The 144,179-nt window shown below is 38.3% G+C and overlaps 2 protein-coding genes, 1 long non-coding RNA gene and 1 pseudogene across 8 annotated transcripts in view; 2 read left to right on the top strand and 2 right to left on the bottom strand.

Annotated features, from left to right (window-relative positions):
* The window catches only part of IL31RA (interleukin 31 receptor A), a 55,753-nt gene extending 14,340 nt beyond the window's left edge, over positions 1 to 41,413 (top strand). The window contains exons 2-14 of the mRNA XM_060635768.3: positions 607 to 724; positions 3,834 to 4,015; positions 6,758 to 6,909; positions 12,110 to 12,275; positions 20,790 to 20,869; positions 23,375 to 23,591; positions 30,240 to 30,422; positions 31,232 to 31,333; positions 32,161 to 32,307; positions 34,572 to 34,712; positions 36,847 to 36,940; positions 38,070 to 38,151; positions 39,317 to 41,413. Of these exons, the coding sequence (XP_060491751.3) occupies positions 607 to 724; positions 3,834 to 4,015; positions 6,758 to 6,909; positions 12,110 to 12,275; positions 20,790 to 20,869; positions 23,375 to 23,591; positions 30,240 to 30,422; positions 31,232 to 31,333; positions 32,161 to 32,307; positions 34,572 to 34,712; positions 36,847 to 36,940; positions 38,070 to 38,151; positions 39,317 to 39,766 (2,114 nt within the window). The 3' untranslated portion in view covers positions 39,767 to 41,413. The remainder of the gene's footprint in view (positions 1 to 606; positions 725 to 3,833; positions 4,016 to 6,757; positions 6,910 to 12,109; positions 12,276 to 20,789; positions 20,870 to 23,374; positions 23,592 to 30,239; positions 30,423 to 31,231; positions 31,334 to 32,160; positions 32,308 to 34,571; positions 34,713 to 36,846; positions 36,941 to 38,069; positions 38,152 to 39,316) is intronic.
* Positions 41,414 to 57,141: 15,728 nt separating this feature from the next.
* LOC132680182 (uncharacterized) lies at positions 57,142 to 59,090 on the top strand. The gene is made up of 3 exons (XR_009610567.3): positions 57,142 to 57,732; positions 57,942 to 58,045; positions 58,928 to 59,090. It is a non-coding gene; the product is annotated as an uncharacterized LOC132680182 (long non-coding RNA).
* A 4,230-nt stretch (positions 59,091 to 63,320) lies between these two features.
* On the bottom strand, positions 63,321 to 118,665 carry IL6ST (interleukin 6 cytokine family signal transducer). 6 transcript variants are annotated; one of them, XM_060635758.3, is made up of 18 exons: positions 118,425 to 118,665; positions 104,216 to 104,300; positions 99,859 to 99,953; positions 98,486 to 98,565; positions 93,452 to 93,757; positions 92,472 to 92,592; positions 85,589 to 85,755; positions 84,903 to 85,057; positions 83,011 to 83,170; positions 80,176 to 80,258; positions 79,313 to 79,523; positions 78,595 to 78,777; positions 76,177 to 76,278; positions 75,850 to 75,996; positions 75,386 to 75,526; positions 72,431 to 72,527; positions 68,889 to 68,970; positions 63,321 to 68,238 (listed from the first exon to the last, which is right to left on the bottom strand). In XM_060635758.3, exons 4-18 carry the CDS (start codon positions 98,547 to 98,549, stop codon positions 67,501 to 67,503), a joined length of 2,757 nt encoding a protein of 918 aa, XP_060491741.1. In that variant the 5' UTR covers positions 98,550 to 98,565; positions 99,859 to 99,953; positions 104,216 to 104,300; positions 118,425 to 118,665; the 3' UTR covers positions 63,321 to 67,500. The 6 variants fall into 6 exon arrangements, with proteins under 6 accessions (XP_060491741.1, XP_060491744.1, XP_060491742.1 ...); XM_060635761.3 differs by lacking the exon at positions 99,859 to 99,953; XM_060635759.3 differs by lacking the exons at positions 104,216 to 104,300; positions 118,425 to 118,665 and adding an exon at positions 101,110 to 101,346.
* An 894-nt stretch (positions 118,666 to 119,559) lies between these two features.
* On the bottom strand, positions 119,560 to 121,061 carry LOC132681379 (tubulin alpha-1A chain-like; annotated as a pseudogene).
* Between the last annotated feature and the right edge of the window lie 23,118 nt (positions 121,062 to 144,179).

Raw genomic sequence — 144,179 nt, 5'->3', positions numbered from 1 at the left:
TTCCCATTTAAGTTCATGTACCCATGGATTCTGTCTCTGGACCTTTTCAGGGTCTAGATCTGTATTCTAGACGGTATCTTCTTTCTCTATGGAAGGATAGGTGTTATTGGGTGAGAAACTACAGGGAGCAAAATTTATAAACTATGGAAATACATGTAAAATATTTCAGAAATTTTCTCTATTAATGTAATCTTCTGATGAAAAACTATTGATACATAAAGTTGAAGTGTGGCATAGTTGAACATTTTGTGTTTTTCTCTTCTCCACATATCTTCCATTTCCCAGTTACCCAGACTGGTTCCATCATTTGATGCTTTACTTAGCATTTCACTAACACTTTATATTTGCCTGGTTTCTTAATACAATTTTTGCTTCTCAAATGTTGCTTTTGAGTAATAATGTAAAAAGTGCTTTTTAAAAAATATAAATCTAGTTCTTTAAGATAAAGGAGTAATTGAAGAGATGGAGTTAGATTCTTTCCTTTGCCTTGATTAGGAGAATCTATATTATGTATCAACTAACCAAAACAGTCTAGTTTTTGATCCACCTAGTTTCATGAAATGATTGCGTGTATGTATGTATGCATATATGTGTTTGTTTGTTTAGTTTTGCCAGCTAAACCTGAGAACATATCCTGTGTCTTCTACTATGAGGAGAATTTTACTTGCACCTGGAGTCCAGAGAAAGAAGCCAGTTATACATGGTACAAAGTAAAGAGAACTTAGTAAGTACCGGAGCTTGTGTGCTATCAGTGGGAGTAAGGGTAGGAGGCAGAGGCTACTGGTTCACTCATGATTCAAGTCACTTCTGAAGTGAAATGTTCTACTCATTATAACTTCTGGGTGACTCCCGTAGCCTCCAATGGCTGGGATGACACCTTGGCTGCTTGCAGCCATACTGACAGGAGCTGCAACTATGGAGGGAGGGGAGCTATAGCCACATGATGACCTCTTCTCAGAGGCACTGGATTGGCTCAGAGCAGTCACCAGTTATAAGCAGAGTGGAAAAATCTGCTTATTTACTATATTCAGCTATGTTCTTCCTCTTTCCAGAATGTGTCCTAAAACTGTTCCTTTTTCATGGATGCAATGTTAGTAAGTAGGGTCATAAACCCAGAACTCAGAGGGAGATTTACACTAATTTGCTATGTGACCCCTGTTAAACAGTATTCCACCAGGACAGTGCTTCCCCAATTTCTTACTACCTCAAGCATCCCTTTTTATCCTAATCCTATTAGAATAAAAATTACAAAATTTTTATTATTATTCTAGCCAAAAGCTAGATGTTTTAGCAAGTTTATGCAGGGGTTCTTTTTTGAAATTTTGAAAATAGTTCATGAAACCCTTTATGGACTTCATGTTCCCCTAAGAATAAGGATGCCCACACTGGGAAATATTGAAAGATTATCTTTTCCATTCCAAAAAGAGTCTATACTTCCAAGTTTTTGTTTTATTTTGTTTTGTTTTGTTTTTAAATACAAGATCTCATACTCTTTTTTCCCCACTCCTTGGAAATTGGTAACTAGTGTTGTAGGGGAAATCCACTTTATGCTTTACAGTAGAAGAAGTTGAAAAAAGCAAGCACTATTCCTTGCAGTACTCATATATCAATGAGTATATCAGAGAGATGATTTAACACAGAGGTCAGCAAACTTTTTCTATAAAGGGACAGATAGTAGATATTTTAGGCTTAGAGGGAGGTGGATCTCTGTCAAACTATGTAACACTATTTCTGTAGCAGGTAAGTTGCCATAGACAATATGTAAACCAATGGACCTCACTGTTGTCCAATTAAACCTTATTTACGGATCCTGAAATTTGAATTTCATATACTTTTCACATGCCACAAAGTATTTTTGTTTTTATATATTTTCCCCAACCATTTAACAATGTCAAACCTGTGCTTAGCCTTTGGGCCAATCAAGAATAGGTGGCGGGCTGTATTGGGCCTGTAGGCCTAGTTTGCTGAGCCCTGCTTCTGAAAATAAGAATGATAAAGACCCAATAATCCATGGTACAAATGACTTATATTCTCCTAGACTGTAGTTCTAGGTCCAGTGTTGAATAGAAAGTATCAGTATAATGAAAATCTGGAAACCTCAATAAGTGTACTCCTATTTTTTTGTTATAAGGAGTCACTCCTCCCACCCCCTTCTATCACTCCCTATGGATTGTCATTATGTTCATGAGCTGGTCATGTAGAAAGAGGAAATGCCTGGGTGTCCTTAGGCCTGTGTACAGTCTCTGTCCATGGTCTCAGGTCTGCTGGGCTCTCCGGGACTCCCATACTAGCTTGTACCTTTGTAAGTTTATCACCAAAAATCTTTTTTCCGGGTAGAATGGGAAGGTTTCTTGTGGGTGATCAACTCTGAGAGCAGACGATGGTGGGTCAATGGTATGAAGAAAAAAACCTTACTGATGCTCAGGAATGATAGGAATAGATTTTTCCCTGGAGAAGAATAAGGAGTTGGATGCCTTTATGGAGGTAGTGACTTTTGAACTGAGATGTGAAGGAGCTCTAAAGATGCAGGAAAGGGAAGAAAAGGATATGTCTCCAAGGTTACAGCATGAATAAATGCAAAATATTCAACTACAGTGATAGTACTAGTAACAATGATAGTAACATCTCATCTTTAGAATAAGTGGCTGAACTTTTAAAAGCACTTAATGCATATTAGCTCATTTCATCCTCATAACAGTGCTATACTATAGGTATATTACTATTCTCATTTTAGATGGGAAAACTCAGGCAAGGAGAGGCTAGGAAACTTGCCCAAGGCACAGAATTCAAACCTGATCTTTTTCCAGAGTTTGTGATGTAACCATGACTCAACATTATTCTGGAGGCCATTTTTTTTGCACTGTACAACTATAGAAAAACTTTAAAGTCCTTTCTATTTTCAAAATTCCACGATTCTATACATCTAAGCTCCTTTGCTCCCAGCCCCAGCCAACACTGGGACCGTGTATGGTGGGGGTTTTTCTGTTTTCTGCCAACTTCAACTCCTACATAATCCCTAGAGCTGTGGGACTATATCTATACCTACCCATCTGATTCCTATCAGTCTTTGTACTTGTCTTCATTAAGTTATAGTTTGATAGGATTTAAGTTATCTATCTGGGATATATAGATATCTCTCTATCAGGAAAATAATTTTCATGGGTTTTCTGAAAATAGTGTATGCCAATGGTAGAAAATTCAATTTGAAAAATGTAAAGAACGTAAAAAAAAAAAAATCGCTTGAAATTTCATCACCAAAGGTAACAGCTTTACATTTTGCTGAGCACCTTTCCAGACATCTGTAAGAACAGTTATATAAATATGTAAGTTTATATAAATTTGATTATTCTGCATATAATATGCATATTTTTTTTACCACCAATAGAGTATGGCCATCTTTCCATATCAATAACTATAGATATATTAAAAACTATTTAAAATTCTACTTATGTATCCACCATACTTTATTTAATAAATCCTCTTTGATTTTAATTTTCTTTTTAGAATAACTTCCCAAGACTAGAATTTGGGGTTTTCAAGGGCCTATTCAGTATTTCTTACCAATAGGAAATACAAGTATAGTTTTTGATGGATGTAAAGAGTTTCAAGCAAGTCTCCATGTCTCATAACATCTCAGACAAGAAGCGGGTAACTTGGAACTCTCCTTGGAAGTGATGAGGAAGGCATTTGGAGAGGGGCACTCTATTCTAAACGATATAGTCTTCAAGAGAAACCCCAAGTAAAACTAACAAATACATGCTTAATATATTAAGTATGGCTTTGTTTCCAAACTGCTGTACTAAACTCATGTTGAATTGCTTTTTCCTTCAAAGCTCTTATGGATATAAAAGTGATATTTGTCCAAGTGATAATTCTACAAGAGGAAATCATACTTCTTGTTCCTTTCTTCCTCCAACAATAACAAACCCAGATAATTACACCATTCAAGTGGAAGCTCAAAATGCAGATGGTATAATTAAATCTGATATAACACATTGGAGCTTAGATGCTATAAGTAAGTATTATTTTTTATTCTTATATACTCTTTTATTAAAAGATACCCCCTTTTTTTTCTTGAAAGAGATACAGACACAAAAGTAGACTCAAAGCTTAAGGATATAGTTCATATGTGTCATGAATATACCAAGGGTTATGAGTATGCATAAGAGTTCCTTATTCTCCACATCTTTACCCGTGCTTTTTTTGTTGTCTTTTTGTTACTAGCCATTGTGATTGGTATGAGGTAATATCTCATTGTGGTTTTCTCTGATTATTAGTGATGTTGAGCATCTCTACATGTACCTCTTAGCTATCTATTTGTCTTTGGAAAATGTCTATTCAGGTCCTCTGTCCATTTTAAAATTCAGACTGTGATTTTCTTGGTGTTGAATTGTATGAGTTCTTTATATATTTTGGATTTTAACCCCTTATTGAATATATCACTTGCAAATACCTTCTCCCATTCAGTAAATTTCCTTTTCATTTTGCTGATGATTTCCTTCACTGTGCAAAAGCTTTTTATTTTGATGAGGTCCCAATAGTGTATTTTTGCTTTTGTTTTACTTGCCTGAGGAGACCTATCCAAAAAAATGTTTCTAAGGCTGATGTCAAAGAGATTGCTGACTATATTTTCTTTAGGATTTTTATGGTTTCAGGCCTCACATTTAAGTTTTTAATACATTTTGAGCTTATTTTTGTACATGGTTTGAGAAAGTGGTTCATTTTCATTCTTTTACATAAAACTGTCAAGTTTTCTCAACACCATTTATTGAAGAGACTCTTTTATCCCCATTGTATATTCTTGCCTCCTTTGCCTTATATTAATTGATGATATAAGTTTATGCTTATTTCTGGACTCTCAGTCCTGTTCCACTGATCTTTGTGTCTGTTTTTATGTCAGCACACCTTGAAATCTTGGATTGTGATACCTTCAGCTTTATTTTTGTTTCTCAAGATTACTTTCATTATTTGGGGTCTTTTGTGGTTCCATACATTTTAGTATTATTATCTTTTTAATTCTGGAATCTGTAAATTGCTTTGGGTGGTGTAGACATTTAAAAATTTTTAGTTCTTGGGGCGCCTGGGTGGTTCGGTTTAGCATCTGACTTCAGCTCAGGTCATAATCTCATGGTCTGTGAGTTCAAGCCCCATGTCAGGCTCTGTGCTGACAGCTCAGAGCCTGGAGCCTGTTTCAGATTCTGTGTCTCCCTCTGCCTCTGCCCCTCTCCCACTCATGCTCTGTCTCTCTCTCTCCCTGTCAAAAATAAATAAACATAAAAATTTTTTTTTAATTTTTATTTCTTCCAATCCATGAGCATGGTATATATATTTTCATTTGTTTGTGTTGTCTCAATTTCTTTTACTAATGTCTTATAGTTTTCAGAGTACAGGTCTTTCATGTCCTTGTTTAAATTTATTCCTAGGTTGGGGCGCCTGGGTGGCGCAGTCGGTTAAGCGTCCGACTTCAGCCAGGTCACGATCTCGCGGTCCGTGAGTTCGAGCCCCGCGTCAGGCTCTGGGCTGATGGCTCGGAGCCTGGAGCCTGTTTCCGATTCTGTGTCTCCCTCTCTCTCTGACCCTCCCCCGTTCATGCTCTGTCTCTCTCTGTCCCAAAAATAAATAAAAAAACGTTGAAAAAAAAAAATTAAAAAAAAAAAAATAATAAAAAAATTTATTCCTAGGCATTTTATTCTTATTGATGCAAGTGTATCTCCTCCTTCATTACTCGTGTATAGAAATGCAACAGATTTCTGTATATTAATTTTATATCCTGCAACCTTATTGAAGTCATTGTTTAGAAGAATTTTTAATGCAAGTGGGTATACGCTGATTGCACAGTGTGATTTAAAAAGATGAAAGTTTTATTTAGCATAATAGAAAATTTGCTTAAAAATACACAAATGCTTACATAGAAAAAAGCCTGGAAATACACCAGAAAGTTATAATGGCTATCTCTGAGGTTGATGGCATTATGGATGATTTAAACTTTTTCTTTGTATTTTTCTATATTAAAAAGATTTTTTTAGAATGAGCATATACTACTTTTAAAACCAGAAAAAAAATTGCATATCTTCAGAGAGAGAGACTTAGGATGAGAATGTTTGTAGTATTCAAGGAAAATGAAAGATGCTTTCTACTGGACACTTCTGGGTTGAGAGGAGTGTAGAGTAGATAAGGTAAACGGCCCATTTTCTGGTTGTTTTACCTCCTTTCTTCTTGGTGTAAGATCTGACCCATTTAGTAAAATGTATATTTGCATAAAAATCATAGGAATCTATCCTCTCCTCAGAGGCCATCCCTTTTTTTGGTGGGGGTGAGGAGGTGGGAGAAGTGGGGATGGCAGCATTCCTTTTGCACTGCCTTCCTAATGCCATCTGCATATAGCAGATTACAAAATAAGCCCTACCATTTCGTTTCTACTTTTCTTTTTTTTTCTTTTTTTATTTTTTATTATTTATTTTTGAGAGAGAGAAAGAGTGCGAGTTAGGGAAGAGCACAGAGAGAGAGGGCGGGGGGGGTGGGGGGGGGGGGGACACAAAATCTGAAGCAGGCTCCAGGCTCTGAGCTGTCAGCACAGTCTGATGCAGGTTCTCAAACCTGCGAACCACAAGATAATGACCTGAGCCAAAGTCGGACGTTTAACCGACTGAACCACCCAGGTACCCCTCTACTTTGCTTTTTTCCAGTTTTAGGTGGATGCTATTAACATCTTCTGATCTTTTTGCAAATATGAGAAATTTAGGATTTTTATTTTCAGCGAAAATTGAACCACCTGAGATTTTCAGTGTGAAACCAGTTTTGGGCGTCAAACGAATGGTTCAAATAAAATGGATACGGCCTGTGTTGGCTCCTGTTTCATCTACTTTAAAATACACACTTCGATTCAAAACAGTAAATAGTGCCTATTGGGTAAGTATCCTATTACAATGTTTCTATTAGAGGGCCCAAAGAAAAGAATTATTGATAACTTTTTTTTTTTTTTTTTTTTTTTTTTTTTACTGGGAATCATTTTTTTTTTCAATTTTCTACCTTAAAAATAGAAGACAGATAATAATGAGTACTTTTCTTCCTAGTTTCCCATTAGGGCCTTTTGGATTGGACAAGTATTTCACTATAGGCATCTTGCATTCAAAGCACAGGGACATATTAAAGAGTGAGAAGTTTACTTTTGAATTCCACTCTGGTTTGTGTATAGCTATGTCAATGGCTGAGATTCTGTGGCTTGTCCATTTCCTTTTTTATTTTTCCAACTCTTTATGAAATTGTGATATATAACTTGTATTTGGAAAAATGAACAAATCATAGCTGTTGTATTTAATAAATTATTATTAAGTTAGCACTCATGTTAAAACCAGTGAGGTCAAAAAAAGCATGCCAAAGTCCCCTGCTTATCCTTTCCGATGACAACCCCGACACTGCCTTAGAGCTGTTATCTTGATTTTCATGGTAAATGCTTCTTTGGGTTTTATTATGGGTTTACCGTTTAAACCTGCATCTCTGAACAACACAGTTTGACACATTATGTAATAGAAATCCGTACATTTTGTATTTTTTAAAAAATATTTGACTTCCTTCAGTATTGTACTCTTAAGATTCATCTATGTTATGTAATGCTGGAGTTTATACATTTTAATTGTTTTATAGTATTCCATTATGTACTAATTAATTTGCATTTACCTGACTTTTAATTGCATTAATTGCATTAATTGCATTAATTAATTTAATTTGCATTTACCTGACTTTTAATGAGGTTGTATACCTTTTTATGTGTTTTTTGGCTATTTGGAGTTCTTTGTGAAATGTTGATTTAAGCCTTTTGCTCATTTTTTCTAATGGGTGGTCTGAGTTTTAAATTGACTTGTAGGAGTTTCTTATACATTTTATTTATGAGTTTTTTTTTAATCTATGTGTGTTACAGACATTTATCACTATGTGGTTTGCCATTTCACTGTCTTAATGGTGACTTTGGAGGAGCATAACTTCTTAATTTTTAACATTTTTAACAATTTTCAACAATCCTTTCTTACTTCAAAGTTCAGAGTATATTCTTCTATTTCCATCAATGCAACCTGAAATTATATCAACCTTTTTTTGGTAACTACTATATATATATTTTTAATGTTTATTTATTTTTGAGAGAGAGAGAGAGAGATATCAACCTTTTTTTGGTAACTACTATATATATATTTTTAATGTTTATTTATTTTTGAGAGAGAGAGAAAGAGAGAGAGGGTGAGGGAGGGACAGAGAGAGAGGGAGACACAGAATCCAAAGCAGGCTCTAAGCCCTGACCTGACAGCACAGAGCCTGATGTGGGACCTGAATGCATGAACCGTGAGATCATGACCTGAGCCAAAGTCGGAAGCTTAACCGACTGAGCCACCCAGGTGCCCCTGTAAACACTACATATTGTTGACTCTTAATCAGATCCTAGCCAATTAAATCAGTTAAACCTTTAACATTTTTTCCCCATACACAAGATTTTCTAGTAAAACACATGTCCACTGTCTTAAAGTTTATTGGTTTTTAAGATAAGTGGAGGCATTATCAGCATTTCAGCCAATTTAGAATCTTTATTTTACCACCAAAACTTACAGTTAACTTTTAACTTTCTGACTTTTCAATATCCTCAGATTTTATAACTCTTAACTTGTATACCTTTATCAAATCATTAATAAAAATAGTGACTATGTCAGAGCCCTGTGGTAAACCATTAGAGACTATTCAGAGATATCAACCTTTTTTTCTCTGAGTGTGGTCATTTACTTATGTTTCTGTGAATATGCATAATTACTGTCATAATCATTCAGCCTACTCTTACTGTCTTGACCATGACACTATTACTAGACTTTGCTGAAATTCATAGATACTTTATTGCATTCTCTCCTAGTCTAGAGCTCTTTCAGAAAAGAAAATTGGTAAAGTTTCACTTATTACATGTTTAAGATAAGAGAAATAATGATGTCCACTCTTCCTCTCAGCTTCTTTTCTAAGCCAGCTCTGGAACCATTCTCCTAGTACCTGCCTGCATGTACCACAAGACTAATTAATTTGTAGTTTCTGGAACCCAGAACAGAATACCTAAGCAAGGAAGTTCCTGGTACAACATAAGTCCATCTTCTTTCACATCACCAGTTATGGTCTAAGTAAACCTGAGGAATTGCTAGGAATTGGTACTGTCTAGCGATCCTTGATTTACCCTGTTTGTCTGAGCCCAGAGTCTTCCGGCCACTGAGATAGGATTCAATAAGAAAAACCAGGATTTCTGTTCCTCTGGAAAATGAGCAAGCCATGTAGAACACTAAGTGAGGGAAGCACGTGTAAATTACCCCAGATTTCAGCATCCTGTACCCACCTCTTTGAGAAACTCACTTGCATCTGCCCTCATCTTTGCTTTATTCCTTCCAGTCCTTGAGCTAAGAGGTCATTTCTCCTGCTCTGCTGAAGGAAGTGAGAAGGAAAGTGGAATGTGCTGTCAGTATCTCCCTCCTTTGAGCATTCAAACACAATAATTTTTAAACTCAATTATACCAACCCAATTTTTCTATGGAAAAAGGTCCAAATCCTTAATCCTCCAACACTTGAACCCTATCAACCCCTCCAACCTCATTTTTCATCCTTCCCTTGGTTCTCTACTAACTAGTTCTGGATTGCTACTTTCCCTTGTGTCATGTTGTTTCACTACTCTGTGTCTTTGCTTTTGTACCTCTACTCCCTCGCCAAACTTCGTTAAACCTGTTCATGTCTTAGAACTCAGTTCTGACATATTTCCTTCTGAGCACCTGAACTAGGTGCTCCTCCTCCATCACCACACTTAACACTCAACACAGTCATTTAAAGTCATATCTCCCTGCATTAGACTGTAAAAAAATCCCAATATGTCCATATAGCAGGACTTAGGTTTGTATAATGCTGTGTGTGTTGCAAAGTGCTTTCTTACACTCCAGACTATTTAATCTTTGCATATATCTATAAATGAGGCATCACTATTATTATTTTTACATATTAGGAAATCGTGGTGTACAGAGCTTAAATCACCTGTCTAAGATCCCAGGGTTTGTAAGTTGCAAACCTGAGCCCAAGTTTTCTGACTCTAAGTTGCCATTCATTTGACCATATTTTAGCAACCTCCAGACCATCTTCCTGTTGCCTAGTCTAAGGAGTTTCTGCCTTTAAAAATAGAGCTATGTGAGAACTCTGCCAAAGAATATCAAGAAGGTTTTAAACGTTTGATTTAGGCTTTGCACCAACACTTCTGACTCATCTCTTAAAACATAAACACTTTGGGCGAGCTAGGATTTGGCACAAAGTATAGGTTGTTAGAAATAAACCCGATGAAGTTAATTAGTGTTTTGTTAGGAGTCCTTTGTGTTGAGCTGGGGAAATCTTAGTTGAGTCTATATATGGAGGATCAGTTGGTCCTGGACTGTATGAGGGCCACAGGTACTTGCCTGGACAAAAAGCCAAACTGAAAGAAGCCTTTCAGGCAGATACGTAGTTTGAAAGGCTGAGCAGCTTTTTTCCCACCTATGGGAAAGGGCTGTAAAGAACATGCTTGGCTAGCTACATTAGGCAAAGCTTACTGAACATGAATGTGAAGAGCCCCAGCTTGTAGACCAAGTATGTGCTTGAGGGTACTCGCAAAGCAGGAAGAAAATTTTGAAAGATTGTTATAAAAGAATATTACATATTTAAAAGAGCTTAAAAGGACAACAAAACTTTATTAGACTTCTTTGTGGATTAATATAGTTTTATTTTGATTTGTGTATGGAAGATACCATGCGGTTGTCTGTCTTATAAAGGTCTTAATATCACCCCAAATGAGCCCCATAACTAAGCTAAGTTGGGGAAGGCTACTTTCTCTGAGATGTGGGATTGTCCCAGTGACCCTATTCTGCCATTACAACATCTCCAGGGGCTGTTAGAGGTGGGCGCTCAGGGAACTTTGGATTCAACAGTGAAACTGCCCTTGCCTCTGGTTCCTACATCCTTTTCCCAACACCATCTTCCTAGATTCAGAGTTTAGAAGTTTCCATCTGCGGCTGAGATGCTCAGGTTTTTGCCACATACATATATTCTCATTTTGTTCAATTTCCTTTAGGCCCAAGACCTATAGTTATTTAGTTATTTTCACAGCTGTTATATATACTTTCTTCTCTCACAGGGTTTTATGGGACTAGTGTGCATATTCACAAAATAGACATGCCTATTAGTGCAGTTTATTAATCAACTCAATGTAAGTTCATATAAACCAACAGCTAAAAGTTCATCTTGCAACAACAGTGACCATGCTCAAAAATAAATAGCTGAATTTTTAGTGTCTCTTGGAGAGTTGGGTCCAAAAGGGACTTTAGAGATTATATAAAGCAGTGTGCTCATTTTACTAATGAGGAAACTGAAGTCTAGAAAGGAGAAGTGATTTATTTACCTCTCCCCCTCCACTTCCCCCACAGAATGTCAAAATGAATTTATGCATCCAGGCTGCTGAGATCCTTAGCAGCCCTACTGGTTACCTAAAGACCAATAGTTTGCAATGGAAGATTTGGGTAAAGGGGAAGTATGTAGGAGTTAGGAATGCTGTATTCTGATTCCAGTTATGCCTATAACAAACACTGAAGTAGTCCACAGTCACTTAACTTTTGGGCTCTTGTCCATTACATGAGATTGAACTTAATGCCACTGAAGTCTCTGTTAGTTACTGTTCTATGAGGCCTTATATCTAGGTATTGGAGTCACCTGCAGTATTTACACTGAGGCCCAGGTTGCCCTCAGTCCCATGACTCCACCTTGTATTTTCCAGAACAAGACTCTGCACACTCACATCAGCCAGGATGGGGTGGGGGGTGGGTGTGTGGGCATGAATCTCTGCCTTACACGCTTAGAGACAGGAAATGGGGAGGGTGGTGGTTCATGGGGTGACTCACATCTGTTTAGGTGCAAGTGATCCCCAGGCATGTGTGAGGTTTATCTATGAAAATGATATTTTTTGAAACCTGAGATACAATGCTTCAAGTTCCAAAAATGTAAGAGAGAGTTGGGGCGTGAAGAAGAAAAATGGAAAGATAACAGGTGATCTCTCATCCAGCTCAGAGTCATCTTTGTCTTTTAGATGGAAGTCAACTTCACCAAAGAAGATATTGATAGAGATGAAACCTATAACCTCACAGGACTGCAGGCCTTTACAGAGTATGTTATAGCTCTGCGATGTGCCACTAAGGAGTCCATGTTCTGGAGTGGTTGGAGCCAAGAAAAAATGGGAACAACTGAGGAAGAAGGCAAGCTGGTCCCTTGCAATTCCTTCTCTGCCTGCTCTGGTATAAGGTGGCCTGGGCCTAGCCTTAGTGGGTTTTGTCCAGTGTTGTACTTGGAAATCATGGAATCTCACAGTCCTAGAGCATGGACAATCTGTATGTTCCCTCTCTATAAGGCACTTACCTGAGCCCACAGGATAAACCAGCCCTCCTCAGATGGTCTGAGTTAGCATCTTCTTGCCCCAAAGGCAAAAGATCACATCTTTACTACTCTTATTAAGTTCTTATACTATACATGAAACAGCATAATACTATTTAAAGGTATCTTATGATACATTAAAGATATATATTGTAAACCCTGCAGCCACCACTAAAAAATTAAAAAAGGTATAATTACTGAGGGAAAAAAAGGTCAGATTCTTAATGACAGTGAGAGAGAAAGAGAAAGGGACTATACAGTGAATGAGTGCTTACCATGAGTCAGGATGGTCATTCAGAATAGTACTTTAAATCTATAGGCTTGGCTTAGATTCCAGCATGGCTGTGGAGTGATTTTGGGCTAGATAACTAATGTCTAAGCCTCAGTTTTCTCAATATTTTTTTTTGTATACACATGTTCATAGCAGCTTTATTTAAAATAATAAAAAAAAATAACGGAAAGGTCCATCAACTAGTCAAAGAATAAACAAACTATGGTATAACCATACAAGGCAATACAATTAAACAATAAAAAAGGAACAAACTAATGATACATGCAACAACATGAATATCTCAGAAGCATTATGTTAAGTAAAAGCAACTGGACACAAAAGACTAAATATGATTTTCAATTTATTGGAAATTCTAGAAAAGGCAAAAAATACTGACAAATAGCAGATGAATGGTTGTCAATGGGTAGGAATAGAGGCAGGGGACTGACTGCAAAGGAGAACAGTTTCCTCAATATTTATTCCCCTTTTCCATAATGGAATATCATTTGTAAAATTGAGTTAAAAGCAGTACCTACATTTTAGTGTTATTTTAAAAATGAAATAATGTATTTAGCTCATAGTAAACATTCAATAAATGCCAAGTTATCTACTATTTTTATTAACTCTTCCAAGAGCCCTATAAGATATGTGGAATCACCCCCATTTGGAAGTGAAGGAGCCAAGTTTCAGAAATATTAGTAAATCACTTAAGGTTACTCAGCATGTGTTACCATTCTTTATAAATCAAGAATCTTTCCCAGTGCCTGTTCTGTAGCAGATAGTCAATAAATGTCTGATGAATGTATCAGTTTCCTTTGGCCACTGTGACAAATTATCACAAATTTAGTGACTTACAACACAGCTTTTTCTTTTTTTTTTTAATTTTCTTTTTTCTTTTTTCTTTTTTTTTATTATATGAAATTTATTGTCAAATTAGTTTCCATACAACACCCAGTGCTCATCCCAAAAGATGCCCTCTTCAATGAGTATCACCTCCCCTCCCCTCCCTCCACCCGCCGTCAACCCTCAGTTTGTTCTCAGTTTTTAAGAGTCTCTTATGCTTTGGCTCTCTCTCCCACTCTAACCTCTTTTTTCTTTTTTTTCCTTCCCCTCCCCCATGTGTTTCTGTTAAGTTTCTCAGGATCCACATAAGATTGAAAACATATGGTATCTGTCTTTCTCTGTATGGCTTATTTCACTTAGCATCACACTCTCCATTTGCATCCACATTGCTACAAAGGGCCATATTTCATTCTTTCTCATTGCCACGTAGTACTCCATTGTGTATATAAACCACAATTTCTTTATCCATTCATCAGTTGATGGACATTTAGGCTTTTTCCACAATTTGGCTGTTGTTGAGAGTGCTGCTATAAACATTGGGGTACAAGTGCCCCTATGCATCAGTACTCCTGTATCCCTTGGATAAATTCCTAGCAGTGCTACTGCTTGGTCATAGGGTAGGTCTATTTTTAATTTTTTGAGGAACCTCCACCCTGTTTTCCAGAGCAGCTGCACCAATTTGCATTCCCACCAACAGTGCAAGAGGGTTCCCGTTTCTCCACATCCTCACCAGCATCTAAAGTCTCCTGATTTGTTCATTTTGGCCACTCTGACTGGCGTGAGGTGATATCTGAGTGTGGTTTCGATTTGTATTTCCCTGATGAGGAGCGATGTTGAGCATCTTTTCATGTGCATGTTGGCCATCTGGATGTCTTCTTGAGAGAAGTGTCTATTCATGTTTTCTGCCCATTTCTTCACTGGATTATTTGTTTTTTGGGTGTGGAGTTTGATGAGCTCTTTATAGACTTTGGATATTAGCCCTTTGTCTGATACGTCATTTGCAAATATCTTTTCCCATTCCGTTGGTTGCCTTTTAGTTTTGTTGATTGTTTCCTTTGCTGTGCAGGAGCTCTTTATCTTCATGAGGTCCCAATAGTTCATTTTTGCTTTTAATTCCCTTGCCTTTGGGGATGTGTCAAGTAAGAAATTGCTACGGCTGAGGTCAGAGAGGTCTTTTCCTGCTTTCTCCTCTAGGGTTTTGGTGGTTTCCTGTCTCACATTCAGGTCCTTTATCCATTTTGAGTTTATTTTTGTGAATGGTATAAGAAAGTGGTCCAGGTTCATTCTTCTGCATGTTGCTGTCCAGTTCTCCCAGCACCATTTGTTAAAGAGACTGTCTTTTTTTCCATTGGATATTCTTTCCTGCTTTGTCAAAGATGAGTTGGCCATACTTTTGTGGGTCCAATTCTGGGGTCTCTACTGTATTCCATTGGTCTATATGTCTTTTTTTGTGCCAATACCATGCTGTCTTGATGATGACAGCTTTGTAGTAGAGGCTAAAGTCTGGGATTGTGATGCCTCCTGCTTTGGTCTTCTTCTTCAAAATTACTTTGGCTATTTGGGGCCTTTTGTGGTTCCATATGAATTTTAGGATTGCTTGTTCTAGCTTCGGGAAGAATGCTGGTGCAATTTTGATTGGGATTGCATTGAATGTGTAGATTGCTTTGGGTAGTATTGACATTTTAACAGTATTTATTCTTCCAACCCATGAGCACGGAATGTTTTTCCATTTCTTTATATCTTCTTCAGTTTCCTTCATAAGCTTTCTATAGTTTTCAGCATACAGATCTTGTACATCTTTGGTAAGATTTATTCCTAGGTATTTTATGCTTCTTGGTGCAATTGTGAATGGGATCAGTTTCTTTATTTGTCTTTCTGTTGCTTCATTGTTAGTGTGTAAGAATGCAACTGATTTCTGTACATTGATTTTGTATCCTGCAACTTTGCTGAATTCATGTATCAGTTCTAGCAGACTTTTGGTGGAGTCTGTCAGATTTTCCATGTATAATGTCATCTGCAAAAAGTGAAGCTTGACTTCATCTTTGCCAATTTTGATGCCTTTGATTTCCTTTTGTTGTCTGATTGCTGATGCTAGCACTTCCAACACTATGTTAAACAACAGCAGTGAGAGTGGACATCCCTTTTGTGTTTCTGATATCAGAGCGAAAGCTCTCAGTTTTTCCCCATTGAGGATGATATTAGCTGTGGGCTTTTCATAAATGGATTTTATGATGTTTAAATATGTTCCTTCTACCCTGACTTTCTCGAGGGCTTTTTTAAGAAAGGATGCTGAATTTTGTCAAATGCTTTTTCTGCATCGATTGACAGGAGCATATGGTTCTTATCTTTTCTTTTATTAATGTGATGTATCACATTGATTGATTTGCAAATGTTGAACCAGGCCTGCAGTCCAGGAATGAATCCCACTTGATCATGGTGAATAATTCTTTTTATATGCTGTTGAATTCGATTTGCTAGTATCTTACTGAGAATTTTTGCATCCATATTAATCAGGGATATTGGCCTGTAGTTCTCTTTTTTTACTGGGTGTCTGTCTGGTTTAACACAGTTTTTTCTTTTATAGTTCTGGAAGTCAGAGGTCCAGGAGTCAAGGTGTGGGCAGGGTTGTTTCCTTTTGGAGACTCTGAGGGTATTATGTTTTCTTACCATTTCCAACTTCTCATGGTTACCTGTATTCCTTGGCTGATGACCCCTTCCCCCATATATTGAACATCAATCTAATGTCTGCTTCCATCATCACATTACTTTTTTCTCATTTTTTGTGCTAAGTCTCTGCCTCTTTCTTCTAATGACCTTCATGAAAACATTTAGGGCCAACTTGTATAATTCAGAATCATCTTCCCAACTCAAGATGCCAACTTAATCACATCTGAAAGGCCCTTTGGCCATATAAGGTAACATTTACAAACTGCAGGGTTTAGGACTTAGGTCTTTGGGGCCCATTTTTCAGTCTAACACAATGAATGATGAATGAATGGATGAATGAATGAATGAATGACTAGATGAATATTTGAAATAACACATCTTTTGAAATAAGGAGATTAAATGCAAAATTCTGATCCTTCTAAAACTTTCTGAGGCTTTACTCTCATTTGTTTGTAAGACACATGGGGTTCTAGCCCATACATTTCCCAAAACCACACATCCGGCCATGGTTTCAGGCCCTTCTTCTTCTCCTTTATAGCCAAGTACCACACTGGTATCAGGTAACATCAACAGTCAATTTCTATGTTCCCTGGTTCATATGACAACAGCTTATTCCTGTGGATCTTGGTTGAGTTTCCTACGAGACCAAGTTGGTATTAATAGATGTTTAGCACATTCACAGATATGGTCAGATGTCTGGAAATAATCCCATGTTCTGAATTTTGTAACCCCGCCTGGAGATGTTCATGCTTGGTCTGAACTACCCCTTGGTGGATGTGGTTACAATACAGGGGTTCATGCAGTACATAGTAAATTGTACTAGATGACTTCTGAAAGCTCTTGTCACCCTAAGATTCCATTCTTCTATGCTATTCAGGCATCTAGTCTTTTATGCCAGGCTCTAGCAGTAAAGAAAAAGTCATAGAAAATCCCAAGTCATATGTCTTTAAGTACTTAGAATAGCGCCTTACAAATGGTAAGGGCTCAATAAATCCTACATAAATAAGAATGCAGACATGACTGAAACAAGTCAGGTTGTGGATCTAGTGTAACTTTTGGTTAAAATTACATACAATATTTGGGAACACATTTACACTCTACAGACATCACCTCAGAGTGTCAAATGAATACAAATAGAACAGTTTACAAATATCAAACAGCATGTAAATTGCACAGCAAAAAATGGCCCATTGCTTATAATCACTTGGACTACTCAGTTGTTGTCTTAACTGGGCCCTCCCTTTTAAAAAATTCAAATGCAATGCATGCACTATCTTTGAGCAAAGCATCCTCTGCCTTTGCTACACCTTTTGGCAGGTGGTCTGGGGGATTAAGTTCCACTTCAGGTGTAATCATGTTTTGCACTGCCCTTCTCCTCTTTGTAGCTGGTAGTCTTCTCTCCAGTGATCTCCTGGTACCATTATGGCTCGTGTCTTAATTTAACTCATGAGAGCCCAGCCAACTCTCTAATGTCCATTTTATCCACTTGTTTTGCTGCCAGAAACAAGATTTACCATTTCAGCTGATGTATTATTTCGGCTAGTTTGGCTGTTATTAATTAGCAGAACACTAGATGTTGGTGTTCTCTGCCTTTGGCTAATTGAATCAAACCAACACTTATAAATCATAGTCATCACTATAGAACTTTTACTTTTGTTTTTCTTCATTTTTAAAGGATCCCAGAGAAAATTGATGAAATGCACAACCCAGCCCCCAGCAAATCCTAATTTCTACTACATGACACAGATGTAGTTATATTTTGATCCTGGCTTTATTTCCTAAAAGTTTGTAACACTGCCCAGTTAGAAGCTTCGCTTCTCTGTATTTCAGAAATGGAGATAATAATACTGCTGTACCTAATTATAGGGCTTTAGAGATTAAATGAGATAATTGAGGTAAAATGCTTAGTATAGTGACACTTGCTAAAAGTTGACTCTTCTGTTTCTTTAAAAGTTTACTTATTTTGATTGGAGAGGGGGAAGGGCAGGGAGAGAGAGAATCCCAAATAGGGGATTCTACACTGTCAACACAAAGCCCAACTTGGGCTCGATCTTTTGAGATCATCATCTGAGCCAAAATCAAGAGTCAGGAGTTTAACTGACTGAATCACCCAGGTGCCCCAAAAGTTAAACATTCTTATTGTTGGTCTTCAGCAAGGCACCAGTAAGTATGTGAAGTGTCTAACTGGTGGTGGTTGTAGGTATTATCAGATTGTAATGGAAACAAGATAGCATCAAATTGTTGCTAATGGGTCCAAAGAATTGATGTCTTTGAATATGTAGATATTTTTATGGATTTGGAAAAATTTAATTTTGCTCTTTTATGAATACAGAATTACTACTTTTTTAAAAATTTATTTATTTATTTTGAGAGAGAAGAACCACAAGCAGGGGAGGGGCAGAGAGAGAGGGAGACAGACAGAATCCCAAGCAGGCCCTGTGCTCTCAGCATGGGCCATATTGTGGAGCTCAAACTCACGAGCCTTGAGATCATGACCTGAGCTGAAACCAAGAGTTGGACACTTAATCAACTGAGCCACCCAGGTACCCCCAGAATTATCACTTTTCTAACTTTGATTATACTGCAAGTCCATTACTAGCTCATGGTGAACGGAAACTTGGCTGTTAATTGCAGAAGATATACATGCTACTTAGGTAGTGGTTTTACTAAAAGCTGCATCTATGGGAAATCTATATTAGTAAAACTGTTCCTCTTCGAACTTTATCTGCAGGAAATAGTGGCCTCAGTGAAAGGAGAAAATGCCTAATTAAATCCATTTGCTATCACTTCGTACTACAACTAAATCTAAACTAAATGGGATAAATCTAAGGAGAATTTCACTCATATTTCTAACCAAGTGTCTGGAATGATTGGTTATTTAATAATCAGTTTATGGGGCTGTTAGTTGGCTCATTTGGTTAACTGACTCTGAACTTGAACTCTGCCTTTGCTCACATCTCATTGGCTTGTAGACAGGAGTAGTTGTAGAAATGTGATTCTCCATTGATGACAAGATTTAATTGCCCTTTGGATCTTTTTTCTACATTACGGAGTTGTCTTCAGTTGGAGTTCAGTAATTTCACTTTAAGACACCCAGTCACTTGAAGTGTGATTTCAGATACCTGAAAACAGTCTGTCAGCGCTAAAATAGTTTAGATCTTAGCCTGAGTGGTTGACCCCATTCTCTGCAGACCTGCTTACAGTATCTTCAGCTATGTTATTCCTCAAGAGAAAGTTCAGAGTTCATCAACTGCATGTTCAAGTAGAGACATTCCTTCTCCAGATTAGAGGCTTTGGTACAGTTCCTTACAATTCTCTGCTCTCTTCTCATGGCTAAAGTGTGTAGATCATTCTTAAATCAGACATTCTGCATTTTGAAATTATCCCTGTATGGTTAGATTATCCAAAGTTAATACACTTAAACTGTGTTGTCTTGGATTATGTTATTCACCACAGAAATGTATAAATCAGGTTTAACATTGTGCCCTTGCATTTTATAGAAGATAAATATAAGGTACACATGCCATATTTCTGTACTTTTGCTCAACTCTGATTGCAGACGTTGGCCTTTAGGTTACCCTATATCTTTTTAAGAGGATCCATATGATAAATTCCATTTATTAATTCAGTACCCATAATCAGAAATAGTTACCCCTTCATATGTTTGTTTTTTAATAGGCTATGAGAAATATACAATTCAATATGATCTTTTTTTCCTTCTTTTGCCATGAAGATCATTCAGTTTAAAGCTCAAGTGAACTAGTGAAGATGATTTCTCTGTCCCTTTATTCTTTAATTCTTTCTTAGATTTTATAACATTTTAAGTATACAGTTTCATCCTTTTTGGGAGAAGATCTTTTGTGCTCTGTCTCTCTCATCCCCACTCCCATATAGTATATATAATAGTGTATATAATATAATAATATATCTTTATGTATCTCCTTTAAAAAATTGTTTTTAAAGTGTATTGATTTTTGGAGAGACAGAGACAGTGGGGGAAGGGAAGAGAGAGAGGGCGAGAGGGAGAGAGAGAATCCCAAGCCGACTCCACATTGCCAGTGCAGAGCCTGATGCGGGACTCTCAAGAAACCATGAGATCGTGACCTGAGCCAAAACTGAGAGTCACAACCGACTGAGTCATCCAGGTACCCCTATGTATCTATCTCCTTGTCAGTTATCTGTGTCATTCCCAGCTGTAAGGTATGTAGATGTTATATATGATAGGACATGAGATGTTACATTTCAATCCGGATTTCAATGACAAATAATATTATAATAGGGTCTATTGTACTTTTCTTTTACCTTACATTAAGTCATCAGATCCAAGAGCTGTTTAAATTTTTACTTTTAGTTGATGCCAATCCTTTGGCCACAAAATGAAGACATCATTGGTTGTTGCAATGCTGCCATCCCTCCATCGACCACCTTCCCCCTACTGGCTCCCTCCAGCAAATGCTTCCTAACTGCATTTTTAACAGACAGCCCAGCTAATCTCACCATTTTCAGTTGTAGCTTCCTTCCCTCTTGTGTTGAGCACCTCATTCTTGTTTCCTTACAGCTCCACATGGCTTGGATCTGTGGAGAGTCCTGAGACCCGCCACAGTAGATGGAAGAAGGCTAGTGCAGTTGATGTGGAAGGTGATTTCCTTATGTTGTTTTTTCTGTCTCAAACCCTTGGTCTCTTATACCTCCAAGAAGAGTAATTCTTCAACTTTTACCTCCTGAATTTCCTTTCCTAGAGGCTTTATAATGCCCCGCATCTCACAGTGGTTTCCCAGCTCACAAAGCCTTCTAGGTTATCTTACAGATGGCCTAAACGTGAATTGCAGACCCTGCATCCTCTCTTCCTTGGACTGAAACATTAACATATAAGACAGGTACAAAGTGCAAGTGCAGGGGGCACCTTGACCTTCTGGGGACCCCACCTACCCCTGGCTAGCTGCATTAGAAGGCAGTGTAAAATTGCATAGCACCCACCCCCACATTGGAGAAGAACACTGATTTGGGATCAGCTCACTAATGTGTCCTGAGGTGATTGAAAACATATATTGCACATAGGGCAAGTAGGGTACACTGGGGTGCAAGGACAGAGCAGGGGCCAAATGGTCCTTCCTAGGATGGAGGCCTGGGATTGAGGACAAAAGGAGAAGGTGGGGGCAGCATGCAGAGAAGAGGAGAAATAAAGAAGAGAGCAGGTAGGAAAAAGGAAAGAAAAGGAGGGGAAAAGGGAATAAACAGGAAAGGGAAAGGGCAAATAGAAAAGAAAAATGCAGCCAGGAACCAGGAGAGAAAAGACTGGGGAGTTAGTGGGGAGAAAAAAGAGAATAGAGCAGTAAAATATCAGAACTCTTTATTAGTGTCCAGAGTTCTCAGGGCATAAGTCATCATATTATTTCATGCTTGCTCAAGTCCAGGCAAGTTTAAAATACTTCTGAAAATGGAGAAACCACCTGCTTTACCAAATGATATTCTGCTCCTAGTTATGTCAGGACTGGAGCATCCTTTACCTTTCCTTGCTCCCTTCACACCCCAGGGCCATGGGCACCCTCGGGTTGTAGAGGCAACAGGCCAGGGAGGGCACAACCAGTGTCACTGGGAAATCTTTAAGAATCAATCCTAAATGTCGTGGTATCTTTCTCAGTGATTAAGTGTGGAAACAAATCACTCTGTCAACATTATTTTGGGGGAGGGAAAGCAAACAGTGGCCCATTTCCACATGTGGGCAGCCACATGTGTTGGGCCAAGTAGGCCAACATGTGAAATAGATGAAATGGACTTGAATGCCTTTCTCCTTCTCCTCCTCACCTGGAGACTGGTCTTTCTTTTGCCTCAGCAGGAGAGTTTTCTAAGAATTAAAGTTGGTTAGCAAAGATTGGTTAAAACTGAATGGTGGTGAAGATTGCACAACTCTGCAAGTATACTAAAAAAAAAAACCCAAAAATCCTTAATTGCATACCTTAAAATAGTGAATTTTATGTTATGTGAATTATATCTCAATAAAGCTGTTACTTAAAAAAGAGAATGAATTATCCCAAGAGGTAAAGGACTCCGAGTCATCAGGGAGTTTCTGACCTTTTATGTCATGGAAGCCTCTATGTCAGTTCCTGAACTGAAATGTCAGTGGGACAAAGTGACTTCTGAAGTCCTGTCTGACCTTACATTCAGTCATTCTACTCTATCCAGGTGTGTTATCAGTAACATAAACTGAACAAGTGAAAAGCCCTATAATTCCTGGGGAATACTCAGTGTGCTGATTCCTAGGCAAAACATATGGTTAGTAGGTTCAAGTTCAAGGCTGCAAATAAGAGTTTGGCTTAGAGCCCCTGGGGTCACCTTAGGCTTCTCACTACAGATTTAGGACCTGAATGTTTCAGGCCTCTTCGCTAGGATACCTGATGTGCCTGGTCTAGGGAAACTAGCTCCCTCCTCAAAGGAGGAGGCATGCTGCTTTTTATGCAGCAATATACATACTTTCCAACCCTTGGAAGCTTCCAGACAAGAGATTACCCAGGGCCAGAACAGAATTGGGGTTCTTGGAGGGAATGCCTCAGATTTTTTTTTTTTTTTTTTAAATTTTTTTTTTAACGTTTATTTATTTTTGAGACAGAGAGAGACAGAGCATGAACGGGGGAGGGTCACAGAGAGAGGGAGACACAGAATCTGAAACAGGCTCCAGGCTCTGAGCTGTCAGCACAGAGCCCGACGCGGGGCTCGAACCCACCGACCGCGATATCGTGACCTGAGCCGAAGTCGGACGCTTAACCGACCAAGCCACCCAGGTGCCCCTCAGATTTTTAATTTATACTGTCCTGTGCCTGTGAGATAGAAAGATAAGCATCCAAAGAATATGGGGGCGACTTCCTTACATTGGCTTGGCATTCTCCTAGTTCAGCCTCGTGGAATTAGACTTATGTTAAGGGTTGATACCAAGGGGCCACTTAGCAAATCTCTTTTGGCCCTTGAAGGGTTAATATCACAGCACAGGGTGTGTTATTAATCCCAGAAGGGTAATTGCCTAAATTGTAGTTTAGCACTTAATAATTAACATTACCCTTCACCCCTCATCCTCACCATTTATCAGTCTCACTGCCTGTCCTGTCTTTTCTTGTTTTTGGCAATAAATTTTGTTTCCTTTGGGTTCAGAAGGCAAGTGGAGCCCCAGTCCTGGAGAAGGCACTTGGCTACAACATATGGTACTTTCCAGAAAACAGTACTAACCTCACAAAGACATTGAACACCACTAACGAGAAGCTTGAACTGTATCTGGGAGGCAAGACCTATTGGGTTTGTGTGGTTTCTTATAATTCTCTTGGGGAATCTCCGGTGGCCACCCTGAGGATTCCAGCTATCAATGAAAAGTGTAAGTACAGTGTAAACTTCTACTTAGATGTCTGGCCCCATCTAGTTGGCCAGGAAGTAATCCCTCTGCTCTCAAGGGTTGTGTTTCTCTCAAGTCAAAATGAAAATGAAGTGGGAACTTTTTAGGTTATGGTGAGGATAGCAAACTCTTGTGGTAATTAATGAGCCTGGAACAAAGCCTGTGCTGAAAATCAGAGACTTCATAAAGTCATATGAGACAAAGTCACACACCTAGAAGTTCTGTATTTGGGATTTTCTCCTCACAGTGTTGACTATGTCTCAGCCTTCATTTGCTCATTCTTCTGTGTTCTTCCTTTTCCTCTTTTTTTTATGTTTATTTATTTTTCACAGAGGGCAAGAGAGAGAGTGTGCGTGCACTGGGGGGGTGGGGAGGGGGGAAGGGGCAGAGAGAGAGAGGGAGAGAGAGAATCCCAAGCAAGTTCCATGCTGTCAGCACGGAGCCCAATGTTAAGAACTTGTGAGATCATGACCTGAACTGAAATCAAGGGTTGAACAGTTAACTGACTGAGCCATCCAGGAGCCACTCATTACACTTTTGATTAAGTAGTTTTGCTCCTAGGCAAACTCATATTTTATAGTCCATTTTGGAATAAAATACCTTCTTTGATTCTTATGCAAGGAATTGCAGGCAAGGGGTTTCCTCTCCCCTACTTTATTTTTCTCTATAAATGTGTTTGTCAGTCTATAGATTTTCTCATTTATTTTGTTGCCTATCTTTCCCTCAATTGGATACAAGTTCCATGAGTGCAGAGAATTTTGTTTTTCTTTTCCTTCTTTTCCTCTTCCTCACACCGCTTCCCTCATCTGCAACAGTTAGAACAGGCATAGAGTATTTTGCATACAAAAGGTGCTCAGTAACTATTTGTTGAAACACATCATAGTCAGATAATGCACTTCTCCACTTTTCCACTTCTCTTTACTTAGACCTGGACTGGCTCCGGCATTGCACTACTGGCTCTAGAATTGTTTGCCTATATTCCTTTCTTTCTCTTCTCCTTAAACTTAACCCATTTCTTGCCTTGCTTCATGTTAGAACTCCTATATACAGTTGACCCTTGAACAACATGAGTTTGAGCTGGGTGGGTCCACTTACGTGCAAATTTTTTACAGTACACTGCTATAAATGTATTTTCCCTTATCACTCTCTAAATAACATTTTCTTTTCTCTAGCATGCTTTATTGTAAAAATACAATATGTAATACATGTAACATACAGAATATGTGTTAATCAACTATGTTATCAGTAAGGCTTCCAGTCAACAGTAGACTATTAGTAGTTAAGTTTTGAGAGAGTCAAAAGTTATACATAGATTTTCAACTTCTCAGGGGGTTGGTGCCCCTGATACCCCATGTTGTTTAAGGGTCAGTTGTATACATGCCATTTGAGCTACACTTGACATTATTTTAGTATTTAATATCATTCTCCACTATTCTTAGTTCCTGGAATCCTAGTTTCCAAGATACTATCTATCTACTACCTATCTAATACCCCTAGTGATGAGGTTTCTGACAAATGCATGTGTCATTGAATAAACATTCTTTGTTAATAGAGGCACTGCTGCATAGTAATCCCAATTTCTTGGTGTTGCCCTGGAGTGGAAGGCAGTAAAGAATAGGGGATACAAACCTAGGCTTGGGAGTCCAACAGCCCTGTAGTTATATCTTTACTTTTTCACTACAATATCTAGGCACTGCAAACCTTGGGCAAGTTATCTAAACTCTAAACCTTAGTTGCTTGTAAAATGGAGTTATTTTATTGTAACACCTATTTCATAGAGCTGTTGTGATGATGAAATGAGATTGTATATTTAAAATGCTTTGCCTAGGGGTGCCTGGGTGGCTCAGTCAGTTAAGTGTCTGACTTTGGCTCAGGTCATGATCTCACAGTTCGTGAGTTTGAGCCCCACGTTGGGCTCTGTGCTGACAGCTCAGAGCCTGGAGCCTGCTTCGGATTCTGTGTCTCCTTCTCTCTCTGCCCTTCCCCCCCCCTTCACTCTGTCTATGTGTCTCTCTGTGTCTCAAAGATAAATAAACATTATACCTTCCAGTTCCATCCACGCTGCTGCAAATTCAGTCAGAGAAGGACAGATATATGTTTTCACTCATGTGGATCTTGAGAAACTGAACAGAAGACCATGGGGGAAAGGAAGGGGGAAAAAAATAGGTACAAACAGAGAAGGAGGAAGGGAAATCACAAGACACTATTAAATACAGAGAACAAACTAAGAGTGGATGGGGGTGTGGAGAAGAGGGAAAATGGGTGATGGGCATTGAGGAGGGCACTTGTTGGGATGAGCACTGGGTGTTGTATGTAAGCCAATTTGACAATAAATTATATTCATAAAAAAGATAAATATTTAAAATAAAATAAAATGCTTTGCCTGGGGGCACCTGGGTGACTCAGTCAGTTAAGCATGCAACTCTTGGTTTTGGCTCAGGTCATGATCTCACGGTTCAAGCTGACAGTGAGGAACCTTCTTGGGATTCTCTCTCTCTATCTCTCTCTCTCTCTCTCTCTCTCTTTGCCTGTCCTCTGCTCTCTCTCCCTAAAAAATAAATAAACATTTTATTTATTTTTATTTTTTAAATATTTTTTAATGTTTATTCACTTTTTGAGAGACAGAGTGTGAGCAGGGCAAGAGCAGAGAGAGAGGGAGACCCAGAACCCAAAGCAGGCTCCAGGCTCCAAGCTGTCAGCACAGAGCCCAACACGACGTGGGGCTCGAACTCACGAGCCGTGAGATTGTGACCCGAGCCGAAGTCGGATGCATAACCGACTGAGCCACCCAGGCGCCCCAAAATAAACATTTTAAAATAAATAAATAAAATGCTTTATTTAATGCTAATTATTACTATTGTCATTGTTAATACAATTTCTCATTAAATTTTTATTAGACATGGATTATCAACTTCACAAATACTATGAAATATATTTTAGCTAAATTCCCATAGGGTTTGTCGTTTATTTTTCCCAATTCTGAAGGTACTTGATTTGTGTCAGAAACATTGGTGTGATCATTAGTTATAATGATCCCAGACCAGATGTAGGCAAGCTACAGCTTGTGGACCAAACTTGGCCTGGCACCTGTTTTTGTAAATAAAGTTTTATGGGAGCACAGCCACACCTATTTGTTTACATTTAGTTGTATCACCTTTTGTGAAACAGTGATAACGGGGCGCCTGGGTAGCTCAGTCGGTTAAGCGTCTGATTTCAGCTCAGGTCATGATCTCGCGGTTGGTGAGTTCAAGCCCCTCATCGGGCTCTGTGCTGACAGCTCAGAGCCTGGAGCCTGTTTCGGATTCTGTGTTTCCCTCTCTCTCTGACCCTCTTCCATTCATGCTCTGTCTATCTCAAAAATAAATAAATGTTAAAAAAAATTAAAAAAAAAAAAGAAACAGTGATAGAGTGGAATAGTTGTGACAAAGACCATGTGTACTATAAAACCTAAAATATTTACTATTGGGCTTCTTACAGAGAAAGTATAAAGACCCCTGTTTTAGACATATAAGAAAGTAATGCTTTACAGAATTTTATTTAATAAAATGGAGTCAAGTAGAGAATAGTTATAATTGTAATAACTATAACAATATTTAAGTATAATTATCATATACTGTTAGTATATCTTAGGCACTGTGATAAGATGACATAGGTCAGTTTAATGTTAGCCTTGAAATGACCCATGAGGTAGATGCTGTGGAATCATTTCATAGACGATGAAGCTGAGATTCGGGAGAGCTTAGGAATCTGCCCATGGTTTCTCAGGTGGAATTCAAACACAGGTCTCCACGATCCAAATTTATATAATATGCTTTATTCAGAACCTTGGATTTGATGCTGTTTGACACTGAACTGGTTATTTACCTCTGTGGGACTCCATTTTACCATGTTTAAAATAAGGGTTTGGAATAGATACACCTTCAGGTTCCATCTGGTCTGATCATCCTCTGGGTTTTAAAAGACCTTAGCCAGCAGGTGACTCTGGAGTGATCTGAGGCAGGGCCCAGAAGAGCACAGCCATTTTGTGGTGGGGAGTCAGAAGGAGGTTGAACTCCGGGGAAGAGCTGAGGATAGGCTAGGACAGCTGGCGAAGGTGAGGCACCATAGCACCTGAGGACTATATGTGATGGCCCACAGTGACTGCTTTCATGCAAACGACAAGAACTTAAAGGTATTAGTGGTCAAAGCCCCTTCCCCCTCTCCCCAGAAGAATATGGATTTTCTCCTGCTCCTGGGGGTATGGTGTATTTGGAGAAAGTGCTCAAAAGTTCTTGGTGAATAATGGAAAGATTCAGCAATTAGTATACATACAGCAGAGTGATGATTAGGAAACTTCTCTTTCAGCACCCTTTGACACTACCCAGGCCCTTTGAAGGTTGACTTATGGCTTAATTGAACCTTTTCCACACTCTTGTGGCCCAGAGCCTGGGCTGTTCACTTCTTCCCTGCAGCATATTTGGCTCTTTCGACCTGACTCCTGTTCGTCTGATAGCCAGTGTTGGTAAAGAAAGGTGTGGGCTTAGGAATCAACACTCACTCCTATCTTCAGGTTAAGATTTGTGTGCAAGTAATAACTGAGAAACTGCCTCCAGGGAGACCAGAAAAGGCAGTGAAGGAAGCAACGTCAGGGAAGGGAAGGCCAGGCCAAAGGTGCAGTGTGTTCTTCCCAGGGCTGCTATAGAAATGTACCAGACTGAGTGGCTTCAAACAACAGAAATTTATTATCCCATTGTTCTGGGGGCTAGAAATCTGAAACCAAGGTGTTGATGGGGCTATGCTTTTTCAGAACCATCTAGGGGAGTTCCTTCCTTCCTCCTTCCTGCTTTTGGTAAGCTCTAGGCATTCCTTGGCTTGTGACAGCATAACTTCACTCTCTGCCTGGTCTCCACAGGGCCAGCTTCCTCTGTCTCTTTGTCTGTGTGTCCAAATTCCACTTTTCTTATGAGGACACCAGTCATACTGGGTTAAGGACCTACCATCTTAACTATTAACATCTGCAACAACCTGATTTCTTGATAAGGTTGCCTTCTGCGGTACTTGCATTCTGCGGTTGCATTCTGAGGATATCTTTTTGGGGGGACACAGTTCAAGCCATAACAGGTAAAATCTGTAATAAACATCCTGGGGAAGGCGGTTCCAGCATGACCTTGCAAGGGGACTCTGGAGTATGAGTTATATTACAAAGTTCTTCCAACCAAGAAAAATACACAAAAACAGTAAGAAGGAATTGAGAAGATCAGAGAGCATGAACATTATCTGCTACAAGAGGCTGGGGAGGGTTCCAGATGCTCTAGGAATGCCTTTTGGCCTGACTTCGATGGTAATTGAGGATGCGTACAGACTATGAGCAGGGGTGAGGGGGTAGGAGGTGGGAGTGACAGGAGCTCTAGGGGTTACGAGGGCTTAATGCTCAGGCCCCTGTCCTCACTCCAGCTTCACATTTTCTTCATGCCTCATCTGCCCTTCCTGACCCTTTCAGGGTGACAAATTACCTGGCCTTGCTTATGGGACTAGCAGCTGGAGTGTCTCATAAAGGCCCAGTTTGGGAAAAGGATTCATGAACTTTGGCCTTCAAGAACAGAGGTTCCTAAATATGAACACAGCCTCATGGGGCTTGTTGCCTAGAAATAGCAGGATTCAATACCCCAGATTCCACATCAAATTCCTACATTTGGCCTTGGCTTCTAGCTTCAGAAGGCTCTTTTATTTATTTATTTTTTTGAGGGACACTGCCTCCTTTTCTGCCTTTATCCAAGATTGTCTTTGGTGTTCATTTAAGCATATTTTCTGTTCCAGTTTTGAAGCTTCAGGTGTGTTGTGGGTGATAAGAAGTGGAGGAGAGGGGAGAGCCACATCCTGTGATCTTCTGAGCGCCACCCCTTCTCTGCCATACTGTACCTCTAGTTGTTCTCCTCTCTTTGCTTATTTAGAAAATTTTCAATAAGATAGCCCTCTGATTCTAATGAAATCCTAGCTATTGTACTTGAAGTCACATGTTCAACTTTTCTATTAAAGGAATCCTTGTTGCCCTTATCCAGACATGAGTTTTTTGTTGGGCTTGCAGAAAATGTTGTCATTGGCATATCGGTCCATACCTAGGTGCTTTGAATGAGTGTGTCTGCATCTTTCTGGTACAGATACAATTCTTACTGCCCTATGGAGAGGAATCCATAGGCAGGTTGTGTGGGGCTAGCCTAGACAGTTGAAATTTGAAGCCACCTCCCTGGTATGATATTAGGGTCCCCAGCTCCCAGCCATAGAATTCCTGGTGCCTGAAATTCTGTCTTTAGAGATTCATTCTTTGTCTCAGGCTTGCTTTCCTTTTATTTGCAGAGGCACCTATGGAAGGTGAGTCTTTTGAGTCAGCAACTCTCTAGTGAGATCCTTTCTTGGAAACAGGTAAATTTTGTCAGAGATAAGGAAAAATTAAGAAGGTACTTACATCAAAGTTGGGGTTAAAGAAAAGAGATACAATAAAAAGGGTGGAAACAGCACCATTAAGGGAGGCTGCAGTGGAGATCCTGAACTTTGATCTTCTTTACAATTTGGGCAGTGAATGCATGCCAGTGTGGTTGGTGCATTTGGAGAATGAGTTGGGTAGCTTTCTTTCTTCTTTTTCTCCTCTCTTAGCATTTCAGTGCATTGAGGCCATGCAGGCCTGCCTCACTCAGGACCAGCTGGTGGTGGAGTGGCGAAGCTCTGCTCCAGCGGTAGACACATGGATGGTTGAGTGGTTTCCAGATTTGGACTCAGAGCCCTCCACTTTTTCCTGGGAATCTGTGTCTCAGGCTACAAACTGGACAATTAAGCAAGGTAGCAATTATGAACCGTATAAGTTCCCTCTTTGTGGGATTCAGTTTCATTTCCATCAGTTTTAAAATCTTTAACTTTGACGTCAAAGCTGTAGGTGTGGTTAATAGCATTTGACAAAGCTAGTGCAAGCTTAGTGAAGTGACATTCTTGCCATTTCCCAGTGAGGCTGTGTTGGGAAGTCATGGGTATCACACCAGGTATCTGGCCTGTTTCCAGGTGGAAAACACCATGTTAACACCACCATCAGAGAGCCCTTCCTGATGTCTTGATCATGGGGATAACATTAGAGTTTATATCCCATCCCAACAAACACTGATCACAGATAAGTGAGGCTTTACCCTCCTAATTCTGTCAGTCCAGCCATTTATTAATACTTAATAGCACTCATATAAGGATTTATACTCATGCAGGGATGCAGGAAGACAGAGGAGCTAGAATTCATGGTATCTGAGTTCACCAGGTGATGTGCTGTTAATAGAAGGATTCAGTTTTTTTCTGCATTGCTACCAAATCAGGTATCAAAATCCATGATGGAGGAGGGACGGATTTCTTTTCCCTTCCTGGATGTCTCTGTCATTTTATCACACTGGTGCAGACTTGGTTCTTAGAATTAATTTTAAAAGTTCTATTTTAGAACTAGCATAGACATTAGAGACCATCCAACCTAACCTCCTTATTTTCCAGATGTGGAAACTGTAGAGAAATAGAGCATCTTTAGTAAGTTGTAGTGGTAAGTTGGTTTAGTGGTTCTTCTCCTTTGCCATGCCCTGAAGTAAGTCTTGTTTTCCGTCTCTCTTTCTTATTTACAGATGAATTAAAACCTTTCTGGTGCTATAACATCTCTGTGTATCCAGTGTTGCAAGATCGAGTGGGCAAGCCATTTTCCATCCAGGCTTATGTCAGAGAAGGCAGTATGTATGAAAAGGCCCTGTGGGGCAAGGAAACACTGAGTGGGGGGGTGCTATCCAACATCCAGACAAGGCTGTGGATGTCTGTAGCTCATTCACAGTTGCCTTAGTGTTTAGCTGTGCTGCACCTTCTTTCAGCTTCTGGTAAGCTATATATGCTTGACACAATGTGGTCAAGTTGTAGATCCACTGAATTTCAAAGCTGGACTAGAAGTTAGAGATCATCAAGTCCAGGCCCCTCATTTAATAAATGGAAAATCAAGGCCCAGAGAGTTGAAATAGTTTGTGCAAATTCACAAAGAAACTTTGTGCAAATAGCCCTGTAGGCAGAATAACATTTAGCTAAGACCGGGTTAGGGACTTTGCAGAGTTAATCATAAGTTGGAGATGCTAAAAAATTACTTTTAATTGTGTAATTGTAATCAAGGGTTTTACTGGTGAACTTCTCAGACTTTATCTTTTGGAAGTTAACCTCCTCCACGTTAGAAAACACATCCTGTCACTCAGAGGTAGCCCATGGGGGCATATCCTTCACCTATATTTGATGATAGCTATTACAGATATGAGTAGAAACTGAATGCAAAATGAGAGTGAGAGCCATAAGAAAGTACTTTTTTTTTCAGGCCTCTGACCCTGCTTTTCTTCTGTTCGAGATGGATAATTCCAGAAAACAGTGTTCCCAAACAAGATGATTCATCATTTACCTACTTTGCTCCTACCTCCCACCTCCAGCACTGATTTCGCTTTCAGTACTAGCCAGAGCCTTTGTGGGGAAAGGATCTACTCCACTGTGATTCAGTGTTCATTGTTTTTATCCCTGTCCTGTAAAGTTCCATCAGCAGGTCCTGTGACCCAGGCGGACAACATTGGTGTGAAGACAGTCACAATCACATGGAAAGAGATTCCCAAGAGTCAAAGAAATGGTTTCATCACCAACTACACCATATTTTACCAAGCTGAAGATGGAAAAGAATTCTGTAAGTGTGCTTATAGCCAAGTTGGAAACTCCCTAAAACCCAAACGTGCTATGGATAGACCTGCCTTAGGGGTTGGTGCCCTATAATCTTGCATGAGTCACTTAGCTTCTTTGAGAATCTCTGATAATGAGGCCAAGAGTACCTATCTCTTGAGTTTTGTGGAGTCAAATGAGAGTGAAGTGACAGTCTTGTAGGAACCACAGGAGTTGATATAATATGTCCTCGTGAGGCTGTGAACAAGTGGGCCTCCTGGGAGCTTCACCATCATTAGTCTGGAATGGACTTGTGTGCTTGGATTAAAAAGTAGAGTAGTGACACTTAGCTCGGTGCAGGACCCTTTATCCTGACTCCTACTGCCCACTGCCAAGTCATACTTTTTTCCTTGAATCCAGACTATCTCCTGATATCCTAGGGATGGGCATGGATTCCTAAAATTAGGCAAATTTTTTTATTATGGCAAAATACATATAACATAAAACTCACCACTTAAAACATTTGAAAATGCACAGTTTAGTGGCATTGAGTTTGCTGATAATGATGTGTGACCATCATCTCTACCTGTTTCCATGCTGAAAAGAAACCTGGTAGCCATTAATCAGTGTCTTGGCATTGTCTTCTTTCCATAGTCTCTGGAAACCACAAAATTGTTTTCTGTCTTTTTGATTTACCTATTCTGGCTATTTCATGCAAATGGGATCATAGACTATGAGGCTTCTTATACCTGGCTTCTTTTACTTAGCATATTGTTTTCAAAGTTTATCCATCCTGTAGCTTGTATTAGTATCTCATTCCTTTTTATAGCTAAAGAATATTCTATTATGTGGATATCCCACATTTTATTTATCCATTCATTAGTTGATGGGCATTTGGGTTGTTTCCACCTTTTTGCCACTATAATTAATGCTACTATGAATATCTGTGTGAAAATACCTGTTTGAGTTCTCTGCTTTTAATTCTTTGGGGCATATACCTAGGAGTGGAATTTCTGGGTTATATGGTAATTTGGACTTAACATTTTGAGAAACCACTGAACTGTTTTCCATAGAGGCTGCCCCATTTTATGTGCCCACCAGCAAAGTCTGATAATTCCAATTTTTCCACATTCTTACCAACACTTATTTTATGTTAAAAAAGATTATTATGGCTATCCTTGTGGGCATGAAATGGTTTCTCAGTGTGATTTTGATTTGCATTTCCCTAATACCTAATGATGCTGAGCATCTTTGCATGTGCTAATTGGTCATTTAAGGATCTTCTTTGAGAAAGTCTTTTCAATTTTTTTTTTTTTACCATTTTTATTATTTATTTATTTATTTATTTGTTTGTTTGTTTATTTATTTATTTTTTAACCTTTATTTTTGAGACAGGGAGAGACAAAGCATGAACAGGGGAGGGTCAGAGAGAGGGAGACACAGAATCTGAAACAGGCTTCAGGCTCTGAGCTGTCAGCACAGAGCCCGACATGAGGCTCGAACCCGCAGACCGCGAGATCACAACCTGAGCTGAAGTCGGACACTTAACCGACTGAGCCACCCAGGCGCTCCAGACCATTTTTAAATTTTTTTTTTTAACGTTTATTTATTTTTGAGACAGAGAGAGACAGAGCATGAGCGGGGGAGGGTCAGAGAGAGGGAGACACAGAATCCGAAACAGGCTCCAGGCTGTCAGCACAGAGCCCGACACGGGGCTCGAACTCACGGACCGCGAGATCGTGACCTGAGCCGAAGTCGGACGCTTAGCTGACTGAGCCACCCAGGCACCCCCCCCAGACCATTTTTAAATTGGGTTATTTGCCTTTCAGTTGTTGAGTCCTAAGAGTTTTTAAATATATATTCTCAATAGAAGTTCCTTATAAAATCTGTGATTTGCATATATTCCCATTCTGTGGGTTGCCTTTTCACTCTCTTGATAATGTCTTTTGATGCACAAAAGCTTTTATTTTGGTGAAGTCCAGATTAATCTATTTTCTTTTGTTGTTTATGTGTTTGGTATCATACCTAAGAAACCAAGGGCAAATTCAAGGCCACCATTTACCCTGTGTTTGTCTTCTAAGAGTTTTATAATATTAGCTCTTATGTTTAGGTCCTTGATCTGTCTTTATAGGCAAATTTTAAGCACAACATGGATAGAGGGATTGGGGTATGAGATGGGCTGGTTTAGAGGTACAGGTTCCAGTGCTCTTATTTCACTCCTTGGCCTTGGATCTGGCATTTTTTTTTACTTGGCCTTGGCTCTGGCATTTGACTTCCATCTTTTTCCTTTAGCCAAGACAGTTAACTCCAACATCCTGCAGTACGATCTGGAGTCCCTAACACGAAAGACCTCTTATAGTCTTCAAGTCATGGCCAGCACTAGTGCTGGGGGGATCAACGGCACCACGATAAACTTCAAGACATTGTCAATTAGTGAGTATTTCCTTCAAGCCTTGGATAAGTCCTCTTGGCATTTCTCTTAGGCCAGTTAGTGATGATGTTTTCCAAAGGCAGGGGGAAGCCAAATGAAAGGGTGGTACATAGAAGAACCATCTACCCTGTGGCTCACTGGCCTTCCTGGAAGGTGTATGTGTGAGGAGAGAATAGGGAGAGCAGGCACATTGAGAGCTGAATTGAAAAAGAGTGGTCATTTTGCTCCTTCCTAATGGATAGCCCCCTATTATCTTGAGGTGAAGAGATCAAGTTAATGCCAACTTTACTCTCAGTCCAAACAAGCTCCTGCTTCAAGGCTGTCCCCAAGTTCATAGTCACCAGTTTCTCTGTGTCACAGGTTACTGCACAATGGGGCCTTAGAGGGAAAACCTTGGTTGAACAAGCACCACTGGCCCACAGGAAGTAACTTAACCTCTATCCTTTGTGAAGATTTTTGAGTAAAAACATACATGACATGTTCTGCTTATTAGTTTTTAGATTAGAAAAATAGCAAGAAAAATGTAATAAATAACAAAATATAAAATGCTGTATAGTGTTGTATGATGGTTATGGGAAATATTCAAGAGGAAAAGAAGATGAAATGAGAAGAGAGATCAAGAAGAAAGAAGGGGAATGGGCGAAACAGAAATATGTTAATTTTCTCAAGTCTTTGAGGGAAAGAGATTTGATTTGATATATTCGAATTGTTTTAAGAATTATTTACATTAAAAGTGAAAGGACATTGCCAATTTTTACAGTAAAAGTGAAAAATAGTGGGGCGCCTGGGTGGCGCAGTCGGTTAAGCGTCCGACTTCAGCCAGGTCACGATCTCGCGGTCCGTGAGTTCGAGCCCCGCGTCAGGCTCTGGGCTGATGGCTCGGAGCCTGGAGCCTGTTTCCGATTCTGTGTCTCCCTCTCTCTCTGCCCCTCCCCCGTTCATGCTCTGTGTCTCTCTGTCCCAAAAATAAATTAAAAAAAAAAAAAAAAAAAAAAAAACGTTGAAAAAAAAAGTGAAAAATAGTCTGATTTAAGTACTCTTGAAAACCTCTTGCTCATTACGTTGTTAAAAGAATAAAAATATATTTATGCCTCTGGAAAATAAGAATATGGGATTGTGTTTTTTACACAACACGTTCTATTTTTATGGACTAACACTGCCTTTTTGGAGGTTTTTGATATTGTTCTTTAGCGTCTTTTAAAAATCCTGTTTTATTTTCACAACACTGGGCACAAATTGCTTTATCTGCTAGAATTTTCTCCATGGGTCAAATTTAAGGCAAGAGCCTGCCTTGGAGCGTCGATGTTTCTTACACTTGTCTACACATTACAAATCTCCTTCCTTCTGTCTCTGTTCCTCTACAGTCTACTCTCCACACACCAGCCAGAGTTTAAAACCCTAGACTCCTGCTTGAAACCCACCAGTGGCTTCTGTTGTATTTTAAGTAAAATTCAAACTCCTACCCATAGCTTTCAGGATCCTTCACAATCTGTTGTTTACTGACCTCATCTCCTACAACTTTCTGCTTCTGTCTGTGTTAACTTCTTTCTGCTTTGCGGCTTTTGCATCTACTGTTCCTTTTGCCAGAAATGCTTTTTCCATATTGTTGCATGGCCACTTTCTTCTCATTATTAACATTAGCTCAAATTTCACCTCTCAGAGAAGTCTTCCTTTGCCACCCTATGTAAAGTTACTAACTTTTCTTCAACCTTACCTTGGATACAGTCTAATATCCTATTATATCTGAAATAATCTTTTTTTATTGTCTGAATCCTCCTACCAGAATGTAGGCTCCATGAGAGTAGAGATCTTGTATTTCTTGCTTATTGCTGTTTATTTTATTACCCAGAACAGTGTTTGGCAAATGGTAAGTGCTCATAAATATGTACTGAATTAAAAAGGTTGGAGACTGAACCTTGTGAACATAATATCTGTCACTATTATTCAGGCAGAAGAGAACTGGATGAGGAGCCATAAATACCAGGGTTATTTTTAATGAATAAATTCAAATTCAATTGAATTGAAAGAAAACTCATAAGTAATGTGTTGCTTAAGCTACTAGAATAAAAAGTTAATCTTTGGTATTTGTTAAGAAAGTGAGGACTTTAACTGACATTTGTTCTCCTATTCCCAAAGGTATCCTTGAGATTTTCCTTATAACTTCTCTGGTTGGAGGTGGCCTTCTTATTCTCATCATCTTGTCAGTGGCATATGGTCTCAAAAAGCCCAAGTGAGTTTATAGGCGACAGCATGGGCGTTATAGGCAACAGAAAGGGGTGGAAGACATCATGGGTGGAAGAGGGTTCTCTGTCATTAAGGGGGTGTTGTTTCATTTATTAATTTGGCATATATTTATGGAGTTTATTGTATGTTACACCCTATAGCTCATCAGAATTCTGACCAAACAAGAGGACTCTCACCCCCACAGCCCCATACACCAGGCTTAGGCCAAGGGATTGCCAGCTGCCCCACAGGCTTTATCTTCTGTATTTGGCATCTGAGACTAAAATTAGGGAGAAGGTCCTTTCAGCATTTGGCAGCAGCAAGAGGGCTGAAGGCCACTAGCTTCTCTCCCAGGCAGACCAGGGAGCGTACCCATAGAATTAGATTACTAGCCAGTAGTGTGCCCAGCACAGATTTGTTCCTTGCTCTTGGTGCAGTGTTGGAGGGCTGGCTACAGGGGCATTTGTCCTGCCTGTCCTGGCCACTATGGGAAAGGAAACTCATCCTCAAGGTCATAGGCTTTCTCTCCACAGACAGCCTCATACTGTCATGCTGGTCAAGAGCTCCCTCCCTCATAGACCTCTCTCTCCAGAATTGTGCAATTTGGGGCCTTCTCTGCCAAGCAGCTATGCTTAGTTATGGTTAAGTGAATGTCAACCTCATTTTCCAACCATAGGTAGAAACCAGGTCAGCAGCCAAATTCTTGTACGTGTTGCATGTGTAACAAGCTCCCAGGTAATGCTGCTGCTGCTACTGCTGCTGGATGGTACCCCACTTTGAGAATCACTGCACTAAAGTATGGGTATCTTATAAGGCTTTGAGTGTTACCTTTCCTGGAGAATATATCTCAAAGACATGGTTCTGTGATGGTGTGATTTTCAGCATCAAGACCCGGGGTGGAGATGAGGGGGAGGGGAGGGTAAGAAAGGTGTTTTTCCATCACATCCCATTGATGACTTGAAGTTTCACTCCCCAGGTTACTTTGTTTCCCAGTTTCTGTCAGGAGGTCAGAAGCTTGACCTTATTTATTAGGGAGCCACACAACTCCCTATAGCAAAGCTCCATCCTTTTGGCATAGCCATGCAGTGTGAGTAATATACTTCTTTAACTCACTTCCTGTTTTAAAATATTATTAGCAGATTGAAGCACCTCTGTTGGCCCGATGTCCCCAACCCTGCTGAAAGCAGCATAGCCACATGGCGTGGAGATGATTTCAAGGTAAACAGTCCTGTCTTTGTCAAGGAATCATTGAGGAGGCTGGTTGTAAAAGACAACGAAGAGTGATGGAGGTTAGGAGTCCTGGGCTGAGATTATACAGGGTTTACATGAACTATGAGATCATGACCTGAGCTGAGGTGGGATACTTAAGTGACTGAGCCACCCAGGTGCCCCAAATTTCATAAGTTTTTAAATCGAAAACTCTTTTTTCTTAGTTAAGTAAAAACAAGCCCTGTCAAATATCACCTTTAAATTTGTATTAAAGACTGTTTCTAGTATTGCTTGATGCTGGAATTTTTAGTATTAGCATTTGTTTCAACTCAGAAATCTTTTTTAAACATGGACATTTTTATTTACTTATTTAAATTTTTGTTATTTGTGTTATTTCTGTTCTCTCCTGTATCAGCTGTGTATTACCTTATTTGCTACTTATTAAAAGTTATGAAGAGAGTAAACAGATTTATAGGCAGTATTGTCAGATGTCTAAAGTGTTCATTTATTTAAAAAAGTTATTTATTTTGAGAGAGAGAGATAGAGGAAGGGGCAGAGGGAGGGAGAGGAGGAATCCCAAGCAGGCTCCAGTAAGGGGCTCGATCCCACAATGCTGGGATCATTGCCTGAGTTGAGATCAAGAGTTGGACACTTAACCAACTAAGCCATCCGGGTGCCTCGAAAATGCTTTTTGAGTAACATAGGGCTGGCCTCCATGGCAGGCATATATTACTCACTGAATGCCAGGCATTGAGCTAGACTCTTTGTATACAAAGATGTTAAAGACACTGCCTCTGCCTAGGAGGCCACCTTTGATTTTTCTGATGATGTTGGGCAAGTCATTTGTCTTCATGATTGTAGTTTTTGCATCTGTAAGAGTTCTAATTTTGGTTCCCATCTGAACTGTAGTTTTGTGAACTTAAGATTGTGTGGCAAATAGTCTCGAGCTCTCTATAAGAAAAAAATGGAATACCTTGTGCCATTCTCAGGAAATGGGCCAGTGTTGCCATGCTCTTATGGAAGGGCATATGGAGGTGATTGGCCATCACTTCTGGTCTCTGGAAGGAATGTGGGGGGCTGGTCAAGAGGTGAGACATTGGTTGTCCCAAGCCTATTGACTACCTCATGTGTAGCTCCAAAATGATCATTGGGGGTATCCTTTTCTCTTTTTCAGGATAAGATAAATTTGAAGGAATCTGATGACCCTGTGAATATGGAAGAAGACAGAGTTCTAAAACCATATTCTTTCCCCAGAGACCTTATTGACAAGTTGGTGGTGAACTTTGAGAATTTTCTGGAAGACGTTTCCACAGAGGAACTTGGAAAGGGTCAGGAAAACATTTTGAGAGAGGAAAAAAATGAATATGTGACTTCTCCATATCGGCCTTACTGTCCTCTCATTTCAACTGAGATTCCACAGAGAAAATCCCAACAACTGTGTTCTAGAATACCAGAGGGGATCTGCTTAGAAACCACAGAGCAGCTTCTTTCTTCTGTTCCGAATTTAGGGCCAGACCGTATCTGTGAAGAAGGAGAACCTAATCCATACTTGAAAAATTCAGTGACAACCAGAGAATTTCTCACGTCTGAAAAACTTACAGAGCAAACCAAAAAGGAAGTCTAATTGTTACTGTGACTTGAATCTCTCTGGGTCGTAGTGTGGGTAACTCTTATAGATAGAATGTATTAGGCTTAGCCAGAAGAGCTTCCTTGGCTGTCTCCCCATCCTTGCTTTGTGTTAGAGAAATTGTCACACATCCCTGAGTGGCTTGTTGAACTTGGTTGGCACAGATGTGTAACTTGCCTGAGAAGAAGGGATAGTGGTATGTCTGAGCATTTTGCAGAGGAAAAGTGTTTATTTTGTTCAGGTAACAAGCTCTCACTGAGATCTCTGACATAATGATTTTAAGGGACAGTGGAGCCCCTAAGGTGGATATATCTTGCCTTCCCTAGGAATTAGGTCATTGCCACAACTTTTGCTCGAGCTGCTCCTCAGAGATCCCTCAGACTTTCCCCATTGCCAGAGGACAGTGGTCTGGTAGGAGGTGGGAATCTCTCCCTTTACCTTGATTTCCCTTGGGTTCTGGGTTCTACCTCCAAGGAAGCCCTGAGATCTCACTTTTGAGATTTTGTTTCTCCCTCAATATAGGGGCAGGGGAGGTGGAGTGGCCTTCCTGATGGTGTGCTCCTCATTAACCTCATAAAATCTCAAGTGTCTGCAGCAACACCTCCACCCAGGACTCTTACCCCTAGTTCACAGCACATTGGCCTCTAGTAAGTCGATCTCAGCAGGGCACTAGGGAGTGGACTCCAGGCTGGGCCAGCAGGTCTGCCCCAATCTTCAGGTCATTGCCCAGCTCTGAAAAGCTCCCAGAGGCCTTTGCTGGCCCTTTATCTTGCACTCAAACCTGGGAGTAGAAAGGCACCAAATACTGCACTGCTTTTGTACAGGATCTCTGGCCCCTCATGCTAGCTCACAGCCTAGAAATGCTTACAAAGCTTCCTTCAAAGGCCTCTTTCCTGAAGGACCTGAGCAGGGTGTGGAAACATGCTACTGTAACTTTGCTGCCCAGACCCAGGACTCCTCTTCCTTCACCTTGGCCATGCACAGAGCTTATGACACGTCAGGGGAGCCTTTAGCCCAAATGCTAATGGCAGGATTCAGTTGCTGAGAATTGGGGACTGATGGCTGGCCCTGGGCTGGCACCTTAACCGCAGTGATGGCAGATGATTTCCTAATATGTGGCTTTGACTCATCTGGCTATTAGGGGAGGTCTCTGAGAACCTGGTGAGATCTGGGAAGGCCAGGCAATGAGTGAGCAGCCAAGGTGCCTTGAACGTAGCATTTGCCAGCCAGAAAGGCTGGTGTCTGTTTTTATAGGAGAATTTGAGAAGTCAGTACTTGAGTAGCAGGCATGAACTTCACAAGCCAACAATTCAGATGTGCAAAAATATACTTTACTTTCCTATAACTAAACTTAATTTCTGACACAAGCCTATGACATTTTAAGCCCAATTTGGTGATTTGTGAGTGGCTTTGGGTTTATAGCTCAGTCACAGTCAGGATTTTGACTGGCCTTCCCTCCCTTCCCCACCACCCCCATCCAGTCTGGGACTGATTCTGAATGCCACAGGATATTCAGTGGAGCAGCAGGTTCTGTCTCCCATTTGGTGTCTGCCTAATGCTGGTCCAGGGATGTGCCTATGACCCCACCTGTTGGGTCATCTACCACTTTTCTCGGCCAATTGCTGTGTCCTTACCTTGGGCACAAGCAGGTGGTGCAGCTCTTCCGGAACTTTGTCCTCATGAAATTTCCAGTGTTTGCAGCACCTTTACACCCCCCCCCCAAATTCTTCACGCCTCGTGTACAGAATAGTGTCTGCTGACAAGGCGAGGAATGCAGGAGGTCTGGGGCAGCAGGCTGGGGAATCTGCACCTTTGTACTGGGAGTAGATAGGGACCAAATGCAAGGGATACACTGGATCCATCTGTAGTAGTCTCTCTCTGCCCTATCTCCCCCACCCCATCTCGTTGTGACTCAGGCATTTCTATGAGCCCCTTGTCCCCCAGGGTTCCAGATGGGGTCCTTTCTACCTGTTTCTTTGCATTTGTGAACCTTAGGGACATGCTAGCCTCATACCCCACAACTGTTCTCTTTTCTGTGGCCATCTGCCCACCTCCCACTGAGGGATCTTCTCAAATTCTGTATGAGGGGAAGGGGGAAGGGAATGAGTCCCCTGCCTCCTGCCCCCATCTTGTTTGTTTCACACCTGGATGAGGCTTTTGAACATAAAACCCAAGAATTACATGTCTGGGGAGAGAGGAGGAGTCCCAGCTGGCTCCTGTGAGTGGGTTTCAGAGATGAAGACCTTCCCCTCTGCTTCTCCTCCCTTAATCATTCATTAAAGCCTGAAATGTCTTCTGGTGGACAGTTGGAAAATGCCACACTCCTGGCCCCTCCTCTGCTTCATCCCTTCCTCCCTCCCATCTTCTGCTTTCCTGCCTTTCCCAGAAGCTTCTCTTTTTAACGCTTCATTTTTCTTCCTTCTTTTCTTTTCTTTTCTTTTCTTTTCTTTTCTTTTCTTTTCTTTTCTTTTCTTTTCTTTTCTTCTTTTCCCACTAACCTCCTTTTATAATTTTCCACACTTATTTTTGTTGCCTTGAGGGCTAGGGAAGTAGGGGCCCTGTGTTGTGTTCTAGGTGACCGAGGTAGGTCCTAGGAGTCAGTGTTGCCTGCCAATAAGGGGTGTGGGAACCTCAGAATCTCCTTCAGCAGACTGCACACTGCTCTCCAGAGCAGATTCCCAGGACATAGGTCTAAAAGCTAAGAAGCCACGGTGGCCTTTCTTGCCTGGGGTCCAGTCAAAAACTGTCCCCACTCCCAGTACCCTGGGCTGCCTCTGTGGCCCAAAAAAAGCAATCTCCATTTTTTCTCTGTTAGATCAAAGAGAACACAAACAGGGAAACTTGTATTTTAGCAAGATCATGAAAAACTGATAACATTCTCAATTGGGTTTTCTGGGGTTCAGAACCATGTAAACAGCTATGTTAGTGCCTTATTAATGGCCTTCTACACTGATACCAGAAGAATTTAAAATAATGGCAGAAAAGCCAACTGTGGGCTTAAGAAAAGAAGGTCATACTTTCACTGTGGCTTCTCAGGAGGCAACAGTAAACCACATACAATGCAAACTCTATAGGGGTGAGGTGAGTTTTGAAAGGAGACAGGAGATGGGGAAAGGGAGTTGGGAAAGGAAAGATGTCCTGCGTGGGTCCCAGGATGCCCACCGAGGCTGCTCCTTTGTGTGAAGGAAGCCTGTGCCTGGATGCCCAGCCACACTGAGGGGTTCTGGTGCCTTCTCCATCATGTCCCTAGTTACTGCCTACTGGTTGCAAACTGGCCTTCAGGCTAAATCTGGGACTTGTGTTTCCAGAGCCCATGACTCAGGAATGATGTTGACATTTTAAAAATCTGCTGGATAACAAAATCAAAGGAAAAAATCATGTTTAATGACATGAAGACTATATGGAATGCACATTGTGTCCATAAATAAAGCTTAAATTGGTAAAGAGCCACACCCATCATTTACATATCATCTGTTTTCTTTCCTCCCACAAAGGCAGAACTGAGTAGTTGTGACAGAGAATTTCTCCCACAAAGCCTAAAGTGTTTACCACCTTGCCGTGTGCAGAAAAAGTTGGCTCACCTACGGGTAGCCCACCAACATGAGGCTCAGACTGCATAGTGTTGGCCCACAGAGTGTTTTAACTTTGAATTAGCTGCTAATTAAACAAAATTTCAGGTTATGGTCATTCTGGATTTCTAACTGAGTAGGTAGGGACTGCCTCTTTTAGAAGGGCACATACTCTCTGGCTCCCCACCCCAGCCCTCTCAGCTGCCCATAGCTAAGGTGGAGCATTAGTTGGTTGGTCATCACCTATTCCAGTGGTTCTTCATACAGCTTATTCTGTGCCCCTACTTCAGACATATGGCCTAGAGGTATCTTGGGAGGGTGATGCGGGCATCTAGTGGATAGAAGTGAGCTACCTCTTCCCACTCAACATTCATAGGTGTTCCCACCTTTTTTTTTTTTTTTTTTTGTAAATTTAAATTTGTTTTGGACTCTACTATGCCAACATCAACAACAACAAAAATCTCTTAATACCAATTATTTGTGTCATTCTTAATTCCTTCCTGATATGATCTGCATATACTTATATACGTGTTCATCTAATTGAATGTCATACATTGATTCTGTTGTATTTTCCTTTAGTTTCATGTACTATTTCATGTTTAAAATTTCATGCATGAACATGGTTCATTGTGGTAGTATTTTGAATGGACACTCAGAACTCCATGGTGTGCCTGAATATTATGGTTTGCCAAGGCCCCTTTCTTGTTAGGATTGTTTTAAATGTCTTCTTTGTATAGAGACCAACTTCACTAAATTCTGTTCTTTGTACGTTTTCTTTTCCCACCTTTGTCCTAACTCCTTGGGGACTCTTTCTAAAGGTGGAATTTCTGGGTCACAGTTTTATGTTTATTGTCATATATTGCACATCTGTGACCCCCTTAAAGTCTGCACTGATATTTTCAATATATCCAGGGGTATCTGGGGCATCCTTTGTCCTTGCTATTGATAATCAACTGTTTATTGCTGTAAGCTTGGTTTTGTCAATTTATTGGATATGGTTACTGACACTTCATAGTTGTTTGTGTTGCTTAAGTCATTGTGAAGGTAAGCTTGTTCCATGTATATTTATAGTCTGCATGTCTACCTGTTGACATTATATAGTGTTCTACATCCAAGCCACTGGGGCATTGAGAGACCAGCTGAGCTGCTAGACATGAGAGGCACTTAGCAGGACTTTACAAAATTGATTGACTTCGTCATTTGGCTGACTATTGAAAATATGTGGGTTTTGTAGGACATTTTAAAAGAAACACCACATTGATGTCTTTCCTGAATTAGTGACAGGGCCTATTTGTAATCACAGTATGTGGCATTATTGGTGTCTTGCACTCTTGGAGGGAGGGTGCCTGGACTGATTATGACAATGTTATTAGCAGTTCTTGTCCCTCTGCAGCTTTTACTGGACACTGGAGTCAGCAGAGAGAGCATTGGCTCAAAAGCAGAAACGTCCCCAGTCCATGTTGGCGAAAGCCTGGAGATGCCTGCATCTGGCTGCTGAGAAAGGTGTGGGAGAAACGCCAAGGGAGGAAGTCCTCAAAAGCACGAAGCCAGCAGTCAGCAAGCCTCAGATGGTTAGTCAAGGCAGTCTAGGTGCACCTACTGCTGATTTCGTTTTTAGGAGCGGGATTCTTTTTCTGTCCAACTTCACTACATATGTGGGGTAAAATAACCCGAGGCCTGGACATTGAAATGTACGTCAAAATGTGCAAAGCAGAACAGATGTGCAGAAAACTCTGAATGATTATAATAATGCAGAAGACTGGACTTGTGTACCAAGAGAACCATCTCTCTGTATACTGTGCATGCTGTCTCTTCCACATATTGTTCATAAAGCCATACAGTATATAATGCGTGTGCATGGCAGTTCTGGCCTCCTAAGCAGAGTATGAAAGCAGGGTTACTATAGTGAGAATAGCCTTTAAAACGCTTTACCATAAATGCATTGGTATTTCTGTCTTTCAGGTAATAAAGCTGTAATACCATTTTCGTGTAAAGCTATACTTCGCTTCTAAAGTTGTACCCACTCAGGTATTTAAAATGAGACTTCAAAATGCAAATATCCAACTTTGTTAGAGATCGAGGGAGTCTCTTGCTTATGGGACACACAGAACAGCTACAGGTGACCAGGAATCAGACTTAGGGAGTTATTTTTGCCAACATAGCTCCCGCTAGGGATGCAGCTGGGCCTCACACCTGAGTTCTCTTCGATCTCTCATGGCAGAATTTTTTGTTTTGAAGTTTGTTTATTTTTGAAAGAGACAGAGACAGCATGAGTAAGGGAGGGACAGAGAGAGAGATAGAGACAGGGAGGAGTGTAGGGAGGGAGAATCCTAAGCAGGTTCCGTGCTGTCAGTGCAGAGCCAGATGTGGGGTTTGACCTCATGAACCGTGAGATATGACCTGAGCCGAAACCAAGAGTCATTCGCTTAACTGACTGAGCCACCCAGGTGCCTCTCATGGCAGCAGTTTCAAACTCCCAGCTCCTCAAACTCCTTCAGAGTACTCTCAGCACATGAGGTGGTCCCCCTTCATGGAGGATGCACCACCCGCCCATCTCTCTTCTCCTCTTCAGGTCAGACTTGGGGAAGGTCTCTGAGGCAGAGGTGGCCCTGCTCTTATATTATACATATAATATATGTATAATATACATACACTGGCTCCCCACTGGCTCTCTTGTTCTTTCAACTTCTCCCTCCTGAGAGATTCCTTCCCATCATCTTCTAAACATGCTCAGGTCACTTCCATGTTAAAAGAGAACAAAGTATTCTCCTTGATCATCCTCTCCCTCTGGCTGCCTGCTGGCTGTCCCCATGGATCTGCCTGTGGTTTCAGGGTAGAATGGGCCATATCCCTTGTAGCAGTAGGGAGGAATGACCGATGCTGAAACCTCTAGGACATTCGAAGACTGGAAGACTCGTTTCCCCAGGTCACTTCTTGTGGGATTAGGACAAAGGCCCAGTGACAAAGCAGGCATTCTCTGGTTTATTCTCACCATCGAGACTCCAGAACCCAGGCAGCAAAGCTCTCTTTTCTAGGGTTATGTGGCTACCTGGTTCTCCCTCCTGCCATCTGCTGTGTTCCCAGCTCCTGAGGGGCTGTGTGGAGCCACAGTTGTGGTTAGAGTACCCAACTGTGTGGGACTGAGGCATTTTCCAGAACATGGGCCCTGCTGTCATAAAACCCCAGAGTCTCAGGTAAACCAGAATAGTGTGATCCTATACTGCAGCTCTGGGCCTGTTCCTTCTTTTAAAGTTATGTACTTGTGCTGGTGTTTATCTTCATTTTGATGGGTCCACTTGCCCCCAGACTCTCATCCAGTTTGTGCTCTTTGACAATACCCTCAGGGAGCCCATCCTCTAACTGGAACACAAGCTGGTGGTATATGAGTGGCCATTCCTCCCCATTCCTTGGCAGGCTTGCTCCTGACGTTCATCACCCTCCAGTAAGGCTCCAGTGTCTCCGACTCCCCGGCCCATTTCCATAATGCTCCTTGTGACCCCAGCTGCCCCCTTCAGTATACCTGGTCATGTCATAGAAAATTGCCCCTTGACACATTGATTCCCTTTTTAAAATTATTAGAACAGCAGCGAAATGAGCTGTCTTCTGGCTTCACCCCTGTAGCCAGTGTCCATTTTAACCTATTTTTGCCATTAAGCCACCTGGGTTTGGGACCACAGACCTCAGTGTTTGCTCTGTTCCATCTCCTAGGATGACCTGGGTCCCACATCCTCTCTGAAGGGCACTCGTATCACAGAAGCATTTGCTCCTCCCAAAGGACCAGAGCCCTGCCAAGCCTTTGGCAAAGCCTTCTGTGTACAACCTTGTTCTCACTTGGAGGCTCTGACCAGCCCCCTCAAATGAAATTGGTGAAATGTCCCCTCCTCTGTAATACAGTGAAGAATAGGGTGATTTCTGGCTGGTCAACTGCCAGAACTGTGGTTCAGGAGTTGGAGAATGTTGATTGGGATGATATATGTGCTAAAAGCTGGACCCCCTGAGAGCTTTCATAGACCCTAGAGAGCCTACATACTGTCAAATATATTGAAATTTCCACATTTCACATTAATTATAGTATCTTTACATAAAAATTTTGTAAGGGTTTTTATGTTTTGTTTTTGAAATTATTTGACTATTGTAACTTTATGATTTAACTTCTCAGCAGTCAGCCTGTATCTTTAGGGATTCTTGTGACTTGTGAAAATTAATCTATTCTAATCTAATTTGCAGATGTTTTACCAACATATATTTTTTGGAATTGATTTTTTTAAAGTTTTTATCTTTTTTCCAGTTAGTTAACATACAGTATTATATTAGTTTCAGGTGTACAATGTAGTGATTCAACAATTCCATATATCACTGGTGCTTGTCACAACAAGTGCACTCCTTAATCCCCATCACCTATTTTACCCAACCCTCCACCCACTTCCTCTCTGCTAACCATCAGTTTGTTCTCTGTACTGAAGAGTCTGTTTGTTTCTTGGTTTGCTTTACTCCTTTTTTCCTTTTGCTCATTTGTTTTCTTTCTTAAATTCCACTTATGAATGAAATCATACAGTATTTGTCTTTCTCTGATTGACATATTTTGTTTAGCATTATACTTCAGCTCCAGACATGTTGTTACTAATGGCAAGATTTCATTGTTTTTATGACTGAATAATATTTCATTGTATGTATGTGTGTATATAAATATATGAATATATAAATATATTTGCATGTATATTTATGAATATGAATATGAATATATACACACATACCACATCTTCTTTTAAAAAAAATTTTTTTTAATATTTATTTATTTTTTTGAGAGACAGAGACAGAGCATGAGCTGGGAAGGGGACAGAGAGAGAGGGGGAGTCACAGATTCTGAAGCAGGCTCCAGGTTCCGAGCTGTCAGCGCAGAGCCTGATGTGGGGCTTGAACCCACGAACCATGAGATCATGACTTGAGCCAAAGTTGGCCGCCCAACTGACTGAGCCACCCAGGAGCCCCTATACCACATCTTCTTTATTCCTCAGTGGATGGATATTTGGGTTGCTTCCATTTCTTGGCTATCGTAAGTAATATTGCTATAAACATGCAGGAACATGTACACCTTTGAATTCGTGTTTTTGTATTCTTTGGATAAATACCAAGTAGTATGATGGCTGGATCATTGGGTAGTTCTACTTTTAACTTGTTGAGAAACCACCCTGTTTTCCACAGTAGCTGCATCAATTTGTATTCCCATCAGCTTTGCAAGAGGGTTTCTTTTTCTACATATATTCACCAATATTTGCTGTTTCTTGTGGGTTTTTTTGTAGACACTGACAGGTGTGAGGTGATATATCATTGTAGTTTTGATTTGCATTTCTCTGATGATAAGTCATGACGGTATCTTTCCATGTGTCTATTGGCCATCTGGATGTCTTCTTTGGAGCAATGTCTCTTCATGTCTTCTGCCCATTTTTAAATTGGATTATTTATTTTTTGGGTGTTAAGTTGTATCAGTTCTTGATATATTTTGGATACTAACCCTTTATGGGGTATGTCATTTGCAAATATCTTCTCCTGTTGCATAGGTTGCCTTTTAGTTTTGTTGATTGTTTGCTTCACTGTGCAGAAGCTTTTTGTTTTGATGGAGTTCCAATAGTTTATTTTTGCTTTCGTTTCCCTTGCCTTAGGGGACCTATCTAGTAAAAAGCTGATATGGCTTGTGTCAGAGAGATTATTCCCTGTGCTCTTTTCTAGGGTTTTTACACTGTCTCACATTTAGGCATTTAATCCATTTTGAATTTACTTTTGTGTATGGTGTAAGAAAGTGGTCCAGATTCATTCTTTTGCATGTTGCTGTCCAGTTTTCCCAACACCATTTGTTGAAGAGGCTGTATTTTGCCCATTGGATATTCATTCCTTCTTTGTTGAACAATAAGTGGCCATATAATTTTGAGTATATTTCTGGATTTTCTCTCCTGTTCTATTGATCTGTGTGTCTGTCTGTTTTTATGCCATTAACATACTGTTTTGATTATAACAGCTTTGCAATATAACTTGAAGTCTGGAATTGTGATGCCTCCAGCTTTGCTTTTCTTTTTCAAGGTTGCTTTGGCTATTTGGGGTCTTTTGTGGCTCCATACAAATTGTAGGATTGTTTGTTTTAGTTCTAGAAAAATGTTGGTCTTTTGATATGGATTGCATTAAGTTTGTAGATTACTTTGGGTAGTACAGACATTAAATAGTATTTGTGCTTCCAGTCCATGAGCATGGAATGTCTTTCCATTTCTTTGTGTCCTCTTCAGTTTCTTTCATTAGTGTTTTATAGTTTTCAAAGTACAGGTATTTCACCTCTTTGTTTAGGTTTATTCCTAGGTATCTTACTATCTTTGGTGCAGTTGTAAATGAGGTTACTTTCTTAATTTCTTTCTGCTGCTCCATTATTGGTGTATAGAAATGCAACAGATGTCTGTACATTGATTTTATATCTTATGACTTTACTGAATTCATTGATCAGTTTTTGCAGTTTTTTGGTGGAGTCTTTCGGGTTTTCTATATGTAGTATCATGTCATCTGAAAATAGTAAAAGTTTTACTTCTTCCATACTGATTTTGATGTCTTTATTCCTTCATCTTTTCTGGTCGCCATTGGTAGGACTTCTAATAGTATGTTAAATAATAGTGGTGAGAATGGACATTGCTGCCTTATTCCTAACCTTAGGGGAAATACTCTCAGTTTTTCTCCATTGAGTATGATGTTAACTGCATTTTTCATACATGGACTTCATTGTATTGTGTATATTCCCTCTAAACCCACTTTGTTGAGGGTTTTTATCATGAATGGGTTACACTTTGTTAAATGCTTTTTCTGCATCTATTGAAATGATCATATGGTTTTTATCCTTTGTCTTACTGATGTGAATGTGTCGCGTTCATTTGTGAGTACCAAACCACACTTGTAACCCAGGAATAAAAGGCACTTGATTGTGGTGAATGATTTTTTTTAATGTATAGTTGGATTCAGTTTGCTAATATTTTGTTGAGGATTTTTACATCTATATTCATCAGAGATACTGGCCTATGGTTTTTTTTTTTTTTTGTGGTATCTCTGTTTGGTTTTGTTATCAAGGTAAGGCTAGCTTCATAGAATGAATTTGGAAGGTTTTCTTCCTTTTCTATTTTTTATAATAGTTTAAGAAGAATAGATATTAACTCTTATTTAAATGTTTGATAGAATTCTCTCATGAAGCCATTTGGTCCTGGGCTTTTGTTTGTTGGGAGGTTTTTTTTTGTTTGTTTTTTTTTTTTTTTTTTTTTTTTTTACTGGCTTAATTTCTTTGCTTGTTATCATTCTGTTAAAATTTTTTTATTTATGCTTGTTTCAGTTTTGGTAGGTTATAGGTTTCTAGGAATTTGTCTATTTCTTCTAGGCTGTCCAATTTGTTGGCATATAGTTTTTAATAATATTCTCTGACAAGTTTTGTATTTCTGTGGTGTTGGTTGTGGTCTCTCCTCTTTCATTTGTGGTTCTATTTATTTTACAAAGAACCAGCTCCTGGTTTCATTGGTCTGTTATTTTTTTTTTTTTTTTAATTTTCTATAGTATTTATTTCCGCTTGAATCTTTATTATTTCCTTCCTTCTGATGGCTTTAGGTTTTGTTTAGTTCATTTTTCTAGCTCCTTTGTGTGAAGTTAGGTTGTTTATTTGAGTTTTTTCTTCTTGTGCTAGGCCAGTGTTACTATAACCTTGCCTCTTGATTTGCTTTTGCTGTATTTTGTTCAAAGGTTTTGAGCCATTGTATTTTCATTTGTTTCCATGTACTTTTTTATTTCTTCTTTTATTTCCTGGTTGACCCATTCATTGTTTAGTAGCATGTTCTTTAACTTCCATGTATTTGTGGTCTTGCTAGATTTTTTTCTTGTTCTTGACTTGTAGTTTCATAGTGTTGTGGTCAGAAAAGATGCCTACTATGACTTCAATCTTTTTTAATGTGTTGAGGCCTGCTTTGTGGCCTAATATGAGATCTGTTCTGGATAATGTTCCTTGTGCACTTGCAAAGAGTATGTATTCCACTGTTTCAGGATGGAATGTTCTGAATATATCTTTAAATCCATCTGGTGTAATGTATCATTCAAAGCCATTGTTTCTTGTTGATTTTCTGTTTAGATGATCTATCCATTGATATAAGTGGGGTGTTAAAAGTCACTTACTATTATTTTATTATTATGGATTATTTCCTTTATGTTTGTTACCTACTTTAATGTATTTGGCTGCTTCCATGTTGGGTACTTAATATTTACAGTTGTTATATCTTCTTGTTGGATTGTCACTTTATAATTATATAGTGTCCTGCTTTGTCTCTTATTGCAATCTTTATTTTGAAATCTCTGGGAAACGTGGTGTGAACAGGGGTTTTTGCTGGTCTTCTGGCGGCGGGGCTGCTGTATTGTGACTGAGGCAAGCATGACTGAGAAGGGCAGTCCCAGCAGAGCACAGGGTCTGGTGCATGCAGGTGACTCTGTGTTTGTATTGAGGGGCAGAGGAAAGAAATGGTGCTGGCCAACTCCTTTGCTCCTGGAGAGGTGCCTCTGTGAACTCTGGTCCTCAGAGACATGCTCAGAGAAGAGCTAATAATCTCCCCATTCTTTACCAAGGTATTCTTCAGATCTCTGATTCCAGGCTGTCTGCCCCAGGATTGTTTGCCTGCCTTCTCTCCAGGAGCAGCGCAATGCCCTCCTAGGTTTATTCTAGCCAAGCCAGCTGACCTTTAAAACTCTAGGCTTTAAGCCCTGATGGTTATAACTCAAGAAATTCAGCCCCTCTCTTTTTCCAAGCCAATGGCTTTGGGGACATGTTCTCCTTGTGTGTTCCTATGTGTGCTCCTCTAGCTCTTGCCCTTCTCTGTGACCCTGGTTCCCTCCTTTGGGAAGGAAGATAGTTCCCTATCTATTTGTCTCCAGATATTTTTTTATTTCCTTTTTAATTTTTTCACTGACCATTGGTTATTTAGTAGCATATTATTTAGCTTCCATATACTTGTGTTTTTTTCTTTGTTTTTCTTGTAATTATTTCTAGTTGATTCATACCATTGTGGTTGGAAAAAAAAATGCTTGATATCATTTCAGTCTGCTTAAATTTATTGAGACTTGTTATATGGCCTAACATATGATTTATCCTGGAAAATGTTCCATATGCTTTTGATCAGAATGTGTACTATGCTGTTTTTGGATGCATTGTTCTATATATGTGTTAGATCCATCTAGTATAACTTGTCATTCAAAGCCACTGTTTTCTTATTGATTTTTCTGTCTGAATGTTAGTGAGTAAAAATCCACTTCTGTACTACTTTCACTTTCTCCCTTTATGTCTACTTCTCCTTTTCTGTATTTAAGTGCTCCTCTGTTGGGTTTATAGACACTTAAAAATATTACATCCTCTTGTTGGATTGATCCCCTTATCATTATGCAATGCCCTTTATTGTCTATTTTTACAGTCTTTGTTTTAAAGCCCATTTGTCTGATATAAGTCTTGATACCCCAGCTTTTTTTTTTTTTTTTTTTTTTCAATTTGAATAAAATATCTTTTTCCTTTCCTTCACTTTTAGTCTTTATTTGTCTTTAGGTCTAAAGTGAGTTTCTTGTAGGCAGCATATCGGTGGGCTTTTTTTTTTTTTTAAATCCATTCTATCAATCTATGTCTTTTGACTGTGACTGGAGTATTTACACCATTTACGTTTAAAGTAATCATTAATTGTTATGCACTTACTGCCATTTCGTTAATTGTTTTCTGGTTGTTTTTGTAGTTCTGTTCTATGTCCCTCTTTTCTCTCTTAATTTGTGATTGATAACTATCTGCAGTGTTATTCTTGGCTTTCTTTTTATTTTGTGTATCTGTTTACAGGTTTGTTTTGTAGTTAACCATGTTCATATATTACGTCCTAAGTGTATAAGATGTCTATATTAAGTTGATGGTCACTTAAATTTGAACACATTATGAAAGCAATACATTTTTACTCCTCTCTCTCCGCACTATTTGTGTAGAATATCACATTACATACTTTTGTTGAATCTCCTGATTTTTTTTGATAAATTGATTTTACTATTTTTATATTTTAACCTTCATACTAGCTTTATTAGTAATCAGTCTTCTACCTTTATCATATATTTGTATTTCCCAGTGAAGTTTTTTCCTTTCATAATTTTCTTAATTCTAATTAGGGTTGTTTCTTTTTGGTTAAAGAAGTCCATTTATAGTTCTTAGAAGGCTTGTCTAGTGGTGAATAAACTCCTTTAACTTTTGTTTGTCTGGGAAACTGTCCTTCAATTTTGAATGACCCTCTTGCCAGTTAGACTACTCTTGGTTGTTGGTTTTTGCCTTTTGCATTTTGAATATATCATGCTACTCTGTTCTGGACTGAAAAATTTCTGCTGAAAAATCAGCAGATAGCCTTCTGGGGCTTCCCTTGTACATGACCAGTTGATTTTCTCTTGATTTTAAGATTTTCTTTCTTTAATTTGTACCATTTTAATGATAATGTGTCTTGGTGTCACTCTTCTTGGGTTCATCTTGTTTGGGGCTCACTGTCCTTCTTGTATCTGAATATCTGTTTCCTTCCCTAGATTAGGGAAGTTTTGAGCTATTATTTTTTCAAATAAGTTATCTGCCCCTTTGTCTTTTTCTTCTCCCTCTGGGACCCCTATAATGTGAATGTTTACTTGCTTGATACTGTCCCAGAGTTCCTTTACTCTGTCATCATTTTTTAAAAATCTTTTTTTTTTTTTTTTTTTTTTTTTTTTTTTTTACTATTTAGCTTAGGTGCTTTCTACTATTCCCTATTTTCCAGGTTACTCATCTGTTCTGCATTTTATAATTTGCTGTTGATTCCTTTTAGTGTATTCTTCATTTCAGTTATTATATTCTTTAACACTGGCTGGTTCTTTTTTATATTTTCTATCCCTTTTTTGAAGTTCTCACTGAGATCATCCACTCTTCTCTCAAGTTGAGCAAGTATCTTTATGACCATACTTTCAACTCTTTATCAGGTAGATTGTTTATCTCCATTTCATTGAGTTTTTTCTGAAGTTTTTTGTTCTTTTGTTTGTAGCTTATTTCTCTATTCATTTTGTTTGACTTTGTTCCTATGAAATAGGTGAAACATCTGCCTCTTTGTCTTGAAGGATTGGGCTTGTGTAAGAGTTCCCTTGTGTAGACTGCATATGGCTGGCAGCTTTGGTTGATTGGCTGGATCTAGGCAAATGTGGGCCAGGGTCCTGTGTCTCTCCATGCTGGGACCACCCTGCTAGGATGACAAGAGCTATAACCAAGCATGGGCTGAGGCATTCCTCATAGGGGCTGTTATGTTGGGATGGCTGGAGCTGAAATGGGTGTGGCCTGGCAGATCCTAGGGTGCTCCATGCCAGGCCCACCCAAGAAGGATGGCTGGGGACACGGCAGGCACTGGCCAAGGCCCTTTTTGCGAGATACACCTGGAAGGATGGATGGAGTTCTAGTGGGGGTAGGCTGAAGGTTTCCACTGTATACCTGCACCAGGGCAGCCTTAGTGGGATGGCTATAGCTTGGTGGCATGGATGAGGGTGTTGCCTTGAGGAGATGGCTGGGGCTGGTACGGGCTAAGCTACTGGAGCTCCCTGAGGCAGAAAGCTAGCTAGAGTGCTTGGACCTTACTTCCATCTGCATTGTCAAGGTGGAGGGGAAATGTAAACAGTATGCTCACCAGCACCTCCAACTCTGAAGAAAGTTGCAGCAGCTCTCACACTATTTAGGGGATGATCCAGGGTTGTAAACTGGTTTCCTTCACTTATAGTGTACTTGCCCTTTAAACACATGTTTGTTTGTTTGTTTGTTTGTTGTGCCCCAGGTCAGATGAATCTGTGTGTGAGCCCCTCAGTGATATCTCTCCCTACTGCACTTTGTGGCATTGGGGCTGGGGGTACTGTCATTATTGTGTCCCCATGTCTCCTATTGCTCTCTGTGTAGTCTCTCTGTCCTTTGTTATACAGAAGCTGTTCATTCAGCCCTGAGTTCTTAGGGAGAAGTTGCTCTACATATGTGTATATTTGGCGAGTCTGTTGGAGGAGGTCAAGGTCTTGTTACACTGGCATCTTGGACCCTTCTTAATATGGACATTTTAACAATATTCTTCCAATCCATGAGCATAGAATATCTTTCCATTTATTTGTGTCTTCTGTATCTTTCATCAGTGTCTTACAGTTTTCATAGCACAGGTCTTACAGCTCTCTGGTTAAATTTATTTATAGCAATTGTAAATGGAATTATTTTCTTAATTTCTTCTAGTTTGTTATTAGTGTGTAGGCATGCAACAGATTTTTTAGATTGATTTTTGTATACTGTAGCTTTGCTCAATTTGTTTAAGAGTTTTTTGATAGTCTTTAGGGTTTTCTTTATATAGATTTATGTCATCTCAAATAGTGATGGTTTTACTTCTTACTTTTTTATTTGAATGCCTTTGATTTCTTTTTCTTGCCTAATTGCTCTGGCTAGGACTTCCAGTACCTTTTGAATAAAAATGTCAAGAGTGGACATCCTTGTCTTAGTCCTGAAGAAAAAAAAAACTTTCACATTTTCACTGTTAAGTATGATATTAGCTGGGGACTTGTCATATATGGCCTTAATTATTTTGAGGTATGTTCCCTCTATTCCCATTTGCTGAGAGTTTCTTTTAAGTAGATGTTGACTTTTGTCAAAATATTGATCTTTCTGGCATCTCTGGATGCCCACTCAATCCCACTCAATCATGGTGTATGATTTTTTAATGTATTATTAAATTCAATTTGGTAATATTTTATTGAAGATATTTTTAAAAATTTTATTTAAATTCAACTTAATATGCTAATTCACCATCTCTCCTATTCAAGGACTACCCAGGCCGGACCCTGTTTAGCTTCTGAGATCAGACAAGATTGGGCTCATTCAAGGTGGCATGGCTACAGACTTGTGGGGGATTTTTGTATCTATGTTCATCAGGGATATTGGCCTGTAATTTTCTTGTAATGTTGTCATGTGGTTTTGGTTTCAGGGTAATACTGGCCTAGTGAAATAAGTTTGGAAGTGCTCCCTCCTCTTCTGAGAAGGATTGGTATTCTTTGAATGATTTATAAGATTTATTAGGGAAGCCATCTTGTCCTGGACTTAAGTGTTTTGGGAGGTTTTTGATTACGGACTCAATCTTCTTACTACGAATCAGTCTGTTAAGATTTTCTCTTCGTGATTTGGTCTTGGTAGGTTTTATGTTTCTAGGAATTTATCCATGTCTTATATGTTGTCCAATTGGTTGGTGTATGCTTATTGTTATTATAGATAAGGTAAATGAGGGTTGTAGAAGTGGTACAAAGTTAGTGTGCCTCTGAAGCCCATGCTGATTCTAATGGATCTTGCATCATTTGTTCATTTCTGTGTGGGTTTATCTGTGTAACTGGGGACGGCTAAATTTGGGTGTGGTGTGAACCTGGCTGTTACTGAAAGCCTGGGGAGCAGCTAGGCAGGCGTCCCACATTTTCCTATCTCCTATCACTACCATCTTCCTTGATGCTTTCCACAAACAACTTCAGATGAGGCCTGCAGTCTCAGAGCAGTGTTCTTGAAGGTTATGCAGTTAACACTGGAACATAGGAAGGAGGGATAAAGGCAGATAGTGATTGGGCAGGGGTATTGAATACAATTGTCTTAAAAAAGGAAATGAGCTCTTTATTAGCTCTTTGCCATTAGTGGTTGCCTGTAGACACCTTTGGGTGAAAGTGAGGTTTCATCTCACCTTTGTGAGGTTCCCTATCTAGTCACACCCAGGAAACCCTTCCTGCCTGTTGGCTTCATCCTCCCCAACTAGTGGGCACAGCCAGAGCTATGGCATAGACATAAGCCCCTGAAATAAAAAAAAATTGACTCCCCAAGACAGAAACCTGCCGGTACTAAAGAGGGGAGACAGGGCTTGGTGTCATAAACCAGGGACCTAGAGCCTTAGGCTTCCCTCATTATCTTCAGTATGTTTCTCTTTAGACACATCATCCATAGCGTTAAAAGGACTGTAACCTGTCCTTCACCTCCTTGGCTCATTTACCCAGATGTACTTCCTTTCCCTCTTTTCTGCTAGGCAATGTGGCTTCTGGGATGTTTCATGAGCTGTCTTTGCCTTTTTGTTGTTCTCCAGGACTAAGCCCCTGTCAGTCTTCATCAACATCAATGAAATTTTCCATAACAGTTTCCCATCCCAAGCTTTACCCTCTCTTGTCCATTCCTCGGTCAAATGCTAGAATAATCTTCTCACAGTAATTCCACTTTACCAGCTGGGGAGCCTGAAATGCTCCCAGTCTCATGTGATGACAGAAAACCCAGAGCTATCAAGCAGGGCAGTGACAAGGGAGGCACCTGTTCAAGCCCAGGATCACGTACGTGCACTGAATGCCTCTTTTACTTACATGTCACGATGGCCTCATTTTAGCCCCAGGCCTGTCACCAACTCCTGTCTTTCCTACTCAGTTTATTTCTAACTCTTTGTGCTGTGGGAGGCCCTAGGGAGGCTGCCTGATATCTTGAAATCCTGACACTTGGATTATGGCATCAGGAGAGACTCTCACCTGCAGAATTATTTGCACAGAGCCTTGTTGCTTGGAAATAGGACTGGTTTGCTTTCCATGATTCTGTTGGAGAAGAGAGAATCCTGTTCAAATTTTGCTTCAAATTCAGTAAAAAATTTTGCAGGTAGGTACCAGTCTTGAACCTTCCTCCATTGAGGTTAGAGATCTGTGATTACAAGGCATTCCTGTTTCTGTCCTGGGAGTAGAAAAAGTGCAGGATAATCTCTCCCTCACATGTGACTCTGGACTGAAGATCAGTTTGACTGTGGCCAGCTTGGGAGTAATGGAGATAAGACAATAAGGGTCTTTGATTGCTTGAGAAAATCACACTTTGGCTGTCAGCAGGAAGTAGGGCCCACAGTAATACCTGCATGCTAGAGAGGTCAACAAAATTTCTTTTGTCCAGCTTTGAAATTTAAATCTTATATGACAAAAAGATTTATAGTTGAATCTGACCCATAGCAGTGAGGCAGCATTACCTTGAGAACAGTGTGCATATACGTGTCCCTCTCTAACTCGTCCATGCCCATAACTTCTTCAGAGTTTTATAGGAAGTTTTTTTCTTCCAGGAAGGCATGCCTGATGAACAGATTTTTGCCTGAATATAAAATGAGTGTTTTCCTGAAAATAATTGCCCAGAAAAGTGTCTCTTATTACAGATTATCTCTCAATTACTTTGAAAATAAGAGTGTTTGGGAAAGACCCATTCACCAAAATGACCTCAATCATGCTTAGTTCGGGAGTTTTGGTGGAGATCACTGGAATAATTGCCATAAAAGGAGCCAGAAGCAAACCCCAAAGATTGAGTAATTACTCCTTTGGTATGATATCACTATTAAATATATTTGATTTAAATTTAAACAAGTTTATTAAAGACCCTTTTAAAAAGCAAATGGTAAGCAGTTACCTTACGGAGATGATAAATATGCACATCTGAGATAATTGGGTAACTGTTAATATTACACAAGTGGAAACTTAAGACTTAGCAAACTGTTTCCAATGACAGCTTCATCACGCCGTGTCTCAGACAACTACGTGGAAGTGACAAGGATGAGCCCTGGAAAACCATGCTGATGATTCAAAAAGAGTTACTGGTGATGACAAGGAAAACTATTATCCATGAGCATGCAAAGATGTGGATAGAGTTATTTTATGAGTGAAAAAGTCAATATTTTATATTCCTGTTTTGGATATTGTCTAATTTAAAACAGCAACTATAGGTAGACATCCAGCTCTTTAATCAACATTTATAAAATTTATACATTCATGTTCAAAAATTTTCTTTAGATCTCACTGAAAAATAGGGCGATCACTCCGTATTTGGGGCTGCACTATATTCAAGCCCTGAGGTAACTAAGAACCTGGTTTGCTCAACCCCCACTTACTCTTTTTTAAGGCTAAGGCTAATCCTAAGTGTTTATTTCATTTCAAGCAAGAGTTTTTCCCTCTTGTGGTGTGGGAACATTCACTTGTCTGTTTTCTCATGGTCCTCGTCTGTGGAATGAGGAGAACAAGATGTTCTATACGGATCCATCTTGAGTTTTTGTTTTTCAACTCGCTGAGTGTATATGTTACTTTAAAAAAGTTTTAAGCCCTTGGTGGATAAGAATGGGAATTAGGGGATGCTTTTATGTTGGAGGTGGAGAAGAGGGCAAATCTCAACCCGAGACAGGTGGTAAAAAAAAAAAAAATATCATTAACAAATTTGGAAATCTCTTCTACTCATGCCCTCATTTCTTCCTCTAAGCAAGATTTACCAAGCATCTATATCTCCCTAGCATACTAGGTGCCAGAGACTCAGAGATGAAAACAAAAAAACAGGGAACCTTCCTCCAGGGGATGTGGCTCCTAGGTCAGAGACAGGCAAAAACTGGCCATCAGTGTGGTCTCAGGAAACAGAAGGCCCTTAAGTCTGGGGAGAAGGAGGAGATGAACAAATGGTCTCAGTCAGGAGGATCCGTTTGAGTCTCTTCTTCATTAAGAAGAATTTTCTCACTAAGCAAAGGACTGGAACTAGAACATTTGAGAAGAAATCACAGGGTGGGAGCTAAGAGAAAACAGTGTGTTCCAGCAACTGGAGAGTGTATATCTAGAGAGGAGCCTACATGAAGCTGGAAATGGAGACACGGCAGACCAGGTAAGACGATGGAGCCAGAAAACCAAATGTTGGCCATCGGGTCAGAATAGTTGGACAGCAGCAAGCCTTTCATGTTGCCAGTGCTGCCCCCTAGTGGATCGGCAGGAGATGGATGGGAGCAGCTGGAAGCCACCCTGGAGAGGCCCCAGAGGTAGACAAATGCGGATGGTTATGTGCACAAGGTAGCTGATGTGGGCAGTATATAGCAAAATGGCCTGGGATAGGAGGAGTGTGAGCTGAGCACCCAGGAAAGGTGTCCTGCCTCCTTTTGTCACTAGCTGCAGGGGGCCAGATTCCACCATTGGATGACTTTTTCTTTGGCCAAATGAAACTGTAGTTTTGTTAAAATGCATTCTGCTGAGGAAAGAGGGACACATGTCCCTCCCATTTGTTTCGTTTCATTTCCTTTCATAAGTTTTTATTTAAATTCCAGTACATAGATCTCCCTTTTAGGTATTGCTTTATGGGCTTAGAGCAAATGCATGAGCAGGGAGTGGGGGAAGGCTGGCTTCAGAGCTAACTCAGATGAGGACTTAAAGGGATCCTGATTGAGAAACATTGCTCTGGGCTAAGGGCTGGGGAGGGGGAAGCTTGAGGGCAATAGTTGGTGATGAGAAGGCAGGGATGAGGAAAAGGGAGAGAAACTCAGAAGAGTTAGTAAGGTTTAAGAAGCAAGTGAGTCACTGTGCAAGCCAGCCACGGGCATGCTGATCATCAAGGTTTTCACTAAAAGCATTTGGGGACAGTTGGTATACACAGCAAAGAATCTGGGCTTGGGGTCAGTTAGAGTTGGGACCCCATTCTGCTTTTTGTCTAGCATACAACCCTGAGCAGGTTGTTAAACCTGAGACTATGTCTGTCAATAATGTTGATACTTACCTTTTTTTTTTAATGTTTACTTTTGAGAGAGCACACATGCCTGAAAGGGGGGGAAGAGCAGAGAGAAGGAGACACAGAATCTGAAGCAGGCTCCAGGCTCTGAACTGTCAGCCATGAGCCCGATGTGGGGCCCGAACCCATAAACCGTGAGATCATGACCTGAGCTGCAGTCAGTGCTTAACCGACTTAGCCACCCAGGTGCTCCTTACCTTGTGAGAGTTTTTAAGGATTTAATGACCCCAAATGAGTATTTTATAGATGGTATGTATTTGATCGAGTTTATATGCCCGCAGCAGCCTGTGGCACAGTAGGTAATGAGAAATGTCTTGGGTGTGCAGGGGATGTGCACCCCAGCAACATGAGGAGCCAACGATTTCTAGTCAAAATTGTAAATTTGGAAGTTTGATTTTTTCATGGGTCGTTTCCTAGGCTCCGATTTCAGCTGGGTAGCCTAGGTGTTTTTAAGTCTAGATTGAAGAAGGGGCCAAATCCACAGTGACTAAAGAGTGACTGCCCTTTTCATTCTTTGAATGCTCATGCTGAATTAGGTTTTCTGTTGTGAGAATCTCAGTGCCTTTGAGAGCCTTTTTACTTAAATATTGCTTTAGGCCATTAATTTAAAGACATGATCCCCTTCGTGGAAGCTTACAGAACCAAATTCCAGAGAAATTTGTATTCATTCATTTAAAAGCTATCACTGAACAATAGACTTCTCCTGAATTTAGCCAAAACTGCATGGAAAAGTGTTTCCTATACGGACAGGATTCAAATGTACTTACTGGTTGTAGCACGGACAATTCATTAAGATTGTCCTAGCAAAGGGTGTCCAGTCTGAGTCCAAAGGTAGGTCTCTTGGGGAAAAATTGATGGCTGGGTTACTCTGCCTACTCTGTCTCTAAAAGATTGTATACAGCCCTGGATAAGGCGGTGGGAGAGACACTTCATCTGAGGTAGGTTTTTTTTCCCCGTTACTTTTGTGTGTGAGGATTCCCACTATATATTCCATCATGTTATCCCAGTAAGATTCCAGTTTCATACAAATGCATAAGTGGATACAGAAATACCATTAAGTGGGAGAGAATTCTCACTAAAACACGTTCAGGAATAATACCCTTCTAGTTAGACCTTTCTGGCATGTTGACATAACCATAGTGACAAAGGATAAATGTAAAAGAATCAGATTTTGAATGTCCACAGATTTCTGAAACCAAGCTATGCCACATCATTTGTTTAAAATCTGTAACAGTTGGGAGAGAATAATTATAAAAATAAATGTTGAACTTTGAATTTAAAGACCTATTTTTCTCCTCAGTGGACATAGAACCATTTTAAGCTATTGAGACTCCAAGCAGCAACAGGAACAAGGGCCTGGATTTGGTGGCTTGCACTTCCCTCTGCTTCCCTGCACTCTCTTCTTTTTCTACCACTGTTCAGCTTTCATCCTGCTCTTCTGCTTACTTGGACTAACTAGCCAAAGCATAGGACTTCAATGTGTACGTAAAAGTGCATTCATAGTTTGTTGTACTAAGTTTTAGATTTGTATTTTGAAACTGGAAGGCGTGTTTTATATTAACTTTAAAGAGAAAAAAGCTTAAACCAAAAGTTAAAGTTGTTTTCTGCCCCTGGGCTAGGGAAACAATGCTTTGAGGTAACTCTTTCTGGAAGCAGGATGTATTGGATGTATAATATAAATTAGGATAAGACAAAAGGTACCACAAAGAAGTCAGGCTGAGCCTGGTAGAGCCAAATGAAGGGTTTTAAACAAAGGAACACTTAGCTCAAAGCCAAGATATTATTTCTGTAACCTATAGTACACACATGAAAGGATGAAGTTAAGGGGTGAAGATGTACAAATCTAATTGTCCAGATTTTCTTCCAAGTGGAACTGTTCACTTAGTTTCACATACTACTACTCAGCAATCTTGGGATGGCAGTGTGATGTATGTCTGCTGGCTTCAGGCCTCATTGTTAATAAGGATGAGATTCCAGAAGTGTGGCTACAGACTGGCCACTAGATGGCACATTACCTCTGTACTTGGTTGGTCCCTGGCACCCTAATAGAAAACAAAACAAAACAAAACAAAACAAAAAAACAACCACTGGGAGGTGGCAGGATATTGGGATTACAGAACTCATCTTGGAAAATTCATTTACCAGTTTTCCAAATTTACAATCTGTCAGTCCATACTTTGTTACTAAGACCAAGACAGTGTATCAATTTTCTTCTAAAACCTATTCCATTATGCTAAATGAACGTTTAAAAAGCCACAGAACCCTCTGAAGGCATCTAGTTTACACTAAGACTCTAGAGCAGTAGTGACAAATACTGTTATCTCAAACATTATGTGTAACGACATCCAATTGTAGTGATCATACACAGAAAAAAAATTTAAACAAGAATTTCTTAAATTTACTTAAAGGATTAGAGCGGATACATAGGCAACGTTTACAATAACATTTAGAGTTATGTCAACATAAGACCGATAGCTATGGTAACAATTAGCACATGCAATTCACTGTAGAGGTAAAAATACTTACTCTCTCTAGACAAGCCTTCTACACGAAGGTAGACTACGTAGGGGTAAAAGAGCAAGTGAACTTGAGAGGATTGCACTTACAAGTAAAAGGGACATAGCTAAGATATAAAGAGGATACATACCTAATGCTAATCACTGTATTGTAGTACTAGCAAATTGCACACTTATTTAGAGTATATTCAATAAACATATGTTAAGACTAAAGAATTTTCAAATAACTGCCTTTAAAGTAACCATCTGACATCACATTTTGGTATTCATGTTACACCGCTTGAAACATGTAGTTTACCATTCAGACAAAACTGGTCTTTAAGGGATAAAAGATGTAGAACATCTCTCTCCATGGTCTTCAATGCATTTTCATCATTAACTTTAAAGCACTTGGTAATGAAATTAAACTAGCCCACCTGAAGGAGCTGCTGATGGCAAAAAGCTCTTAAAAATTTAGGAACAAATGGACAACACAAGAGCTCATCCCAGGTTGTCTTCTTTTTCTTTTTAACGAAATGTATAGTAGAATATCACACTACTGCATAACAGTAGCACATAAAAAAAAAGATTAATCCAAAAGACAGTACATTTGGCTCTAGAAAGTTGTTTTGACTTGCATCCGAATTCTGTTTATCAATATTCTGAAAAGGAACTGCTGTCAAAGACCAGTCGCTACTTTATACCTTCTTTTAAAAATAAAATTGGGTCATTGTCATGGATTTCAAAGTTTGTTTTTTTTTTTTTTTTTTTAGTTATGTCTTCTCTCAGCATAGGGCTTGCTTGAACCTATAACCCCAAGATCAAGAGTCACATGCTTTTCTGAGCCAGCCAGGCATCCCGACCATGACCAATTTTAGGTTAAACATAAATAGCTTGCCATTTTATGGCTCCATATTCTCAATTTATAGAAAAGTGCAATGATTTTTTTTAAAGCAATCTTGGGAAGTAGAATTGAACACGACCTGCAACAGAAAGCTATCCCAGTAATTTTTAATAACTGAACTTTAAAATTTTTATGTAGCTTATTATATTGACATTTTACCCATTTCAACAAAACAACAGAAGTGTATGGTTTAAAAATTTGTTCTTAAACCAAACATAGGAGAATGATGTGGAATATAACAGAACGGAGGAAGAGCTCCTCCACTTGATTTATGCTTGGTCAATACGTGCCAGTTAAAAGAAATATTTAAGGGAATTGTACAACAGGATTATTCTACTTCTACATTGGTCATGATTTTAATTAGTTATGTGGATAGAAACTAACCATTTTTAAAAATTTGATTTCTACTTACAAAGCTATTTTAGCTGTTCTACTTTAAGGATGAGCTTTCATAAATTAATGTTTTACAAGTATATTTCTACTTCATTAACCTTTAATTTCACAGTAAGCTAGGAAGACCAGATAACTTCATGTGTAAAGTTGCAATTAAATGAACAGCTAGGTAGATGTGAACACAATATATGAATGGTTTTGCTTTTTACCCTGCTTCTACTTACACAGTATGTTCTTGAGTGCCGTGACTGATCAGTGCTGGCTTGAAGTAGGGTACCAACATACCAGTAACTAATAGTCAAATTATAACAATACATGTGGCATATATGCTTATTTTTTAATCCTGTATGAGCGCATCAGAAGCAGTGTATTAGTTTTGTCTACAGAGAGGCTTTTTTTCTGATGTGCCAGTGTTACTTTAAAGGAAATTTTGGGATACTAAACATCTGAGTAACCCATCCACTGCTTATATATAGACTAATTTTCACATAAACCAGATCCACTTCTCTGCTTACCTAAAATACAATTTACATGCCTCAAAACAAATTATCCTAAGACATGGCTCAGGAAAGTAATTTTGTACTTGAAACAAGTTTCATGAATGCTTGTCTTTATCTGGGCAAAAGATGTACATCACATACTGGTAATCCAATCTACATTTTCTGATTGGATTATCTGTATAGTAACAATCTAGTATGTGTAAAGTGCTCTTGCAGCTGGGGGGCATTCACTCAGGGTACCATTTTCTATACAAGTTTTCCACCAATAGGGTTGCTTATATAATGTTCTTTCTTAAATGACTTCATTCTCCTCCCCTTAGATTAGGAGTCTGCATATTCTAAGTGCTCCCCATGTACAAACTTCACACTCGAATTCTTTGTAACACTGCTGTTTATCATGAGGAAAGTTATAGCTGAACATGATGACAATAACATGACTACTTACTTGGAGGAAATGAAAAATATAACTGATAAAAACTTCTTGACAGATTCTTAGCAAGATAAATCTAATCCTGATTTGGATCAGGCTTTGACCAACTTAAATGGTGGTGGTGACATTATCTTATAGTGTGACTTCTCTGTAGATTTCTCTGTGCCCAGTCTTCCTCATCTACTTCTCATCCTGTCTTTCTACCAATCTCATGTTGCACCTGCCCTGTATCACAAAGACCCTGTGTATGAAAGAATTCTGAAACACATCAGGCAAGAATACAAAGTATGTTAACAGGAAGTCTAATATGTACAGAATCATATATAATGAGAATTAGATTTCAACTGTAAATGTAGAGCAACTTCTTTTAGCCTTTTATTCTTGAATAACCTCTATAAACCATTTTAAGTGGGCCTGGTTTTTGTGACTTAAATATGACAAAAAACTGTAACATACTTTCTGCAAAACTACTTGATAACACTAGTCAACTACTAATGACGTATCAAAAATTTTCACTTAGCCCCTGTCTTTAGCCCTTGCCTCCTATAAAATGTGGTGGGTAGGGTAGGGCATAAATGTGAAAGTGTGGTTAGTGCTAAACTCTGGAGCCCTGGCTCACTTCTCTCTGGGAAGAAGAGAACTTGTGGGAAGAGGTTTAAAGTCTCTTTAAATCACAATGTGGAACTAAGTTCCACCTACCTCAGACCTAGCAGGTGTTAAAATACTATCTCATCATTAAGTGCCTCCACAACAGGGTGTTCCCTGTGATATTAACTAACATCAATATGTACATTTTTGGATAGGGTTTTATTTTGGTAAGTAGTGCCCATGTGTTCTCAGTTTGCTTCGAACATCTAGAAAAAAAAAACCTTCCAATCTTGGCCTACTTGAAAACAAAGCATATTAAAACATATTTTAAGTTGAAGATATATTGTATAAAGTGCTTCATCAACCAAATTCTCTAAAGTTTTAACAAAAAGGGTCAATGTTTATATATACAGAAAAATGGCGAGTCTATAAATGGCAAAGAATTTTTAAAATGGTTAAGATACTTTGGCATTCATTGCTAGTTTTTTAACTGGGCACTCTTAACTGAATTTGTGAAATGGATCTTCAAACAGATTGTGAATAACAACATAAAGCAAATTTTTGAAAATTTTGTTACTTATGATATAAATGTTCAAAAATATATTTTTTAATCTGCAAAATTAAAACTCTAGAATTCCATTTATCTAGTAGCTGGCATCATTACACCAACAGAAGAGAATGTCTAATATTTCATGTTGGCAAGATTGTAATTCAACCCACTGTTTTTTTTGCTTTTGGTCAGACAACAAAAACTGGGTTCATACAGTTATGCTACCTAATACTCTCCTTACGCTGTCAGCTAAAGTAGAGGGTCTAGACCTTGCTCATCTAATTTTTTATCTTAAGTCCATCTCAGTCAATTTGGTGACTATTCTCATTAAAATCAGTAGAGCTGTGCTAAATACATCACTGCTTATTATTTAAAGACCATCTGTTGTCTAGCTACAGAAAATTTTACTTTATAAATTTCAGACAAGCTTTCTGTTTTTCTTCAGTGCAAACATCCTGAAACAGCACAAAATCATTCAGCTATTCAGAGGATGAAGTCAGTTTATGTAGTGCTTGAAAGTAGAATCCCAGATATTCTGGAAGGGAAACAGCCCATGTGGGAGGACAGTTTACTGTTGTCCTTAAGGGCAAATGATCATCTTCAGTGAGCGAAGATTATTTTTCTCTGAAATAACAGTTAAAGTTAGCTTTAGTTTACAGGTACTGGTGAAGTTTTAACAGGAACCAGTCTTTCACTGAGGCATGTAGCCACCTCGTCTGACAGTTTGTGGTAAGTAGCTTTTAGACATTCCTTCATCAACTGCAGCCTCCATCCCAACTGTTTCAAATCTCTCTACCTGTCCCTCAGTATGTAGACCAAAAGCATCTGCTACAGAAATTTCTTGAAACATTTTCATTTGCCCAGATCCACAGGACTGTGAAATATCTGAAATCTGCTGTTTGAGTCTAACAAAATCTTCTTCATTGACTGACGAAACTTGCTTTGACCTTTCAAAATGTGAAATATCTGGACTGGTTTCACGTTGACTGCAGTTTTGTTTGAAATACTGTTGCCTGGGCAAATTGCCAACACTGCTATCTGTGTTATCTACCAGCTGTAGATCTTCTGGCCGCTCTTCAGAATCTAACAAGGGCTGGGTGGACTCGGATCTTGAGAAGACTTGGACCGATGGAACCTGGTGTCTGTAGCCACTGTGCACCACTGTGGAATACTGGACGGTGCCTGAAGTGTTCTGGGCAGACTCATTTTCATCACTGCTAGAAATGCTTGGCCTAGAGGAGGACATGCACGATGAACCTCCAATACCACTGCTGTGTCCTTCAGTACTGATTTTTTCCTTCTTGAATAAGTCCAGTGATTTCAGATCTTCTGGAAAAGGCTTTTTGTCATTTGCTGCTTCTATCTCCACGACACTTACATCAGTGAAATTGCCATCTGAGTAAATCTGATCTTTTGAATTAAAATTATGCTAACAAAGAAAGAAAAAAATTATTATTACCTATGGCATAGGTTCATTTAGAAACTATGAAATATATATGGCAAATTCTAGTTAAAGCCACAGAGAAATGCATCTCTGAAACTTCTCAGTAATTTGGTGCGGACATAATCTATATCACTAAGCACTGTCAACTAGCTCAACTACAGATACTGTGAAATGATTCTAAGAAGTATGAATCAGAGTGGACTTCCTCAGAATTCCCAATCAACTGTTAAATTTTGATAAGCTACTGGTGTATATACAGAATTTCATTACTAGACTACAGAGTTGAGGATTGACTAAAAAGTAGAAAACATGAAAAGTTCAAAGAATTTAGTCTAGGTTTCTAGAAATCACTGCAACAGTATGAAACAGGTAGACTGTTAAATTTGATTTTAATATCCAATACAAAATGCTTGCCTTACAACATTTACCATATAGGAGTATTTACATATTAAGTTTTCAATTTGCAAGTTCAATGAAGTATTTTTCATGTTTACTGAGTAGAATAAGGAATATAAGAATATGCTATGATAATATTTTATCATTTACTTTTCAATTTGGTCTTATCATTTGGTTCAACTCTATAAAAATACCCTGAAATGTCCATGTATAAACAAGTCAGAAACACTTTATCTTACCCTAGGAGGTGTATGAGGTGACCACTGGGCAATATGACTCTTTGAAGGATCTGGAACATTAGGCCAGATATGTTTTTTAATTCTGGAGAGAAAAAGAAATAAAGTATCTGTGGAACCACATGTAATAAATAATGAACAGTCCCTAATTCCAAACATGAGCTTAATCTAGTCATAATGAAAAACTACCAATAAGGCTAGTAATCAGCATTCAATTTAAAAAACTGAAATAAAATTCTACAATAGAAACCAATCAAAAAGTGGAATAAAGTCACAAAACCTTAAAGTACACCCCCCTCCCAACAACAAAAGAAGCAAATACGTTCAATTTCCAACTAAAACCACATAACACATTTTCACATAGCCACCAGGTAAAATATGATAAATTTGATGTTTTCACAAGAATATTTACCTCAGTATAGTTCCTAGTCCAAAGTTAGAGGTCCCTAAGTGTGTATAAGTATACAGGAAGTGAGTCATCTTGAGAGTAAGTTCAAATACAAAAACAAAACTGAGTAATAAGATCCTAACAGACTGACTCTCCTGTGCAAACAACTATAAAATCTACGTGTAATGTAAAAAATAATAAAGTTAACAACCTAAACAAAAGACCAACTAATGGATGAATTCCATGAAAGAGACTTAAAAAAATTTCAGTTGTTTTACATAAAGAAATTGAGTTAAAAATTTTTTAATGTTTATTTTTGAGAGAGAGAGAGAGAGAGTGAGCAGGGTAGGGGCAGAGAGAGGGAGCCACAGAATCTGAAACAGTTTGCAGGCTCTCAGCTATCAGCACAGAGCCCGATGAGGGAGGGGCTTGAACCCACGAGCCTTGAGATCACGACCTAAGCCAAAGTCAGAAGCTTAACTGACTAAGCCACCCAGGCACCGCAAGAAACTGGATTTTTAAATTAACATTCTTCCCACAAAGAAAATCTCAGGCTCAAACTGGCTTTGTGAATTCTAGCAAACACTTCAACAGAAATACTATGAATACTATATAAACTCTCCTAGAAAATAGAGAAGGTAAGTGTCCCCATTAATTTGAGGAGACTGTTCATTTTATGAGGTAATCAGTATCCCCTTGATTTCAAAAGTAAATGAACACACCACCAAAAAGAACCACTATCACTCATGAAGCATAAATGCAAAAATTAACATACTGAATCCAGACAGTCTAAGAAATGCAAGGACAGTTTAACATGTGGAAAAAAAAACCAATGAATAAAATTCACCATATACATGTAGGAAAGAGAAAAATCGTATGATCATCTCAACAGATGACAAAAAAGCATCTCACAAAATTGACCCAATCATGACAAAAACTCTCAGGAAAAAAATATAAGAGAACTTCCTCAACTTAAAATCAACATCACATGCAATGGTCAGAGATTGAATGCTTTCTCCCTTAAAATTGGGAATAATGCAAAGTTACTACTTAACCAGTATAGTAAGAAAAATAACTGAAAGGATAAACATCAGAATAACCATCTTTACTAAGCAGTATGACTATGTATGTGGAAAATGCTTAGGGACCCAAAAAGATACTAGAGTAAATGAACTTACCAAGGTCTTAGTATACAAGGTCATTATATTAAAACAAAATTAATTGCATTTCTATTTCTAGCAATGAACAATTAGAATATAAAAATTTCTAAAAATGCCATTTACAATTGTATAAAAAACATTTAGGAATAAATTTAACATAGTACAAGGCCTACCCACTGAAAACTGTATAACAGTGCAAAAGAAAAAGAAAACCTAGACAAAGAGAAATTAACAAGGGTGACTGGGTGGCTCAGCTGGTTAAGCATCATCTGACTTTTGATTTCAGCTCAGGTCATGATTTCGGAGTTGTGAGTTTGAGCCCTACACAGGGCTCCATGCTGACAGGATGGAGCCTGCTTAAGATTCTCTCTCTCCCTCTTTCGGCCCCTTCCCCCCTCAAAATAAATAAATAAACTTAAAAACAAAAGAGATTAACATGTTCATGGACTGACCCATGTGACATAAATGTTGTGAACTCATGTTCAGATTGTATTTTTTGCCCTAATTTTATAGAGTCGATAAAATCTCAATTAGCACCATACTCAGTTTTTTAAAAAAAGACTTTCCTTTTCATATAAATAATATCAGCTTACCAAATAACCTAGTCAAAATAATTTTGAAAAACAACTTATTAAAAGAATTCTAACTGCTCTCAAAACTTACAGAGCTATAAAAATCAAGACTGTGTGGTACTGGCATGAATAGACATATAGAACAGAATTGAGAGTCCACAAATAAATCCAGACTTACATGGACAATTGATTTTGACAAAGATATCTAGGCAATACAATGGGAAAAAAGTTATTTTCAGTAAATAATGCTCGAACAACTAGTTATCTATGGAAAAAAAATTCCCTGACCTCATACCATGCACAAAAATTAATTCTGAATAGATCATAGACATAGAGCTACAATGATTAAGTTACAGAGGAAAATAAAGGAGAACACAATTGTGACAATGACTTAGGCAAGAATCACAAACTGATAACATGCACCTCATCAAAATTAAAAACGTGCATTTTCTAAAGTCACAGTGAAGAAAACGAGAAGCCAAAGCCACAAGACCAGACTTTCCACAACATATTTGACAAAAATTTTGTCACAGAATATATAAAGAACTCTTACAGCTCAATATTACAGCAAACAACTCAATTTAAAAACGGGCAAAAGATTTCAGAAGGTCTATCACAAAAGAATATAGATAAATGGCACATGGAAGGATCCATTACTATTTACTAGGGAAATAGAAATTAAAACCACAGTGAGATAAAATTACACACTGATAACAAGGGGCTAAAATAAAAACCCTGACAGTGCCAAGTAACAGTGCCATGTAACAACTGGAACTCTCACGGAGCTGGGGAGAATACATGATGGTACACCTGCTTTGAAAAACAGTTTCTTATGAAGTTATATATGTGCTTCCTATGTTACCCAGCAATACCAATACTAGGTATGTACTTACACAAGATAAATGATAACATATACCTACACAAAGATCTGTAGATGAATGTTCATGGCAACATTATTCATAATAGCCCCAAATTAAAGACACAACCTGAATTTCCATAACAGATGAACAAATTTTGATGTATCTACACTGCAGACTACTATTCAATAAATAGAAAAATATTAGTATATGCAACATGGATGAGTCTCAAAAACATGCTAAATGAAAGACATCCTATAAAAAGACTACATATTATCTATTTATATGAAATCTCAGAAAAGGCAAAACTACAGTCACAGAAAGCATATCAGTGATTACCTTGGGGCCAGGGGTTGAGGGAGAGGAGAGACGATAAAATAGAATGAGGAAACTTTTTAGGGTAATAGAAATAGTATCTAACTTGATCGTGGTGGTAGTTATATATCCGTATACAGCTATTAAAATTCATCAAACCATACACTTAAAATGAATGAATTTCACTGCATGTAAATTATAGCTCAATAAACCTGGAGGGAAGAACTGCAAAAACACAAATAGGGGTACTTACAGGTCTCGCTTATTAAAGCAGAACAATACTCCCAAAAGGGTTGTCAATAGAAATGCTAGGCAAACAGGAACAACTATGGCTTCAATTTCTCCTTGAGCTAAAAATCAGGGGTAAGAAGTAAAATAAATGTCAACTCATGTGCTAAGAGAAATAAGGAAACTTCCCAACCAAATGGCTGTTGAAAAGATGAAATACCATCCCGTTTTTATAGCCTTTTCAAACTTAAAGATTGTTTTCTGCCACCCCTGCGCCCCTTGGTAAATCATATCCTAGCTGCTTATACCTGACACAGTAACCTGGCCACAGAGAAAGCATAAACTCTATGTTGGTTAGGGGAATAAAATGACTAGTTCAGGTTTCTGAACAGATAATCTATCCAATAAGTTAGAAGTTTCAAACCTAACCATTTATTACATTTATGATCTGCACCCAGCAGAATCTTAACAAATGCTTATCTTTGAGATCTGTGAGTGCTGGGCACAAGTGGAAATATGGAATCCTGTATAAGGAATAAAAACAAAAGGTTCAAGCAAAATTTTTAATTTTCAAAAAGATGGCATATCTGGTATACAGCTAAGAATTTGTAAGAATCTTAAGTACAAGGAGTGGCAGAAATAGGAATATTATCACCTAAAATCAACAAGCCTAAGATTTGTAGATAATTCCCAACCTGCATTTAAAAGAGGGCTTACTTGAGCAAATGAATCACTAATTGGACAGTTTATGTTGGAGATATTTTTTAATGATTTACCTTATGGCTGTCTCTACTTTAACTCCTCCAGCCTCCTTATAAGTAGAAATAGTCTTTTATGGGAAAAATTTATAAAAGTAATACTGCAGTCATATACTATTTACTCAGTCTAATCTTTGCACCGCATATATCCCTTTACAAGTAACTTTATATTCTACAAAGCCTAACAGAAATCAGTAAATCAGATCAATGCTCGGAAATAAACTGGAGGCTGGCAAATATTCACTCTTGAACACTTGAGGTTTTCATATAGGTGCCAAATCAAATTCAGGCAGACCCTGTTATTACTGTTGCCAAACTTACTATGTTTTCAAGTCTTGGGCCTTTGCTTATCTGTCCTAAGATGCCTTCTTCTTCCTTTTTATCCACATCCTAACTTTGGGGACTCAAGTACTGACTCCTCTATATAATCTATGAAGATGAAATGCCCCCTATAAATTATCTTTAAATTCCTACTCTATTTACTGTCTACATGGCTCAAATGCCTTTCCATTTAATTACTTTACTTATGTTGTATTTCTTCAAATAAAGTCCTTTGGGAGCAAGGCCCATGCCATATGAAGAAGCCATAATATGTCCATAAAACAATAAACAGATCAGTGAAAAAAGCAGATGATTAAGTAATCCTAACAAGTATGATCTAATTTGGGGGGGAAAATGTATGTATAGAAAATAATAGAAGGATATACAAATGTGTTAAGAGATTATTCTGGATGAGGGATTAGGAGTGGTTTTTCTTCTGCTCTGTACTGTATAGTCTAAAGGCCTATATAGTACACAATCTACTTTTATAATGAATATCACTTTCATTAGTTGAATATTTTAAAGGTTTATTTTTTTCTAAAGATCAATTTCAAGTATTACTTGTTAGATATTTATTTTACTAACATGTCACCACAAAATCTTATTCCAAAAACTATATTCATTTTTGGCAATCACAGCAAAGTTCAGGATCTTTTATTATCTATTTTAGGTAGTCACTCATTCATTTTCTCATTCACCCATCATTCAATAACAAGGAATATAGCTTACTATTTAGCATTCACTGTGTTGGTACCTGAGGGTGGGGGTTACAAATAAATGATAAAATAAGGTAATTTCTATTATGATTCAAAATGTAGGAAGAACAAGAAAGAATGCAGCTTAAGAATGCTTTAGGGAGGTTAGAGGAACTAGAAAAAGTGAGGACTTAATGTAGGGCTACACACTGGGAAAAGATGGAGAAAATAATGAGAAGCATATGACCAAAGAAAGAGATTACAAAAGGGCATGCAAAAGCAGTAATTAGAAGGCATGATCAATAGGATTTTACACTTGGCTCATGTAAGCAAAAAAGACTCATGAAAACAAAAAATTTATCACATCCTTATCTAAATTTGTGGCTTTCGCAAAGAGTTGGGACGGCTGTGACAGGGAACAAAGAGAAATGTATTTGGGAAAAAGGATGACTGAAGTCACGGACAGAGAGTTTAGGCAGATAAAATACAGGGCTGAGAAGAGTGATATGGAAAATACAAACCATTTTTTAAAAAAGTAAGAGAGAAAAAGAGATCAAGAAGGAAGTACGAGAAAGGGAGAAGACTCAGGAGAGTGTTGTTATTACACACACACACACACACACACACACACACACACACACACGTGAGAAGAACCAATGGAAGAGGCAGTTTCAAGGATGGAGAAGCCGAGTCAAATGCTGAGAAGTATAAAAATAAGGAGACTAAAAAGCATGTACTGGATATGATAACTAAGAGGCCTTCCCTGAGTGACATTAGGGAGGTTTCAGTGGATTGGTGGGTTGGAAGCCTAATTTCAGTGGGTTAAAGACTAAGCTGGAGGAAGGGAAGTGGAGCTCGAGAGGGTGAACTAGTCTTTCCAATAACCTGCCTACAAAAGAAGGAGTAAGACAAGAAGGTAAGAGACCACATTTGACTTTTGCCAGTGAAAAGATGAACCCATTTAGAAAGATACACAAATTCTTTTGGCATTTATAGAGTACAGACGAAATCAGTCAGAAGCAGTTAATAACAGAGCTGAGTTTTGATAGTTTAAAGAAACAATCCAAATCAGATAAACAATACCAACAATTCATTTCTATGGATCCAAAGATGCACTTTTAACAAAATTTTAGCTTATTAACTAAGTCCATATTTAGTCTGATTAAAAAAAAGAAGAAGAAAAGAGCAAATGTCATTATTTCTTACCAAACTTCGGTGTAGTAAAAGTGAATTCTGGGCCATCCTTTCCACCTTCGTCTGTGTATGCTGCCATTCGTACCATGTACAAGGTGTCACTGGTCAAAGAGGACAGTGTATATTCTGTGTGGGAGGAATCCACATTCACAGCTGGAAGAAATCAGTAAATGTGCTTTATTTAACTACTCAATGTTTCTGCTTGATTTGGCTTTTGACACTGCAAAAGTATTAAAAAGGAACATATTTTCCAGAAAATAATTTTCTTATCTCTGCCAGAATATTCTTCTATAAGCACAACACAGTATTTCTTTTTTTTTTTTCCCCACAGTATTTTTTTAATAGGCATATTCTCAGGTGTCTCTTTTCTGAGAATAATATACTACACTTAAGATGTATAACATAAAAAGGTGAGACAACATTTAAAAGCTTAAGAAAAAAACCAATGATTCTTAATAAATGATAGAGTTTATTACCAGTTTCATTTCCAATGATGGTTCTATAAAATATAGTATAATTTCGGATAAATCCGTTCTGAACATCAACAGGAAGTTGGTCCCACTCTAAGACAGCTTCATTTTTCCCCACTTTTTTTGTCCGAACAGTAGGTCCTTTGGAAGGTGCTAAAACAGAATAAAAGTATTTGATAACTAAAAATTACTATGATTTAGTAAGTCATTAGGATTTACTAAAATTTAATTATATTATTTGAACATTATGAGACATACCCTTATTTTAAAAAGAAAAAAATGTCTTTGTTAATACAAAACAACATATTTCAAAGAAAATGAATTTGGACTTACGAGCTTGTTTAAGGTATGCCTTTATAGACTCAGGGCTTCCTGGTCCATCAGTATATACTGGAGTAACTGTTATCAAATAACATTTGCTCTCTGCTAGGTTCCCTAAAGAAAGAATGGGAGAGTAAGCATTTTTCCCCACATAACAAAAAAGTCTACATTCCATTATTAACTTTACATTATAAATTTCATGACTATTGAACTTTCTTTTCTTTTAAAACTACAGCTTTTTAAGCAAGCATTGCCTTTTGTGTACTGGATTCAAGCTTAATTGAATAAAGCTTTTCATTAAAGTAAAAGCTTACTTTTATTGCCAATACAGTAGATTAAAAAATATATTGTTAGTAAAAGTACTTTTTATATTCAGGACTTATAAAACTCTGATCTCAAATTATCATTGGTCTTATAGTTTGACATTGTTTGTACATCTTAACTAATTCTCTGAGAACTGCCTAATGACCAGGGAAAGCATTAATGGCCCTGGTTTGTCAAACCAGGGAAAAAAAGAATTAGTGCCATTTCCCCCAGAAAGTAATATTACTTTTTTATTTACTATATGAAATTTATTGTCAAATTAGTTTCCATACAACACTCAGTGCTCATCCCAAAAGATGCCCTCTTCGATACCCATCACCTACCCTCCCCTCGCTCCCACCCCCCATCAACCCTCAGTTTGTTCTCAGTTTTTAAGAGCCTCTTATGCTTTGGCTCTCTCCCACTCTAACCTCTTTTTTTTTCTTCCTTCCCCTCCCCCATGGGTTTCTGTTAAGTTTCTCATGATCCACATAAGAGTGAAAACATATGGTATCTGTCTTTTTCTGTCTGGCTTATTTCACTTAGCATCACACTCTCCAGTTCCATCCACGTTGCTACAAAGGGCCATATTTCATTCTTTCTCATTGCCACGTAGTACTCCATTGTGTATATAAACCACAATTTCTTTATCTATTCATCAGTTGATGGACATTTAGGCTAAGAAAGTAATATTAAAAAGCCATCTTGAATACCTCTTTTATTTATAATCTCTCCATATTAAATCTTTTTTATATAGCCACTTTATCTGCCCACAACAGAAAATAAGGTATGTGTTATACCAAAGTTTATACTTTCAACAAGAACTTTTATTTCCTTAACTTAATTCACAAAGTTGTATATGACAGCTCCTTTGGTTTCTTAAACAGAATAATTTTACTTTTTATTGATGACTCAATATTATCAAGAAGATAAAGAATTTTTAGACTCTGTTGTAATACAGTGATGTTATCAGGACTACTGAGCCACTGGATCTGCCTGTGCAAACTGAAAGTCTCTAGAGATTATGCGAGGCTTTATTAAAAACATTTCTATTGTCCAGTTACTACCAACGTGTCTTCTCTCTAGCTCCACCTTTCTTTTAATTTGATAAGGCTAGTAAACTAGACAACCAAATTTATTAAAACTTTTTTTTTTAAGCTTATTTATGTATTTTTGAGAGAGAAAGAAATCAGCGTGAGGTGGGAGGGGCATAGAGAGGGAGAGAGAGAATTCCAAGCAGGCTCTGCACTGTCAGCACAGAGCCCAATGTAGGGCTCAAACTCAGGAAACAGTGAGATCATGACCTGAGCTGAAACCATGAGTCAGACGTTTAACTGAGTGAGCCACCCAAGTGCCCCTATTGTTTTTTTAAATGATAGGTTAATGAGGGCCAAACAGCCTATTTCATAAATAAAGCTCACAAAATTTTATGGCAGATATGTCTTTGCTTAGAGCTTTTCTTTCAGCAATCATATTATTCATAATTGAATTCTAACGGTTATCCTTCTTTACTAAATAAAACACATAAAAGCTGAGTGTTTTGTCTTTAAAGTTGTTCTCTTCAAAGCCACATAAAAAAGTTGTACCTTAAAATGCAGAGCAATCTACCACTTTGGAGCTCTACGGTATCATTAGAACTTCCAGTTAAAAGATGTAAGGAAATCTGAATTCTAGTTCTGCTTCCCCTATTCAACAACTTTAAGAGGTTATTAACACAAGTCATTCATATGCTATAGGAAAATATCTTCTCACTGAAGGATGAGGAAGTTAAATCAGGTAAAGAACCATTCAACTAATTACCAGCAGCGATCAGATTATCTTAGATTTGTCTTTTACTTTACAGTTTTGTTAGTGCTCCTTTGATGATCAAAACACTGAACCATAAATAGAAGATACTATTAACTCTGCTTTGTCCATAAACAGATCCTGTAGTTCATTCCATGAGATTAAATGTAACTTGATAAAAGTCACACATCGAGAAAACTATATGTAACTTTTAACTATCATAAACTGAAACTCTTCAATAGACCACAATATCTATAAACCAGACAAAAATATGTAAAAGAAAAATCTGTCTGAAGAGTTACACAAAGGATTTCAACTTAAGTTTTTTCTATATAGGAATACCTCTTAGAAAGGTGCGATGTACAGTGCCATCTTCTTGTTGCCAGTCTGGGATGCACGGCGATTTATCTGATAATACACACCACTCAAGTATATACTTGTTTACAGATTCATTTGGAGCAGTCCATTCTACCCAAAGCATATTATCTTTGGGAAATGCTTTAAGATCCGTGACCGGGCGAGTAGCTTTAAAACAAAATTTGAAAACTGGTATGATAAATGAACATTAAAAAATTTCAAATTTTGATGTTTTACATTTCCAAACTTGCTATCAGTTTTTGTAGTATATAATATTAATATGTATTTTCATTAACAAAAACACTCTATTATAATTTACAAATAGACAGTAAATTTATTTTGAAACTAAAATTCTTCCTTTCCCCAAATTCTTCAAATGTTTTGTGTATGTAAATGGAAATATTTTCTTCTTTGAAAGCCATAAACAATATATTTAAGTCATATTCATATATGGCTCCCAAAGCTTTTAAATAATATTTAAGAAAACCAGGTAATTAGAAAATGAGCAAACAAATAAGTAGTTTACTTCAAAGTTTAAGTGAGCCACATAATAATGGAATGAATTATTTCATTGCTGACTGATTTCTAAAACTATTATAATCGATACTGAAGAGGCAGTCTTAGAATAATTATGTATTAGGTATTAGAATATGTATTATGTATATGTATTATGAACCACTTTTCCCATCTCACAGATACAAACCTTGAAAGTTATAGGCAGGGATAGTTAAAACAGCTGCATCTGATTTGCCAACCAGATTTCTTGCTGTCAGAGTTGCTATGTAACGATCATTTGTGAGGTTTGCTGTCCATTTTGTGTCATTCACTGTATAATTCTGTAAACGTGATTTCCATCTTATGAGAGTCACTTCATAATCCAAAATTTTTCCATTGGCTTCAAAAGGAGGCAACGTCTATAATAAAATAATTTTTAAAATGTATTTAACAAATCTTTAATCATTTTTTTTTCATGTTCACAAATTCTGCTGTTACGTCAAGCCTCCATGTTAAACTGAAAGGCACTGGCAACCTCATTTTCAACTCACAACCTTAAGTAAAACTACTATATAGTGAATGAAGAGTAAACACATGACTTTGACTAACAGGGAAAGTAAAGTAGCACCATTTTGTTAGCTTTTAGTTCTGTAAACTATTGTGCCCTGTGACTATCTGGCCCTAAATCATCTTATGCTGGAGTACTTTTCTCTCTACCATTTCTTAGTATGGTACACCTTAACACTTATGGACTTGACAGTCATTGTGTAATTCCTATTATTGGCATACAGTTTGATTACCCAAAACCTTTATTAACTATTTTCTATGAGGCACTCAGGAAAGTTCAAGGACAGACAGGATCCTTCTTACAAACTTTCATAGAACTGTGAAGTATCTGTGAACTGCAGTTCATGATCCTTTTATGTAGTATATATAAAACTCTGTTTCTATTAAACGCTTTGCTGATATTAAGATGAATAAAAATGTAAGTAAAAAAATTACACTCATAATGCCATAAAAATGTACTATGTAAGCAATAAAAGAATATAAACATGCATTTTTTTTCTTTACCTTCCATATGAGTTGCACAGATCTATAGCTGTGAGTATGGGATGGCTCTATCTTATACCAGAAACTTGGTGCCTTGGATGGTCCTAAAGAAATGATATAAACTTTTTAAAATAAAAGTTTTTATCATAGCAGTAAAATATAATCCTGGAAATTATTCTCTTACTTTGTTCTTATTCTTGCCATTCAATCACATGATGTATCTTTTTTTTTACATGTTTATGTATTTTGAGAGAGAGGAGAGAGACAAAGGGAGAATGGGGGAGGGGCAGAGAGAGTGGGAGAGAAAATCCCAAGCAGGTCCTGTGTGGTTAGCATGGAGCCGGATGAAGGGCTTGAACCCATGAACCGTGAGATCACGACCTGAGCTGAAATCAAGAGTCAGAAGCTCAACCAACAGCTCCACCCAGGAACCCCTAAGCTAGCATTTTTCCCATTGCAGCACACCATGCCTGGGTCTTCCTTTATAGAGGAAGATAGCTTGATGATATAGATTAGAATGCTTTTTTTATCTTAAAATTGTAAAGCTACAAATATATCCTAAGGTATACCAAAAATGCATCACCATTTCTTACTGCTAAAAATTAAACCGAAAAACCATATTTAAATATACACTTAAAACCCCTAAATGTGGGGCACCTGGGTGCCTCAGTCGGTTGAGACTCTGACTTCGACTCAGATCATGGGTTTAAGCCTCATGCTGGGCTTTTCATAGACAGCACAAGTCTTTGGATTCTTTGTCTCCCTCTCTGCGCCCTCCCCCCACCAATCACATTCTCTCCCTCTCTCTCTCTCAAAAATAAATACACATTAAGAAAAAAAAACCCTAAATGTACATATATGAGAATACAAAAAATAATGAATTGAATAAATATGGGTTAAGTTTATTATCTTACGGTGGGATGACTGTTAACAGAGTATAATAAAAATGAATTCATAGTACTGTTGTGATAATCACCAAACATGTGAAAAATGAAAAAGCACTTTACAGGATCAGGACGCCTGGGTGGCTCGTCGTTTGAGCACCTGATTCTTGATTTCGGCTCAGGTCATGATCTCACGGGTTCACGAGATCAAGTCCAACGTCTGGCTCTGTGCTAACAGTACGGAGGCTGCTAGGGATTCTCTCCCTTCCTCTCTCACTACCCCTCCCCTGCTTATATGTGCATGTGTGTGCTCTACCTCAAAATAAATAAATAAACTTATAAAACCAAATATCAAATGCTAGTAATTAGGTTTTCAAAATTCCTATAGGATCAACTGATTTTTCAAAAAAGGATCTGAATAACATCTAAACTGTGATGTGCTCATTATAAAGAGGTAATTACAGAGGACAAAACAAAGAGGAAAGGCAGACAAGGGAGGCTGGGGAAAAGAGTGCCAGTATAAGGGGTTCAAATAGATACACACGCATAAGCATACAAGAAATTATAAAAAAAAATGTTATAGGCCAGAAAGATTTCCTAACATGAAAAGAACCTGGAGGCATCATTCATTAAGTTGAAGAAATGCTTATCTAAATGGCTCATAATTTCCTGGGTATCTCTTTGATTTGACAAAGGTTATGTACCATCTCCCCAGAAAATGCACACAGGCACTAACTACAATAATCTGTCCACATTTTAAAGTAGTTCAGCAACCCCTGCCTCCCAAACTGACCCAACCAGCTTTCAAGACCTCTATGATGCCAGTTTAAGAATTCCTGGGGGAACCTGGGTGGCTCAGTTGGTTAAGTATCTGACTCTCAGTTTCGGTTCAGGTAATGATCTCACAGTTTTGTGAGTTTGGGCCCCACATTGGGCTCTGTGCTGACAGTGTGGAGTCTGCTTGGGATTCTCTCTCTGCCTCTCCCCCACTTGCGCTGTCTCTGTCTCTGTCTAAATAAATAAATAAACTTAAATTAAAAAAAAAAAAAAAAAGAATTCCCAGCCAAGACAAAGGAATCTGGTTGAGGACCCAACTCAGGACCCAATTCAGCAACAGCAGGATTGCTTTCTTTCATGTCATTTATGAGAATAAGAGAAAATTCTTAGTGGAGAGGGGTAGTTTACTATTCTGCCTTTTGAGATTGTCACTTCACCTATCTAAACTGCTAGTAGAGCTGGAAGTGAAGGGATATATGTGGTACAGAAGGTTTTAAAGCCATAGTTGTTGCTATTGACATCTAAAGGGTGAAACTAGAATGAAAAATGTTCAGAAAGAAAAATCTCTATGCCACAGGACTACTTCTTGATTGCTATACAATAAATTAGTAATGTTAGGTGTTTTGGGGAGGGAATCTTACCTTATAACATACACCCTTTTATAACTTTTGGATTGTGCACTGTATGCCCTATATGATCGTGGAGAGGAAAAAGGGAAAATGATAATAAACTAACCAACCTAAACTTTAGGATCCTTTTCTAGGGGTTTATTAAGTGATGGAAGGGAAAAAAATGAATAAAAATATAGTACAAATATATTTCTGATAGTGAGAGTCTATGGTATATTTTGTTAACGTTATTTTAATGACTCAGGATATGATTCTCTAGTTAGGGATACTGTGAAACATTCCCTTTTAATAAAATGTTCTGGATTTAACTGTTATGTCAATGGTTTTCTCATTACCATGGAAAAAAAAATTCCATGGTAATCTTCTTTCATTAGTAATCAAATAGAGTTATACAATCAATAATGCACATTTTATATCTTTAGGTCCTTAAAAATAAAAGTGTAAAATATAAGTTTGAACAGAACGATCACAAAGTAAGAAGCAATGAGGTTTATACTATTAAGACCTGACACAAGTCACAGCCATAATTCCAAACCTTTACTTCTTCATGGATCTTAATTACTTACTGTCTTCATATGTGATCCCACTGGCTTCTTCACTCCAGTCACTCCAGAATCCTTTACCATCTTCCTTCATACAACGAATCCTAAACACATATTCTGTGAAAGGCTTAAGGTCCTGGACAGTGAAAGAAGTTCTACTGGATGCTGTATCTTCAGGAGGAATCTAAAATCAAAGCAAACCAACCAACAAAAAAACCCCATGGAATTTATTATAAGTGTCCCAGATTCCATTAAGATCTTAGAAATTGATTTAATAAAAGAGAACTAACAAACAAACGCTGAAAAGAAATAAATGCAAGTCAAAAAGCAGTCAGAGTCAGTAAGTTAACAGATTTGGGAAGTATGGAACTATCTATTATTAATCCTTCCTTCCTTTTCTTGATTTTTATATCTTCCTTCGATGAAGCCTGTAACACATAGGATCTCAGCAGGAAAGAGATGGCGTATTCCAATTAGACTTTAATTCAAGAAGGGTTTACTAAAGGAAATATGGGTAGAGTGTAGGGAAAACTTAGGCAGTGGTCAGTACTCTGGGGCTTGTCGCTGTTACCACCCCTAGCCCCAAAGGGACGAGGGGAAGTAGCAGAAACTGGGAGAGGAGGGTGAGACAGGGTTAACTTGACAGGACCAGTGACCTTAGGCTGAGAGACAGCAGCTCCAGGGAAGAAGCAGGGAAAATAAATATGCTCACTTCACTTCACTTCTCTCCTCTCTTGTGCTAGGCCCTCTTCCCCCTCCTCCCATTAATCACATTCACTAGGAAACCAGAGACAATGTGAACCCACAGATGAAATTCATACAGGTCAGCATTCCAAGACAAAGAGTAGGGTAGAGAAGAACAGAGTGTAACTCTGGATAGGCAAAATGAAGCCCAATCAAGAAAAATAAAAACTATCATTGCATATAAACTTGGTTTTCAGGAAACGAGAGAATAAAGATAAATGATTCTTTCTACTACTATGGGATTCCAATATTGAATACAAAAATAGGGGCCTTTTTTTCTATCAGTGAATTAAGATTCTATGTTATTAAAAATATTTTGAAGTTTAGGTATGTATCCTCTCTGTACAACATGAAGCATTAATCCATTTTTGTTTGTTGCTTTTTCTGGTTTTATTTTGAGCCCTTTAAGTGGAATGGAGAGCAGAAGTAGTAAGGTCATGGGCTCAAATCCCTTATGAACTCATTACTGCAATAAGAGAAAGCAAAAGCATACTGTTAGTGATAAATGAAATTATAACAAAGAATATTATGGGGAACACAAAGCTATGGTGACAGACATCCTTTTAAAAAGTTCTAAGTACTTCTTTTGGTGATAGCATCATCTCTGGGTACACTATTCTTTTCCTTTTCAGGCTTAGAAGTTCCCCAATAATTCCTTCCTCTACTAAGAGGTTGACAAGCTTTCTAAAAAGGACTAGATAGTAAATATTTTAGGTTGTGGGCCAGATATTCTCTGTTCCAACTCAACTTGTCCACTGTGGCACAAAGTAGCCAAAGACAGTATTAAAAAAAATGAGTGTGGCTTTGTTTATAAGAACAGATGGCAGGATGAAATTGGCCTCCAGATTTAGTTAAACCCTGCTCTCTACCTTTGCTATATAATCTCTTCATATACTCCCCCACTTAATTCTTATTTTTTGTGTTCCTTTCACCTCCCACCAAAAATACTATTTCTTGCCACCCTACATCCCTTCCATACTTCATTTAAAGGCTACTGTACTCAGCAAGACTATATTTTCTATCCAAATGTCTTCCTGTTTGCCCTTGCATGAAATACAGATCAAGAAGAGGTGTGAAACAAAATATTACATATATTCACAACCTTAGTATATTGAAACTTTTAGGTTAGAGGGTTCTAAGACTATCTGCATAAACAGTAACTTGCAAGTTACCTGGCTCCAGGTTGAGGCATCTCTGGTCCTATATTGAATGTTATATTTCAGTCTTATAAAACTCTGAATACTTGAGTTGATCCATGTCAATTTTAAGATACTAGACAGTTCCTCTGAGTTGCTGACTGATAAATTATGTGGTGGATTGGGCTTCACTGAAGAATAAAATAAATCCGAATTTTTATCATTTTTACAACTTCTTATACAGACTCAAAATATACTTCTTATATTTCACTATATTGATTTATTCATACCATATGAACTAATTTTTCTGAAAACAGTACTTATGTCATACTATTATAACGAAGAGAAAACGTTTCTGAAGAAATTTTAGTTTTCTTTGTCAATTTATTATGCTTGTTAAGTTTTTCAGGTTCCAATATCAAAAGACAGATATTTATAGGCAAAGAAAAACACAATAAAAATGGACCCCACATACCATGATTACTATGCTATAAATACTGTTTGGTAACTGCACAAATACCAGCAGATAACATTCAAAATAAAAACTGCTATGAGTGCAGTTGGATTATGGATATTTTCTTTTTCCAAATTATTTTTAATGTTGATAAAATGAATTTGTAAAAGTCACTAAGATAATAAGTGGTTGTTTCTACATTAAAATTGAAAAACTAATTAATAAGCCATTAAATCTAATAAATTCTCAAATTCAGTGTTATAACTACCTTTATCTACAGGATCAAAATTTATATGATCTGATGTAACCTTCCCAAGGGCATTCTCTGCTTCTACCCAGACTTCAATGTTGACAAAATACACAGGAGAATAATCAACAGTGCATGAGGTAGGGGTGTCACGTTTTGTTTTACAATCAGCAAACTTCTCCGTTGCCCTAAATACAAAAATGGAAGAACCGGTCATTAAAAATAGATTTCAAAACATTAGAGTGAAAAATGTTATTTGATGAGACCCAGATTATTACTGCTTAAAATAAATGAAGTAATTATAAGTATGAAATAAATTGTTGATCATTAAAAACAAATAAATTTTCTCTAAAACTTGAGTTTGCTTTATACCTTACAACACAAAATTATTTTCAAATTTTTACTCCACGGACATTACATTTATAATACCATGCTCTATCTTCAGTGACCTTTCTCTAAAAATCTATTTCTTGTAATCTTACTACCGTTTCTTTCCATTTCTGAAACAGGATCCTTACTGTACCTGCGATGTCTTTCTTCAAGCACAGTATGCCTTTTCTAAGCATAATATGTTATGAGGTGACAGGAGGATAGGGATAAGAATTTCTGTCACCCCAGAAAATTCCCTTAGCCTCTTTACAGTCAAACCCAGGCAACCACTTTCTAATTTTTATCACCAAAGTTTAAATGATATTATGATATTTACTCACCTATGTTTAAGTTATACATCAAACACACACACACACACACACTTTTTTTTTAAATAGAAGGGTAAGTGAAATCCAAAACAAAACAGGTAACTTCTATGAATTACTGAGGTATACCTCCAACAGGATACTGTATATTATGTCAATTAAAAAAATTCCTAAAAATCAAAAGCAAAATGAAATACATGAACTATGATGTTGAGTTGGTGCTATAACACAGAGAAAATTATTTTAAGTAACTTTAAGACAGCAATTTAACTATATCCTTAATGAAAGAAAAATAATCTTATAATGCTTAGTATTCCTATTGTTGGTGCTGATACTGGCATTGTTATTCCGCAGCTCTTGTGTTTACTGTGAGTTAAAGCAAATGAATAATTATATTGGTGTTGTTGGAAACTAAGGTTTTCAGCAGCTAAGAAAGGAGATGTAGATGTCAGATGAATGAAATTAAGTAAAAACAGTCCAGATTTTAAATCGGAAACATTGGTATTAGTTCATGATGTATTTTACCTTAAAGACACTTCCCAGTTCTTTCTGCCAAAAAAGCCAAGAAACAACAACCCAGTACCAGTAAATTCCCCTAGCACCCAGACTGTAGTCCCGAAATGGTATTTCCCACTAAATGGAAACATGGCTACTTGGGAAATGGCTGATTCTAGGTCTGAGGCATGACATATGAACTTAGAAAATGAACTTGGAAAATCACATCATATCAGAAATGAAGAAAGCTGTCAAAGACTAATGAGTAAAGTCAAAGGAAGAGCCAACCTGAGGAAGTTCCTCTGAACCAAAATGGGACAATGTGAGTACCAAGAAAAATGGTAATGGACCGAAACACATCAAATATATTTAAATATGAATTCATAATGAAGGGATAAACCATTCATTATTTACCTTTGGAGGATGCTAGGGAACTAAGTCATCATAAAACTAATTGTAAAGGGAAAAATACCAATATCATTTTCCTTCCAAGAACTGTAACCAATGATTGATCAAAGGAAGTTTTGAGTATATCCACTTTAAAAAAAAGATGGAATACCACTATTTTGTACCTCATGTACAAATAATGATCACTGATGATGGCTCAAACCTTTAAGAGAAACACTAACAGGAAGCAACACGATTTAATTCCCAAAACATCCTGCTGAGTCCTAAAAACCATTCACAGAAGAGTACACACTGTATGATTACATGACATTCAGAACAAGCAAAAATCTACAGTGAAGAAAATCTGACAGGTAGCTGCCCTGTGGGATGGGGTGAGACAGGGTGGTGGCTAGGACTGACTGGGAAGGAGCATAAGTGAACTTTCTGGGGGTATGATTATGTTTTAAATCTTGATATGAGTTCGAGTTACATAGCTGTATGTAGTAGCCAAAACTCATTGACTAATAATAAAGTATGTATTTTTAAGATGCACATAAATTTTATGAAAACACAAAAGCTATGGGTGACTGTCTAGTTAATTACATTTAATTAATGATGTAAACACTGAAGCGTGTAAGGGTGAAGTATACTAATTTCTGCAACTCACTTTGAAATGCATTAAAAAAAGGTGAAAAGAAGGATGCATAGATACACATCTGTGTGATAAAACAAATACAGTAAAATGCTAATTGCAGGATCTAGGTGATGGGTCTGTATAAATGTTCACTACAAAGTTCTTCCAGCTTTGATAAAAACTGCTGTCAAGAACAGTTTGTTTATAATCAATTTTTACTTGTGTCTGCAGAGTGTGTCAGTCATGTCAAAGCCAGGTCTAGTACACAAAACCTGTCTTTGCAAAAAAAAAAAAAAAAAAAAAGAAAAAAAAAGAAAAAGAAAAAAAGAATGGGAAATTTTATAATCAATGGATTGAGCTGACAACACACCTCAAACCACTGTTCAATCTTGGTATCAGAAAAGCAAAAATCCTCAACCAAAACATCTGTTAGATCTAATCAAAGAATTCAGTAAAATTGTAGAATTCAAAATTAAAATACAAAAATCAGTAGCGGTATTTTTACACTTAAAAGAATTTTCTGAAAAAGAAATAAATTTATCCCATTTACAATAGCATCAAAAAAATAAAATAGAAATAAATTTAACTAGGGAGGTGAAAGATCTCTACTCTGAAAACTACAAGATACTAATGAAAGAAATCAAAGAAGACACAATAAGAAAGGTATTCTGTGTTTATGAATTCAAAGAATATTGTTAAAATGTTATCACCACCAAAAGCCATCTGTAGATTCAACGCAATCATTATCAAAATTCCAATGGCTTTTTTCTTTATACAAAAGTAGAGGAAAACACTCCTAAAATTTATGTGGAAACAGAAAAGACTTTGAATAGTCAAAGAAATTGACTTTTTTTTTTTTTTCAAATAAGTCTCAATTTTAATAAGATCCTCTACATACGCATTTGCTACTGAAAACTGAACTACCACAAAAAGTTTTTATTGTAATTCCAATTTTTGAAAACCAGAAAATCTAGCCTATGCACCCTGCCCTAATTATAATTATGCTCTAGCCAAACCACCCAATGTTCTCTATATATTCCTCCTGTGCAAGTTACTTGGCTTCTAATTTGATGTTAGGTTTTCTTGGTTTTTTTTTTTTTCTTTAAATGTTTTTATTTTTGAGAGAGAGTGTGTGAGCAGGGGAAGGGGACACACACACACACACACACACACACACACACACACACATACACACACACACAATCCGAAGCAGCTACCAGCTGCCAGCACAGAGTCCTACTCTACAAAGCTCTAGTCTGATTCCTAACCCAAATGAGCCACCCCAGAGCCCCATGTTAGATTAACCTATCTTAATGACTTCAGGCTTCTCAAACAGATAAGCAACACTCAAAACCTATTAGTGCTTCCTTGGGTCATATCAAAAAGTGAAACTAAAGTATATTTAAGTCATTCAAATGCAAACTACAGGATTCCTCTCAAATTACAGGTATCAAGGTAGAAAAGACAAGACAGAGCTAATATCATAGATTGTCAAAATCAACTAATTATGCTAACTAATACTTGAGTAGGAAGCCAAGAATACCTGACAGAGAAGACCCTCTTCACAATAAATAGTGCTGGAATAACTGGATATTCATATACAAAAGAATGAAATTATACCCTTATCCTATACCCTTCACAAAAATTAACTCAAAAAATTGAAGACTTAAATGTATGACCTCAAAACATGAAACTCTTAAAAGAAAACACAAGAATAAAGCTGCTTGACATGGATCTTGGAAAAGATTTTTTTGGATACGACACTCAAAGCTCAAGCAAAAATAAAAAATAGGTAGGCGGAACTACATAAACTAAAAATCTTCTGCACAGAAACCATCAACAGAGTGAAAAGACAACCTAAAGAATAGGAAAAAAATATGTGGAAACCACAGATCTGATAAGGGGTTAATATTCTTAATATATAAAGAACTCATCCAACTGAACAGCAAAAAACCAAATAACCCAAATAAAAAATTGACAAAAGAACTGACTAGATTTTTCTCAAAAGATGATAAATGGAAGGGCGGCAGGTACATGAAAAGATGCTCAACATCACTTGTTATGAGAAGAATTTTAATTAAAACCATAATAAGATACCACCACATGCCTATTAGAAGGGCCATCTTCAAAAAGGTAAGAGACAATAAATGCTGGCCTGCATGTGGAGAAACGGGCACTCATATGCACTGTTGGTGAAACTGAAAATTGCTACAGACACTATGAAAAACATTATGTAGGATCCTAAAAAAATTAAAAATAAAACTACCACACATGATCCAGCAATTTCACTTCTGGGAATACATCCAAATGAATAAAAACTGCTAACTTGAAAAGATATCTGCACACCCTGTTCACAGCAGCATTATTTGTAACAGCCAAAGTATGGAAACAACGTACGGGTCCATCAATGGATGAATGGATAAAGAAAGTGTGGTTTATATACACAATGGAATATTATTCAGCCATGAAAAACAAGGATCCCACTGACACATCATTTTCTTTCCTTTATTCACAATGCAACTCAAATTTTAAAGTTTTTTTCTGCATTCAATAAAAGGGAAAAATCAGCAATTTTCAAAAACTTTTGTAACCACAAATAACATATAATTTGCATACTATCCAAGATATTCACAATCTAAATTAGATGACAAATAACAAATCCAAGCAAAAAGTATGGCATGGACATAATAAAAGACTGGTGACTAAAAAATTAATCTTTTCCTTGTTTGCGACAACAGGGATAGACCTTGAAGGCATTATGCTAAGTGACATAAGAGAAAGAAAAATACTTATTATTTCACTTATTTGTGGAATCTAAAACAAACAAACAGAAAGATAAAACTCACCCAAAAAAGAGATCAAATCTGTGGTTACCAAAGGTGGTGGGAGGAGCGAGTGGAAATTGGAGGAAGGTAGTCAAAAGGTACAAACTTCTAGTTTTAAGATACTAAGTACTAGGGATATAATGTACAACATGACCATAGCCAACACTACTGTATGATACACAGGGAAGATGTTGAATAAATCTTATAAGTTACCACAAGGAGAAATTTTTTTTCCTCTTTAAAAAAATTATACCAACATGAAAAGTTGGATGTTAGATAAACCTATTGTGGTAATCATTTCACAGTATATGTAAATCAAACCACCACGCTATGCGCCTTAAACTTACACAGTGATATATATCAATTATTTCACAATAGGAATGGAAAAGATAAAAATGACTGTCACAAATAGTAGACATAAATTGTCTAACTGCTTATCACTCCAGTTTAAATCAAGATAAAAGGTGGTGTGTACCTTTAGGAAAAAAAACAGAGGAAAAAGAGAAAAAGAAACAAACACTATGTGGTGGTTCCTGACTGGAGGTATACACCACCCTTACAAATTACTTTTGAAAAAAAAAAAAAAGAAAAAGAAAAAGATACCACACAAAAATCTGATTGTCTAGATGTAACAGCAATTTTTAGGAGGGCACAAAGGAACATGTTAAACAATGTGTAACTGCAACTTTAACAACTGAATTGCAAAGAAGAAGAAAGAAGAGAAAACCAGGTGGAACCTATGGTAAAGACAAACTTATAAAACATTATTAATTTGCAATGCATAGAGATTATTTAGATTGTGATTTGAACACATGTAAAAATATATACATATATTCATGACAGAGCACAGGTGATACAGTCAACGATAATGTCATAGTGTATGACAGATGGTAGCTATGCTTATGGTGAGCACTGCACAAGGTATACAGAATTTGAATCACTATATTGTACAGCTCAAACTATTTTAAAACTGTGTCAACTATACTAAAAAAATATTAAAAAGACGTATATACTTATATATCATGAGACATGATACTAACTGAAAATGCAACGATATACTAAAGTATTTTCAATTCTATTGCAGTATAATAATGGTATGTAGTTATGGGTACTTTAAAAAAAAAGTTTACTCAGTTTTGAGAGACAGAGCGTGAACAGGGGAAAGGGAGAAAGAGAGAGGGAGACACAAATTGGAAGCAGGCTCCAGGCTCTGAGCTGTCAGTGCAGAGCCCAACACGGGCTCAAACTCATTAACAGTGAGATCATAACCTGAGCTGAAGTTGGCTGCTTAAACTGACTGGGCTACCCAGGTGCCCCAGTAGTTAGGGGTCTTAAAAAAGGGTCCTTATCTTTTAGAGATATGTACTGAAATATTTATGGATGAGATGATATGATGTCTGAGATTTTAAGATAATCTGGGGTGGGATATATATAAGATTGGTCATGAGCTGATCATTACTAGAGCTGGATGATAAACACAATGGGGATTTATTATACTATTCTTTCCACTTTTAAATGTTTCAGATGTTCTAAAATAAAAGCTTAAACAAAATGTCTAAAAATCTGAGACACCTGGGTGGCTCAGTGGGTTAAGTGTCCGACTCTTGACTTTGGCTCAGGTGAGAAGTTCGAGTCTCACATAGGGCTCTATGCTGACAATATAAAGCCTGCTTGGCTCTCCCTGTTTCTCTGCCCCTTCCCTGCTTGGGCTCTCGCTTGCTGACTCACAAAACAAACAAACAAACAAACAAGCATTAAAATGAAAAAATGTTTAGAATTTTGCATTTAATATTTCTACTTGAAGAAATAAAAACTCCACAAATGACTAATTTACTAAATTTAACATACAAAAAACAAGAACAACTTGCCATTCAGATTTTAAAGTGAAGTTTGTTTCCAGGTATGTTTCCCTTCCAGGATCCCACTGACACATCATTTTCTTTCCTTCATTTACAATGCAACTCAAGTTTTTAGGTTTTTCTGGAGGCACTAATAGGGAAAAATCAGCAAATTTCAAAAAGCTTTTTGACCACAATTAACATACAATTTATATACTACCCAAGATATTTAAAACCTAAATTAGATGATAAATTAACAAACCTAAGCAAAAAGTATAGAAGACTGATGACTAAAAAACTAATCTTTTCTACTTGCACTCATACTTTTTAGATTAAATAATACATATTTTCTATAATAACTGTCATAACTCATATGTTTCAAATTAATTGTCTACACAAAATCAATTTTCATTTATAACTGGATATCAATATTAACTGATTTCTCCATGAAGTTTATTTTAATAATACTGCATATGTTATTAAAGGCATTTAAATGGAAACAAAAATAATTATATTTCTCTTCCTATTACTTTCCAAAACTCTGCTGGAGGAAAAGCAAATCCCAAAATTATGGTTTTGGGTATCCATAAATTTGATAATCCACTCTTGGGTCACACTAAGTTTATTTACTCTGACATAGGGTATTTCTTCACTTTCGCCAGTTAGTTGCTTTATATGTGCATCTTCTCAGCAATTAAGGGATACTGAAAGTTACTATGACTACATTCATAAACTTCAACAATGTTTTGTGGGTCTCATGTCAAAACATTTTTTTAGAAAACTGATGGATACCTGACTTGCATAAAAGAGAAAACTTATGTTACTCTTCAGGCTTTTTGTATATTATTAATGCAAATATAGTTCCGCTTCAAAACTTATTTTTTTTTAATTAATTATGTCCAAAAGCCACCAAGCCAACAAACTGCCACATTTCATAAAATCCAACAGACATTACAAATGTAATTCAACAGTCATAACAAAGTCTGAAATAAGGCAAAAACAAAACTTACAGCCTGAAATTATTCTGATTCCATAAACATTCTGATCAATCTGTCCAAATGTACGAATGTTGCAAGTGAGTTGAATATTTAATAAAGATATATCTCTAAATGTGACACTAGATGCTGTTCTGTTTATGATGGTATATTGTTCTTTAGGAACAGTAACATGGTTTGTTTTCCAGAAAATGTAATTAGCATTTACATGAAAATAATCCATGCATTTTTCCTTTAGCACACAAACTGCAGTGAAATTAGAACCAAGTTGTACAACTGGAGATTCAGGTTTGATATGACCACATGGCTCTAGAAGTTCACCTGAAAAGGAACAACAGAAAATATAAAAATGGACTGAATTATTCTGGTACAAAATGGTATTTTATATCAAAGCAGTCCCTCAATATTGAATAAATTATCTCTAAAGACAGGAAAAAAGGAATACACAGTAAAAAAAAAAAAACAAAAAAAAAAAAACATGGCCAGGATTCAATGCCTAAATTTGTAAAGAAATACACAAATTATAAGGCTAATGAAAAGAAAAATGTATGCAAGCTTCAGCCCTTTTGATAGTTATTCCAACTTTACTTTAGGAAACACAGACTGCCTGCAGCATGATTCAGACTTATTCCACCACCAATCCTGTTCCTTGATTCAGACCCAAGGTCTAAATTAAACCCTCCAGAAAAGAGGCAGTGGTAGGTTCTGCTCTCCAGTCCTGAATGGTGTTGGGCGGGTAGATGGGGGCAGGGAAGATAGTATGCATGTTCATTTAACAAAATTCAGACAACATAGTAAACAGCAAGGGAACAAAAAAACCATGGAGACTAGAACAAGATGACCAAATATATGTTTTAGCAGTAAGTATATGGGATAAAATCGCATATTAAAAAACAAAAAAATCAGACTGCATGAAAAAATAACTATACCACAACTATATGCTTTAACTATACTCAATTCCACGCGGATGACAACTAAATCCCTATCTCCAGCTCTAACTTCCTACTGTTTTCAATAGCTTGAAATACATATCCATGTGAGATTTCCTGTAAGTACTCTAAGGTGAACACATCTAAAGATATATGTACCACAGTTCCCTTTAAACTTATTATTTCTCTATCTCTGCTCAGAGCACCATGTGCATCCAGTGATCTAGGCCAGATAGCCTGCAGTCACCTTCAATGTCTCTAATTAGAGTCCTCCAACTTCCAACTTAACAACACTGCATTGAGTCTTGTTGGTTCCAGATTCTTTTTTTTTTTTTTTTTAATTTTTTTTTTAACGTTTATTTATTTTTGAGACAGAGAGAGACACAGCATGAACGGGGGAGGGGCAGAGAGAGAGGGAGACACAGAATCGGAAGCAAGCTCCAGGCTCTGAGCCATCAGCCCAGAGCCCGACGCGGGACTCGAACTCACGGACCGCGAGATCGTGACCTGAGCTGAAGTCGGACGCTTAACCGACTGAGCCACCCAGGCGCCCATGGTTCCAGATTCTTAATATGTTTATCAACCACTTTCTTACCAGCCCTATTTTGTCTGCTGAAGCTCAGGCCATTACACCACGGCCTGACCTCCTTCCAGTTTATCCTGCATACTACTACCCGAGTTACTATTCAAAATGATCATGCTATTTCCCTATTTTAAATTATTTAATGGTTTCCTGCTACCATCAACATAAAATTCCCAACTACTTGGCATGATTCTAGCCTCACTGCCCAGAAATGTAAGGCAGCTTTCCCTAGAAAATCCCATTTGCCAATGGGTTCTTGGGTGGTTACCTATCCTAACTGAGCTTCAGTTTTTTTCACTTGGAAAATGAAGTTACTAATCCAGTGTTTCTGAGATTAAAAATTACTTATGTAAAACATCTATCTCAATGCCTGATATTCAACAGTCCACCAATAAATGGCAGCCTATCATCATTATTAATCTCCAGAGACCATCAAGTCACACTGATAGGGTCTGGAAGGTTCTCTCAAAGTCATCAGGAAGAATTAAAAACAGTTTTTTGCAGTCAAAACTGTACTCCAAAATGGAATCCTGGACTCTCATAAAGCCTATAATGCCCAGAGTAGGAATGTGTATTTCTTTGTTTCAAAACTCATAATGTGGGATGTTTACATGACCTTGCTATTATTTATTTATGTTTACAGTAAGTCCCAGTGCATTACTCTAAACTTCCAATTGTATGGAACTTCATCTTGTGGTGTACTAACAAGTTACTCTGATAGTGGGCCAGTCCTTACAAATCCCTAGACCTCACTTTATTCCTTGGTAAAATCACTCCTATTTTACTTTCTCTAAAGTAATTATAAGGAACAGTAAGTACACAATACACTTTACAGAACTACATGAGACACAACTACAGGCTCAGTATTAACACTTTTTAAACACACAAAATAAGAGAAATACCAAAAATGAACAAATGTTCCAAAGTGAAATACAGGTTCATTAAAATCATCCTATGCTAAATTAATACCATTTTTACAGGGCTACCAGGTTGAGATTAAATTGTTTAGAAAGAAAGCATTTTAATTTTTGAGCATCTGAGAAAGTTAGTTGGGGTAATTACATAGACAAGATGAAGAAATGTGGATTAGAATATACTATAACATGTAATATAGCATGAACATTACAAAACTGTTATTTGGTTGTTCCTGAGTTACAAAAACAGAAATTCCATTGGTTCAAACTAAATTGAATCTTAATTGGTTGATTACTCAAATATAAAAAACACTACAAAAAAGTCAGCGTGAGAAAGGTCTTGAGTTGAGCAGGCTCAAGTGCCTGCTCTTAGCCCTTGTGCCAGATTGTATTTTCCAAACATGGTCACACCTATATATTTATTCCATCCCATGTGCTCTTCTTACAATGTGACTGATACTCCTTCCACAAAGAAATGGGGTCAACTCCTGCCCTCAGATCTGTGTGGGTGCTAATGGCCCTCTGATCTGCCTCAGCTAATGGAGTGTACTATGTGACTTCCAAGGCTAGATCATTAAATGAATACAACTTTTGACTAGCTCTCTTTTTCTCTTTTAGAACATTTGTCCTTGGAACCCAGCCACATGTTGCTGGTGAGCCAAGGTCACATGGGGAGACTACATGCACTGTTCTGGCCAACAAGCCCAGCAAAGTCCTCAAACTACAGCCAGCATCAACACCAGACATATAAATGAATGTGCCTTCACATGATTCTAGTTCCTAATCTTAGAATACTCCAACTGAGGTCCCAGATATCATACAGCAAAGATGAACAGTCCAGCTATTTTATTCATGACACACAAACCGTGAGAAATAATAATGATTGCCATTTTAAGCCTAAAGTTTTAGAGTAATTTGTGAAACAGCAATAACGTGGTCCTGTTATTCTGAACATATTTATTGATAACTTGGCAGAAAACAGAGAGACATCCACACTTATCAAATTAGCAAAGGACAAGACTATGAAGGATTGACAACACTTTGGATCATAATGTTAGGATTAAAATTATATTGAAAAAATAGACCAGTAGGCTAAAACCAAGATAATGAACTATGCCAGAGAGGAAAATACCTCCCATTCAGGCTGATATGAAATAAATACAGGTAAGGGAGAAATGGCTTAAAAGTAATTCATGTGAAAATAACCTAAGAATTTTCACTGGCTAGTAGCTTAACATGAAACTACAGTCCATCTTAGCTGGAAAAAACTATGTTGATTGAATAAAAATGATGTTTAGATCAAAGTAAATTATAAAATTACTATATTCAGACCAAGTCCAGTTTTGGTACATTAAATTCACTTTTTTAAGTGTATTTTATTCAAACCTCAATAATAATTATATAATTACTATCCTTTTTATAATGTTTACTATGGGCCAGGCACCGTCCAGATGCCTTCTGTATAATAATTCATTTAATCTCCATAATAACCCTAGGAGCTAGGAACCATTATTATTCCCATCTCATAGATCAGGAAACTGAGGCACAGATTAAGCAACTGGCCAAAGTCCTACAGCTGGTAAGTGTGAGAGGTGGGATGGTCTAGTATTTTGAAGGTGCTATGGGCAACCAAGGGAAGAATGAGAAGTGTAATCAGCATGTACAGGGTTAGAAGCCAAGCCTGTAAAAAATAATTAGGATAACCGTGTAAGTTCAATTTGGGGAAGAGAGGCCTCAAGAGACACATAAACAAAGTCCTTCAATATGTGAAGAGTTGAACAGTGGGAAGAGAAAGTGGGAGTACTCTAGAACTAGGGTTAACGGGAAAACATTTCAAGGAGAAAAATTTGGGCTTCAGAATAAGGAAAGATTTCTCAAATAGCAACAATTTTCAAAATAAGCTTTATGTCACTTAAAGTGTTCAAAAAGAGCTGCATTCCTAGATTTAGAAAGGGGATGATTTATAGCAGTGCTTCTCAAACTATCTGTGGTGAAAAGATCAGTATGGCTTTTTCTTCCCCCCAGTCTTTCACAATCTTTGCTCTGTACCATTTTTGATGAGACAAGTCCAGGGATCACATGCTTGGGTATCATGGCTATGTCAAATTGTTAAGAACTTCTAACATTTATTCTTAATTTCTGTACTTAAGTGGACCAGTAACAACAACCAGTTCTCAGATGGGCATCACGTTGTGGTCTAGTTTGAGCAGTACTGCTCCAAGTGACCTCTTTATTCTGGTATCACAATAATACTCCTGCTCAGTGATACCTTTGGCCACTAAATGTAACAGACTTTCCCCTATGTATTAATTGAAAAAAAAAAACAAAACCAAAACCCAACAAAACAATATATTTTTTCCCCTCCCCACCTTAAAGTTATTGCCAGTATACAGAAACAGCATTTAGGATTACTGGGTGACTGTTTCAACTCAAATTATAATTTACCAGGAGTATTTTTACATTTCAAAATCATTTTTAACAGCATTATTCTCTCAATAATGATCCTAGAAAAAAAATAAAAATAATTATATAATTATGAAACATAAGATTAATTATAAAATTATATAAAAATATATAAACCTAATTTGTGATGCTGGGAGGAAGGGTATTTCATGAATCTTACCTACAGATTCAGTGGTGAAGAAAATAAACAACGCTTGCACTATCCAAGTTTTCAATGTCAACATCTTGCATTAGATATTTCTGTAAAAGACATACAATGGTATTATCTTTAATATTTTTTCTCTTACAACACATAATAACACAACTTCTGAAGCTCTTGCTTCCACTGTATAATCATCTTCTAAACGGTGATAAAATTTTATGAGGATGTAGAAAACAAATTTAAGTCTTCAAAACATTTTTCTTTATTCCCATTGGAGTTATGGCTAATAAAATAGTGATGGAGAACACCTTATACTTTAAGAGCAATTAAAAAAGCAATCCTGTTTCTTTTGATGTGTAGACTTGTACTATTAGTAAACACTATGTGAGGCAATACTTCAGAGAGACAAATTTCTTCATGGCAAAACCCACCAAAACCAACCTCAAAAGCTATTCGCCAAAATGGAAAAAAAAAAAGTTTGTAATTCATACCATGACCAAAAATACCCCTGATATATGAAGAATGCCTACAAATCACTAAAAAATTCCAACACCTAGAAGAAAAACAAGCAAGATGAGCTGAACAGACAATTTATAGAAAAGGAAATACAAGTAATTTAAACATATGAAATGATACTCTCAACTTCACTCATAATGAGAGATGCAAATTAAAACTACCCCAGACAGGAATACAAGATAAAAGAGACACGCTGGAAAACAATTTGGCAGTTCTTTACCAAGTTAAAAGCACATAATAACACTGGGCATTTCCACTCCTAAGAATGTATCCAAGAGAACTAAAAATACATGTCAACATGAAGACTTTTACTCAAATGTTCATAGCAGCTTTAGTCATAATAGTCCCAAACTAAAAAAAATGTCTATCAACTGGTGAATGGATACACAAATATCCAAACAATCATATATCCATACAATAGCATACCACTCAGCAATACAAGGGAATGAACTAGTGATACATGCAATAGCATGAATGAATCTCAAAACATGTGGAACGAAGGAAGCCAGACACAACAGGCTATGTACTGTATAATTCCATTTACAGGATATTCAACAAATGGCAAAATTAAGGTGACAGAAGGCAGATAAAGGGCTAACTGGGGCTGAAGTGTGGAAGGGGAATAAATGTAAAGAGGCACAAAGGAACTTTCTGGGGTGATGGGAATGTTCTATGACCTGAGTGTGGTGGTGACAAGACTACACATTTAATATTCAAATATTCAATAGTCAAAATTCACTGAATTGTGTTAAGAATAGTGAAAGCTCTAAGATTTTACCCTACTTGCAAGCTAACAAGTTAGCCTGCCAGTTCTATGGATACTGGCAGAAGACCTGAAACTCCTGTTGTCAGAGACAAAGGACCTGATTACTCACACCAGGAGCAGCATTTTCAGATTATCAGCATTTTCTTGCGCCAGTTGCCTGAGCCCCAATTCCGACACAGCATTGTGAAGAGAGTCAGGTAACACCTGTACACACAGTGGGTTATGTTACAGGAGAGAAGACTGAGCTTAAAAACCCAGATCTTTTAAAACGTCAGTAAGCATGCTTGCCTTTTACTCTGGAGGAAAACATTACCCCTATTTTTCAAGGTTGTAAGCAAACCTTCAAGAGACCTATGAGGAATTGTATCCTAACAAACTGTACAGTAAAAATTGATAAATTTTATTCTTTATAAATTAAAACTCAATTAAAAAAACCCAGCAAAATCTACTTGGACAAGGTGTATACCCAAAAGACATCAGTGCCTCACTCCTCTAAAAGACATGTACAGGAATGTTCATACAAGTTTTAATCATAAATAGTGAAAAGTAGAAGCCCAAAACCAGAGAAATGGCGGAACAGAAAAATTCAAGTAACTAAATCACAGCAATGAAAAAGAATTACAGGTACTCAAAACAAAATGACTGAATCTCACATACAATAGAGAAGAAAGCAATTAGACACAAAAAGTATACATGATTCCCTTTATACAAAGCTCAAAATCAGGCAAATGTAATATGTGGTGATAGAGATCAGAACAGGAGTTATCTTTTTTGGGGGGTGGAGAAGAGGACAGTAGAGAGCAATCTGGGATGCTGGACATGTTCTATACTTTGGACTATGGTTATGGTCTGTGGACTTCATTGCATGTAAGTTGCACAGTAAAAATAGTAAAAAAATAAAACAAGAACTACCCAACATCATTTCTAGTTTTGGTCAAAAAATAAAAACTAAAAAATTATCAACAGTGTTACGACTGTTGAGACATTGAGACTATGAGACTATGACATAAAGGCCGTCTCATTCACTGCACATTACAGTATAAAATGGCATAACCTTCCCAATAAACTGTACACTTAAATCTGTGAATTTTATTATTTGTAAAGTAGAACTCAGTTATAAACCAAGAAAAGAACCTACACACAAAAGGCATATGCTCAGTTTTGCATTATCCATCAAAATTAAAACACCTATGTTTGAATCTAATGATTATATTTCTAGAATTTTATACTACAGATATGAGCAAAATGACACATGTAGAAGATTATCAACTACAGCATAGTAAAAGGCTGAAGCAACCTAAATGTTCGTGAATCGGGGAGCAGTTAAATTATAGCACATCCAAATAGAGCATACATGTACCTACAAAAATGAGAAAGCTCTAGATCCACAGGTATGTAATGATATCTAAAATACTGTTAATGTAGGGGTGCCTGGGTGGCTCAGTCAGTTGAGCACCCGACTTCCGCTCAGGTCATGATCTCGCAGTCTGTGGGTTCGAGCCCCGCGTTGGGCTCTGTGCTGACAGCTCAGAGCCTGGAGCCTGCTTGGGATTCTGTGTCTCCCTCTCTCTCTGTCCCTCCCCTGCTCATGCTCTGTCTGTCAAATATAAACATTAAAAAATTTTTTTAAATACTGTTAACGTAGAGAACAGTGTATTTTTGTTATTTGTGGGAAGAAACCACAAAAAGGTAAAACACACAACCATTTCCTTATATATGCACAAAACACCTCTAGAAGGATAAAAATTCAAATACTGGCTGCCACAAGGTAAGACACCTAGGTAGGAGGGAGACTCTCTACCATATGTTAGTTGCACCTTCTATGTGACTTTAGTACTTAATCAAAAAAACTAAATTAAAAAATTTTTTTATGTTTATTTTTGAGAGAGAGGGAGAGACAGAGCGTGAGCAGGGGAGGGGCAGAGAGAGAGGGAGACACAGACTCCCAAGCAGGCTCCAGGCTCTGAGCTGTCAGCACAGAGCCTGATGCGGGGCTCTAACTCACAAACCGCAAGATTGTGACCTGAGCCAAAGTTGGACGCTCAGCTGACTGAGCCACCCAGGCGCCCCCAAAAACCTAAATTTAAATTAAAAAATTCTTGATGCATAAACTCTCCCAAATAACACTATCAACTTCTTGGTGAGGGCTTCACAGTACTATATTTGGAACAAAGTATTCTTTTATTAAATAGTAATACTAACTTGATTTTATGCACTCCCTTACCATGTAACAGTCACTCCATAAACGATATGTTCATGAACTATTTAGATTCTCCCAAGGTAAAGGTATAAAAAAAGTTAAGGTGCAGGAACCATTTTCCTCCACCTGTTGTATCTCTTATTTGCCAACTTTAAATAGTCCCATATGAAAAAACTCCACATCACTCAAGTGTTCATCAAAACAAAATAAAATATCAAGGCATGTTAGGAGAGCGATATGTGGTCATGCCATCCTGACCACCCCCACCAAGTACCTTGTTCACACTGTGCAGAGGATTCTCTATGGTTCCTGGAAACTGGCAATCTTTCTACTTTTGCACTATATTCTTACAACAAAACTCCAAAAGAAGAGGTTCCATGAAGGTATTTATAGTTACCACAAAGCAATTAGATTTATCTAAGCGGGGCCACAAAACACATTAAGTAAAGGAAAACAGGCAAAGTTAGGTTTCACATTTTTTAGTTAGAAAACAATGTTTCCTAATTTTTAAAGGATTGTCATTGAGATGTGATGAAGATACATGCATTACGGAACTTAATTTCATAATTCAAACCTAAGAGATGGAAACACAGTAGCACTAGCTAAAATATTAAATGCAATACCGCCAACTTAATTTTGGGGCTTATCTTGTTTTAAAATGGACAGAATTGACAGTATCCTGCTTATTGTTCCTGTCCTTTCAGTTTGTTGACAAGACATATTCAATTTACATTTCTATTATTAGCATTATCCTCCTTCATCTCTTGCAGAATTTTCCACACATATATTATAACCACATTGCAAACAATGATTTTCCTTGATATTTGCATGTTATTTTAGAAGATTTTATGAAGCTAAAACATAACTACTAACCACAGATACAGGGAATGTTTATTCCAAGCAATGAGTGGTTCTTCTGCAGTGGCAATTCCTCAACTGTGGTGGTTCAACACAGTAATGTGTTGAAAGGTGCTATAAGATGCATCACAAGTAATTCACAACTATTAAAGTAATAAAGTTAATAAATGATGTAAAAAATAAAATAAATTCAACACTGTCTCTATAGTTGATTGTTCTTATTCATTTTGATTCCCATGGATTTTCTCAAGTGGGAGAATGCATGGGAATTATAATGGATAAATATTTAATAGCTTTGCCCTTTATAAATTATTTTTGTTATTTGTGGATTGTGATTTTTGAGTCTCTTGTTCATTTCACTTTGAACCAAGGACAGAATAAAGAAGCATGAATAATATGTATAGATTTAGATTTCATGAGAGGAAGAATGTCAATATAAACTTAGTTACTACAGTAACATTACTACTATAATTGCAGAATAGATGAACTACAGTTGCCAAATAGAAGGCAAAGTAATGTTTGTTGAGTAAGCTGGGCAGGGATGAAGATGGGAAAAATTTCAGTATGGTATCATGTATACATAGTACAGTGTTACTCTGAAAAATCTGCAAAAAATCCATCAAACTTATGTTATATTAGCTAATTATTATTTTATTTATTTTTTAAAGTTTATTTTTGAGAGAAAGAGAAAGAGAGCACGTGCAAGCAAACAGGGGACGGGAAGCAGACTCCAGGCTCTGAGCTGTCAGCACAGAGCCCAATGAGGGGCTCAAACTCACAAACCATGAGATCATGGCCTGAGCAGAAGTCGGAAGCTTAACTGACTGAAACACCTAGGCACCCCTAACTAATAATTATTTTAAAAATTATCTGGCTCTGCTCTATTCCATTAGTACTAATTACTAATTCCTTTTTTTTAAATTTTTTATTTTATTTATTTATTTTTTTATGAAATTTATTGTCAAATTGGTTTCCATAACTAATTACTAATTCATAACTAACATTTTTATACTACTGTTTTACATTATAACAAGTGCTTTTATGTAAATTATTTCACTTGACTCTCCTAATATCCTAGAGAAGCAGGTAGGTAGGGCAGGGGTTACTATTTTTTTATGAGTTTATATTTTTAGAACAGGTTTAGATTTAAAACAAAATTGAGAGGAAGGTACAAAGAATTCCCACATACCCTTGGCCCCCACACAGGCACAGCCTTTCTCATTATCAACGTCACTCACCAGAATGGTGCATTCTACCAAAGTTGAACCTACATGACACACTATAAGCAACTTAAGTCTATAGTTTACCTTAGTGTTCACTCATGATATTGAATTCAATGGGTTTCAAATGGCAAGGATTAACTACTGGAACTCCACAAAAGAAAAACGAGACAGGCTAAGTTACTTACCCAAATCACAAAATTAGGAAGTGAAGTAGGGATGTGAAACTAAGTCTTCTGCCTCCAAAAGTCATGTTCTTTTCATTGATTCTCACTATAAAGAGAGGAAAGCCTTATAGAGAAAGCTGGCTTTGATAATATTTATTATATGCTTACTTCTTAAATCCTTGCCTGGTATAAGGCTTTCTGAAAGTATTCCATTGTAGATACCTTCTGACTTTCAGTATAAAACAATCCCATAAACACCTGTATAACAATATTTAAACATCCCTTTTTTTTTTTTTCACGTTTATTCATTTTTGAGAGACAGAGACAGAGTGTGAGTAGGGGAGGGGCAGAGAGAGGGAGACAGAATCCTAAGCAGGCTTCAGGCTCTGAGCTGTCAGCACAGAGCCCGACGGTGGGCTCGAACTCACAAACTGCAAAATCATGACCTGAGCCAAAGTCGGACACTTAACCAACTGGGCCACTCAGGCTCCCCCATCCTACTGTTTTAATACATACTTGGAAACATTATCAGCCCCTCTGTGCCTAGTCCAAACTTCCCTGATTTTCATGTAATGTCACAGAAACATGAAAGGGACATTTTGTTGAATTTGACAAAAGCAGTTAAAACAAATCTTTAACAGAATCATACCTTTTAACCTTTCACTAACAGTTAAGACTACTAACTCTTCAACTGCCAAACTATTTTATGCACACAAATAAAAACTCAGTTTAAAATTCAAAGCTAGGTTAAATCTGGTGTAAAAGTAATGGCAGTTCTTCTTTGAAATGTAAAAGATAACTTCAAACTTAGGAAAGGAGTTGAATCTTCCATTATTGTTTCACAAATATTAACACTTTGATATAATTTAATAATATATAAGAAACTGAATTTATAACAATGATATATTAAAATATAAAGGAAATAATTATTTTTAAATTTTCAAGTGAACAGCAGTTGAAAATGTCATGTACAAGTCCTCTATAATCCCCAGAGAACTACTGTCAACAATTTGATGGAAACTCTTGCAAAATTTTTACTTGTATATTCTAAAATTATACTGTATAAATACACTTTATTTCACAAAAATGTTCTATAACTTGCTTTTTTCCCTTACTAAAGTCAATACATAAAGATTATTACATTTGCTCAAATTCACCATCTCATACAGGTTTTCCCTGGCCACCCAGTATTGCTTATCCTCCTTTCCTTTTTTTTTTTTTTTTTTTCCTCAATGGCACTTAATACTTTTTAAAACAGCTTGGCAAATATTTCTTATAAAGAACCAAATAATAATTATTTTAGGTTTTGTGTGTGTTAAGGTCTTTGTTGCAACTAGTTAACTCTGTTGTAGATAATATGTAAACAAATGGGCACACTATATGTTATCTAACTTGGATTTAAATTAAAAAAACAAGAGATGGCTGAATTCTAATAAAACCTTATTTAATAAAATAGGATGCATGTTAGATTAGGTCTGCGGACCATAGTATGCCAACACTTCAGAAAGTGTGCCAAAATAGTATTTAATTTACTTATTTTGTTTATTGGCTGTTATGGGTTGAATTGTGTTTTCCTCCTGAACGACATGTTGATCTCCTAACCCCCAGTATCTCATAATATGACCCTATTTAGAAATAGGGCTGTGGCAGATATAATTAGTTAAGATATCATAATGGAGTGGCCCTTAATACTGGTTGCTTGTCATTATGAGATAAAACACACAAACACAATGCCATGTGACAACACAGGCAGGGATTGGCTACCACCAGAAGCTACGAAGAGGGAAGAGGCAAAGATTTTATCGAGAGTTTCAGAAGGACTTCTGGCCTCCAGAACCGTAAGAGAATAAACTTCTCTTACTAGAATAACTTAATAGAATAAACTTTTACTGTTTTTTAAGTCATCAGTTTGTGCCACTTTGTTACAGCAGCCCTGGGAAACTAATACACTGTGCACCTAAAATAGAAAGCAAGCAAATTAGGCAAGAAATTCTGTGTGTTTTGTTCTCAACTATGCTCCTAGCAACAAGAATCATACCTAGCATGGTAAGTACCTCAATACATTTGTTGGATGGATAAACTGACTTCCTTGTTGTAAGCTGGTACATGATATATTAGTGGAAAAAATATACTATAATATAACCAGTCCCAAGTCTGGTGGGACAAAGCTTTCATTTCTCTTTGGAAAATAGCTAGTTTAATAGCTAGGTCATATATATGGTAGGTATATATTTATTCATATTCTTCTTTGGTGATGTGTCCAAATATTTTGCTCATTTTTAAATTGCATTTGTTGTTTTTTCATTACTATGTTTACAAAGTTTTAAAAATATATTCTAGGGGTGCCTTGGTGGCTCAGTCGGTTAAGCATCTGACTTCAGCTCAGGTCACGATCTCACAGTTCACGGGATCAAGCCCAGCGTCGGGCTGTGTGTTGACAGCTCAGAGCCTGGAGCCTACTTCAGATTCTGTGTCTCCGGCTCTCTGCCCCTCCCCCACTCACACTTTCTCTTTCAAAAATAAACATTACAAAAAAAACCCCATCTATATATATGTATATATATATAGATGCCTGGGTGGCTCAGTCAGTTAAGTGTCTGACTTTGGCTAGGTCATGATCTCACAGTTCATCGGTTTGAGCACCACGTTGGGCTCTGTGCTGACAGCTCAGAGCCTGGAGTCTGCTTCGGATTCTGTCTCCCTCCCTCTGCCCCCACCTCTGCTCAAGTTCTGTCTCTCAAAAATAAATAAAAGGTAAAAAAATTAAAATATATATATTCTACATATAAAGTCTTTATTAGAAAATTCTTTTAAGTATATTCTCCCAATCTGTGGCTTATCTTTCCATTCTATTAATTCTTTTTAAAGAGCAGAAATATTCATTCTAATGAAGTCCAATTTATGAATTAGTGTTTTTGGTATCTAAGCACTAAGAAATCTTTGCCTACCTCAAAGTCCCAAAGGTTTTTTCCTATGTTTTCTAGCTAAAAGTTTTATAGTTTTAGGTTTTATATTTAGGTCTATCAACTATTTCAAAATAATTTCTATATATGGTATAAAGTAGGTATTCAAGTTATTTTCTTTACATATGAATAGCCAATTGTTTCCGAACTGTATGTAGAAAAACTATCCTTTCTCAAGTGAATTACCTTTATACTTTCATCAAAAATCAACTGTCAATATATGTGTGAGTCTGTTTTGGTAATCTTTATTCCATGGCTGGGTAAACATTTTATGTAAACGGCCACAGAGAATAAATGTTTTAGGGTTTGTAGATCACAAGATATCTGCTGGAACTACCCAATCTGTTGTTGTGGCACAAAAGCAGCCATAGGTAATACATAAACAAATGGGTGTGGCTGTATTCTAATAATACTTTATTAAAAAAAGGAGGCAGCCTAGATTTCCCCTGTGAGCGCTAATTATCCAATTCCTGCTCTATTCTGTGTCATGATGTATTTGCTTATCTTTATACAACTATTCCAGTCTTGATGACCGTAGCTTTAAGTCTTGATATCAGTGTTCTGGGTGTACTTAAAAAGCAATGCTTTTGCTGGATGGAGTGTTATATAAACGTCAATCTCATTGACAGTATTATTCAAATCTTCTATATCTTTAGTAATTTTCTACTTCCTCTATCAATTATTGAAAAGGGGGTACTGATATCCCCAAAAAGAACTCTGACTTTATTTCTTCTTGCAGTTCTTTCAGATTTTGTCCTATATATTTTGAAGCCACATTATTAGGCACATAAATATAAGGTCTTCCTGATGAATTGACTCTTCCATCATTGTGCAATGATGTTCTTTACCAATGGTAATATTCTTTGCTCTGAAATCTACCTTGACATTATAGACAATCTAACCTTCTCTTCATTAGTGTTATGGTATATCTTTCCCCATTCTTTTATATTTAACCTATTTGTTTCTTCATATTTAAAGAGCACTGTTTGTCTTTTGTTGCATTTTATTTGTTTTGGTAACCAGGATACAGTTGTATCTAATCTGACAACCTCTGCTTTTATTGGGTATCTAGGCCACTTACATTTAATATCATTATTGAAACAGTTGGGCTGAAAACTATCATCTTTGTATTTGTTTTTTACTTATTTAACCTCTTGTTTCCCTTTTCTTCTTTTACTGTCATGTGTTCACTTAATTACTTTTTTTTTTATCATTTCCATTTTGTCTTCCTTGTTAGCTTATAAGCTATTAAGTCTTTGTTTTGTTATCTTAGTGGTTACTTTAAGGTTTATAGTACACACAGTATAGTATAGACAACTTATTAGTCTACAAGTGATGTTATAGCACCTCATGCACAGTAAAGTATAAAACAGCATACATCCATTTCTCTCCTCTTGATCTTTATACTATTTTTGCCATACAACTTACTTTTGTATATTTTATAAACTTCACATGTAGTTTACAAATATTATAAACCATGCTGTCACTATTTTTTAAAATAATTATTGTAAGAGAAGACTAAATAATATAAAAATCTTGTACATTTATCCATATCACTACCATTTCCAGAGTTTTTCATCCTTTGTCTGGGTCCACATTTCATCTGATACTTTCATTCTGCCTGAAAGACTAAAAAAAAAAAAAAAATATCTATCTATCTATCTATCTATCTATATATATATATATATGGCAGCAGACCCCCACTTGTAGTGGGTCTTGTAGTGTGAGTCTGCTTGTAGTCACACTTGTAGTGTGGGTCTCCTGGTGATTAAGTCTTTATATATCTAAAAAGCATTGCATTATTATTTTTCATAGGTATTTTCACTGGGTATAGATTCTGAATTGATAGTTTTTTCTTTCAGTACTTAAAAATGTAGCTATTAACTTCTTGCATGCACTGTTTCTAATGAGAAATCTACTATCATCCTTGTCTTTCTTCTTTTGGATGAGAAGTCTCTTATTTTCCTCTGGATGAATCTAAGTTTTTTGTAACTAGTTTATCACTAACTTTGAGCAACTGGACTACAACATACCTTGGTATAGTTTTCATCGTGTTTCTTATGCTTAGAGTTGGCTAAGCTTATTAGATCTGCTGGTTTATAGTTTTCATCAAATCTAGAAAAATTGTGGCCATTACTTCTTTGAATATATTTATCTCTGACCCTCCTGCTCCTATCCTTAAGGATTCTAACGTTTTTTATTTATTATTGAGAGACAGAGAGAGACGGCATGAGCATGGGAGGGACAGAGAGAGGAAGGAGACACAGAATCTGAAGCAGGCTCCAGGCTCTGAGCTGTCAGCACAGAGCCTGACACAGGGATGGAACCCACAAAACACTAGATCATTACCTGAGCTGAAGTTGTACGCCCAACCAATCAAGCCACCCAGGCGCCCCCATCCTTAAGGATTCTAATAACATGTATTATCAGGATGCTTGAAGTAGTCCCACAGCTCAGTGATGTGAGCTGTAAGTCCATTTTTTTCTTTCTTTCTAGGTTTTATAATTTCTACCGCTATGTCTTTAAGTTTACTAATTTCTTCCTCTGCAATGTCCAGTCTGCCATTAATCCTAACTTATGTATTTTCCATCTTACACAATGTTATTTGTCATCTCTAGAAGTTCAATAGGGTCTTTTTCATATTTTCTATAACCATACTTAGATTTTTAAACATACAGAACATAGTCATATAATTATTCTAATTTCTTTGGTAATTTTATCTGTGTTGGCCCTGGGTGAGCTTTAATTTTTCTTATTATATAATGTACTTCCATGCTTCTTGGCATGCCTGATAATTTTTGACTGTATGCCACTGAATTTCACCTTATTTGCTATTGGATTTTTTTGTATTTCTACTGTGTTTAGAAAAAAATTTTTTTTAACATTTATTTATTTTTGACAGAGAGAGAGACAGAGCATGAGCGGGAAAGGGGCAGAGAGAGAGGGAGACAGAGAATCCGAAGCAGGCTCCAGGCTCTGAGCTGTCAGCACAGAGCCCAACACAGGGCTCGAACTCACAGACCGCGAGATCATGACCTGAGCCGAAGTCGGATGATAAACTGACTGAGCCACCCTGGTGCCCCTAGAAAAAAATTTTTTAATGTTTATTTATTTTTTGAGAGAGACAGAGAATGAGCACAAGCCAGAGGTGGGGTGGACAAAGAGAGGGAGACACAGAATCCAAAGCAGGCCCCAGGTTCTGAGCTGTCAGCACAGAACTCAAGGTGGGGCTCGAACCAATGAACTGTAAGATCATGACCTGAGCAGAAGTCAGATGCTTAACCGACTGAGCCACCCAGGTAGCCCCTGTACTTCTATACTTTTGAGCTTTGTTCCATGACACAGTTAAGTTACTTGGAAACAGTTTGGTCCTTTCACATCTTGCTTTTAAGATGCATGGGTATCTACGTATTTACCCAAACAATTAAAAAAAAAAGATTAATACAAAGGAATACATGCACCCCAATGTTTATAGCAGCATTATCTATAATACCCAAATTATGAAATAGCTTAAGGGTCCACTAACTGATGAATAAAGAAGATGTGGTATATATATACACATCAGAATATTACTCAGCCATCAAAAAGAATGAAATCTTGCCATTTGCAACAGCATGGATGGAGCTAGAGAGTATTATGCTAAGCAAGATTAAGTCAGTCAGAGAAAGACAAATACTGTGTGATTTCACTCATGTGGAATTTAAGAAAGAAAACAAATGAGAAAAGGGGAGAAAAAGAGAGGTAAACCAAGAAATAGACTCTAGCTAATAAACTGACAATTATTAGAAGGGAGGTAGGTGTGGAGACAGGTGAAAATGGGGATTAAGAAGTGTACCTGTGATGACTTCCAGGTGTTGTATGCAAGTGTTGAATCACTATATTGTACACCTGAAAGTAATACCATACTGTATTTTAACTAACTGGAATTTAAATAAAAATTAAAAAAAAATACACTGGGTAGGACGGGAGCAGTGCTTATTCTAGGGCGATTTATTCCCTACTACTGAGGCAGGATCCTTCCGTGTACTCTCCAATGTCCCAGGAATTAGGGTTGGTTTCCAACCTGGCTGGTGAGGACAGGTACCATTCCTGACTCTATGGAAGGATCAACGCTGTTATCTTTACCGTCTCCAGGAGGTTCTTTCCCTGACATGTTTCTTTACATGCATGCACTGGTCAGTACTCAGCTGAACAGCTGAATGGGACATCTGAAGCTTTCAAGAGTTCTCTAGTATTCTGTTCTGTCAACTCTAGCACCTTTGTTATTCCAGGCCATTTCTGGAAATCCAAGAGAATCCACATCCATGGGACTTACCCTGCATTCCTACCTATGCCATGGCCTGGAAAGTTTCTCAACGTACTAGGATAGTGCAGTCATAGGGTTCATCTTATTTGTTTCCAATCTATCAAGATCACTGCCTTTGATTATTCAGTGTCAAGTGTCTTATCAATGCTTCATGTGTTTTTCCTATTCTATGGCTGTTTCAGGCAGGAGGGTAAATCTTATCCTTATTATCCTACTTTGGCCGTGAGTCCAAGGTGCACGGTCACTTGGATAACAAATCAAACAAGGATTACATGATAAAACTATTATCAAACTATGATGAGTACTGGTGTGAAAAATCCTAATTAAAGCATTGCAAGTTTATTCTAGCAATGTACATGAACACAAAACAAAACAAAAACCATAAATACTAACAAGTATTTAGCCTAAAAATATAAGTATAGTCCAATATGCAAAAAGATAACATTGCTATCCATCATATTTATTAAAAGAAGAAAACTATATAATCATTCCAATAGATGCTTGAAAAGCATCTGATAATATTCAAAAGCTTCACTTAAAATTTAAAAATAACAACAAAGTGTCAGAAAACTACGACTGAAAGAGACCATCCACTTGATGAAGTATAATAAAGAAGAGGATGGGTTCTGGAATCAGACTGCCTATGTTCAAATTCCAGCTCCTTAATTTTGTATAACATCTTAGCCAAGTTATTTGATATCCCTCACTTTCATTTTCCTTACCTGTAAAATAAGGATAACACTACCACCTACCCACATACTACCTAGGACTTTTGGGAAGACTAAGCAAGTCAATAAATGTGAAGTGCTTAAAACTTACCTGGCTGACAAGTATGTACTCAATAAATGGTCATCTGTGGTAGCACAGTACTTTATCAGAAGCCTACAATAAACATCATATTTAAAAATAAGAATTAGAGGGCTGCCTGGATGGCTCACGTGGTTAAGCATCCGACTCCTGATTTCCTCTCAGGTCATGATCTCAGGGTTCATGAGATTGAGCTATGCATTGGCTCTGTGCTCCCATAAGGGAGGCTTCTTGGGATTCTCTCTCTCTCTCTGCCCCTCACATGCTCTCAAATTAAATAAAATTTAAAAAAAATTAGATGCATTCCTGTCAAAGTCAGAATTCAAACAAGATGCTTGGAGTCATCACTTATTCAATACTGTTCTAGAGGGCTTAACTAAAAATAGAACAAATAAATATGATATAAAAATGGAAAAAGAAAAACGTATAAATACCATCTATTAAGAAAAAGAATGAGAATCAAATGACAAACTACCACAACTACTGAGAGTTTAATAAACAAAAGATCATCAAAAAACATAGACAGCTCTCCTATACATCACTAATAACCAATTAGAAATGTAAAAGAAAAAATCCTATTCACAACACCATCAAAAACTATAATATATCTAAGAAAAAAAATCTAATCAGAACTATGTAAAAAAAAACCAACTATGTAATAACTTTATACAGAAAAGTATAAAAGCTTACTAAACAGCTCATTAGGAAGACTTAAATATCATGGAATGAAAAACAAAATATATATAATAGAGACATCAGTTCTTCACAAATTAACATATTAATGCAATACAATTTTAATCCAAATTGCAAAGTGGTTTATTACAAAAATTTACAAACCAATTTAAAATTTCATATGAAATATTAGATAATAGCCAAAAACCTACTTTCAAAAGGAAAAATAAACAGAATATTGCTGTATCATCTGTTAAGACATACTTTGTTATAGTAATCAAAACATGGCATTGGCATATGAATAATTCTACCAATGGTACAAAACAAAAAATCCAGAAATAACCCATGTACATTTAAGAATTTAATTATCTGATTAAAAAAAAAAAGCATCTCTTATCACTGGGGAAATAAAGGACTATTTAATAAATAGTATTGGGACAGCTGGCTCCACAAGCAAAAAGATAAAGAGCTCTGCTTCATCACAGATACATACACTCCAAATTGATTACGGACCCAAATGCAAAAGCAAAATTTAAGAGTATTGGAAGAAAATACAGAGTATGTTTACGACCTTAGAGAAGAAGGCCTCTTACAAATTACCACTGTTTTAGACATATGAAAAGGCCTAAAGAGTATTGTGACAACCATCCATGCTCTCACTACAAACTAAGAAATAAAACTTAACAAATAATAGCTGAAGACACATAAACAACCTTCTCTTAAGAAGTTCAAAGTTTACAGGGTAGACTATGCACCCAATGCTACAGAAGCATATAGAAGAACTCAATTCAGAAAGGGCCCAGGAAGGCCCAAATATGAAATATGAGTAAAGGTTTTTCTAAACAGAGAAAACAGTATACACATTAGCTATGTCATCTTTGACTCTAAATGTCAAATGAGGATTATCAATGGCAAAATTCCAGCACATGCCAGTGTACAAACCAGAGCTGTACTATCTGAAACATAGCTGTGATGAGTTTACTTTGTGTTAGGAAATAGAGGTGAGGGAATATATACTAGAGAACATCCAACAAAAAACAGATTGTGCAGACAACCTATATGAAATGCACTCTGCAGAAGTAAATATACAAATCTACCTCAAAGCAGAGGATGAAACTGAGTAAACAGAAAATGAAAATTTGGAGGTAGAACACCCAAATTTTAACTGGACAACAGATTTATTGTGCTGAAAGGAATAAAGCTCCTGCTCTGGGTATGTTTACATACACAGCTTTGAAATGATAATCTATACTATAGGCACATATCAACAGATGAAGCTCTCTTAAGTCATGATCAAGTAGCTAACTTCTCATTAAATCTCATTAAGATATACTAGTCAGACAGAATAAAAGAGACTATAACCATTGTGACAATACCAAAAGTGTTTCTGAAACATTCCATATTGTTGACTATCTTTGCTTCCTGAATTTCTTTTATCTCCTGGTTTCTATGTAACAATATTATGTTGTTGAAATCTTTCCTTTGTCTATTTTACTGTCTCCTTTGTCTATTTTACTGTCTCCTTCATTGAATTCTCTGCTAGGTTTTATCTCCTGGCTATGAATGGAGCCAAGACTATTTAGGATCTACTACTTATTTTTTAAGTTTATTTATCTATTTGTGGGGGGGCAGAGAGGGAGAGAGAATCCCAAGCAGGGGTCCCGCCCTGTCAGTGCCCCAACGCAGGCCTTGAACCCATGAACTATGAGATCATGACCTGAGGGGAAATCGAGACACAGTCACTGAACTGACTGAGCCACCCAGGCAGACCTAGGATCTACTATTTTTAAAAAATACTAACTTCTTTGAAGATACATGACTTGAACTATCATCTTCAAACAAAGTAATTTCAAGAATTCTGGCTGGAAACTTTCTTTTGATTCCAGTTATATATCACTGTCTTGGATATTCTGCTTCTGACTCAAATAGAAAGGTCTAAAAACAATACACACATATTGTATACATATATACACACATACATAAATGCACCCGCTTTTTACAAAAGTCACAGTACTCATCTTTTTACCCCATCTAAGACCACCCTCCTTGAACTGCCTAAGTCAATGGGGTCCATTGTTGTCCCTTATCTATTAAATTCTAGCTTGTCCAGTCTTCTTTCATGATGTCTTTCTCATTTGTCTCTTCTTTTCTACCCACTACCATGACCCATGTAATCTAGGCACTGACCATCTTAGTACTTATCACTGCCTTCCTGCTTCCAGTCTCTTTCCATCCTCCAAATCATTCTGACATTATAGGTGGATGAATCTATTTATGACATTACTTTAAACTTGTCATTCTTTTCCTTAAAAGAGGAAACTTAAATGGTGAATATTAATGCCAAATATTTTAGCTATTTAAGAGTCTAAAAATTTGGCTTCATGTGCCTGTCTCACTTATCTTCTCCAATATTTAAAATCTATTCTGGAGAGGCCTGGCTGACTCAGCCATAGAGCATGTGACTCTTGATCTAGGGGTTTTGAGTTCAAACTCCACGTTGGATGTAGAGATTAAAGAATAAATAAATAAATAGTAAAGTCTCTTCTAAAAACCCCCTCTACTCAGACTTTCCTCAAGCTATCCCACCATGATAGACCTAAAGAGAAGAGCAAACAACCTAATGAAGCTTTCATTTTACTTGACCTCATCTTGCCATTCACAATCTGATCTACATTTTATCACTCCCGACTAGCCACTCCTAGCCACTAAGTTCAAGCCACTGCAAACTACTAGACTTTCTCTAACACAGTTATTTCAGAGTTTTTACATCTACATATCCTATTCCCTGTCTCTAGAATGTCTTTTCCAGACTCTGCTTTGTACTGTGTATAACTCAGATGAAACATCATCTCTCCTGTGGAATTTCCCCCCACTCCCACAAACATCTTTGTTCCCAATGCACTCGAGTACCGTCCGGTAACAGGACTAGTAACACTGTACTTCGTATGCCTTGATATTCTCAGAATCTAAGATACTTTGAGGCACATAGAGGACAATTAAGAGTGGGTTTTAAAAGACTTTCTGGTATGGTCATATTATTCTAGTCACTGACATTCAAGTATACTACATGAAGAGACAGTATACGCATCACAGTTAAGAGTTCAGATTCTGAAGCCAGGCTGTCTAGGTATGAATTTTGGATCTACCTCTTATTAACTCTGTGGCATTAGACAAATTAACCTCTCTTTGCTTTAGCTGCTCTCCTTGTAAAAGGAAGATAATAACATTTACCTCCCAAGGTTATAAGGAATAAAAGAATTAATATGGGCAAAGAGCTCAGAAAAGTGACTGGCATAAAGTAAGCATTACATATGTGCTGGATATAATATAGCTTGGTTATTTCTGACCCTTTCTACACAGACCTCTATTTGGAATGGGTTTCCTTCATTTTTCTCCTTATCCAAACTTTACAAAGTTTTCAAGTCTGACCTCTGCTCAGTCTTTTGTGATCATTCCAAACCTTAAATAATCCTGGATTTATATATCTACAGCATTTTCTGTATCATCCTGCATCTAATTAAAACTGCCTTGAACCCTTGCAATTTTTCATGCATTTATTTGTCAGCTCAATTTCTGTAAACTCTATCAATGTTCTGGCAATATTTCCTGCATCTTTGTGAATTCCTGGAGCCAGTTGTGTTTAGTATTTGTTGTGTAAAATAATAAATAGACTAGAAACTTCAACTCTGATCATACTGCCTTTACAATCAAAGAAATGGAGAAGGCTATGAGAACATTCCACACATTTCTCTAGGAGCCAAGCTGTATTAGGGACAGGGAATCCTGACTCCTGTTAAAATAAGAAGCACTCAAATAAGTTTTTTTGGCGGGGGGGGGGGGGGGGGGGGAGGATGGGAAACCCTCTCTGCAGAACAGTTATGGGGGAGTCCAAAGTTCTCAAACTGTAGTAGTGGACCCTCCATGAGAACTGTGTCAGCATGACAAAATGACCAACAGCAAGTACAGGACGTGCAATTACATAGATCTAGGTTTCAACGGACCCTGAGCCTCAGTTTCCCTCTTTATAAAATGGGTACTGCAACATCTCCTTCATAGGTATACAATAATCAAAATTGCCCTAACATTTAACTCCACTGCAAATTCCCTTAGGAAAATGTTGAAATAATGTGAAAACACTGCAACTCGTAAATAAAAATGAGAACACTGTACACATTTTTCATTACATAAGAAAATATCTTAAGTTAGCTGGCGGCAGTACTGTAATATTCTAAATTACCTCTGAGAAAATTAAACGTGCATAATATTGTCAATTATACAGACATGCAAAGAGCGAAAAATTCCACTACAAAACTTATTCTCCTTTTCTCACACTTTCTCCATCCTGTAATTTTTTTCTTCCACTTGTGATTAAAAACAAGTGTTCAAAATTATCCCCCCCCCCAAAAAAAAAAAACAGCTGGAAAGCATGATTTAACTTAATATCAAGTTGGTTCTATAAATGTAAAATTCCATTTACAGTCCAAAAATACTTCCAAATGGGAATTATCATGAATTTAAGAAATTAAGATAATGGCGAACAGCTCATATGATGATCTGAGTCAGGAATTTCAAATTAAGAGTTGTCCAACTTGAAGCTGGCACTCACACAGTCTAAAGGGTTTGTTTACAGCACTGACTTAACCAAAGGCTTCAATCTTTTAGAAGAGTCACCCTGGCATTCTAATCACTACTTATTTTAAAGCAGTGTAATCGGTGAAATGACCCCATACCAACTACACAGATTAAACCGAAATGGGTGTCCTTTCTTAAGGTAAAAAGAACAAAAGTGGCAAGTCTTACTTCTAACCTGATATTTTTTTCAAAGAAAAAATAGTTATGAATAAAATGCTGTCCATCTCCTAAAAAACAGAACCTTGCTGCGTGGAATAACCTTTAAGCTTGGTGAGGAGGGGTGAAATTTTAAAGATGAATTTGGTGCTTTTTCAGATACAGCGTTAGGTGGGATTCGTTAGAACCGGTACACGTTAGAGATAAAAAGAATAAAGACGTCAGTTTAAAATGTTTTAAGATGAACTTCCAACAGTGTTGAAACATTACAATTTCAGGATGAAAAGACGGCTTTGGGGAAGAGAAATTAACCTCCAGGTAGAAAACGAAGAGTCAAATGCGGGGCTAGAGGAATTAAAGGGGCAAAAAGTGGGGATTTGGGGGCGAGGGCCTGAGAAGGGTACGTGTGTGTGTGTCCGCGCGCTGGAGGTAAGGTATGCGCTTAGGGTTGAGAAATGTAGGTGACAAAGTTGTAGAGATCAAATTCGGAGGTGTGCGAATAGGGAAAGGAACTAGGAATGTGGGGATTTCCAGACTGGGATTAACAAATTTAGGGCTCGCGCGCTGTTGGGGCGCCCCTCTCGCGAGGGAGGGTGGCCCTCTCCAGTGCCAGGTCTCCGGGCCCGAACGCCCGGACCTATAGCCCTCACCCTCCCGCTACACGGCCCTTCACTTGGTCACGGAACCTCCTCACCTCAGGCCCCGGCGCCTCGCTCCTCCGCTTCTGTACAGCGCACGACTACCTCGGTGCCAGGCCGGGCCCGTGGGCCGCGCAGCCGCGGCCTCCGGCTCAGCTACGCCCGGGCGTTCCCCGCGCGGCTCCACGGGCCTCTCGGTTCCTCGCCTCGGCTCCGGCTCGCTCCCGGCTCCTTCCCGCAGACGCGGCACGCGGCCCTCCTCCCACGGCGGGGCGCTGCGCCCCCTGACCCCGCCCCGCAGCGCCCTCGCCGCGCCCCGCCTCCGGACTTAGCGACTGTATGCTGATTGGCCCCAGAGAGACCCTGCGCGCCCGGGCATTGGGTCGGCTGCAGCCCGACGGCAAAGGGGCGGGACACCAGGCAGCTGCGATTCCCGTAACGAGGCTCCCGGCGTCCGGGATTCCGGTGGCTGCGCCCGCGTCGCCTCTCCTAGACCAGATCGAGGGGTTCCCCCCCACCTCCCCTCTGCGGGCGGAAAGAGCGGAATGTTCCATTTTTCCGTGGAATAACGGGGTCGTGAACTGAAGCCCGGGTGCTTTTTATGCCTGCCGCCATCCCTTCTAGCCGCGGTTTCTTCGGCCTTCCTTCTCAGCCTTCCCTGAGGGACTCTGTGCCGCGAGGGACCGCCGGCCACCCTTAGGGACAGAGGAGGTGTGGGAACTCCCCGGGGAAAATGAAGAGTCCGATGGTCGTGACTGGACACCAGATTACCGCAGATCGTGGGGGCGCCGGCCTTGGTCCAACTCTTACACAAACGAACCTTGCCACGATATATATTTTTAACTTACTAAATGAGTTGGTTGTGATTGATCAGTGAACCCCAGAGCTGGTGACACACCAAGAAACTAGTTTTTCTTTGCGGTTTGCACCTCCTAATCTGTGATAAAAATACCTAGCAAAAACTAATTTCATTACATTCCTCCCCCGCCTGGGAAATGGGCCTTCAGGCTCACCGTGATTTTTTTTTTTTTTTTTTTTTTTTCATTTAAGACAGGGAATACTTTATTCAAACCCATCAGAGAAATGGACAGCCTGGATCTATAACAAAGAGTTGTGTTTTAAAGCATATGTCAGTAATTGTATATGAGAGTATATACTGCTACATACAAAGTAACTGATCAGAGCACAACTTTTCAGTATTCAAAACAGAATAAGCTTCCCTGTAAAAGCAGCACCTTTGTGACATTTTTAACTTTAGTTTTCCTCTCCTTCCTCTTCACCATCTCCTTCAACAGAATCCACACCAACCTCCTCATAATCCTCAAGGGCAGCCATGTCCTCATGGGCCTCAGAAAACTTTCTTTTCCTGCATGCCCTCACCCACATAGCAGTGAAAAAAGGCACGCTCGGCATACATCAGGTCAAACTTGTGGTCCAGGCGAGCCCAGGCCTCAGCAATGGCTGTGGTGTTGCTCAGCATGCACACAGCTCGCTGTACTTTGGCCAGGTCTCCACCAGGTACCACAGTGGGATGCTGGTAATTAATACTAACTTTGAAGCCAGTGGGACACCAGTCCACAAACTGGATGGTACCCTTGGTCTTGATGGTGGCAATGGCAGCACTGACATCTTTGGGAACCATATCACCACAGTACAACAGGCAGCAAGCCATGCATTTACCATGGCAAGGGTCACATTTCACCATCTGGTTGGCTGGCTCAAAGCATGCATTGGTGATCTCTGCTACAGAAAGCTGTTCATGGTAGGCTTTCTCAGCAGAGATGACAGGGGCATACGTGGCCAGAGGGAAGTGGATGCAGGGATAGGGCACCAGGTTGGTCTGGAATTCTGTCAAATCAACATTCAGAGCTCCATCAAATCTGAGGGAAGCAGTGATGGAAGACACAATTTGACCTATCAACCTATTTAGGTTAGTGTAGGTTGGGCGTTCAATATTGAGGTTTCTACGACAGATGTCATAGATGGCCTCATTGTCTACCATCAAGGTACAATCAGAGTGCTCCAGGGTGGTGTGGGTAGTGAGGATGGAGTTGTAGGGCTCAACTACAGCAGTGGAAACCTGGGGAGCTGGGTAAATGGAGAACTCCAGCTTGGACTTCTTGCCATAATCGACAAAGAAACGTTCCATCAGCAGGGAGGTGAACCCGGAACCAGTTCCCCCTCCAAAGCTGTGGAAAAACAAGAAGCCCTGAAGACCCATGCACTGGTCAGCCAGTTTTGAATTCAGTCCAAGACAAGGTCAATGATCTCCTTGCCAATGGTGTAGTGCCCTCAGGCATAGTTATTGGCAGCATCTTCCTTGCCTGTGATGAGCTGCTCAGGATGGAAGAGCTGGCGGTAGGTGCCAGTGCGAACTTCATCAATGACTGTGGGTTCCAGGTCTACAAACACTGCCCTGGGCACATGCTTGCCAGCACCCGTCTCACTGAAGAAGGTGCTGAAGGAGTCATCTCCTCCCCCAACGGTCTTGTCACTTGGCATCTGGCCATCGGGCTGGAAGCCGTGTTCCAGGCAATAGAGCTCCCAGCAGGCATTGCCGATCTGAACACCAGCCTGGCCAGCGTGGATAGAGATGCTTTCACGCATGGTTGCTGCTTTGCGGCTGCCGAGCAGATGGTGGAGAGGAGGAGAGGTTGTTGCTTCTTATAGCGCGACTCTTAGGCAGTCGATGTAAGAGAACCTGCAGATTTTTTTTTTTTTCCTAAAGCAAGATGAGGAACTTAAAAGATAAGCTGTGTGTGTGTGTGTGTGTGTGTGTGTGTGTGTGTGTAAAGAAACACACGAGAGGCCAGGGCCTTTTGCAGAAAAATGACAGTCTGTAGGAGGGCAATATACCTATAAATTAACAATTATAAAGTTTTTCATTACATTGAAGATCCAGAGTAAAATGCAGGATATACTATGATCTTTTTGTTGTTCAGATAATTTTTAAAAGACAGAGAAGTAGGTCTAGTGTTAAGGGAGTCCCAAGCAAACTTGGAGATGGCGCTCTGACATAGAGACAAGGCTTCAGTGTGTTCAGCTTGTTGCTCCTCATCATCCCGTGGCTAATTTACAGAGTGTGGCTGGATTGTATTCTAGTTCTGCCATTTATAGGGGTGTTTAAAATAAACATATAACATCTAGTTAAAATTTTTATTTAGATCTAGCAAACATTTATTTAGAGGCAATGTGTAGTGGTTAAGTGTACCTTCTGCTTCCAGATGACCTGAGGTTGCATCCTGGTGCTGTCCCTTACCATGTCTGTAACCTTTGGCAGGTCATCTTGGTTTCTTTATCTGCAAAATGAGAATAAGGGTACCAACCTAATAGGGTTGCTGTAGAGGTTAAATGAGTTAAAATAGATGAGGTGCTTTGTATATAGTAGGTGCTAAATAAATTTATAGTCATTAAATGTCTGTTATGTCAATGCTTCCTAAATCTTTCACATCACAGCATATATTGAAAATGATATTTCTCTGGCACAGGGAATAAAGTCAGAAGGAATAAGTATCTCACATCACACTAGTCTGCCTTGTGCACTGGTCAAAAAAGCAAAAGACTGAGTTAGTCCCTTTGTGGGTATCTCTGTACTGCCTTAGTCCAGCCCTAACCTCTAAGAAACTCACATTTTGTGGGGATAAACTCCTGGGCTAAAAGAATGAATCAATATTGGAGAAATATTTTTCAGAACAGGAAGAGCCCTTCTGCCTTGGCTGGAATTCTAGGACTTGGCAAACATCTCTTTAGGGTAGTGGCCCAAAATGACCACTTTTACATTAAGGATTTGTCATGAGAAAGCCCTGTAAAAATTCAATAATAAGTGGGATAAAATGACATATCAATCAAGAACTTTCCAAGTATACCTTAGGATCATGTGGGATTTCACATGTATCAAAAGTGGAGAGTTGGGAAGTGTACAGTGAGAGAGCAACACGAGGACAATGAGGTGACTTGAGAGTAGGTGAACAAAGCTAGGAAAAAATGCTATGTGACAAAGGTTATATATGTCTGAGAGAAATTTTGCCTGCTTGCTATTTGCATACAGTTGGCCCTCATCAAGATAGCCATTTACTTCCTTGCCTGTGCCCAACTGTGTTTCCGAAACTCTGTGTCAGCCTTGGAACTATCCCCATGTCCTGCCCCAGCCTAATGATTTCAGCAAACATGATAATGACTCAGTTAGCACCCTGACCTCACAATTTCTCATCTTTCTCTGTTCCAATCATCTTCAACTTCACTCTATCAGAAACCCACAGATGTAGCCACTCCTTGAATCCAGTCATCAGATGAAATTACTCCACCTGCAAAATTTTCAATTGTTAAGTTTCTTTCTACCCACAGCCACCTACTCTTGGACCTCTCTTACTCCCTCACTCCCACTTACTCTGTGATTTGTCCTCAGCGTGACCTCTAGTCTTGGTTCTCAAAGTTTATTAGTTATTTCCTACCTTCACTTTATCTCACTAAACTGTGGGAACCCTTTTAGCAACTTTCTTAACTGCATTCTTACTAGTATCTTCAATCCCCTTGACCTTCAGCCATATTTACCTTATCAATACTATTTCCTAACTATCCCTTGTGCTTGAACTACCAGCCCCACCCTGACATTTATTCCTAGCACGGAATTTTATTTCATTATTCCCTGGGAAAAACCAATACCATCGTTTGTGAGCAATCTTATCTTTTCCCCAATTTAGGAGGCAACTGTATATCCTTTTCTTCTTTTCCCACTGCCTTATTCCTTTAAAAGGTTTCCTCCTCCTGTGTTCTGGGTCCTACTCTTACCAATTTCAGTCCCCTAGTTTAATGTTTTTCATTATTAGCATAAAATACTTTAGAAAGTTTAAAAATTAAATATTTAATTCAAACTATTAAACTAAAAATTTTTACTAAATTATTAAATTTAAAAAAATTAAATATTTTATCAATGGTGAGTTGGGGACATCTTGGGGACCCCAAATCTTTGTAACCTAATAGCATGTGATTCACCAAGAAAAATGAAAAGTAATTCAAAATAAGTTTCAAAATGGAGCAGTTTCAGCCACACTGTAATCTACTTAATAAGTCTGGGATGAAATATGAACTTAAATCAAGTTGCAACCAAATTTGCAAGCTCAAAAACATGACAAATTCGTTTCACAGCAACAAAACTAAGCATGAATGTGACTTCATTTCAAAAATTTTACTGAAGAATAATATATAATCACTGGGCATTCTGTAAGAGCACAACTTGATAGTTTTTCACAAACTGAGCAGAGCCATATAATGTGCATGTAGATCAAGAAAAAGAACATGACCAACACCCGCAAAAGGAACCTTCTGGTTATTGGAAAGTCACTGGTGACCACTATTCTAACTTCTAACACCACAGTTTTATGGCTATCGTTTTAAAATTGAGAATTTAGCAGAAACTTAATTTATTAGTATTTGTTTATTTTATTTCATTTTAATGAATAACTATAGTAGATCAAGAGAGTTAGAAATGAAATAAATAGGGGCACCAGGGTGGCTGAATTGGTTGAGTGTCCACCTTTGGCTCAGGTCATGATCTTGCATTTCGTGAGTTGGAGTCACACTGGGCTCGCTGCTGTCAGCCTGTCAGTGCAGACCCCGCTTTGGATCCTCTTTCCCCCTCCCCTGCTTGTGCTGTCCCCAAAATGAATAAATAGTTTAAAAAAAAAAAAGAAATGAAATAAATACTGCTCTGTATAAAGGTTAAACACAAATGCAAATTGAAACAGAGGGAGTCTAGCATCTTGTTACTCTAGACCTCTGGATAACTATCAAATAGTTCTGGGTTTGTCAATGATCTTGCACTACCCTCTTTCACAGGGAGAATGAAAGGCCAGTGCAGAAGTGTGAGCAACAGTCAGGTGTATCCTATTCCCAGACAAATGCACAGGATAAGGAAGTCCGTTATTAGGACTACAGCTTTGCAGTGGCCCAGACTAGCTTTAAAATATCACCTTAAGGATTTTCACCATACTTTGCTTTTGTTAACTTTGACACAACACTTGGAGAAGCAAAGGTTTTTCCGCTGTTGACCTCATATGCAAGAATACTTTTCAGTTACAAAACAGATTCCTTGGCTAGAAGTTTGATACTTAGTACTAAAACCAGATAAATAAGAAAGTACCAACATGAATGTTTTAAAAAAAATATTTTATTTTATGGGTTTGTATGGCCAAGAATTTCCAGCCCTTTGCCTAGAATTTGGATAAAGTTTCAGTACTAACTGTATTAAATAATGGCTGAGGCAAATGTGTGTCTGTCTCCTCAAGGGAACCTGGTGCACTGGTGCCTACTGAAAAGGCAAAAATTAAATGAATATACTTGTAGGAATAGCTGGAGTGTTTTGAAAATGGTCCTGATTTTTCTTTAGAATTTTAGGGTTTGATCATTTTCTGGGATTGACAAATAATAAATAGAATTTAGTGTCGAGTCAAATAAGAATGGGAACAAAGCTAATCTAGCTCGTATTTCAAATTATGAGAATCACTATTTTGCTGTAGGTGGGCATGATACACAGACACTTAGTGTAAATTCTATGTATGATCTCTTGCTTCCCAGTGTTCTTTGTGTGATTTCCTCTCCGTGAGAGAAGGGCTGTAAAGAACTATGCTATGTAAGATTACAGTGACCATCTTGCTAGTGTCTCTCTGTTGTGGCTTTGAAAACTCAAACTGCCATATTGTGGCCTCTATGTTATATGAAACTGAAATACTTGTCTTGTGAGGAAACTCTTTCTTGCTGGCTTTGATGAAGCAAACTGCCATTCTGTGGGCAGTCATATGGACAGATCCATGTATCAAGGAATGGAAGATGGCCTCTGGCCAACAGCTAGTAAGTAACTGAAGCCTTCAGTCTTACAACCTCAAGGAACTTAATTCTGCCAACAAAAGCAGATCCTGCCCAAGTGAAGCTTTGGATAAGACAGGATCCTTAGCCACCAAACTGACTGCAGCCTTGTGAGACCCAAAGCAGAGAATTCAGTCAAGTTGTGCTCAGACTCTTGACCCATAACTGTGAGATAATAAATGTGTGTTGTTTAAGATAAGTTTATAGTAATTTGTGCAGCAATAGAAAACTAACATAGCAGGCAAAAGTTTAAAGCTATTTACATATATGTATACACTGAATGTTATTTTTACATATTCAAATCTGCCATTTCTTAAGTCAATAAGAAGAGCTGGATCGAGAGAAGGGAATTATATTAAATAGGAGCTTGCTCTGGTATTCCAAAGACCCAGGAATTAAGGGGATACCAACTGTTCCAGTTTATTCAAGTCATTTATTCCATAAACATTTACTGAACACCCACTATGTGTCAGGCACTGAGATATGGATCTGAATAAGAGACATGTGTTGTTCTTGAGACTCTCAAAGTCTAATGAGAAAGGTAAACAAACCAGCAATTACAGCTACGTCATAGTGCTGTGAGAAAGGTGTTAAGAGAACATTTGGGCACTTTTTGGGATGAATACTGGGTGTCAAATGTAAGAGATGAATCACTGGGTTCTGTTCCTGAAACAGACTACACTGTATGTTAACTAACTTGAATTTAAATAAAATAAAGAAATAGAGAACATCTGGAAGTGCTCATGCAAGAATACTTAATGAACTGGGGATTATAATAACTCTGTACTTCTCTCTCCCTCCAATCTCACCTCCTCAGACTCTGTGGTGGCTTAAAGATGGTTACAAATTCCATGATATCCCTTGTGGAAGGGTGAGGTCTATTTTTCTTCCTATTGAATTTAGAGAAGCTTGAGTATGGCATGGATCAATACAACACAGAAAAAGTGCCTCTATGCCAGTTCAGAGGCAGCTTCTTCTTCTTCTCCTTCTCCTCCTCCTCCTTCTTTTTCCTCTCCTTATTCTTTCTCTTCCTCTTCTTCCTCTTCTTCTCCTTCTCCTCCTCCTCCTTTTCCTCTTCCTCCTCCTTCTCCTCCTCCTTCTTTTCTTCTTCCTCTTCCTCTTCCTCTTCTTCCTCCTCTTCTTCTCCTTCTCCTTCTTCTCCTTCCTCCTCCTCTTCCTCCTCCCTCTCCCTCCCCTTCTTCTTCTCCTTCTCCTTCTCCTTCCTCTTTCTTCTTCTTCTTCTCCTTCTCCTTCTCCTTCTCCTTCTTCTTCTTTTCCTTTTAATTAAGAAGCCCAACCTCACAACCCTGAGATCAAGACCTGAGCCACATCAAGTGTAAGACACTTGGGCAACTGAGCCACCTAGGCACCCAGGGGCTAACCTTTAAGAAAAGCTTTCACCTTGGTATCTGGAAATCTTGAGCCCCTATGTCAGAAGTCTAATTTCCTTCTTAGACCATATGAAGAGGGCTGAGATGACATGGAGAGGGACAGTGGCCCACCTGCCCAGTTACCAAAAGTAAAACCATCTTGTAACATCCATACCAGATTAGCTGCCAGATGCATACTACCATGATGCCAATCAGTGCCACAGAGAGCAGAAGAATTGCCTAGCTAGTCCTGCCCAATTCCTGACCTCCAAAACTGTGACATGTAATAAAATGTTATTTTAAATTACTAAATTTTGTTAGGGAGGAATAAACAACCAGAATGAAACCCTCAAATCCATCATGCACAATGCTGAAAATGTGACCATCTCTTTCAAAGCCTTTTTATCACCTAAGCCACTTTTGTGTGTCTTAAAAGTCTTCCATTGCCTGACCTCTCCTTACTTCTCCGGCCTTATCTTTAATATAACCTCCAACACCAGGCTGTCACATTACCAATTTGCTAATGGTTCCTGGGCCAACTTCCAATACACTGTTTCCTGCTTCCATGCCAAGAAAAGACAGCATATGCTGTTCCCTTGCCCTATCATTGCCTGTTTCATTTTCTTTGCCTAACTTGATTACCATCTTTCAATATTCATCCTAGGAGTTACTGCCTCCTCCCAGAAATATATCTGACTTTTCCCTGCTCTAGGCCATGAGAAACTTACAACAAAGAATGCAAATGACTCCAGATGATCTCTTCTACTTCCTTTTCTCCAGTGTTAGCTAACTTCTGGGTCAGCAGGAAAGGGCTTCTGTCCTTAGTCTTGACATGGCCTGGCATCTGTTGAGATGACCAAAAGCCCCATGTGGTTCTTGGGTGCTACATTAGGTACCTGTGGAGATAATTTTGACACACCTGGACTCATGATGTGCACGTCATATGCCACTTTCCACTTTTGTGATGCGCTGTTATGGCTATTGGACCCCTTGGGCCCTTTGTCAGCTAAATGTTGTGCCCTTATTGAGAGTCTAGGAGCAATTTAGCTCTTCATCTGTGCCTCTCTGGGGCTGCTAGAGATTCAGAGGGGCTGCCTTAAGCTTTCCCTATCCATGGCACTCTATGTGACCATTTTTAACTTAACTACTGTCACAATATTGTGTGCTAGGAAACACCGTTAGGCTGTTGCCTCCCAGGATTTTACATGGTAACAGATCCCCAACATCATCATGAGCCTCCATCATCTTTCCCCACCATAGGGCTAACCTCAAGGTAAAGGGCATGGTAAAAGAGCCTTTCTTACATCTCTAATACCTCTATTTCTCTTGCTTACACTCATTTCTCTACTTTTGTTCTCCCCAACTTGGGAAGTCTTTATTGGCCTGGAAGTGGGTGTGGGTGGGAGGTTGATGCTAAATGTTTGTTATCACAGCAGAAGGGAGAATTAAAACTGGGCAGCAAACCCTCTTCCCAAACCCTTCTGTCTTATACTGGACCAAGGCTTTTGAATTTGAAAGCCAAGAGTTTGACACCGTTATTCCCTATTAATGCTGTGATGAGTTTTCTAAAGCAATGGGGAGAGTTAGTAAATGGGGAGTACAAAGAGAAAAAACATAATCTGGAATGAATTGTACTAAAATATTTTGACATATCAGAAGAAAATTTTTAGCTCTTCCAAGTCTATGCTCCCTCTTCTCACATCTGCCATGACAGTCATAGGTAAGACACCCCAAATTAGAATACAGCATATCTGCTGTCCTTAATGTGATTTTTGCTGTGTAGGGAATGAGATGAGGAGTGAGATCAACCATATGCAAACTTGCTTTCAAGTACCCAGGGCCAGAGCTTAAAGTGAGGCATTTTCCCAAGGGTTGACTGGCTTGGGAACTGAGCCTCAGAGGTCACGTAGAAAATTTCCAGGGACATTCAAGGCAGCTCACACTCTTGATTGTGGTAAATAAAGGGAAAAACTAAAAAAAACCTGCCTGGGACTGAACTTTTTGTGTCCAGCTCTGATTCTATCTATGGAGCTCTGTGAAAGAGGACTGCCAATGCCCCAATGTGCCATCACACATCTCCCTTCCCTGGCTCTTTCTGCATACCTTCCTATCTCCCCTTTTACCTCTTAACATCATTATTATGGATGTTTTTTCACACACCACCTTTTTCTGCACGCATGAAGGCAGAGAAAGAAATGAAATAATGGACAATACATCCCATGTGTTTATCTGTAATGATAGGAGGAGGGAGAAGGGAAACCCAGTATATCTTTAAACCTCTAGCACCTAGCCACTCATGGACTAACTGATCCAACCTTATATTCACAAAATGATTCTAAACCATTTAAACTGTGATTTTGATTTTAAAAAGAAGAGAAAGTTATTTTTTCCAAGTAGGAATAAGTTATACTGTTTTCTCTAACTGATCAGAGACAAATTTTCAATGCCTGAATAACTAGTCATCTTAACTACCCTTCCTCGAGTGCCAGCCAACTGACTCTACTAGGCGCTTAATATCCCAAATAATCTTTCTAATGTGGAAGGTGTTCTCATTCACATTTTACATAAGGGGAAGCAAAAGCTCTGAGAATTTAAATAACTATCCAAGGCCACACAGCTAAAAATTTGTTTGTGGGGACTGGAACCCAAGTCTTCAGTGACCTCAAAATCACGCTCTCTCATGATGCCACCTTGTCACCTCACCACATATTTCACAAATACCTTCTAGTGATTTTCATTATTTCGAGCTTGTCAAAAATGTAATGGGATAGAGACGTTTGGAAGAAAAATCTTTTCTATCCCCAATGCTCTGCCATGCAGCTTCCTTTGGGGATTACTTTGTGTGGAAATCAAAGCGATAACAAACACTTAGTGTTTACCCTGTGCTGGACATTTTTCTAAGTGCTTTATATCTTAATTATGAATCCTCATAAAAATTCTGTGCAGTAAGTATTATTATATACCTTTTAAAGATGGAAAAACTGAGTCTAGAGTGGTAAAGCTACTATCCCAAGGTCTCATTGCTATTAAATAGAGACTCTGGGATTTGAATCCAGAGATTCAAATTGTGTTCTTAAACACAATGGGAATGGCTATTCATAAATTACAGAGTGAAAAATGACTTTCATAATTTAAAATACAGTATCAATTTCTGTATCAGTTATAGGGTTCCTTACACTGCAAGTGACAAAATAACCCAATACCACTTCTGACAAGTCCAGAGGCTCTAGGCAAGCTTTGATCGAATGGCTCAAATGATGTCACAAAGGACCTGGCTTCTCTCTATCTCTTTACTTGGATTGGACAGTATGTCTGGAGCCTTGGGCTCTACTCTGTGGTCACCTGAGTCATTACCATGCTTTCACTCTATGGTGACAAATGACTGTAGCAGTTTGAAACTTAGCATCATACACCATTTCAATAGAAGAGTGAAAGCTTCCTTTCCACCAAAGTCTAGTAGTAAACATTTCCTTGTGTCTCATTGGCTCTAATTAGGCTACATGTCCATGCACATACTATGGCATGGGAATGAGATAAGATGATTAGCTTTAGTGCACTGGGTTCCCATCCCACTGGGATGGGTTCTGCCATCCCATCATGGCATGGGAATGAGATAAGATGATTAGCTTTAGTGCACTGGGTCCTGGGTTCACCCAGGACACTTGTCTGAGAATGAGGGGAGGGTGGTTCACCAAAGCAAATATAGGGGATTATTTCCTGAAGGGAGAATGTTCACTGGGCAGGATAGAGCAGTAGTCCTGAGTACTTCCAGCCTAGAAGTGTCAATATTTTGGCGTATTTTTTTCAAATCTTATTTTCTAAGCATTTTTTTTTTACTTGTATATGCCCTTGGTTTTGTTTCTTATGGCCTAAGCAATTTTCCATGTTGTTAAAAGCTCATTTTATTGACTATACTCCTAATGCTTTTATTAGCTCAATGAAATCTTCCAGTAGATTCCACAGATACACATCTTGACAGTAGACAGAGCTAGAGGGTATGGAACTTCAAATTAGCCTGGGTCTGGTCTTGGAAGGGAGCATATAACATACTGCTCCATAACTCTTGCCTCTCCTACAGCCACACCTCAAGCTCCTCTTTGCATGGTTTCTGGGATATGGCTTATAAGGGAGAGGAAGAGGGGAAGGGAGGCTCGAACTTCCTAGAAGCCTCTGGCCCTCTTGGCCCTACCCTCATATTCTCTATGAGAAAAATTTTAGACACCAACACATACTCCATTATGACCTGAGAAACTTGCTATGTAGGGCAAAAAGACCAAACAGTGGGGAAAAAATTGATTAGAAGTATGACAGATCCTGGGTAGAAAGAGTTACCATTGCATGACTCTGAAAACCCTCAGCATGGCCTTGGCCCTGTCTCTGAAAGTATACAGTATTGCCTCTGTGCAAGGTGTTTTTCATTTTGCTTGGAATTTTCACTTGTAAGACGGCCAATTTCTTTAGAATTTGGCCAGAATATTTAGATCCTGAATTTGTGGATCTAAACTCATTTGTGCTTATTCTAAGTAGAACAGTCAGGTTGAACTTGTGGATCAACAGTCCACATTGTGCCAAACAAAATATTTTCTTCTTTGAGACAAGTAAAGAGTTCCAATATTCTTGAGCCTTTCTCACATAAGGAAATGGGTCACATCATTAAAGCTGCCTTAAAGGAAAATCTATGATAGCATTTGTAAAACTAACATTCTAGAAGAAAAGGAACAACACCAATATAGAGAATTATTAGTTACTGTTTCGTGCCTTCTAATGACTTCACGTTTTGTGTTAGTCTCTCAGCGAAGTTCCCAGGTGTCACATTATGTATAAGGGTGCAAAGCACTGTTCATGGGGTAGGGCGCTGCTGGTTCAGGTTTCTGTTCTGCCAGGCTTTGGTGGGAGCAACCAGTTAGGCAAATTGAGGCAGGCACAACACCTTTTACATACTGCACAATTGGTCATGGTTTACTGTGTAAGATGATGGGTTGGAGAGGAATCATAAGGTGAGGGGACAGAAGACCACATGGTTCTGCCACTTACTAGCTCTATAACCTTAGGCAGGTTACTTGTCTCATCTGAACCTCCATTTCCTTATCTGTAAAATAGGAATATAGCCTCTTTCAGCAAGTCATTATGAAATCAAAATTATATACATATATATATATGTATAGTATATTTTATATATATGTATATTATATTATATATATGTATAGTATATTTTATATATAGTAATTATATATAGTTGCTTTATGTGCAAAAATATTTATAAATGTAAAGCTATGTTATTATTGCTTTATGATTATTATTACTATGATTATTACATGGAAAGACTTACATGCTGACTAGTAAACTGTGATAGCTTAGTAGCAGTCTATAGTTTAGGGTCTCAAAATAACAAAAACATAAATGTCAGATATTTACATACACACACACACCAATTTGTTTAGTAGATAACCCCTTGGTGAAGATGAGGTAGATTTTTTTCATTTTTCTAATTCTTGCTACCCATTTGCCCAGTAGTCAAGGTAGGATTTGTTCTAGATTCCAGAGTCACAGCTTTAAAGAATTGGTAGAGACTTCAGAAAATTGACTATATGTCCAAACTTCTTTGCAGATGAGGAAATTGGGACCTCCCAATGAGTTCCAATTAGTCCTTGGTTCAAACAAATAGTTCATGGCAGAATTGGGATGGCATCAGGCTTTTCCACTGTCTCAAGTAAAGGTGATACAGCACTTAATGACTTGGAACAGCCTGGATCTGATGTTAAAACCCAGTGATCTCCTCATACGGAGATGCAGAATCTTTCCTCTAGAAATAATTGAGGCTCTTGAGTAACTAGTTGAACCCCTGGGAGGCCAGAGAGGGACTGTTCAGGCTGAGAATGGATTTTTGTCATTTTGCTATTTTCATTAAATTGTATTATCTATAAGGATACTGTTTAGAAAACACGGCCATGGCATAATTCTTAATTGCTTAAAAAAAGAACTCATACCTACCATTTATTAATCGTCCATTATGTGCCAGATGTTCTATTTAAATTGGATAACTTAATCCTCCCACCAACTTGGAAAGTTGGTACTACTCTACGATTTTACAGATGACACCTAACTTCAGAGAGGCTAGGGAAGTTACCTAAGGTCACAGAACTGGTAAATGTCAGAGGCAGGATTCTAAGCTAGGTCTGTAAGATCGTGAAGCCCAGGCTTTTCATACTCTTTATACTTACAGTAGTGGGTATGGATGGCTCAGAGACTAAGACTGGTTGTTCCAATGGTGGCAGTATCTTCAGTTCCTAGCCAGTCTGAGAATAAGACTTCTGCACAAAATTAGCTGTCCCAAACCAGAGTTGCTTGCTTAATGTGATTCACACTAAGATTCTCTGTTTCAGGGGTGCCTGGGTGGCTCAGTCAGTTAACCATCTGACTCTTGATATCAACTCAGGTCATGATCTCATGGTTCATGAGATCAAGCTTCCCCCTCTCCCATGTTGGGCTCTGTGCTGGCAGCATGGAGCCTGCTTGGGATTCTCTCTCTCCTCCTCTCTCCCTGCCTTTCTACTCGCGTGTGCATACACATTCTGTCAAAATAAATAAATCAATGTTAGAAAAAAATTCCTATTTCACACAAGTGCTTAGAATCCTTCCCTTTTGCAGTGAATTCCCACTATTTTGACCCCAGGTCTCCAGATCTTTTCATCTGATTTTGTCCTCTTTTTGCAATTTCCATAAACACTTCAGGTTCCTTCCCTGAATGTTGAAAGGAAGGAAGAGGATCATGATATATGGTCAAATATGGGAACTTTGGTTTGAATTAGCATAAGAGGTAGAGATTTGGGCAAACACTCAAGTGACATAGGATTTGGTTACTGCTTAGGGTTCAGGCATGACAGTAAATACTTTCTGCATAACTAACAGAAAACAGACCTTTCCTCTCTTTTTCTTGGGAACCATACACATACTTGAACATGAAGCAAAGGATCCTGAAGAAAGAGGTGAAGAAGTTTTTCACCATTTGACACTTTGGCTGAAATAAACTTACATGTAGAACATACAAATTATGCTTTTCTTTGGAAAACGTTTTTCCATGAGCTGGGCATAGGGGCCATGAAGAGGGAGGGCAGATGACTAAGATGGAGTCAGAACATCTTTCAGTCCTGGCTCTGTAACTTCGGACTGTGCAGCCTTTGGCAAGTCACATAATCAATCACTCTGATTCCTATTGGGTAAAATGGGGCTTATAGGGGTTACCCTTGGTTACAGCACAAGCATGGTATGAGGGCCAAATGAGACAAAAGATGGGACAAGGCTTTCTAAACTGTAAAGGTGCTGGGCAAATGCAAGGAGTTAATATCAACCACAAAACTTCCCTGCTTCCCTGAGGGCGGTGGCTAGGGAAGGTGGGGTGAAAAAGTGTTGTGCTAAGGAGGACATTTTCCATTTATATGCTAAACCACAGCTGCTGGGCAGGCAGAAAGCCAGGGCAAAGCCTGCTCTCTAGAGCTGCACTTGAGATTCCAATTTCCTCCCTTCTCTCTTCATTCACTGACCTGTCTATGAATAGGCAAGTATCAGGCCCTCCTCCTCCCACATCCACAGGAAGGAAGGAAACCAGCATTGAGCCACAGAGAGGTTGAGTCACTAACAATCACTACTATTTACTGAGTGTTTACTATGTTTCAGGCATGATGCTGAGTGTTTTACATACATGATCTTACTTATTTCTCCTATAAGAAAATGACACATGATTAGTATCCCCATTTTACAGATGAGGACACTGGGAGTCAGAGAAGTCAAATAACATGCTCAAGATTGTAAGGAGACGGAACACTCCATCAAGGATCAAATTCAGGTGGTCTGATTCTAAAACCCACATCCTCTAACCCTAAGCTATGCCGCCTTCTTAGGAGCCAGAGTAATCTCTGGCTCACATCCATCCTCATTCAGCTTCCTGCCACCAACATAACTCCATTGGTGGTATCCAGCTTTTGAAGAGAGTAAACATGGAGAGGGGTACTAATGATGGTCTGGCAACTTCGTTTCCTACTTATTGCATAGACCCAGTTCAGTGCTGTGAAGTCCTGTTCTGTGCAGGGGGCCAAGCTTTGACCTGTTAGCCTGTCTCTTTTTGCTCCTGGAGTTTCTGGCTCATAGATGCCAAAAAGGTGTCTAACTCTAGTTTTAGACCAAGGGAGGATTAGAGTTGTAATTAAGGCAGGGTTTGACATGGGGGTCATAGCTGAGGAACACCTGTGACCTGGGGATGGGGGCCGTTGCTAACAGCGGCAGCAAATGGTGCCACACCAAAGCCCTCACCTCCGTGATCTACCACATCTACAACAAGATCGCTAATCTCCATCTACAGCAAATATTTCCTGAGCATCTTAGAGTGCCACACCCAGTGCCAATGCCAGGCGCCAGGTACTTGTATGTATACTTGTACACTCAGGAGACAAAGCAGTAGGAGGCATTATATGATGAAAACAGATCAGTGGTTCAGAAAACAAGGGAAACTGAATTCTAACAAAGAGACAAGTTGGGGTAGAGCAGTCAGAACGGCCTTTATGAGGGAAGGAGTGAAATGGACTGAAAGAGGGGTGAGATCCGACTATGAGAAAAGGGGTGGGGAGGGAAGGGAGAAAAGTGAGAGAAGATGCAGAAGATAATAGTGCAAAGGCAGGTTCAAGACAAGTGGGAATGGGTGCTGGTGTGGAAGGATGCTTTCAGCTGGTTGAAACAGAAATGGCTTCAACAAATGGATCCTTTCACATAGTGCAGAGGTTGGATGGACTTCTGCAGAGGTTTGGCTGATCCAGCAGCCAAACAGTGCTAGTGTCTTTCAAATGAACTCTGTCTATAGTTCACAGAGTCATTTGTCTTCAGTAAACCAATACACTCCCTTGTTCAACAAGAGAGAGATTGATTTATCTTTCCCAGAAATTCCCAGCTAGCCTCATTTTATATTTCATTGGCTCAAACTGGCTTTAGGTCTGCCTGATCCTAAACCCATCACTGATGAAGGAAATGAACATTATGATTGGCTTACACCAGTGGATCTCAAACTTTAACCTTCCTTGGAATCAACTGGAAGCCTTCTAAAAAACACATATTGCTGCCCAGCCTACTTTAGAGTTTCTGATGCCATAGGTCTGGGGCCAGAATTTGCAATTCTAACAAGCTGCCAATTAGAATTTGCAATTCTAACAAGTACTGCTGGTCTGGGACCACACTTTGAGGACTACTATCTTAGAATAGTCATTTGGGGTGGAATAGAGGTTGGGGCATCAACCACAATGTCTTCTGTGATATGGCCACCAAATATCCTGGTTTGCATGGCACAGTTACTGCTTATGTCTGTTAAGCCAGTGTAATTATGTCCCCTTTCACTTTCAAAAGTGATCATTTTCACATATAAATCACATGATTACCTTACTGTAGGGAGCTATGAGTTCAAGTCAAAGACCCTTATTTACAAGTCAGCACAGGCTGATGGACTGGGATTCATCAATAAAACGTGTTCCAATTTGAAGATCTCTTCTTTGCCCTGTGTCCAATGATGTAAGGGAGACAGAGAGAGAGAGAGAGAGAGAGAGAGAGAGAGAGAAGCCATCATTATGAACTATATTTTATGCTTTTGGATCCTGACTGATCTGTGTTGGAAGCTTTGCTCTTAATTTGTATGGAAACTATTCTCTACTCATCATAAATACAGCTGCTGATATCCTTTTTCATGAACATTCTTAACAGTGTAACTCATTTTACTTAATAGTAAGGCATCAACAGAAACTAACTCATTTTGTCTTATGTTAACATAATTTTTAGGGAAATATGAAACATATTTTATATGAAGCTAAACTATCGTATTTTTAAAACTTTGACCATAATGCAGCTCACAGTAAAACAGAGTTCAGAATTAATAAATAGTGTTGGTTGCCAAGTATTTTGGTTCATCCAGAACTAAAGTTTTTTACTGAAAATTTACTACATCTGGCAGTCATACAAGGAGGCCATGTAATTTCTGGAAGAAAAGTAGTGAAAGAATATTCCTATTTTTCTTTCTTAATCTAGTTTCTCTCTCTTGGCTTTTTCTACCTAGAGGTTATCAAACACTAGGTATGAAATGATATTACGTATTAGACACCTCCAATCTTATTCATGGAATCCAGTGTGGCCTCTTCGAGATTCTTAAGAAACTGATAACACACAGTGTTTGGGATGCAGTTTAAGAATTTACTTAAACCACTTCCTCCCAAGCCCACACAAAATCATAAACCCAAGCAAATCCAGATGAGAATCATAGACATATCATTGCTCTCTGCAAAACCAAGAATTGTGAAATTTTACTTAATCCAAAATTGTTTGAATTCTGTTGTTTTAAGCCTTTTACTAAACTTTACTTATGCCAAAATAACCACATATGGTTTTAATCCTTCGAGAGGACAGTTTTGGGTGAATCTGGTGGAAAAGCAACATTTAAAAAGTTTAAATATGGTAGAATCTTTGAGTTGGTGAGACCCTAGCAGTCTTCTGTTCTAAACTTCCATTCACGGTAGTAATCTCCTCCTCAACATCACTCAGAGAATGGTCCTTTTAACTGAATTGTGACTTCCAGGGATAGAAAGGCCACAGCTTCAGGGGGTGGGCAATTGGTTTCATGGTTGAACAGCTTCAGCTAGAAAGTTTTCTCACAGTGGGTTACAGCATACATCCCAAAGTATTTCCTTTAGAAGGCTACAGACTGTTCTGTGGACTAAACCGTGTCCTCCCAAAATTTGTATGTTAGAGCCCTAACCCCCAAAGTGATTGTATTTGGAGACAGGGATTTTAGGAGGTAATTAAGATTAAATGATGTGATGTGGGTGGGGTCCTAATCTGATAGGGTTGGTGTCCTTATAAGAAAAGGGAGAGAAAGAGCTCTCTCCATTCCAAGCAGTGAGAAAAAAAGGCCACGTGAGCACACAGTGAGCATATGGTCATCTGCAAGCCAGAGAGAGAACTCTCCCCAGAAACCAAATAGGCTGGCACCTTCATGTTGGCCTCCTAGCCCCCGGAACCATGAGAGATAAATTCCTGTTAATTAAACCACCTCATCTGTGGCATTTTCTAGAAGCCTGAGCTAAGACTATGTGTACTGCCTTTTCTATACCAGAGCTCTCAGCTATCATGCCCATTTAACACTTAACAGTCTTTAAAATGAAAATTCATGTGAGTTCCAGTTTTCTTTACCTGATAAAATTTCCAGATTGCGTCTAGACTGCCCATTTTGAGATCACTCCAGCTTGTGTCTGTCTTGTCAAAATAATGTTGTCTAGAATGGAACATAAAGTATTCTACATTCATTCTGCCCAAGTAGTATACACTGAAACATTATTTTCTATGAGCTAGATTCCATAGGTTCTTATGGGCTGTATATAATATAATGTTGGTTTTGGTTTTTCAGAAACACATCGTATGCCAGTTTAACTTGAGGTCACCTAAAATTGCATTTTTTTTTCTGTTTAGATGAGCTTCTTTCTGGGCCCTGTAATCCAGGAGGCTCTTAGGTTATCAAGTATGAGATCATACAGAAAAATGTAGAAGATTAAGGAAAACTGATATTTCACTATACAAATGTGAACTCCAAGGACTGGTTCATTGACGGAATGTAAAGTCAGTTATATGCTATGTTGGCAGGTGCTAAATGCTGTGAAAAACATGAAAAAGTAGCACTTGGTAGGGGGTGTTGGGCCTACATTCTTCTGGTATCCACAGAGGGAGGAATCACTGGATCTCATCAACATGGTTGTTGCTTTTTCAGTTTCTGCTGCCTCAGTTCTAGATATGTGACCCTGACCATACACCCAAGCCATGAGTAAATTGATTAACTTGAAAATTTACTACATATTTTACATATTTAATATCTCTAATGTAGAGTTGTTGGAGACTATGGTAATTAATTCAGCTTAGGAAGTATTCACCGAGTTAGAATTTAGAATACCAGCCTGTGATTTTATTTATTAGTGGTATATATGATTTTGAAAGTGCCTTCATTTAATCAACTGATTAATCACCCATCATCTCATCAACAAATTTTTATGGACCGCTTGTTATGCAGAAGTGTGGATCATATGTACATATATTAAAATGATTATTACAGAATTACTAGTTCTAGAATTCCTGGGTGTTTATAAAGTTTGAATGAGACACCTAGAAATATTATTAAATTTATTTATTTATTTATTTATTTATTTATTTATTTAATGTTTATTTATTTTTGAGAGAGAGAGAGAAAGACAGAGCACTAGCAGGGGAGGGGCAGAGAGAGAGGGAGACACAGAATCTGAAGCAGGCTCCAGGCTCTGAGCTGTCAGCACAGAGCCTGATGCAGGGCTTGAACTCACAACCTGTGAGATCATGACCTGAGCCAAAGTTGGACACAAATGACTGAGCCACCCAGGCGCCCCAGAAATATTAAATTTAAAAAGAGAGTATTTTCTAATCAAAAGAATGTAACTGTGGTATGAACATTTTTCTTTTCTTGCTTTATGAACATAAAGCATGTTATTGATGTAAGAACATGTTAGTTGATTTTATAATACCTCTCTAGTAGATAAATTAGCATGTTTTCCTAACTGTATATGTGGGGAAACTTGAGATTCCAGGAAGATAGATGGCTTACCCTTAGTCACTCAGGGAGTGTTAACATTGGAACGGAAACCTTAGATTTAAGTGTCATTGTCTAGCAACATCTCATCTTGATCCAATTAGTGTAAGAGGTTGCACACCATTGGCTCCAGACCTCTCTGTGATCCAGGGGGCCTTAACTGTAATAACTCACTCAGACCTTGCTTATTTTGGGGGTCCACATCCTTGGTGTCAAAAGGCCTCAGGTCTGAGAAGTTCTCAGGGTGCTATAGGCTATCTGTCTTAGCCAGTAGGGTTCAGGCCTTCTTCTGGTCCAGGTATCAGCAAGCACAGAAGAAGGTATGTGGGTAAAAGTTGGGGCAGGGGAAGAGGCCAAAAGAAGGAATCAACCATGTTTATTTCAGCTCCTTCATCTTACTGCAGCTCCCGACTTTCTATGTAGCCTTGTCCCATGCAGTTAGAGGTGGGAGAAAAAAGGAAAATGATAATCACAAAAGAATTCTAGATATGTGACCCTGACCATTTCGCTTTTGGGAATGCCATGTCCAGGCTTTAACTTTAGGACATTTTTATCTGGGGATTTTCAGCCTAGTTACAAAATGGGCAGAAGGAGTATTACTCCATGGAAATTTATCATAAATATGTGAGGGAAGGGTGTGGAAACATGATTTTCTGCCTCTTACCCCTACCCCCCACCCCACATCCACCCCCGCAAAAGGATCTCATGCAGGCAGTTTCTTAAACCTGGCTACATGTTAAAATTACTTGTGGAATTAAAAAAAATTACCCAGCCCTGGGTCCCACCTCCAGGCACTCTGAGGTCTTTGGTCTGAGGTACAATCTTGATATATTTTTTTAAAGCTCTACGTGTTTTGTCTTTTTAAAAAAGTTTGAGATAGAGAGAATGTGAGCAAGGGAGGAGCAAAGAGAGAGGGGTAGGGAGAGAATCCAAGAAAGCTCCATGATCTCAAGAAACCAAACCATGAGATCATGACCTGAACAGAGATCAAAAGTTGGATGCTTAACCAACTGAGCCACCCAGGCACTCCTTAAATCTCCATGTGCTTTAATTCTTTTATTTTTAAAAATTATTTGTTTTTAATGCTTATTTATTTTTTTTGAGAGAGAGAGAGAGAGAGAGAGAGAGAGAGAGAGAAAGAACATGAGTGGGGCAGGGGCAGAGAGAGAGGGAGACGAAATCTGAAGCAGGCTCCAGCTCCGAACTGTCAGTACAGAGCCTGACACGGGTCTCAAACCCACAAACTGTGAGATCATGACCTGTGCCAAAGTCGGACACTTAACCAACTGAGCCACCCAGGCGTTCCTCCATGTGCTTTTAATATGCAGCTAGGATCCCTGCCCGGTGATCCCCTGTTACTGACAGGAGAGGGTCCCATCCCCAGCATCTTGCCACCTAGAGTGTTAATGTGGAGAAGAAAGCATGAGAGCGATCCAGCCAGTCATGCTCAAAGTGTTTCACACACCACCAGCATCAGCATCACCTGGGAACTTCTTAGAAATTTAAATTCTCAGGCTTCACTCCAGACATATTCTCAAGGGTATAGTCGACGAATCTATGTTTTAAAAGGCCATCCAGGTGATTCTGACACATAGTAAAATTTGTGATCCATTGTCCTAACTTAACCTAGAGCATTCTGAACTTGTAACTTGAATATAACCAAGTTAAATACTTGTCCTTTATGATAAAGAGAAAATTCTAGTTATAAACATGAGCATACATAGGGCTTTGTTTAGCCAAAGATATTAAGTGTAGCACAGAAATGTCAGACATTAACTAGGGAGGACTCTGGGTATAAGGGCAGAGGTTATGTATATATATATATACATAACATATACAGAGGTTATGTATATATATATATATATATATATATATATATACATATACATGTATATACATGTATATATATATATACATACAGCTTGTTTGTTTTGAGATATTAGCTCCTTCTCAGGAAATCACATCATATGGGCAGCCATCTTTTCACCTTGAGCTAAAGCTCTTTTTGCATTGACTATGAGTTTATATTTTAACCTAACCTGGGCAGGCTCTTCCCCATAATCAAATAGTGTTTTCAAAGGCAATGAAGATTAGCAAACAGGGCCCAACACTAGACAAAGGGACTGGCAAACACCCAAAGCCACCTCACCCAAGATGTCTCATGGGAATCTGTTTGGTTTTTGACTACAACAATAACATAGATGATGTCATGCCAGAATCCTGTGGTCATGAGAGTCAGGGCAGAAGAGAGAGGTGGTGTCATCTACCATGCCCCTCAGTGACCCCTGTGGCTTTGAGAGAACCTTTAGATATGAGGCTGTGGGGGAGGAATGACATGTGGTTTTGGATATCCCTCATATCATCTTATTTCCAGCTTTCAATCACATCGATGAGGATGTGAGCAATGTCCGAAAGTAGGAGAACTGTGGCATCGTAAGAAAAGCCTCCTGGTTGGCAAACGCAAATGCAGGTTCACAATTCTTTCTTATGGAGGAATCCATTATAATATTAGAGACTCAAGGGTTAGATTGCTTCAGAGCTCACTTGTTTCAAAGAGCTCATACATTCCTGAGGGATAAATCACTCTTACTGGGACTGAAGACATGCTTAAAGTAAGAATGTGATAGTAATGATTCACTCTGAGATTTCATATCAAAGCCACAGGAACTAAAAATGCAAGTATATTTCCCAATGTGAAACGTGGCCTGCAATCTTAATCCATGTTACTTCCTCATATTGCTGTATTACTCAAAACAGCCTATTTCTTCATTGAACATAGATGAATTTCTTCTGTGGCAACTGTCACCATTTGACCCACTGATATGTCCATGCTCTCCTTTCCACCTGTGTGTTCTCCTTTAAGGAAAAGTCATCAAGGAAGCAGAATAAGTCTGGTTAAGAGCATGTGCTTGGGACCAGACTACCTGTGTTCAACTCTACCAACATAGCTTGTTGGGGGTGTATATTTGGATGGATTTCTTCACCTTCCTAAAGTACTGTTTCTCCACCTGTAAAATGGGGAAATAACACTACCAACCTCATAGCATTAGCAAAAGTACAGGATTTGATATACAGGGAGTGCTCAATAAATACTAGCTCTTATTTGAGGAGGCTATAGCATAATGGTCAAGAGCAGGATTTGTCTGGTTCAAATACTTAGACAAGTTTCCTAATCTGTGTTTCTCTGTCCTTGTGTGTAAAATGAAGATAGTAATATTATTACACAGGTTGCTGGATCAAATGAGGTAATCTGTGTAAAGTGCTTAGAACAGTAATTGGCACATGGCAAGCCTGGATTAAGTATTAGTTATTATTGTGATATAAGAATCATGACATAGAATTCCTGTCAGGAATAGTAGTGAGTCAAGAACCTGATTGCAGGTAGAATCAGACTAATATTACAGTCCTTAACTTCACTACCTGGTTAACACTGGCTAATTCATCAGAGTTGGAGTTTGAAAAGGAGTCCAGGGACACCTGGGTGGCTCAGTAGGTTAAGCATCGGACTCTTGATTTTGGCTCAGGTCATGATCTTATGGTTCATGAGTTTGGGCAGCGTAGAGCCTCCCTGGGATTCTCTCTCTCTCTCCCTCTCTCTCTCTCTCTCTCTCTCTCTGCCTCCCCCAGGCTCTCTGTCTCTCTCTAAAATAAATAAACATTTAAATTAAAAAAAAAAAAAAAGAAATAGGGCCTCTAAGAAATAAGTAGTGTTGAATAAGGTAGTGAGGTGTGGCCCTGATCTGATGGGATTAGTGTCCTTATGAAAAGAGAAAACAGAAAACTTGCTCTCTCCCTCTCTCTGCATGGAGGAAAGGCCATGTGAAGACATAGATGGAAGGTGGCCAACTGCAAGCCAGAAATAGAGTTCTCACCCAAAACCATCCACACTGGCACATCACTGATCTCAGACTCCTAGTCTCCAGAACTATGAAAAAATAAATTTCTGTTGTTTAAGGAACCCTGAGTCTGTGGTATTTTGTTATGATAGTCCAAGCTAACACAGGGGGTGTGGTATGGACTCCTGTGGCAGGGTGGAGGGGTTGTGTAGGGTGCATCCTTGGCTTGGCCTGCAGGCTCCTTGATCTGTGTGGAGGAAAGGCAACCAGAGAAAAGCTAAAGGCCCTCTAAAGAGACAGCCTTAGGGCAGGGATCCCCTTGGGCTCCAAGGATGGTACCTTTCCCCAAAGGAGCTCAGGGAAAAGTAGAGAAACTGAATTTTATTGTACTGGTCTAGATAGACTCAGTGTGGGAATTTAGGCCAAAAAATAAGTGGCCCTTGACAGTTATGGTTATGGTCTATTCTGCTAGAAATTACCCTAAGGGTCATCTAGCCCTCATTTTACAGATGGGGAAACTGAGGTCTACAGACTTTCTTCAGTTTACATAAAACCTTGCTAAGACCTTGGCTGTCTGGAATCTTAGGCATATAGCTTTTTCTATGTTAGGTTAAGCTTTCCAATTTGTGCATTAACTGCCAGAGTCCTCCTGAATATGCTAGGACAACTATGGAGAATGCTTTAAGAATTCTTGCCTTATTGCAGCCTAGAACCTGTTTTGCCTGGGCTTGATAAAGCAAAACCATTTGGTCAAAAACATACATTGGTGCCTCATAAGTATGTTCTCTCAAACTTATTAACTAAAGAAAAAGTGGATAATAACATTTTTTGGGTGAGGCTTTGAATATTTACAGACTGTTATTTACCCCAATCAAACAAACATATGACTAACAGCAAATATAGTCCTATGAGGTTCAAACGTAATGTTTGTTTGTATTAAAAGTGTATTCAGGTCACATGAAGGAAGCACTTTGAAACAGGGCAGAGGTGGCCAAGCTGTAGTTCAGTAATGGAGCTCATATTCTCTCACATTCCTGGGGGCCTGGGGTACTGGGAGAAGGGATGGTGGGCTTCAAAAGATCACAGTGTAAGGCAGTAGACTTAGACTAC

The sequence above is a fragment of the Panthera onca genome, chromosome A1, assembly GCF_046562875.1.
Source record: "Panthera onca isolate mPanOnc1 chromosome A1, mPanOnc1 haplotype 2, whole genome shotgun sequence".
NCBI lineage: Eukaryota > Metazoa > Chordata > Mammalia > Carnivora > Felidae > Panthera > Panthera onca.
Note: the sequence above shows the minus strand (reverse complement) of the source record. Positions and strands in the feature narration are given on the sequence as shown.

Bases quoted from the DNA above. Each gene is read 5' to 3' on its own strand.
- IL6ST (XM_060635758.3), bottom strand. From the start codon at position 98,549: ATGTTGACATTGAAAACTTGGATAGTGCAAGCGTTGTTTATTTTCTTC. The intron at 75,997-76,176 runs GTAAGTCCAAAT...ATTCTGTTTTAG, and splicing joins GGCATACCTTAAACAAGCTC to CACCTTCCAAAGGACCTACT. The intron at 72,528-75,385 runs GTAAGAAATAAT...CCTGATTTTTAG, and splicing joins TTTTACTACACCGAAGTTTG to CTCAAGGAGAAATTGAAGCC.